The sequence below is a fragment of the Hyperolius riggenbachi genome, chromosome 5, assembly GCF_040937935.1.
Source record: "Hyperolius riggenbachi isolate aHypRig1 chromosome 5, aHypRig1.pri, whole genome shotgun sequence".
NCBI classification, from domain to species: domain Eukaryota; kingdom Metazoa; phylum Chordata; class Amphibia; order Anura; family Hyperoliidae; genus Hyperolius; species Hyperolius riggenbachi.
In genome coordinates, this window is record NC_090650.1 from 222,093,521 (window position 1) to 222,208,682 (window position 115,162).

Here is a 115,162-nt window from a genome sequence, read left to right on the forward strand (position 1 = left end):
AACAGCTCCTCTTTAAAGCCTTGCTAAACCTAAAACACACACAAGACAAAAAAAAAAACTCATTCAGCATTACCATGCTATGCTTTTGATAAAGTGACTAAAGTTCAGCTATACAGGAAGGAAGAAGGCAAGCTGTTTCAAATTGCATACAGTAAAGTATATTTGCATTGACAGAAATATCACTGCACAGATGGGGACATCAAACTTGGCGAAGGACTTAGGAGTACTCATGGACAACAAGTTAAAGAGAACCTGTACTGAGTAAAAATATTTAAAATAGACACGAGGTAACTTCAAATGAACATTGCATAGTTACCTTGCCATCAGTTCCTCTCAGAAGCTCACAATTTTCTTCTGACAATAATCCCTTCCAGTTCTGACAATATTTTGTCAGATCTGAAATATATCAGTTGCTGTCAGTTATAGCTGAGAGGAAAACTGATGTACCAGGTAATGTCCATTTTTCCCTATGGCTCAAGTGGGCGATGTTACAGTTTAATTGTGTGCTGACCAGAAAGCGGTTATGGGTAATGGCCATTTTCAAAATGGAGGACAGAAAATTCCCTTGATCACAGTGAACAAATAGGACGCAGGAGAGGAGAAAGACACTGAGGAGTAGACTACATAGAAGGTAAGTATGACTTGTGTATGCTTATTTTGACTTTTAATTTTCAGTTCAGGTTTTCTTTAAATAATCGTATTCAATGCCAAGCCGCTGCAGCTAAAGCTAATACAATTTTGGGATGCATTAAAAAGGGAAATAAAAACTCGAGATGCTAACAAAATATTGCTATACTCTTTAACTCTCTAGTAAGGCCACATCTGGAATATGGGATTCAGTTCTGGGCACCACATTACAGGAAGGATATTGCAGTTTTAGAGCAGGTACAGAGACTAGCAACAAAATTGATACGAGGGATGGAAGGTCTTACTTACCAAGAGAGGTTAGATAAACTGGGTTTATTAGTTTAGAGAAAAGACGCCTTAGGGGAATCTAATTAACATGTATAAATACATCAGAGGGCAATATAAAAGCTTGGCAGATAAGATTTTTGTCTCTAGGCCTTCACAAAGGACTAAAGGACATGATCTGCGCATGGAGGAAAAACGTTTCAGCCATTTATTTAGGAAAGGGTTATTTATAGTAAGAGCGATTAAGATGTGGAATGCATTGCCACGGGAAGTAGTTATGGCAAATTCTATATCTGCATTTAGGGCCCTTTTCCACTAGCAATCACTAGCATTCACGCTGAACGCTAGCGATTGCTGAATCGCAATTAGCGGCGATTCCCCGACGTTCGCGGCCGCGATTTTGCTATGCTATGCACTGCATAGCAAAATCGCGGCAAATATCGTTTCGCCGCGCGTTCGCGTTCCCGACAAAAACGAATCGCGGTAGTGGAAATGACCTACCGCGATTCCTGTTAAAAAGCAAACCGTAGCGATTGTAAAATCGCTAGCGGTTTGCGTTTTTGCGATTCAGCCAGCGCAAACGCGCTGGTGGAAAAGGGCCCTTAAACTTAGATGCTTAGATGCTTTCCTTGCATTGAAAGACATCCATGGCTATAATTACTAGGTAATGCCCAGTGATGTTGATCTAGGGATTGTATCCGAATGCCATCTGGAGACAGGAAGGATTTTTTTTCCCTTTTGGGGGTAATTGGACCATGCCTTGTAACATTTTTTTGCCTTCCTCTGGATCAGGGATATGTGAGGGAGCGGGCTGGTGTTGTACTTTGTTTTCTGGTTGAACTCGATGGACGTATGTCTTTCTTCAACCCAAATAACTATGTAGTTGCAGCTTTCTGTCTAGCCAAGCTGAAATCCAATAGTCTAGTATTGTATGTAATTAATTTAAAGAGACACTGAAGCGAAAAAAAAAATGATATAATGAATTGACTGTGTACTATGAATAATTACTAGAAGATTAGCAGCAAAGAAAATATTCTCATATTTTTATTTTCAGGTATATAGTGTTTTTTTTCTAACATTGCATCATTTTATAATATGTGCAGATTACACAACACTCAGCATTCAAAATGATTCTTTCAGAGCAGTCTGTGAACTAATGACCTCTCCTCTGGCAGAGAAAAAGTAAATAGTTCAGGAACAGTTGAGATAATAAAAGTCAGAAAACAGCCCTCTCCACCACTTTGAAAGTCTTAGAGCTTAATGGCTTTTTTGCATAGAGATAACAACTGGAGTTTCTTAACTCTTCCTGTACTGGAAACAATTAGACTGATGTATCTGATCTTAATGTTTTATTTCTTAGCTGTACTACACATACAAATCATATCATATTTTTTTTTTCGCTTCAGTGTCTCTTTAAGTAGATCCTGCAGTTGCTGTGTAAAATTACTGCTAATTGGTCCTATGATATGTTTTTTAGCTCCTGGAAAGTAGGTCACTCTCCAGAGCCATATTTACCATTAGGCACTTGACACACTATTACATTTTAGGAGATTAGACACCACAGGGCATGCACATGATGTTTTGGTAACATTCTTCATTGAAATCAGCTGGAACACACTACGCGCTAGAGTGACAGTTCAGAACAATGAAGACTGCAGCAGGTGAGTGATGGCAAGCCACATGTACTGCAAAACATCCAGTATTTTGGGATTTGAAAAATGGGATTGTAGAAGTTGTTATACGAACATTCACTGTGCGCAATATAAACCCTCATTGGTTGGTATTGGTGCTTTGTGAGAGTTAACTACAATCTACCTGACAAGTTCCTTCAAAAACTGTGTGCAAGTGTACTAATGTTGTTTTGAAGACAAAGTGTGGTCACACCAAACATTTATTTGATGTAGATTTCATCACTTCTGTTCATTTAGTTTGCATTGTTAATTAATAAAATAAACTATTAATGCTTATATTTGTGAACAAAATCAAGAATGTCAGATCAGAACCAAGGTAACAGATGATTGGATACAGCACGGAATCAGCAGGTAAGATCTAATTAAAGGAGGACAAGCAAAGGATTACGACGAGGAATCAGCATAAAACATCACAAATAGGTGCAAGGTTGCAAGGGCCTAAGTTCAGCATCACTCAGGGAGCTACACGTTAGGCAGGTGTGTCTGCTGAGGACAGTGATGAAAACCATGGTAGGACTTATGTTAGTATGGTGGTAGAAGTCCCAAATAGTTCATAACTCTCGTTTCACCCGCAGGTGAATCAAGGAACTGAAAGAAAGTTGAAAGATGGGAGGACAGCTGCCTGATGGAATACAAGGGTAACTTCAACAATAGTGCCATCACTTGAGAAGGCTTTGTTCACATCTAAAATCAAAATCGCTGACACCAGTGATTTTTGATTTTTTTGCGCATTTTTGTTCCCTGCTCTCGGGGCTTACTTACGTGCTTTGATTTTGTGTAAAGCGCTTTTCAAAGCACTTTTTCAGAGCGATTTGTTTTTTCACTTCCTGACTTGCTTCAGAAAATGAACTCTTTAGCCTGGAAATTCATAAATACAATGTACTTATTATCAAAGCGCAAACACAATCGCTACACAAAGCAATTTTGTGCATGTTTTGCGCTTTTCCTATACCTTCCATTGTAGCAAAATCGCCCTAAAAATGGTACAGGCAACGCTTTGCTGAGAAGATCAGAAACAAACCGCTCAGATGTGAACTTTCTCATAGGGAATCATTGCACAAGCGCTATCATTGCAATTTTGCAAATCGCCAGCGCTTAAAAAATAGTGAAAACGCCCTAGGTGTGAACAAGCCTTAAGGGTTCCTAGAAACAGCAGAAAAGTCATGGTGTATATATATATATATATATATATATATATATATATATATATATATATAATCATCCATTCTCCTAATAAAGAGAGCTGGTGTGCAATAAGCCCTTCCTGGTTTTATATATTCCTTCCTACCATCGACCTCATCCAAAACAGAAATAAAACTTTGGAAATGTTCATATTATATGGAAAAAAAAAAAACAAGCCACACTCCAGTCCACAACATAGTTTTTTTCCCATTCCTCAGCACCTAAAGTACAGCATCAAGAGGGTACAACGTTTCACATTAGCTTTTCAGTGTGGAGAGGAATTGGTACTTCTATGGGATGTATTGGCAGTTTGTGATTCCAAAAGGGAAACATCCTTTCACTTCTTGTTCAAAGATGATGTAGGCGAGTCCAACAGGGACCAATAGCAATAGATAATTTTTTATTGTACAGCATGGTGAGGAGTCAGGTCCTTCAAGTTTTTATTACTGTTGCACAATTTCTGTCCCTGGACCCACAACGATTTATATTAGAGCAAGCCTAAAGTGGGTAGGTGGGAGATTTTGGCTACTTTCCTCAGTAGCTGGAAGCTTCTGGATGGCTTGCCAAATCCTCATAGAGCCCACCATTCTAGTGCATGGTCCCTCTTATCTTCTAGCAGCATTCACATTCATTTGTGGGTGCATCTGGATGGGAATGGGCAAGTTAAGTCTGTGCATGTCCATAGAATGACACCACTCCTGCAGTTTTCTTTACAGTATAGCATTTCATTTTACTGGGCATGTGCAGACATTAATCAAGCATACCTAGTCCAGATGTGCCCATCAATGGTCTTGCTCACAGCTAGAAAAAAAAAATGACTGGATAAAAATAGAAGGACACTGCACTGGAGCAGTGGGCTTGTAAGGCTCTGGACAATCCAAAGCCTTCCCACTACTAGAGTAACTTTTTTTTTAACTTACTATAGGTGTCCTTTAACCACTTAAAGCGGACCCAAACCAAACATTTTTTTAATTAAAAATATTTAGTTGCACCACTCTGACACATACAAAGATAAATAAACACTCCTTCAAACCTATGATCATTTCAGTGCATGCTTTTCACCCTTCCCTTTTCATAGCTAGGATTATACTGGGGCAGCCATTAGCAATTGCTCAATTGCCAGAAACCATCTACTCCACCAGTTTGCCGGAAAAACATCATACGGCGCTGCTGAGCAGCAGCGGCGTAGGGCAGATCGGCGATCCCCGGCCTCTGATTGGCCGGGGATCGCCGGCATCTGATAGGCGGAAGCCTATCCTTCAATGCGCAGGACGAAAATCCGTCCTGCGCATTACGGAGAGAGGGAGGGAGGAGGCAGAGGGCGGAAATGGCTGCGGAGGGGGGCTTTGAGGAGCCCCCCCGCAAAACGCAGATGGCCGGCGGCGATCAGACCCCCCCCGGCAGGACATCCCCCTAGTGGGGAAAAAAGGGGGGGGAAGTCTGATCGCCCTGGCATAATACTGATATGTGCTGCGGGCTGGAGAGCCCACGCAGCACAGATCAGGCAAATCACCCCTGGTCGGCAAGTGGTTAAGGGCTCGCTACAGGGCCGTACAACTCAGCACACAAGTAATACCCCCCCCCCTACCCACCAACAGCTTTCTGTTGGTGGGCTGTGATCACTCCCACAATGTTTTTTTTTCCAATTTTTTTTGTTTATTTTTATAATAACTTTTGCTTATTTTTTTGTATTATTTTGTTAGCCTACCCTCCTTCCCCCTGCCAGCCAATCAGCACGATCGGCTGTCATAGGCTTCAGCCTATGACAGTGGATTGCGTCTCTGTCGCCCAGTGGGACAGCCATGTCACACTACTGCCATAAAAAGCCATAATTGTCATCATTCTGAAAACTAGAGACCCAGGCGTACTCAAATATACATACTTTATAACATTAGTACGTATGTGGTTTTGCTAAAATTGTACCAAAACTTTGAAAACTGTATTTTTTTATTGTTTTCACTTTGGCACAAAAAAATTCAAATGACTTAGGCCTCAGCTCTCAAACACCCCAAATGTTATTCTCTTGCTTGTCATGGTTAAAAAGATACCCTATGTACACTATCAGATAGCTTTTTAGTTGCACCACTATTAAACATACAAAGCTAAATAAACACTCCTTCAAGCCTATGAGCATTTCAGTGCATGCTTTTCACCCTTCTCTTTTCATAACTAGGGTATTATAGGTGGCAGCCATTAGCAATTCCGCCTTTGCCGGACACCTCCTACTCCAGCAGTCTGCCGGATTCTGTCCTGGCAATATGAAAGGAAGGGAGGGGTTCCTCCAATAAATATAAAATATTTTATATTTGTCATCATGCAGCTGAAAAAAGGCTGCTATTATTATAATTTAGAAAATAGATTTTATTTCTGAAATCTTGTATTTTAAATTTGGGTCCACTTTAACTACCAGTAACACTAAAGGCCCTGAAGTGACAGAACATTTGACACATCATAAATGTTACCATTCAGAAAACTACAATGGGATCATCCCCGGGAGCGTTCTGCACATGTAAAGTACGATACTTTCTCCTACTGCACATGCGCAAGACATTCCCAGAGGCAGGAGCATGGTTGAGGATGCGCGCAGCCAGGGCCGTGCAGGCGCAGTCGTCGAAATCAAAACTAAGCCACTGCGGGGGACCAGAGGATCGCTCCAGGACATTGCAGATACAGGGCGGCTGCAGGGGGCTGGTAGAAAGCCCAGGTAAGTGAAACTCTTTACTAGTTTAGTTAAGGTTCCCTTTAGGCAGGGAACACACTAGATGAGTTTGTGGCACGGACGGAAAAATGCGCACGATTATACAGTGCAAGTGCACCTGCACTTTAACAGGTGCAAGGGGAAAAAAAGATCTATTTATCTGGGGCTTCCTCCAGCCCCTGGCAGCCTATCAGTCCCTCACTGCAGTTCTGCCTCCATCGCAGATGCCGACCTCGTCAAATCGGCATCTTTTGTGTCTGCGCAGAATGCTCCAGGCCACATGAAGATGCAGGCACAGAAGATGCCAACCATTGGCGGTCCAGTAGTGGTTAACTACTTGCATGTTAAATCCTCTCCTCCTCCCTCTCATACCATACCATTCTGCCGAGGCAAGGGATCCGGCAGGGTCATGTTGTATGCTGGGTCAGTTGCCACACAGGCTCCCAAAACCACAAACGGAAACAAAATCCCACGAGCTTGTGTTTTTCAAGATTGTGGTAGCCGGACTTTGATGCATACCCCACTAATCAAACATTTTCCACAGTGGGTGAGGTTTAGCTAGATATTGTTGTTGTATTTCCTATTGATAATATTGTGGGTGCAATATATTCAAAACTTTTTTATTTCAGTTCCTCGTTAATGTTGCGAAACATTACCATAGTGGCACCAGATTCACCTCATAGCGAAGCACACTCAGCAGTCATGTGACTAAAGGTTCTCCGTTTTTATCTCTAGCCGACAGCAGTAATGCAGACGACCAGTACTAATTTTCATTTTATGAAAGTGCCATGATAAAATAGGAAGCAAAGGAGAGATGTACATATATCCAAGTGCATAATTACCCAAAAATAATGAATGTTACCACGAAGAGATTAGACAGCCTGACTTTTTCCAACCTTTTGGTTTTCAGTATATGATTCTAGGAAAGAGAAGGCGCCAAAGGCACTCAAACAGAATTTTTTTCAGAACACACTGAAGTTAAAGTCCTGTTATATACAGCTGGTTTAATGTACAACATTTTTTACCTTATGAAGTGATGTAAATACTCTATATTACTACCGTAGGTTTCAGTTAAGGAAGGATTTTATCATAAATATTTTCACGAACTTCCAAAAACACAGAAGTAGAAAAGGTCACCTAGAACAACAGGTAATTCCTTGTTTACCAAAACCAACGACTGTACAAAAATATTACAAAATAAGCATCAACCACAAAATGAAAATAATTACAGTGATATCTTAGAGGTGTGAAGCAGAGTTTGGTAAAATTGTCATGTTACAACGGTAGTCGGCTCTTTTTCACTGAACTAATGGTAGTCCTTTCTTATCTACCTGGAAAAAGACAGCATATCGTCATACATTATGTGGCTTGGAAACTTTGCATAGGAATATCTGATCTCACTACAGCACTGAAGCAGTAAACCAGAATGTGTGAGGGATTTTGGTTAAAGGGAAATCTTCTTCCGCTACACACTGAAGCTATAAAAAGGCTCCTTTCTCACGCCAATTTTGACCCATTATGATCGGTAACATTTCTTCATCATCACTTCCAGCATCTTCGCCCATGCGACTTTTAGCTTTTGATTCCAAAACTGCTTTCAATGTATCATGCAAGACATCCTTGCGGTCCCTCAAATGTTCAATTCTTCTGTAGCATTCACTGTAAGACAAAGGAAAATCATAAATACCTAATATAGCTACAATAGAACACAGTCTAAAGATCAAAATAAAGAGCTGATCTGAATCTTCAGAATGCACTTGAAATTCTACAGGTTCACATATTCCTCAGGTAACCTCACACGTTTTTTCTTAATTAAGTACATTTTACATTGTGGAACCAGACATAACTATGTATCTGAGGGTATTGAATGCTGATCAAAGTTATGGTGCCCATACATGGTACAATAAAAATGTTAGATTTTCCCATTTATTCAACAAAAACAATCAAATCGAATAAAAGTCGAAAATAATCTTTATTTTCCATCAAGAAAAACAAATGATTATCAGTTTTATTCATAAAAATCCAATCGAACATATTGGAAAAATCTTTACATCTGATCTAATTGAATAATCAAAGTTTAAGTTATCTAATTGAAAAAAAAGAAAAAAAAAATAGTTGTTTCATTTATGGGCACCATAACAGTTATTTTGTTGTAGTTGTATAATTCCTAGATGCACATTTGCCATTCCACATGTGCATGAAGTCTGTGTACATGTACAGCAGTGGGACTACAAGAAAACACTTTCTTTCTGAGCCCTCCCATAAAGCAAATCATTGTTGCTCGATTGTTTGGTTGACACTGCAGGATAAGAGCATTATACAGACACCCTTCCCATCTATAGACAAGCGGCGTGTACTGTTCAACAGGGAGGGGAGGAGGGACGGCAGAGGAACACACACAAGTGAGCCGCTTCTTGCGGGGTAAGCAGAAATATAATTCTCATTATTTAACTGACTTTTTTTCCTAGGATATCATTTTTATAGACTATTTATTCATTTTATTATTTAACATATTCAAATGAATACAACATTTTTATTGCATCTAAGTTCCTATGTCCACAGTCCTTTATTCTCTCCTCTCACTAAAACAGGGAGAGAGCAAAAACTATATCAGTCCATCTTGAGGGCTATCCCTCCCTATATGAATCTATATGAACACTTATCCTCCATACTGGAACCCAGACTAAGGCCTAATTATTACCCACTCCAACCAAGTAGTGATGGTCAAGTAGATGCAAATAACTTCGAGTTGATGCAAATGTAAGCACATTGTATGCAAATATATGCAGCTTGAAAGTGAACAAATCAAATCCTGCTGAGGTACAATTCGATTGGTTCAATTTCAAGCTGCATAAATTTGCATCAACTTGAAGTTATTTGCATCTACTTGACCATCACTATAACCAAGTACTACCAATACACCCCTTTCATAGGAAAAAAAAGACTAGAAAAGAAAAAAGGGGAAAAAAGAGAAAGAGAAAAAAAAATTAGAAGAGAGATGTAAGAAACAGAAAACGAGAACCCCCACAACTATACATAAGTCTCTCTCCATTCCTATGAAAACGACCTGAAAAAACCTCTCCGGTGTGACAGGGCCTTGCACAGTATTCCACTTACAAACAATTTCAACTTACAATCTTCCAGATCGGAGGCTGTTTGTAAGTAGGGAACAGTCTGTATGTGACAGTAACTATTCACTGCATTCACATGCATGTAATATAAAGCAGGATAGAAAAGAAAGACTCTTCACACTTAAAAAGCGGAAAACGCTAGTGCTCAGTGCTAGCGTTTTGTGCGGGTGATTTTACCGTGAGTAGCGTGGTAAAATCACTGTACACTTCTGCGATTCAGAGCGATGGTGATCAGCACTTTATTAAGCACTATCGTGACTGCTCCAGAATCGTGGCAAAAATGCTGCAGGTAACGTGTTTTGCGATTGGTGCCGATTGCAAAATGCCTGTGTTCGGCATCAATTGCGGCAGTGAGATCACTGCCATAGTTTAGAATAGCACTAGCGCTTTAGCGAATCACCCTAGTGTGAATGGGCTTTTATGGTCTTAAGCTGGCCAAACACTCTGATACTTGTAAGAAAAGATTTTATGAAACTCCCCGATTCCCTTGTCTACCACACTGCACCATTCGCTATTAGAACAGATTCTGATAGTAATCAAATCAATTACTTAACTGCATCATACCCCTCACTAGCTTTGTAAAACTCAATGCAGTACAAAGCTATGCAGCTGTCAAACACGCCACACTCCTGTTATGCTCAATTGCAAAGTGTCTTTTTCCCATTGTTTGATCAGTTAAATCAAAAGAAATGATTAACAGATTCTTGTTACATATTATGTTTTTATTAAATCTAACACCTAATCTGTTAAAACTATCAAATTGTGTACAAGTAGCTGTCAAACTACATGCCAATTTTGATAAAAGCTGGAGAACTTAGGTTATAGCAGGATCACGGGTCATAACAACTTTTAGGGCCCATTCACACTTGAGAGGGAATCTCGCGATTCCCACTGAGGCAGGGAACACACTTGACTGTTTTCGTGCGCGTTTTCTGCACAGAAAAACTGAGAACTCATGTAAATCAATGGGCTAGTCCACACTTAATGCGTTTTTTGCACGCAGAAAAAAAACTGAAATTCTGCATCATGATTCTGCACATTTTGTCAGTTTTCTCTATAAGTTACATTAGCTGCTAGGAAAAAACGCGCACGTTTTCCTGCATGGAAACACACTTGGTGTGCAGAAAAAGCATGCAGAAAAACGCGTGCGGAAAACTGAAAGACAAGTGTGTTCCCTGCCTCAAGGTAAACCGCTAGCGTTTTTTTTTTTTTTTTTTTAAATCGCTGTAGCCCCCCAGCTCATTATAAACCAGAATGCCCTAAATGTAAACATCAAAATGCAACAATGTTTCATTGCCTATGGGAATGTCCTATCATTGTGCAGTTTTGGAAGGGTGTCCAAGAATATGTGAAAAAGGTTTGTAAATACAATTTACGCTATGATGTCCAATTACTACTCTTTAACTATTACAAGCTGGTCGAACATGAGGAACACCGGGAGGAAGAAACATCTTCACCTCCCTCGACATTAGTTCACCTGATGCTAATAGCAGCAAGAAAAGCTATATATAACAGGTGGATATTTTCAACTTCTCCATCAGTACTGGACGTTCAGGAAGAATTGCTTCACATGTTCTATATGGATAAACTAGAGACTCTTTTGCACAAGGACAGGATGACCAAGAAACTTTTTAAAATATGGGAAAAATTTATCATCTATTTGTTTTCTCCTCAGGAAATTCGCAACATTATGGAACCTTTTAAATACACTGAGTGGTATGCTATCAGGGACTTGGAGGGTAGCCTGGGGAAGCTTAAGGCCTAAAAGGATTAGGTAACTTGGAAAAATACGACAGTGTGCAACAAATTTGAAGGGCATTTCCTCTATGACGAGAGCTGACGACGGGGGAAAAAAACAAAAAGGGGGGAGGGGGGGGGGAGGAGGGGAAGGGGTACAGGGGCAGACAAATAGTTAATATTGCGGACCCTATCTAATACAAGATGAGTGATTGTTATAAGCTTAGTAACAGTAAGATTATGTTAATATGGTCTGTACATTTATGTGACTTTCTATGACGTGGTCTCCTCTGAGGAGGGTTGTAATTTTTCTTGTAAAAATCAATAAAACATTTTTAAAAAAAAATCGCTGTAGCATGTAACACATGGCAGTGTTCTCACTATCGCGTTTGCGGTTAGCGATAACCGCAAACGTGTTACATGCAGCGGTTTGCCGGCGATTAGCGATCAGCATGCATAGCACCACTAATCGCGATCGCGCCAAAACCGCAGCGTGTATAGTGATTTTTCTGCATTAATCACGGGAAAATCAATCCTGCAAAACACCGGCGGTAATCGCCGCCATTTGAGATTTTAGATGTGAACGGGGCCTTATAATTCTGAAATAATATACTCCAAATGCAGTAAAAATAAAATTGGTTTGTAACTGCCTGCTTTCAAGCAACAGTGACTGTAGCCATTGTTTTAAATAGGCAAAGGTTATGCTAGGACTAGGAACAATAGTTTTTGGGACAAGGGACATATCAATTGGGCAGCTAAATCACTATAAAATAGCAAATAGAAGCATTCAATACACTTTACAGGTATTGACAGCGATAACAACTAGTCACAGCAGCCAGTTGCTTGCCCTAGAATGACTGCCAGCGTGCCCACAACAAGCATGGCAACAGACGCGGCTTTGTGCCTGCGCACTCAGTGGCTGATATGGACACAAATCCCAGGGCTTTTATTAGGTAGGACGAGGAGCGATAGAATGTAAAACGTACACTGAACTTGCGCTTTAAGGACTAGCGCTAAGCAAAAACAGCATGAACTGTAGACTAGTATAAAAGTAATTTTTTGCAACACTAAAGCAAATGGGAATTGTATGTATAAAAAAATAAACCAGATACTTAGCCAAGGAGAGGGAAGGCTCTGGGTCCTTCCCTCTGCTCTCCTCTCCCAGTACCCTTGTAACAGTGACAGCTCCTCCTTTTGAATCCCCCACCACAGAGGACTTCGGAAGACAGGCTTCCCACACTGCGTATGCGCGAGAGGTCTCTTAGGGTGTGCGCAGTATGGAGTGGCCCTCTCGTGCACTCATGCGTGTGCAGTATGGGCCCGCCTGTCTTCGGGACAACTCTGCTCCCGAAGACTTCTGAAGTCCCCCGGGCTCCGGAAGACTTGTGAAGTCTCCCTTCGGTGGCGGAGCAGTATAATGACCAAATAAGTTGAATACTGCTACGGGGGAGCCAGCGCTGGAACAGGGACCGGGAGAGGGGCGGGAAGGCTCTATAGGCCCCAGAGCCTTCATACTCCTTAGGTAAGTATCTGGCTTTTTTTTTTCATCCTTGATTCCTATTTACTTTCAATAGTTCTGGGCCTAAACTATTACTTTCAAGATCTCTAAAAAGGTGGCCATACACAGTTCATTTTTTTTTAATTACTGTATTGTTATTTTGAAAAAGTGAGAAAAGTTTAATTAGATTTTTCTATACATTCAATCATTTTCTTGAAAAATCGATTTGGTTGTATCTCGGCAGAGTAGTGCTCGATCAGCTCACGATTTTCATCTGGGACAGGCCAGATGGATTATCCGATCTTGATCACAAACACAAGGTAGCTCCAGCCTGACAAGGGACTGGAAAATGTATTCTTTGCAACCTGGCTAGCACAAGTCAGCAAGCTGGTGCAGTTCCTAAGCCTTATTTTCTGCAAATGTGGAAAAATGCAACTGGTACCTAAATATGTATAGATAGACACACCTGAAACAAGCATTTGGCTAATCCAGTCAGACTTCAGGTCAGAAACCCTAAGCTAGCTAACGGGTAGATTTATTTTAGGTAACCCTCCAGGACAGGTATACTACGAGATTTGGCCCCTCCCAGGAAACAGGAAACATCCACTTGGTCTCTCTATAAGTTTAGACCCACCGCAGGTGTCCGGCAGTATGTATTCAAGAAACCCTGAACATGGTCTACACACCAGACTACCCTAATTATACATTGCAGTTTATCATATATACACATAACGTATACAGTATTACATATACATATATATATATATATACTTAATTTTAAAATGGGTGGGTTCGCAACCTGTCCTGGAGGGTTACCTAAAATAAATCTACCCGTTAGCTAGCTTAGGGTTTTTCCAGTAACCCTCCAGGACAGGTATACTACGAGATGATGAGCAAGAAATAAACCTCACCAACCTTAGGGCGGGCTGACCGCTTGCAGGATTTCTCTTCCAAACTCCCTTGCAGTCATCCGATTCAACTTGTAGTGGCACATGAATGTGTTGATATTCTTTCATGTCGCCGCTTTATATATCTCCATTGGAGACACTCTAGCTCTGCAAGCCCAGGTCGTAGCCGTTGCCCTGGTATAATGAGCCTTTACTTCACCAGGAATTTCTAAATTCATGGTTTTATACGCTTCCACAATGCACAGATTGGATCACTCTGTGCATTGTGTACTGGATACTGGATCATCTATAGTTTTTTTTTTTTTTTTTTTTATACCTTTTGGCTTACTAACTTGCCAGAAAAATTAAATAAACTTTCTGATTTTCTGGTATCTTTACTTTCCTTAGCTATTCTATCAGATTTTTCCTTACATCTAACATACTTCATTTCTTTTCTTTTTCATTCAATGGATTAGTGTAAAAGAAAGGAGATATAATTTCTTGACCTCTGTAAACCTATCTCTGACCTTGGCAAAAAATCTTCACTAGTTCTGAGAACAACTCTATCATCATATATTGTGCAGGACAGTTCTTTACCTGACAGTGCCTCGAATTCACTTATGCATCTTGCAGAAGTTATGGCCACTAAAAAGACCGCTTTTAGCGTTATAAGTCCTAAGCCTAAGTCTTCCGCTGGTACAAAAGGCGAAAATGTCAAAGCTTTTAGCACAGTCGATAAATCCTATTTTGGAAACGGTTTCACCACAACCGGCCTTTTCTGCTCCACAGACTTCAAAATCTAATAATTAAAGGATCATTAGCCAACTGCTTGTGTAAAAAAAATCCTGATAATGCAGAGATCTGAACCCTAATAGTGTTTAGGGTCAGACCATTAACACAGTTTTGCAAAAAACTCCAAAATTGTCCCTATTTCAGCAGACTTAAGAAGCCCATACCCAGTCGATTTTCGGCCGATCGATATCGATATATCGATCGCAAATCGATTGCCTGATTGCGATCGAAGGATCAACTGCAATCTTTCTGACAAGCTGGAAAATTAAAATCGATCTGAAGAGATTGCTTATCACTCTGCATTGACCCCAATGCACCTAAACACATCCGATAGATCAGAAATGTATCTGATAATCTGTCTGCTGCTAATCTAAACAGTGTATGGCTACCTTTAAAAAACAGACTCCTGTAAGCACAGGTCATACATTTTATATAAGTTCGCTTTCTAACTATTCAGTAAAGATTCTATCACTCTGTTAGATAGTCTTTTTCCCGAGGATAGACTTTTCACTAGCAAGTCCGCTAGATTCAAATGTATTACTTGGCAAATGCAAAAGTTCCAGGTCGGCACACCAATTCAAAATTAAGTAGTTTTCAATTTATTGCTTCATGAGCACACAAAATGACAATTGTTTCGGGGCCACGGCGGGTCCCCTTCTTCAGATAGTTTTTTGTCTGCACTATCTGAAGAAGGGGACCCGCCGTGGCCCCGAAACAATTGTCATTTTGTGTGCTCATGAAGCAATAAATTGAAAACTACTTAATTTTGAATTGGTGTGCCGACCTGGAACTTTTGCATTTGCTATTTAACACTGGATGTTGAGGCTCAGCACCCACAGGTTGCAGCACCCACACCTATGGGCAAGGTGTGCCATCTCCACAACTGGATTTCTCAAATGTATTACTTGAGGAATGTTCACCTCTTGAACTGTGATTAGATTGTCCATTATTGGTAACAATATCGGTCCTGCAAACTTCATATTCAACAATAGCGGAAACCACAATCTCTTGTCCCAACTGGGTGCAGCTAAAATTACAGTCATCTCTGAATTCATTATCTTCCTGAGAACAACTCTACCTCTGGTATTCCCCACATCTGGGTTATCCACCTGCTATATTCAAAGTCCACTTCACAATCGACGTTTGAGTCCGACTGAGGAAGTCTGCTAGATAGTGCCCTTTAGGTGTACAACTGTGAACGACTTCAAATTGTCCTCTGCTAACACTAGACTCTCTAATGCTGGGGATACACGGTACGTTTATGTACTGTGTATCGAGCAGCTGATCCGGCCAGCTGATAATATTCAGCTGGCCCGATCAAGCCGCTCGACCCCCGCCTGCTCGATTCCCACCTGCGGACAATGGCAGGGAATCGTGCGCTTATAAGGAAGGGGACGAGCGGCAATCAATCTGCGCGCACGAGCGAGGATGCGCTGGCATCGAGCCGCTGGCTCGATCCGGCGCAATAACCGAGCCGTGTATGCCCGGCAAAATGCTAAGTTCATCAACTTGAACAATTTTGTTCCCCTAAGACGATTTTCCATCGAATTAATCACAAATCCTAGGCACAGAATTATCCGAGATGGTTGTATTTGAAATCTTTCTATGCTTATTACTCATCCATCTTTTTTCAGTTCTGTAATCACTACCTCTATGATGATGCATTAACTGGTAAGGAATTAACACAATTTCTTTCTTGTGAAGTTCGGCAACTATTTACGAAATAATTTTTGTAAATATTCTGGGTGCCGATTTTATTCCAAAGGAGAGGCAACGGAATTGAAAGTGATACATTCCGTTTCCGTTTCTCACTGCAACCTCAGAAATGCCTGGGATTTCGATTCAATCAGTACATGTCAATAAGCATCTTTCAGACCGATGCTTATCCTGTATCCTCCTGGAATCAGAAGATTCCAGACTGTGTAAATTGACTCCATTCAGAAACTTTACATGTTTTATGAATGTATTTATTGGCTTCCGATTCCATATCAATCAAATTTTTCCTGTCGGTTTTTTGATCAGGGATATCTTTGCATACAACCCTTTCCGTTTACGGGTACTAGTCATTTCGCAAATTTAAAGAGTGGAAGGAATTGCTGAGTCTTCCTCCCACCTGGTTTTCGTCCCTTTTGTTTAGACGGTGCATCAGAGCTTCTGAACAAGGCGTTCGGTTTGCTCTGCTCTATTGAAGCTGTGATATTGGCCTCGTTCGAGAATCTGTACCAAATCTGGCCCAAATAATCGATCTCTTGAATGTGGAATTGTACACACTTTATTTTTGGGTAAAGTACTTCCCATGTCTTTATCCAAAGATTCCTTCTAGCTACATTGGCTAACACTGCAGCTCTGTCATCAATGTGATTCAGAAGTCGCATCAATCATAAAGCGAATAGCTTTAAACATCACAGTAAAAGAATTTAAGATCACCTCTATACTTGCACCAATTTTTATGTGCCTTTCCACCTGCCGCATTCCCAAATTTAAAGTGCGAGCGACTACTGTAGTTGCTGCAGCAGGCCGAAAATTTTTACCAATAGCTGTCCAAGTTTTCTTTAAAGCAAACTTTTTTTTTTTTTTTTTTTTTGAAGGCTCTTTTATATTATCAACACCTTCAACAGCTAATTAATTTTAATTGAAGAAAAGACAGCATCCAACTTAGGACACTTGGGATCCTGGGGCCCTTTGGTGAGTTAGTTGGCAAAACCCTACATATCCTGGCATGCCAAAGCGAATGCAGATTTGCTTGAGCAGTGTCTCATAAGCTAATTAGGCCTTATCTGCAGAGCCAGGTATATAAGGGTTCACCTGGTGTTTGATGCGCACACCCTTTTTGCAATACAAATTAGGACACTTGTCCCAGTATTTGCTATGCTCTTCTGAAAAAGGAAACCTTCCCTTAAACCTAGACAAAAACACTTTTCCTTTGAAGTATGTACAGAAAATACTAGTGGTTGGTCCCCTTCTACTCCTGCATACAATTCCTCATGTACAGAAGTCCTTTGTGGCTTGTCAGTTTTTTAAACTGATGCATTATATAAAGCTTTTCAGTTTCACTTGATGCAAATGTAACTCTTGCAGGTTTGCTTTGCATACTCCTCTTCACCATCAGAATCAAAAACATCCTCCATTTCTAATTACTCTGGTTCAGAATCAGACAAAACCTGTCTATTAGCTGTAGCTTTTTTATGTACAAAGGTCCAACAGATACATTACTAAAAATTTCCTCTGATACGGAAGCAGGTATATTGTCAATAACTGGCGGAGTTATAATCACCCCAGCCTGTGCAAAAAAAAGTAGTTTCAACATTAATTGGCACAGGCATTTTTATCTGTAACAACATTAACAGGTGCTTGTGTAGCTGAAGCCACCATTGCTTCTCTGAAAGCCTTAATTAACTCAGTCATTTCACTTCTCATTGCATTCATTAAGTATTTATATGAAGTAGTAGACTCCTGATTAAGCAGTGTAATTGTGCATGCTTAAAGTTTTAGCACATACATGTGGCAATTTAGTATTGCATATAGGGCAACGTTTGGACCTGGGCCTGTCAGTTTAAACAGCAGTATTTACTCTGAAAGAAAAACAGACAAAACAACCCTAGTCAAACAAACCATTTTAGCTAAAACAAACAATTATTAGCCAAACTTTGCCCCAACAGCTAAGGCTAGCTGTAAAAACGAATCCAAATCAGTTTTATCTCACCACTCCTGCGTCTTGTTTGTTTGGATCAGTCTCAGGCTTGTCGGCTTTGGTATCCTTCTTGGCCTCCTGCCTTGAATCCCAGCCTCCTGAGCAGCGTTTATCTCTCACACAGTTTAATGGATAGTGAGAGTGAACGCCGAACCGCTGTAGCTCTTCAATTCTGGCGTGCGGAAGTGACGTCACGGCGACACCGGAAACGTCCGTGCCGCCATCTTGGTTGAGGGAAACCATGCGCACGGCCTCCGCCTACCGCTTTGTCTCCCCCAGCGTCCAACAACCGTGCCAGCGGCCTCTGCCAAAAGAGCGTCTTCGCTACAGCCTTCCCCCTGCCGCCATCACCTGAACACCATGCGTTTGAGGGAGGTAAGCCACTGGTTCCACACTACTGATCTCCGCATTTATCGGCCAGCATAAATCCCCAGCAGCATGCCCAAAGCCCTTAGCCACCCAGGCTCTCCAGGACTCGGACACCTTACAGAGAGACCTGTTCCAGGGAACAGGAAACATCCATACTGCCGGACACCTGCGGTGGGTCTAAACTTATAGAGAGACCAAGTGGATGTTTCCTGTTTCCTGGGAGGGGCCAAATCTCGTAGTATACCTGTCCTGGAGGGTTACTGGAAAAAATTTGATCTGCATGCTTGTTTAGTGTCTATGGCTAAAAGTATTAGAGGCAGGGGGTCAGCATGACAGTCAAGCACTTTGCATTTGTTAAAGGGAAATAAATATGTTAGTCTGCATTTCCCTCTCAGTTCAGGTGTCCTTTAAAGGGAAGGTCCAAGCAAAAAAAAAAAAATGAGTTTCACTTACCTGGGGCTTCTACCAGCCCCATGTAGCCATCCTGTGCCCTCGTAGTCACTCACTGCTGCTCCAGTCCCCCGCTGGGAGCTTTCTGACCTCGGAGGTCAGAGCCGAATTGCGTACATTTTTACACATTTCCGCTAGTGCAGGAACATTAACGCATACATTTTTACGCGTTAGTGGTGCAACGCGTAAATTTTTGTTCCTGCACTAGCTGGAATGCGTAAAAATGTATGCAATGTGGCCCTGACCTCCGAGGTCAGAAAGCTGCCAGCGGGGGACTGGAGCAGCAGTGAGTGACTACGAGGGCACAGGATGGCTACATGGGGCTGGTAGAAGCCCCAGGTAAGTAAAGCTCATTTTTTTTTTTTGCTTGAACCTTCCCTTTAACATGTGTTCTGGTAAAATAATGTCTATTTTATCAATTTAATTTATAATTAAGATTATGTGTAAAAAGCCTTGACAAGAAACCTGTCAAGGGAAGCTAGTGTTAATTGTAGGTTTCTTCTACCAGGGGAGATGCAAAGCCACTAAGCCATTAGCAAGCCACACTTCAAACTAATAGAAATTCTCAGTCTGATATAAATAAAAACAAATATAAATGTTCTCCAACAGGCAAATACATACATCTGTTCATCAATTTCCTCAATCTGACGATCTAGACGGCCTTCCTCGTCTTCTTCCGCTACAATAGCTTCAGAAACCTTTAACATACAACGTTGTATTAGGGATGTATCCCAACAGAGGTAAGGCTGCACAATGTCAGACACAAAAATATTCAAAGGCAATTAAAATTCAGCTTAGTCTCATGAGCCTATGACACATCTGATTTTTAAAGCTCAAGCCCAGGTGACACAGCAACCCTTCAGCCACCGGCAGGGCAAGCTGAGCTGTATTCACTCCAAAGAGCGTCAGAGAGCGGGGTATTCCCTCCCAGCGAAGCCCCGAGGCGCGCAGCTCACGTCTCCCACAGGCTCCGCTTGCTGGAAAATCCTAGCAGCAGGGGTAGGAGAAGGGGCTGAACTCTTCCATTGATCCGCCTGCTATGCCTGATGTTAGTGCGTTATGCCGTGCTGTCAGCTGCGTCATGCACACCACGTGGGAAGCGGTGAGGGCTCTGCTTGTATTGAAGTGGGAAATGCCAGAACGTGGCCGGTTTCCATAAATATAGACGTGATCATGGACCAGAACGTGCCTGCCATCCAGATCAGATCCGTGTCAAACGGATCAGTTTTACAGAAAAACGGATCTGTTTGACACAGATCCGATCTGGAATGGCAGTAGTGTGGATCGTGCCTAATAGGATGCAGGATAGCGGTAGGAGAATAATCGGTAAATTAACAGATATTCCACTACATTCACATAGAAAAGTATTGGTAATTTTTACTGATATTTTACTATGATCTAACATCTCTCTACTCTCACACAGAGCCCTCCAGCTGATGGTGCCTAACCCTTCTCACTCCCTTCTCTCAGTGGTTGCCTAAAGGTGCGTACACACATGCGACTATAGTCGTTTGTAACGATCGTTCCCCGATCTTTACCAACGACGATCGTTACAAAAAACGAACCACCGACTATTAAGGCAAACGACGAACGAGCCAAATCGCTACAAAAGAAAGTTCTGTCTCGGCGGATTTTAACCAACGACGATCGTTTGCAAAAGTAGTACATCGTTGGAAACGATCGTTCGTACTAGGCTTGACATGCGCATTTCACTATTTCTCCATGGAACTTCTCATTTTTATGCGCAGGCGCAATAGTTGCTTTCTGTGATGTAACGTTCGTTCTAACGATCAGATCGTTACACACATTTTAAAACTACCTTTACTTAGGTCGTTCTTTCATCAATTAAAAGTTCGTTCGTCGTTCTTAACGAACGATTGTTGTCGCATGTGTGTACGTAGCATAACTCTTAACCCCCCCCCCCACCTCCCCAGTGGTGCCTACCCTCATCACCTCCTTCCCCTGGTGGGTGCCTAGCCCTTACCCACCCCCCCCCCCCCCCCAGTGGTGCCTAATTCTTTATACCCCCTTCGCCCGGTGGGTTCCGAACCCTTAAACCCCCCTAGGTGGGCACCTAAATTATTTTTAGCCGCAATTTGCTATCATAGAGTGCTCCTTTTTAAACAAGACAAACGACGCGTCTTGCCCCATTTTTTTTACTGCTCCTCTAGAAAGCCCACACCATATTCCATTTCACACTGCAAAAGGAGGACATGTTAATTTCATAGCTAAGGAAAACAATATCAAAGCCAAAATCAGATATGAGATGATGAATATGCAGTGAGAAAATAAGACGACTTATACTTACAGTATTAACTTGCCGAATTTCTTTCTGAAACTCTTCCCACTCTTTATCCATTTGATCTTTCGGAGCATCCACTTTCCTCACCTTTGTAAGAAACAAGTCAATTTGAAAATGGTCAAGTATTTAGAAAGAACTGAGCATAGCTCACGCTTGTCACACCATATTTAGTTAAGTTCCGATGAATTTATATGTAAACCTGCTTGTTTACAGCAGAACACCTGGTGAACCACATGATCTAGTTCAGCTGTTTTAAACATATTTACAGCAAAAGTTGCTATATAGTGTGCATCACCGTCTCAAGTAACCTTTAAGGCAGGGAACACACTTGACTGTTTTCGTACGCGTTTTCTGCACAGAAAAACTGAGAACTCGTGTTAATCAATGGGCTAGTACACACTTAATATTTTGTTCGCGCGCAGAAAAAACTAACTGACATTCTGCATCATGACTCTGCACATTTTGTAAGTTTTTTGTATCAATTACATCAGCAGCTATGAAAAAACGCACGCGTTTTCCTGCATAGAGACACACTTGGTGTGCAGAAAAAGTATGCAGGAAAACGCGCGCGGAAAACTGAAAGACAAGTGTGTTCCCTGCCTCAAACATTTATTTTTGACTGGTGTAGTAAATATTTCCTAAGGTACAGTAGAGAGAACAATGACTGGCACCCAAATGCAGGCTGGTCAGAGATGCACACTGGATTCAGAGCTGTCACTGTACTCACCGCCAGGTAGATACCCAATCTCAGGTCACAAGAAATGAAGGCTGGGCACTAGTGATAAATGCTCTAATTCAACTTTAATCCAGTCAAGTACACAGAAATACAGCAGAGGAGAGGCTGTATTTCTATGTACCTGACTGGATTAAGGTTGACTTGTAGCATTCATCACTAGTACCCGGCCCTTAATTTCTTGTGACGAGGTGTCAAAATTTGTGTTTAAATACTTTTCAAACATTATTTTGTGTTTTTAATTAAAAATAGAACTCAGGCTTTTTCATATACAAGGTCTCTTTTTATCATCCCAAATTTCAGTGTAATAGTGTGATAGATTGCCTGAAACAAGTATCCCCTGACCCCATCCCAATTAATCCCCAGGTGTTTTGAATATCATGTTTTGAGAAACTAGGATCTAGCTTGATCAGATAATAGATTTATAAGACTCTAATGTTCAGTGATCTAGTGGCTGGGTAATGTAGTGGTTAAGGGCTCTGCCCCTGACACAGGAAACATGGGTTCAGTTCTTCCTGTTCAGTAGCGAGCATCTAAGGAGACCTTGGATAAGACTCCCTAACACTGCTACTGCCCACTGAGTGCACCCTAGTGGTTGCAGCTCTGGCACTTTGAGTCTGCCAGGAGAAAAGTGTGATATAAAAGGTCTCGTCTTGTTCACTTCCTGCTGTAAGCTACATATGAATTTTAGATTCTCCTTGCCTAAAGCAATAATAGGTTAAAATCTAAAGTGTGTACACTTGTCAGCTGATGTAGGCTGCCATCTTTTCAGAATATAACTTTTATTAAATTACATTTAAATTGAGATCAAAATAGATCTAGACTAACTGTCATTTACTGATATATCTCAAATATAATGAACTGGAGCTCTGTAGTAGGCAATACTATACTGGAGAATATCTCCACCCCAAAGTCCATTAATTAGTATCAATCAATTACACAAACACCCCCCCCCCCCCCCCCAAACAATAACCCGACATGTTTCGCTTCCTGATAGAAGCTTTTTCAAAGGGAACAGAGTGCTGTCATGAGCGGACACGCTCTATAATCCTCTGTTTTGTTTTAATACAATTGCACCCTAACACTATGCACTATTGCACGTCACACTGTTCCGTTGAAAAAGCTTCCGTCAGGAAGTGAAACATGCCGGGTTATTGTGTTGGTGGGGGGGGTGTTTGTGTAATTGATTGATACTAATTAATGGACTTCGGGGTCGAAATATTCTCCAGTATTGCCTACTATAGACCTCCAGTTCATTATATTTGAGATATATCAGTAAATGACAGTTAGTCTAGATCTATTTTGATCTCAATTTAAAGCCCTACTCCATAGAGCCAAATTAATCCATGCCATGCACTGATGAGGATCAAACAATCCGAAACAGTCTGTATGCATGTTGGATTATTATGGCTCTGTACATATTAACAAGCTGACACATCATTGACAAGCCCTACTCCATAGAGCCAAATTAATCCATGCCATGCACTGATGAGGATCAAACAATCCGAAACAGTCTGTATGCATGTTGGATTATTATGGCTCTGTACATATTAACAAGCTGACACATCATTGCATTCCAGCGGTTCTGGAGGTGTGTTTAGCTTCTAAGGGTACAATGGTTAATTTGCATATATTCAGCAGTGGTGCCTGGGAGACATCTCGAGCTCACTCCAACCTGAATTATCGCAAATTCTTTCTGTTTCAGGAAAGCAAACTTTTGTTTTTCTTAACATCTTAGTAAGGGGGCTTTTAGGACCATTGTAGTCCCTTACACACCCCAATGAGTTCTGAGTCACCATGAGCTTGCTGGTTAGTCTGTGCCTCCTAAATGTAAATTAATAAAAGTGATATTTTAATAGGACCAATGTAAGACTAAGGAAGCAGGAGGAGATAAATTATATATAAAAATACAAATTTTATTAATGACCAAAATACAAACACATATAATGTAAATCTATTTAAAATTGACCAGAACACACGGGTGGACCACCATGTTGAAGCCAGATGAAAAAATGTGGGGGATCCCCTCAAAAAATATGTTGATAGTGCGCAATCTATCAAATATCTTAATATACAAAAAAAGAGGGGGGAGGCATCTCCTAACAGGTAACATAGAGACAAAAAGGACCTTGGAAAGAAATACACTTCATTGGTTTTAAAGGCCAAGTATTCAGGACCTAAATTGAAAAGGACATCCTAGTAAGGAAGCACAGATGTATCAGATTCCGGCTGTATTGCTGCAATATTTCCAGTGGTTTATAGAATCAAAAGTTAATTGAATAATGGCTGGTAGAGATTTCAATCCATCGAGGTAAGTGGTCTTACTGTATGTGCTGTCATATAGTAAAAAATGGTGTGCAAGTCCACAGGTCGGGCAGGCTGTCTCATTTAAGGGCTATGACAATAACCAAGTGCACAAAGGTAGATTTAGTTAGCACACACTGTATGTGGCAAGCACTTCGGGCTAGTAAACAGTATTTTCACAGCAGGCCTGACACGTCCAGAGACCCCAAAAGTGACAGGCAATTCACCAGAGTTGGTGCCTCAGTCAGAAGCACATTCCGAGGCAAACTCACAGGCACATGTTTAACCACTTCCCGACCGCCGTATATACAATTGGCGGCCGGGAAGTGGACGCCGCAAGGACCGCCGTATTGACAATTGGCGGCGGTCCTTGTATGGGCATGGGCGGAGCGATCGCGTCATCCGTGACGCGATCCTCCGCCTCCGCCTGGTGCCGCTCACCCGCCGCAACATCCCGCCGGCCATACGGAAGCGCCGGCGGGATGTTAACCCGACGATCGCCGCATACAAAGTGTATAATACACTTTGTAATGTTTACAAAGTGTATTATACAGGCTGCCTCCTGCCCTGGTGGTCCCAATGTCCGAGGGACCACCAGGGCAGGCTGCAGCCACCCTAGTCTGCACCAAGCACACTGATTCCCCCCCCCTGCCCCAGATCGCCCACAGCACCCATCAGACCCCCCCCCTGCCCACCCCCCAGACCCCTGTTTGCACCCAATCACCCCCCTAATCACCCATCAATCACTCCCTGTCACTATCTGTCAACGCTATTTTTTTTTAATCCCCCCCCTGCCCCCCGCTCCCTCCTGATCACCCCCCCACCCCTCAGATTCTCCCCAGACCCCCCCGCCCCCCCATGTACTGTATGCATCTATCCCCCCTGATCACCTGTCCATCACCTGTCAATCACCCGTCAATCACCCCCTGTCACTGCCACCCATCAATCAGCCCCTAACCTGCCCCTTGCGGGCAATCTGATCACCCCCCCACACCAATAGATCGCCCGCAGATCAGACATCAGATCACCTCCCAAATCCATTGTTTACATCTATTCTCTCCTCTAAACACCCACTAATTACCCATCAATCACCCATCAATCACCCCCTATCACCACCTGTCACTTTTACCTATCAGATCAGACCCTAATCTGCCCCTTGCGGGCACCCAATCACCCGCCCACACGCTCAGATTGCCCTCTGACCCCCCCCCCTTATCAATTCACCAGTGCATTAATTACATCTGTTCTTCCCTGTAATAACCCACTGATCACCTGTCAATCACCTGCCAATCACCTATCACCCATCAATCACCCCCTGTCACCCCCTGTCACTGCCACCCATCAATCAGCCCCTAACCTGCCCCTTGCGGGCAATCTGATCACCCACCCACACCATTAGATCGCCCGCAAACCCGCCGTCAGATTACCTCCCAAATGTATTGTTTACATCTGTTATCTTCTCTAAACACCCACTAATTACACATCAATCACCCCCTATCACCAACCGTCACTGTTACCTATCAGATCAGACCCTAATCTGCCCCTTGCGGGCACCCAATCACCCGCCCACACGCTCAGATTGCCCTCAGACCCCCCCCCCCCCCTTATAAATTCGCCAGTGCATTAATTACATCTGGCCTTCCCTGTAATAACCCACTGATCACCTGTCAATCACCTGCCAATCACCTATCACCCATCAATCACCCCCTGTCACTGCCACCCAACAATCAGCCCCTAACCTGCCCCTTGCGGGCAAACTGATCACCCACCCACACCAATAGATCGCCCGCAGATCCGACATCAGATCACCACCCAAGCGCAGTGTTTACATCTATTCTCTCCTCTAAACACCCACTAATTACCCATCAATCACCCATCAATCACCCCCTATCACCACCTGTCACTGTTACCCATCAGATCAGACCCTAATCTGCCCCTTGCGGGCACCCAATCGCCCGCCTACACGCTCAGATTGCCCTCAGACCCCCCCCCCCCCTTATCAATTCGCCAGTGAAATATTTACATCTGTTCTCCCCTGTAATAACCCACTGATTACCTGTCAATCACCTATCAATCACCCATCAATCACCCCCTGTCACTGCCGCCCATCAATCACCCGCTGTCACTGCTACCGATCAATCAGCCCCTAACCTGCCCCTTGCGGGCAATCTGATCACCCACCCACACCAATAGATCGCCCGCAGATCCGACGTCCGATCACCTCCCAAGTGCAGTGTTTACATCTGTTCTCTACCCTAAACACCCACTAATTACCCATCAATCACCCCCTGTCACTGCTACCTATCAGATTAGACCTCTATCTGCCCCTAGGGCACTCAATCACCCGCCCACACCCTCAGAATGCCCTCAGACCCCAGCCCTGATCACCTCGCCAGTGCATTGCTTGCATCTATTTTCCCCTCTAACCACCCCCTGAGACACCCATCAAGCACCTCCTGTCACCCCCCTAGCACTCCTATCCATCAGATCAGGCCCAATACAACCTGTCATCTAAAAGGCCACCCTGCTTATGACCGGTTCCACAAAATTCGCCCCCTCATAGACCACCTGTCATCAAAATTTGCAGATGCTTATACCCCTGAACAGTCATTTTGAGACATTTGGTTTCCAGACTACTCACGGTTTTGGGCCTGTAAAATGCCAGGGCGGTATAGGAACCCCACAAGTGACCCCATTTTAGAAAAAAAGACACCCCAAGGTATTCTGTTAGGTGTATGACGAGTTCATAGAAGATTTTATTTTTTTGTCAAAAGTTAGCGGAAATTGATTTTTATTGTTTTTTTTTCACAAAGTGTCATTTTTCACTAACTTGTGACAAAAAATAAAATCTTCTATGAACTCGCCATACACCTAACGGAATACCTTGGGGTGTCTTCTTTCTAAAATGGGGTCACTTGTGGGGTTCCTATACTGCCCTTGCATTTTAGGGGCCCTAAACTGCGAGGAGTAGTCTAGAAAACAAATGCCTTAAAATGACCTGTGAATAGGACGTTGGGCCCCTTAGCGCACCTAGGCTGCAAAAAAGTGTCACACATGTGGTACCGCCGTACTCAGGAAAAGTAGTATAATGTGTTTTGGGGTGTATTTTTACACATACCCATGCTGGGTGGGAGAAATTTCTATGTAAATGGACAATTGTGTGTAATAAAATCAAACAATTGTCATTTACAGAGATATTTCTCCCACTTAGCATGGGTATGTGTAAAAATACACCCCAAAACGCATTATACTACTTCTCCTGAGTACGGCGGTACCACATGTGTGGCACTTTTTTTTACACCCTAAGTACGCTAAGGGGCCCAAAGTCCAATGAGTACCTTTAGGATTTCGCAGGTCATTTTGCGACATTTGGTTTCAAGACTACTCCTCACGGTTTAGGGCCCCTAAAATGCCAGGGCAGTATAGGAACCCCACAAATGACCCCATTCTAGAAAGAAGACACCCAAAGGTATTCCGTACGGAGTATGGTGAGTTCATAGAAGATTTTATTTTTTATTTATTTTCTTAGGGTACAATGGTTAATTTGCATATATTCAGCAGTGGTGCCTGGGAGACATCTCGAGCTCACTCTAACCTGAATTATCGCAAATTCTTTCTGTTTTAGGAAAGCAAACTTTTGTTTTACTTTTATTTTATTTTTTGTCACAAGTTAGCGGAAAATGACACTTTGTGAAAAAAAACAATTAAAATCAATTTCCGCTAACTTGTGACAAAAAAATAAAAACTTCTATGAACTCACCATACTCCTAACGGAATACCTTGGGGTGTCTTCTTTCTAAAATGGGGTCATTAGTGGGGTTCCTATACTGCCCTGGCATTTTAGGGGCCCTAAACCGTGAGGAGTAGTCTTGAAACAAAAATGACCTGTGAAATCCTAAAGGTACTCATTGGACTTTGGGCCCCTTAGTGCAGTTAGGGTGCAAAAAAGTGCCACACATGTGGTATCGCCGTACTCGGGAGAAGTAGTATAATGTGTTTTGGGGTGTATTTTTACACATACCCATGCTGGGTGGGAGAAATACTTCTGTAAATGACAATCTTTTGATTTTTTTTACACACAATTGTCCATTTACAGAGGTATTTCTCCCCCCCCCAGCATGGGTATGTGTAAAAATACACCCCAAAACACATTGTACTACTTCTCCCGAGTATGGCGATACATGTGTGGCACTTTTTTGCACCCTAACTGCGCTAAAGGGCCCAAAGTCCAATGAGTACCTTTAGGATTTCACAGGTCATTTTGAGAAATTTCGTTTCAAGACTACTCCTCACGGTTTAGGGCCCCTAAAATGCCAGGGCAGTATAGGAACCCCACAAATGACCCCATTTTAGAAAGAAGACACCCCAAGGTATTCCGTTAGTAGTATGGCGAGTTCATAGAAGATTTTATTTTTTGTCACAAGTTAGCGGAAATTGATTTTAATTGTGTTTTTTCACAAAGTGTCATTTTCCGCTAACTTTTGACAAAAAAATAAAATCTTCTATGAACTCACCATACTCCTAACGGAATACCTTGGGGTGTCTTCTTTCTAAAATGGGGTCATTTGTGGGGTTCCTATACTGCCCTGGCATTTTAGGGGCCCTAAACCGTGAGGAGTAGTCTTGAAACGAAATTTCTCAAAATGACCTGTGAAATCCTAAAGGTACTCATTGGACTTTGGGCCCTTTAGCGCAGTTAGGGTGCAAAAAAGTGCCACACATGTATCGCCATACTCGGGAGAAGTAGTACAATGTGTTTTGGGGTGTATTTTTACACATACCCATGCTGGGGGGGGGGGGAGAAATACCTCTGTAAATGGACAATTGTGTGTAAAAAAAATCAAAAGATTGTCATTTACAGAAGTATTTCTCCCACCCAGCATGGGTATGTGTAAAAATACACCCCAAAACACATTATACTACTTCTCCCGAGTACGGCGATACCACATGTGTGGCACTTTTTTGCACCCTAACTGCATTAAGGGGCCCAAAGTCCAATGAGTACCTTTAGGATTTCACAGGTCATTTTTGTTTCAAGACTACTCCTCACGGTTTAGGGCCCCTAAAATGCCAGGGCAGTATAGGAACCCCACTAATGACCCCATTTTAGAAAGAAGACACCCCAAGGTATTCCGTTAGGAGTATGGTGAGTTCATAGAAGTTTTTATTTTTTTGTCACAAGTTAGCGGAAATTGATTTTAATTGTTTTTTTTCACAAAGTGTCATTTTCCGCTAACTTGTGACAAAAAATAAAATAAAAGTAAAACAAAAGTTTGCTTTCCTAAAACAGAAAGAATTTGCGATAATTCAGGTTAGAGTGAGCTCGAGATGTCTCCCAGGCACCACTGCTGAATATATGCAAATTAACCATTGTACCCTAAGAAAATAAATAAATAAAAAATAAAATCTTCTATGAACTCACCATACTCCGTACGGAATACCTTTGGGTGTCTTCTTTCTAGAATGGGGTCATTTGTGGGGTTCCTATACTGCCCTGGCATTTTAGGGGCCCTAAACCGTGAGGAGTAGTCTTGAAACCAAATGTTTTTTACACACAATTGTCCATTTACAGAGGTATTTCTCCCCCCCCAGCATGGGTATGTGTAAAAATACACCCCAAAACACATTGTACTACTTCTCCCGAGTATGGCGATACATGTGTGGCACTTTTTTGCACCCTAACTGCGCTAAAGGGCCCAAAGTCCAATGAGTACCTTTAGGATTTCACAGGTCATTTTGAGAAATTTCGTTTCAAGACTACTCCTCACGGTTTAGGGCCCCTAAAATGCCAGGGCAGTATAGGAACCCCACAAATGACCCCATTTTAGAAAGAAGACACCCCAAGGTATTCCGTTAGTAGTATGGCGAGTTCATAGAAGATTTTATTTTTTGTCACAAGTTAGCGGAAATTGATTTTAATTGTGTTTTTTTCACAAAGTGTCATTTTCCGCTAACTTTTGACAAAAAATAAAATCTTCTATGAACTCACCATACTCCTAACGGAATACCTTGGGGTGTCTTCTTTCTAAAATGGGGTCATTTGTGGGGTTCCTATACTGCCCTGGCATTTTAGGGGCCCTAAACCGTGAGGAGTAGTCTTGAAACGAAATTTCTCAAAATGACCTGTGAAATCCTAAAGGTACTCATTGGACTTTGGGCCCTTTAGCGCAGTTAGGGTGCAAAAAAGTGCCACACATGTGGTATCGCCGTACTCAGGAGAAGTAGTATAATGTGTTTTGGGGTGTATTTTTACACATACCCATGCTGAGTGGGAGAAAGATCTCTGTAAATGGACAATTGTGTGTAAAAAAAAATTAACAAATTGTCATTTACAGAGATATTTCTCCCACCCAGCATGGGTATGTGTAAAAATACACCCCAAAACACATTATACTACTTCTCCTGAGTACGGCAATACCACATGTGTGGCACTTTTTTGCAGCCTAACTGCGCTAAGGGGTCCAAAGTCCAATGAGCACCTTTAGGCTTTACAGGGGTGCTTACAATTTAGCACCCCCCAAAATGTCAGGACAGTAAACACACCCCACAAATGACCCCATTTTGGAAAGTAGACCCTTCAAGGTATTCAGAGAGGGGCATGGTGAGTCCGTGGCAGATTTCTTTTTTTTTTGTCGCAAGTTAGAAGAAATGGAAACTTTTTTTTTTTTTCTCACAAAGTGTCATTTTCCGCTTACTTGTGACAAAAAATAATATCTTCTATGAACTCACTATGCCTCTCAGTGAATACTTTGGGATGTCTTCTTTCCAAAATGGGGTAATTTGGGGGGTATTTATACTATCCTGGAATTCTAGCCCCTCATGAAACATGACAGGGGGTCAGAAAAGTCATAGATGCTTGAAAATGAGAAAATTCACTTTTTGCACCATAGTTTGTAAACGCTATAACTTTTACCCAAACCAATAAATATACACTGAATGGGTTTTTTTTAATCAAAAACATGTTTGTCCACATTTTTCGCGCTGCATGTATACAGAAATTTTACTTTATTTGAAAAATGTCAGCACAGAAAGTTAAAAAAATCATTTTTTTGCCAAAATTCATGTCTTTTTTGATGAATATAATAAAAAGTAAAAATCGCAGGAGCAATCAAATAGCACCAAAAGAAAGCTTTATTAGTGACAAGAAAAGGAGCCAAAATTTATTTAGGTGGTAGGTTGTATGAGCGAGCAATAAACCGTGAAAGCTGCAGTGGTCTGAATGGAAAAAAAGTGGCCGGTCCTTAAGGGGTAGAAAGCCCTAGGTCCTCAAGTGGTTAAACCACAGACAAATGCAGGTATAGATGATGTGATATTGAAAGTTGATACAGTTCACTCATAGAACAGTCCGCCAGGGTCACCCCTTCAGCAGCATCAACTAGACAAAGGCAAAGTCAAAGTTCCAGCAAGCAACAGCATGTAGGTGCATCCTAAGAGGGTGTCTCAGTGGTCATAAAGTACACAGTAGTTGTTCCTTAGGAGGCCGCTTTCTAGTCACCAGCAGTAATGCATATCATTGAAGTATACTCATCTGAATGGCTGATCACTGTGAAGTCCATCCACAGGGGCCCATGTGCTGCCACCACAAGTGTGTCTGGTCAAAAGAAGAGCTCTGAAAGGCCAACCTGTTTCACTGGTAAGGATACCAGCATCATCAGGGCAGGCTCAGAAGTTTTGCTGCCTGTGGGAAAGAGGAGCCGGCCTAAAATGGCGCTGAGCGGCCAGAGGACTCCACCACGCCCCCCCCATAGCCACACCCAAACCTCCACCACATAATGCAGGTATTGGATGAGGGGCGGCGGCAAGGGCGGGATGCGTCCAATTCTACGCATGTACGCATAGCGTTTCCCCCGCGTCCACATGCGGTGATGCGGATCAAATAGGAGGGAACGCGTGCATGCGAACATATGTACGCATAGCATTTCCCCGGCGTCCGCAACCGCACAGCGGATCAGAGCGGATGGAACGCGTACATGCGTACAAATGCAGGCGAACTACAGAGGCCCCCCAGCAGGGCTGTTAGGGCACTGCAAAGGGGGGGGGGAAACCTCCGCGATCGCTAGGGAGCACGGACCGTGAGGGCCATACTCCCAGATGGATTTCTCCGTCACATCCATCTGGGAGTATGGCCCTCACGGTCCGTGCTCCCTAGGGATCGCCTGCATTTGTACGCATGTACGCGGTCCCTCCACTCTGATCCGCTGTGCGGTTGCGGACGCCGGTGCGGTTGCGGACTGCATTATGCGGTGGAGGTTTAGGTGTGGCTATGTCCTCTGGCCGCTCAGCGCCATTTTAGGCCGGCTCCTCTTTCCCACAGGCAGCAAAACTTCTGAGCCTGCCCTGATGATGCTGGTATCCTTACCAGTGAAACCGGTTGGCCTTTCAGAGCTCTTCTTTTGACCAGACACACTTGTGGTGGCAGCACATGGGCCCCTGTGGATGGACTTCACAGTGATCAGCCATTCAGATGAGTATACTTCAATGATATGCATTACTGCTGGTGACTAGAAAGCGGCCTCCTAAGGAACAACTACTGTGTACTTTATGACCACTGAGACACCCTCTTAGGATGCACCTACATGCTGTTGCTTGCTGGAACTTTGACTTTGCCTTTGTCTAGTTGATGCTGCTGAAGGGGTGACCCTGGCGGACTGTTCTATGAGTGAACTGTATCAACTTTCAATATCACATCATCTATACCTGCATTTGTCTGTGGTTTAAACATGTGCCTGTGAGTTTGCCTCGGAATGTGCTTCTGACTGAGGCACCAACTCTGGTGAATTGCCTGTCACTTTTGGGGTCTCTGGACGTGTCAGGCCTGCTGTGAAAATACTGTTTACTAGCCCGAAGTGCTTGCCACATACAGTGTGTGCTAACTAAATCTACCTTTGTGCACTTGGTTATTGTCATAGCCCTTAAATGAGACAGCCTGCCCGACCTGTGGACTTGCACACCATTTTTTACTATATGACAGCACATACAGTAAGACCACTTACCTCGATGGATTGAAATCTCTACCAGCCATTATTCAATTAACTTTTGATTCTATAAACCACTGGAAATATTGCAGCAATACAGCCGGAATCTGATACATCTGTGCTTCCTTACTAGGATGTCCTTTTCAATTTAGGTCCTGAATACTTGGCCTTTAAAACCAATGAAGTGTATTTCTTTCCAAGGTCCTTTTTGTCTCTATGTTACCTGTTAGGAGATGCCTCCCCCTCTTTTTTTGTATATTAAGATATTTGATAGATTGCGCACTATCAACATATTTTTTTGAGGGGATCCCCCACATTTTTTCATCTGGCTTCAACATGGTGGTCCACCCGTGTGTTCTGGTCAATTTTAAATAGATTTACATTATATGTGTTTGTATTTTGGTCATTAATAAAATTTGTATTTTTATATATAATTTATCTCCTCCTGCTTCCTTAGTCTTACATTGGTCATATTGAAAAGTCTCAGACTTGTGGAGGATTATTTTTAATAGGAATCTTTAGGACCCATTTGTCTAAATTGTGATATTTTAATAGACCTATTTATGAGGATAGTTGTGTAATGGTTATAGAATTCAGTTCTTGCGATTATTGCCATCTTTTCAGCCAAGAGAGAAAGAGCTTGGCTTACACTACTATAGTTCCCATAGCCGTGCATGGCGTGAAATAGACGCAAATATCTGTAAGCTCAGACCATTTTTCAAGCTTCTACAGCCACAGTGCATCACTAAAGTACCCCTGACCTGGATTCCACCCTACACCCTCCCTCCGGTACTGTTAATGTTTTGTTACTGGTGCGGTCCGAATAGCACACCGCACCATCCTTTCCTCTCCAGTGCCCCCTGTAGCCCTTGTTCTGCTCAGTCGTAATCTGCGACTGAGCAGAACGTTGAATATGGGCGGGGTGGAAGTGGCAGTTCTTTCTCCCCTCTGCGCGTCCATAGTTCAGCCCCCTCCACTCGCAGCTATAGTTTCCCCATATTATTCTCTGCACATAGCGTGCAGGGTAGTTGCGCTGTGTGTGGTCTTGTGGCATTTGAGGCCATATATCCTTCTGACCTCAATCACCACAAACCCGCAGCTCCCCTATGTACTGTGTGTAGTGATTCATATGGGGAACTATAGCGGTGTGTGGAGGGGGCGGGACTAAGGATGGGCAGAGGGGAGGAAGAGCTACCAGTTCCTACCTGACCATATTTGATGTCAGAACACGGCCGCAGAGGGCGCTGGAGGTGGGAGGATGGTGCACAGCACCAGTAACAAAACATATTAAAAGTATCGGGGACCAGGTCAGGGATACTTTAACAGATAACTGCAGTTTGGATCTAAAACTGGAAAATGAAAATTATTTCTGCTCACCTGCTTGCCCCTAAAACAAGAAAAGTGCTTATTCTTGTATATTGACATCATAAGATAAAAGGCCATGGACAGCTATACACTATGAATAAAGCTAAGCACTCATTTTAGGGGAAGCTAACAGCTAGAACAAAATACCTCACCCAACAGCTTTAAAAAAAAAAACCCTCAAGTAACATATTCCTAAGCCTGTGGTACATTGTGATCATTCTAATCAATCTTTAGCTGGACGACAATCCAATATCTATTAGCATTATAAAACAAAGACCATACATGCTGTTAAAATAAACTTTACTTTCTGGGAAATGCTGATGTACGGTTTGCCTCTGTATTGCATAGTGAAAATGGCATTAGAAACAGGATGTTTTACAATGAAATGAGCACGTTAATGCTCTCCTAGCAGCAAATGAGTGGTATTACAGGCTGACAAAACTGAACAAAGCATTTAGCATTTAAGCTTCGGGAAATGCACAGATCGATGTAGCAAACTTTAACACGTTATAGTGATCTGGTTACAAGAATATGGCGATTATACTTTGCTCTGAGTGTACGGCTATAAATGTATGCATTTTTCTCAGAAACATGGTCGGCTTAAATAGCAATCTGCTGAGGCCTCTTCCATCAGAAGAGATATGACTCGTGATGAGCTCCATATGTTGTGTATGTGAGGAGTGCTGCCAGGGGAGCCAGTACTGATAAAAATGAAATGGACCATATTTGTTGTAAATGTGTTAATGATCCCATCTTGGCACATGAAGTAGCACTGCATGATGCAGAAAGAACACTTGCCTTTGCATCAACTTCTGGGTCATCAAAGAATCCCTCAGGTAAGGCTTCTGCTGTATTCTCCTTCCTGTGTTGGAAAGGCAAAAAAGACAAAGTAAAACACTCATAGCAATGTATTTGGAAGTAGAATTATTACCACACAATACAGATAGTAGGGCACGCTACGCAATTGTAAGTGACCAAATAAGCAGTAACACCAAGTCCTTTTTATGCAGGTACCCCAAATCCTTGTGAACATTATCAAATTAAAAACAGTTTCCAGTTTAAATGCAGACATTCAAAATAACCACCTATTCCATAAATACCCTAAAGGACAACATCCATTTATTAAATTACTGTTTTATATTAGATACTTAATAAACAGATTACATCTCATAACTACATTACATTAACCTCACATTAACAAGTTAACCTCCTTCTGTCATCTCTAATGAAAAAGCATCTCACTAATCTGTTCTCTCCTAATGCAGTACTAAAACACTGGTGTGTGCATTTATACAGACTAGGCCAGTGATCTGCAAACTTGGCTCTCCAGCTGTTAAGGAACTACAGGTCCCACAATGCATTGCAGGAGTCTGACAGCCACAGTCATGATTCATAAAGGTAAATGCATTGTGGGACTTGAACAGAATTATGTTTATTCTGCTAACACTTAAGCCTCATCCACACATACAAGGACTATTGCCTGTTCGGATAGGGACTTGTTCCCTTAGGCGACAATTCAGGACAAGAGTTCTGTACAGGCCTGTAACTGGCCTACAGGCTGTTTCTATGGAACGGGACGGAGGGACAACGCAAGGAGTACAAAAGTGGCTCCTGGAGGGCGAGGTGAAGATGACAGCAATGCACTCAGCATTTGCTCGCATGCCGGATCATTAGGTGATGTCGTGGGGCTCCTATACACACACACACACACACTTCTCAACTGAAGTGGTTCTGATCGGCCATCCAAGCTGAGTTAATCCAGTTCCTGCATGTAGCTTTATCGACAAAGCTCTCTCCAATCTGGCTCCACTATAAAAAAACTACACATTTCCAGATAGTTTAAAGGCAACTTGCATTCAGATAAAGATTTTTTTTGCTTTTATTCACCACAATTATTCTTGCCACTGTTGCATGCAGAATATTTAACAGGGCTGTGGAGTCGGTACAAAAATCCACCGACTCCGACTCCTCAGGTTAGAATTCCACCAACTCAGACTCCTCTAATTTGCATATAACAATTTTGTTGATTGAAAGTATGTAACATGAAATGCATCTCTTAAAGGAATACAATCGATTCACATATTTTTTTCAATTGACACAGGAATTGTTTGGGAAGTGCTGCTAAGTACTGGTGTATACATTTTAGTAGCAACCTCTGTTTACTGTTATCAAAATACTTTCAAACTTTACTGATGCCAAAACTGACTGCAGACTGAGCCATGAGGAGAGGGGACATTCCCCTCACACTTGATCAGTTAACTCTATGTGTAACTCTGTGTGTGACAGAGAGAAAGCTCCCAACAGCTGCAGCTTTTGTGTCCTGTATTTCTGACTGAAGTGTCTGAAGAGAGCAGAGGAAATGTAACTAATTGTCACAGCTTTTCATACTGTTTTTGCTTTCAGAGTTTGATATTTGCTTTCTGTAGTCTGATATGCAACTCTGGCTGTGCATTGAAGCAGACACCCCTTCTGCAATTGATTTGTCCCAATATAGCTAAATCCTACCCTCAATAAATTACAGCTTTTGCCTCTGATAATTTACATGAAAAGTAGGAAACTGTTTACACAGCTACTTAGACATTATTTGTACATTGTCATTTTAGAACACTTTGGTATTGATAGTATTCCTTTAACTGCCAACGTTTATGAATTTTAAAATACAACTGAAGTGAGAGGGATATGGAGGCTGCCATATTTATTCCCTTTTAAACAATACCAGTTACCTGGCTAGCAGGCTGATCTTCTGCCTCTAATACTTTTAGTCATAGACTAAAACTAGTCCTTGGTAAGAGTACTTGTAGAAGGTACAGACAGGAGCAAAGAACATCTATCAGGCCCTAGGAAATGTAACTGTGGGTACATGTAAGAGTGATGTGTAGTTACTCTGCAGGGGAATGAGGGGATTCTTCCTCTATTACACATTTTTCATGTACAATCTGAACCAGGTTTATGGGTGATAAACACTTCTGTGTTCACTGTGCACAACATTTTCAGTGGTTTCCCTGCAGCTCTGTGGGGAGAGCATATGTAGAGTACAGAACTACTGTGTAACAAAGTAAACCTGAGACAGATGAAATTAAAGTTTTATACATACCCGGGGCTTTCTCCAGCCCCCTTCAGGCTAATCAGTCCCTCGCTGTCCTTTTCCGCCACCTGAATCTTCTGCTATGGGTCCAGGTACTTGAGCCAGTCGGGCGTAGTGCGCATGCACACACTCCGCCGCCGGGAGCGTACTACACCTGCGCAGCACTATTGTGCAGGTGCAGAATGCTCCTGGCTGTGGGAGCGGCACGGGGCCGGACTGCGCTGACTGGCTGAATTACCGGGACTCATAGCAGAAGATCCAGGTGATCAGCGAGGGACTGATTAGCCTGAAGGGGCTGGAGAAAGCCCCAGGTATGTAAAAACCTTTTCTTTTCATCGGTCTCAGGTACCCTTTAATTCGTAGTCACCAAACCAAATTTTAACAACATATCAAATTATTTGATTTCATAAGCAAAGGGAGTGCTTAAATTTGCATAAACCAGCATCAGAGCACAATTATTTCCATCTCATTGACCATCTCTATTAGTGACACAGCTACACATCAGGCTTTATTCTTACAGCGTTGGTGCTATTTAGTATATATGTTATGGCCAAAACCAGAAATCGACCAATTCTAGAATTGGCCGGCCGTTTCTAGAACTGGCCGATTTGACATCAGCCAAAGTCCAAAATGCTGGGGATTTCTGACATTGGTTGGCAAAATGGCCAAAGTCAGTCGGCCAAAGTCCAAAACGCACAAATCCCAGAACATCTTTGTTACAGCGCATACACAATCCTGCAACAAATCGGCAGCGTGTCTACTTCCTGATTTCATGTAAGCAGACATATTTGTTAACATCTTGCACTTTCAAATTAGCATCCTTCACTTTCAAATTAGCTGCTCTGCCGTGGCAGTCAGGTGACACAGGGGAGAGATCAAATTACAGTGGGGGGTGTATGGCGGGGGGGGGGGTGCTTTGCTGGGCGCTTTGCATGGCTGGGGGGGGCTTTGCATGGCTGAGGGTACATTGCATGGCTGGGAGTGCGTTGCTGGGTGCTTTGCATGGCTGGGGGTGCCCTGCATGGCTGGGGGTGCTTTGCTGGGCGTTTTGCATGTCTAGTGGGTACTTTACTGGGCGCCTTGCTTGCTTGGCTGGGGGGGGGGTAGCTTTGCATGACTGAGGGGCTTTTCTGGGTGCTTTGCATGGCTGGGGGTACTTTGCTGGGCACTTTGCATGGCTGGGGGGGAGGGGCAGGGGGCCTTTTTAAAATGTTCTTTGAATGGCTGCAGAGGGGCGCTTTGCATGGCTGGGGGGGGCGTGGGCTTTTCTAGCCGCTGTGCATGGCTGGGGGGTTGCCTGCGCTACTCACAGACCTTAGATCAGGGCGACTGGAGAGGCGGAGAGAAGCTGGACAGCAAGCAAGCTACCCGTGCAGACCCGTACACTTTACATGCGGAAGTGCGTGCGCGCTGTTCTGCCTCCTCTCCGGTCCGGTCTCCCTGATCTGAGGTTTGAGTAGTGCAGGCAGCAGGGGAGAGGCAAGCGAGCAGGCAGCGGAGGAGAGGCAAGCGAGCATGACTTCGGTACTTGGCCGGCCGCATATAGCCACAACGCGCTCTGGCTAGCCAAAGTCCGCAATTACAAAATATTTCTCACATTGGCCGCATCAGCCGACCACTTCTCGATTTGACTGGCCAGAACCCGAAGTTGCAAGACTTCGGGTTCTGGCCGTAACATATATAAAAGATTCCTGTGTACACATCATATATACAGTCACAATCAGATACTGTATGTGTATCGGGACTTTCAAAAACCGGCGACTGCTTTATTGAAGCAGTACAAGTAACTGTTTTTTGATTGGCTTATTTCATTTTTGTGGACTAAGCACAGCTATTACTGTATATATAAATTATTTATGATGACTATTATCTGAGAAATAAAATATTTTATCATATTTTATATTTTAATTACAGTTTTAAGTGAACCAGAGACAAAGCACCCTCATGTATATTTTACCATATATATCAGTGAGAATATTAGAGAAAACACCTACCCTGCTCTGTTTCATTCTTCACTGTTCAGCCTGCTTTGTATCAGCCCTGATAAAATCCCAGACTGAGCATTCAGTCTGGCTTTGCTCAGGAATCATTATAGCTGAGCCATTATAGCAGAGCCACAAGGGGGCAGGCTTGGGCTTGAAAAGGCATCAGAGAAAACAGCTATAATGATTCCTGAGCAAAGCCAGACTGAATGCTCAGTCTGGGATTTTATCAGGGCTGATAAGAAGCAAGCTGAACAGTGAAGAATGAAACAGAGAGCAGGGTAGGTGTTTTCTCTAATGTTCCCACTGATATATAAGGTAAAATACATGAGGGTGCTTCGTCTCTGGTTCACTTTAACCACTTCCCGACCGCCTACTGCACAGGGGCGGCCGGAAAGTGGATCCCGCTAGGACCACCGCATCTACAATTGGCGGCGGTCCTTGTACGGGCATGGGCGGAGCGATCGCGTCATTAGTGACGTGATCAGCCACCGGCGACTGGCTCCGCCCCCTCGCGCTGTAACCCGCCGACCGTTCGGAAGCGCCGGTAGATTACTAGCACCCGGATCGCCGCATACAAAGTGTATAATACACTTTGTAATGTATACAAAGTGTATTATACAGGCTGCCTTCTGCCCTGGTGGTCCCAGTGTCCGAGGGACCACCAGGGCAGGCTGCAGCCACCCTAGCCTGCACCCAAGCACACTGATTCCCCCCCCCCGCCCCCTGATCGCCCACAGCACCCCTCAGACCCCCCCTACCCACCCCCCAGAACACTGTTTGCACCCAATCACCCCCCCTAATCACCCATCAATCACTCCCTGTCACTATCTGTAAACGCTATTTTTTTTTATGCCCTAAACTGCCCCCTCCTGATCACCCCCCACCCCTCAGATTCTCCCCCCCCCCTGTGTACTGTATGCATCTATCCCCCCTGATCACCTGTCAATCACCCCCTGTCACTGCCACCCATCAATCAGCCCCTAACCTGCCCCTTGCGGGCAATCTGATCACCCACCCACACCAATAGATCGCCCGCAGATCCGACGTCAGAACACCTCCCAAGTGCATTGTTTACATCTGTTCTCTACCCTAAACACCCACTAATTACCCATCAATCACCCCTTATCACCACCTGTCACTGTTACTCATCAGATCAGACCCTAATCTGCCCCTTGCGGGCACCCAATCACCCGCCTACACACTCAGATTGCCCTCAGACCCCCCCTTATCAATTCGCCAGTGCATTATTTACATCTGTTCTTCCCTGTAATGACCCACTGATCACCTGTCAATCACCCATCAATCACCCCCTGTCACTGCCACCCATCAATCACCCCCTGTCACTGCCACCCATCAATCAGCCCCTAACCTGCCCCTTGCGGGCAATCTGATCACCCACCCACACCAATAGATCGCCCGCAGGTCCAACGTCAGATCACCTCCCAAGTGCATTGTTTACATCTGTTCTCTACCCTAAACACCCACTAATTACCCATCAATCACCCCCTGTCACTGCTACCCATCAGATGAGACCCCTATCTGCCCCTAGGGCACTCAATCACCCGCCCACACCCTCAGACCGCAGCCCTGATCACCTCGCCAGTGCATTGCTTGAATCTATTCCCCCCTCTAATCACACCTTGAGACACCCATCAATCACCTCCTGTCACCCCCTAGCACATCTACCCATCAGATCAGGCCCTAATTTGCCCCGTGTGGGCTCCTTATCACTCGGCCAAACCCTCAGATCCCTCTCAGACCCCCTTCCGATCACCTCCCCAGTGCATTGATTGCCTCTATTTTCCCCTCTAACCACCCCCTGAGACACCCATCAATCACCTCCTGTCACCCCCCTAGCACTCCTATCCACCAGACCAGGCCCAATACAACCTGTCATCTAAAAGGCCACCCTGCTTATGACCGGTTCCACAAAATTCGCCCCCTCATAGACCACCTGTCATCAAAATTTGCAGATGCTTATACCCCTGAACAGTCATTTTGAGACATTTGGTTTCCAGACAACTCACGGTTTTGGGCCCGTAAAATGCAAGGGCGGTATAGGAACCCCACAAGTGAGCCCATTTTAGAAAAAAGACACCCCAAGGTATTCTGTTAGGTGTATGAGGAGTTCATAGAAGATTTTATTATTTGTCAAAAGTTAGCGGAAATTGATTTTTATTGTTTTTTTTTCACAAAGTGTCATTTTTCACTAACTTGTGACAAAAAATAAAATCTTCTATGAACTCGCCATACAATTAACGGAATACATTGGGGTGTCTTCTTTCTAAAATGGGGTCACTTGTGGGGTTCCTATACTGCCCTGGCATTTTAGGGGCCCTAAACCGTGAGGAGTAGTCTAGAAAACAAATGCCTCAAAATGACCTGTGAATAGGACGTTGGGCCCCTTAGCGCACCTAGGCTGCAAGAAAGTGTCACACATGTGGTATCGCCGTACTCAGGAGAAGTAGTATAATGTGTTTTGGGGTGTATTTTTACACATACCCATGCTGAGTAGGAGAAATATCTCTGTAAATGGACAATTGTGTGTAAATGACAATTGTATTTTTTTTTACAGAGTTATTTCTCCCACCCAGCATGGGTAGGTGTAAAAATACACCCCAAAACACATTATACTACTTCTCCTGAGTACGGCGATACCACATGTGTGGCACTTTTTTACACCCTAAGTGCACTAAGGGGCCCAAAGTTCAATGAGTACCTTTAGGATTTCACAGGTCATTTTGCGACATTTGGTTTCAAGACTACTCCTCACGGTTTAGGGCCCCTAAAATGCCAGGGCAGTATAGGAACCCCACAAATGACCCCATTCTAGAAAGAAGACACCCAAAGGTATTCCGTTAGGAGTATGGTGAGTTCATAGAAGATTTTATTTTTTGTCACAAATTAGTAGAAAATGACACTTTGTAAAAAAAAAACAATTTAAATCAATTTCCGCTAACTTGCGACAAAAAATAAAATCTTCTATGAACTCGCCATACTCCTAACAGAATACCTTGGGGTGTCTACTTTCTAAAATGGGGTCATTAGTGGGGTTCCTATACTGCCCTGGCATTTTAGGGGCCCTAAACCATGAGGAGTAGTCTTGAAACAAAAATGACCTGTGAAATCCTAAAGGTACTCATTGGACTTTGGGCCCCTTAGCGCAGTTAGGGTGCAAAAAAGTGCCACACATGTGGCATCGCCGTACTCAGGAGAAGTAATATAATGTGTTTTGGGGTGTATTTTTACACATACCCATGCTGAGTGGGAGAAAGATCTCTGTAAATGGACAATTGTGTGTAAAAAAAAAAAATCAAAAATTGTCATTTACAGAGATATTTCTCCCACCTAGCATGGGTATGTGTAAAAATACACCCCAAAACACATTATACTACTTCTCCTGAGTACGGCAATACCACATGTGTGGCACTTTTTTGCAGCCTAACTGCGCTAAGGGGTCCAAAGTCCAATGAGCACCTTTAGGCTTTACAGGGGTGCTTACAATTAGGCACCCCCCAAAATGCCAGGACAGTAAACACACCCCACAAATGACCCCATTTTGGAAAGTAGACACTTCAAGGTATTCAGAGAGGGGCATGGTGAGTCCGTGGCAGATTTCTTTTTTTTTTTTTGTCGCAAGTTAGCAGAAATGGAAACTTTTTTTTTTCTGGTCACAAACTGTCATTTTCTGCTAACTTGTGACAAAAAATAATATCTTCTATGAACTCACTATGCCTCTCAGTGATTCCTTTGGGATGTCTTTTTTCCAAAATGGGGTCATTTGGGGGGTATTTATACTATCCTGGAATTCTAGCCCCTCATGAAACATGACAGGTGGTCAGAAAAGTCATAGATGCTTCAAAATGGGAAAATTCACTTTTTGCACCATAGTTTGTAAACGCTATAACTTTTACCCAAACCAATAAATATAGGCTGAATGGGTTTTTTTTTTAATCAAAAACATGTTTGTCCACATTTTTCGTGCTGCATGTATACAGAAATTTTACTATATTTGAAAAATGTCAGCACAGAAAGTTAAAAAAATAATTTTTTTTGACAAAATTCATGTCTCTTTTGATGAATATAATAAAAAGTAAAAATCGCAGCAGCAATCAAATAGCACCAAAAGAAAGCTTTATTAGTGACAAGAAAAGGAGCCAAAATTCATTTAGGTGGTAGGTTGTATGAGCGAGCAATAAACCGTGAAAGCTGCAGTGGTCTGAATGGAAAAAAAGGGTCTGGTCCTTGAGGGGGGTAAAGCCCGAGGTCCTCAAGTGGTTAAATTCATTAGGAGTCGGAGTTGGTGCATTTTTTCCTGACTTGGACTCCAGGTACCCAAAAATTGCTCCGACTCCACAGCCCTGATATTTAATATCAGTTTTCAGCTCAGAAGTTAACTCACAAAATTTCATTGCATAGGTTTCCAGCTTACAAATTTGTATTAAAATATTTATTGTACCAAATAAGTGAATTTTCTTAGAATTTCTAATGATCTAATTACAAGCTACATATAAACCGCAAAAATTTGCATAATGTTAGAAAACTTAAGGTGGCCATACACTTATAGATTTGCAGCAGATTCAACCATCAGATAGATTTCTGTCAGATGCCTGTCAAGTTGAATCTGACAGGAATCTATCTGTTGTGTGCCTCCCCCTTTGAGCAGATTTCAGAATGAAATCTGTTGGAAATCGATCTAAATGCATTATTGGACCATTAGATCCAATACAACTCTATGGGCCATCGATCTGCTGCCAACAGCAGATCGACCTAGATTTTCTATCCTGTCAGATAGATCAAATCGATCAAAATCGGCCGCAAATCGATCGATCTGGAAATTTGATAGAATCGATTTCTGATCGATCACTGAAATCGACCAATGTATGGGCCCCTTTAGCATGTCATTGATCATGTCTACTCAAACACTAGCCTCTCTGATATCTACAAACGCAATCTAAAAACCTGGCAACTTTGCCTATGACCAAGGTCATTTTAACAATCCACTATGATTTTCTTCTGAGCTATTCAGTCAAGACATAACGATTTCTCCTTTACAGATTCCCGATTTTCCTTGACCTTTTGTATCTACCCTTTATCCCATTAGACTATAATATCAATCCAGGAGAAAGAAAAAAAGCAGTTTGACACTTGCATTCCACGTATAAAAAAAGCTTTAATACTTCCGGCTTATGAGATACATCTCAAAACAAGCATAGCAGTAACATTAAAAGTCCTACGATCCTCCAAGTGCTGTGGGGTGAAGTGGGAGCAGTGTTGGGGCCTGACGACCATTTCGCTCTATTGAGCGTCCTCAGACGCTGGCAAGCCTATCTCCTCACGTGCACACAAACCTGGCAGCTAAACTGTGCCACGGACATTCAGGGGCCACTTTTAAAAAGAAAGGAATTCTTGAAAATCCCTCCTGAAGAGTTGGACTATCTACTGTGACAGCAGTAGTGCTCGTATAATATCAACTGACTGGGCGCGCTTTTTGTATGCACATAAGCTTCTTTGCCCAGATTGCACTTTGGTTTATCTATTGCACTTGACATTGGTTCACTGATTGCATTTAATGACCTGTATCGGGCTACTGTGGATTAAGGCCTGGATTGGTGTTTTTTGCATACATTATGGAATTTTTTGCACTCCACTTTATATACGCGTATTTATTTGATCTAAGCATACTGCTGTTGAATTTTACTGATCTCCAATTGCCTGCACTGCCTTTATATTCATTGTATATCTTTATTCAATTCCCCTACTTATTTTATTGCCCCATCAATATACTTGTTTTTCACGGCCACCCATCCCTAATCTTGGTTTTATAGTTCTTGTCTGCCCCCTTTTTTTGGTTTCCCCATCGTGGGTCCTTTGTCTTGTGTATTTTAATAATTATGATCAGTAACAAAAATGATGCATTTACAGGATCTTCTCAAAAAATTAGCATATTGTGATAAAGTTCATTATTTTCTGTAATGTACTGATAAACATTAGACTTTCATATATTTTAGATTCAAATACACACAACTGAAGTCGTTCAAGCCTTTTATTGTTTTAATATTGATGATTTTGGCTTACAGCTCATGAAAACCCAAATTTCCTATCTCAAAAAATTAGCATATTTCATCCGACCAATAAAAGAAAAGTGTTTTTAAAACAAAAAAAAGTCAACGTTCAAATAATTCCGTTCAGTTATGCACTCAATACTTGGTCGGGAATCCTTTTGCAGAAATGACTGCATCAATGCGGCGTGGCATGGAGGCAATCAGCCTGTGGCACTGCTCAGGTGTTATGGAGGCCCAGGATGCTTCGATAGCAGCCTTAAGCTCATCCAGAGTGTTGGGTCTTGCGTCTCTCAACTTTCTCTTCACAATATCCCACAGATTCTCTATGGGGTTCAGGTCAGGAGAGTTGGCAGGCCAATTGAGCACAGTAATACCATGGTCAGTAAACCATTTACCAGTGGTTTTGGCACTGTGAGCAGGTGCCAGGTCATGCTGAAAAATGAAATCTTCATCTCCATAAAGCTTTTCAGCAGATGGAAGCATGAAGTGCTCCAAAATCTCCTGATAGCTAGCTGCATTGACCCTGCCCTTGATAAAACACAGTGGACCAACACCAGCAGCTGACATGGCACCCCAGACCATCACTGACTGTGGGTACTTGACACTGGACTTCAGGCATTTTGGCATTTCCCTCTCCCCAGTCTTCCTCCAGACTCTGGCGCCTTGATTTCCAAATGACATGCAAAAGTTGCTTTCATCCGAAAAAAGTACTTTGGACCACTGAGCAACAGTCCAGTGCTGCTTCTCTGTAGCCCAGGTCAGGCGCTTCTGCCACTGTTTCTGGTTCAAAAGTGGGTTCATGCTTCCATCTGCTGAAAAGCTTTATGGAGATGAAGATTTCATTTTTCAGCACGACCTGGCACCTGCTCACAGTGCCAAAACCACTGGTAAATGGTTTACTGACCATGGTATTACTGTGCTCAATTGGCCTGCCAACTCTCCTGACCTGAACCCCATAGAGAATCTGTGGGATATTGTGAAGAGAAAGTTGACAGACGCAAGACCCAACACTCTGGATGAGCTTAAGGCCGCTATCCAAGCATCCTGGGCCTTCATAACACCTGAGCAGTGCCACAGGCTGATTGCCTCAATGCCACGCCGCATTGAAGCAGTCATTTCTGCAAAAAGATTCCCGACCAAGTATTGAGTGCATAACTGAACATAATTATTTGAAGGTTGACTTTTTTTGTTTTAAAAACACTTTTCTTTTATTGGTCGGATGAAATATGCTAATTTTTTGAGATAGGAAATTTGGGTTTTCATGAGCTGTAAGCCAAAATCATCAATATTAAAACAATAAAAGGCTTGAACGACTTCAGTTGTGTGTATTTGAATCTAAAATATATGAAAGTCTAATGTTTATCAGTACATTACAGAAGATAATGAACGTTATCACAATATGCTAATTTGTTGAGAAGATCCTGTATATTTCCATACATTTGGGGAGTTGTGAGATTTTTTTCTTTTTTGAATGGTTACATCTTGTTTCTCTCTAGATACGCACATTTGTATATAAATTATATTAAATATAGCTAAGGCTGTGCTGTCTGCACCTTTTTTTTTATACATTTAGCAAATTGAAATAGGATCTTAAAGTAAATGTGAAAAAAGTAGCAAACAAAAAAAACAACAACATACCCTTACCTATGGACAGGGAAGGCTCTCGATCCTATAGAGCCTTCACTGTCCTCTCTTGCACCCCTCGTTCCAGCGTTGTCACCTCCATTGTTTGTATTCAACCAACTGGTTGTAAAGTGAAAATTGCAAGGTGTGCACCAGGTCTTAGGCCTGTCACTCTTCCTGACTTCTGTGGGATCTCCCATCTGGACTTGGGAGGTTTGAGACAATATTCTGTGCAGTTGTTTCTGTACAAATTGCCATCTACTTGGATGTACACCCTGCTACTATGAGTCCTCTACACACATTTATTTTATACAACTTTTGCTATCTCCTGATACATTGTTCTCCCCACAGCATATTAGCAGGGCTCGCCGGCCAGGTAAAATTTGTGCCGTCCGGGTAAAATTCAACCACCCGGATGGCATAATTAGTCCCCGCCTGCAGCAGAACTGCTTTTACAGGGCCCTAGGAAACAGGGCTGCTTTAGGACCCAGTGGCTCCCTGCAGCAGCTGTCTCTCCTCGTGTCTATCCTGGGAGACATTAATAGTTGCACGCAGAGCCAGCCTCCTCTCCCTGTACACTGGGCTTCCCTCTCAGCAGTGAGTGCTTTAAGAGGTCTGGGAAAGGCCTCGAGTCACTTCCTACAACAGCTGCCTCCCAGTGTCTATCCTGTGGAGAGATTAATAGCTGAACATTTAGCCAGCCTCCTCTCCACACAAACATCGGCTCCCATCTAAGCAGCCATTGGATACTCGGAAGGCATCAGCATGATGCGGATCCTGCAACACTTCAGCCTGAGGGAGCTGCTATTCACCTGGCCGGTGCTGTGCTGGCTGTGAGGGAGCGGAGCAGCCACTGCAACCATTGCTTTACCAGGTACCCCTGCATCCATGTGCCCACATTACTATATTTGTTTCTGGAGCCTCGTTCTGTTTTTTTTTTCCTGGCACCGCTTCAGTGTAACCCTCCCTTTTCACCTAGCATGACCTTAGGGCCTTTTACCACTAATGGGGATCTGCTTCAGAAAGTGGATCGCAGCCATTTTGGCTGATTGCAATGAGCACCACGATAACATGTAAATCGTGGCGCTTATTTCCCACTAGCATGCGCCTCAATCGTCGGGCATCTGTGCTCCGTTCCTGGCAGCTATGCGGCGCAATCACGGGCAGTGAAAATTGTAGGTTGCGTGATCGCAGCGATTGCGATTACACTTCCTAGTGGAAAAGGGCCCTTACTTCCCCACCCAGCTACTATTTCAAGCCATAGCTCAAAGGTTCACACGTCACCCAACCTTTCAGGTCTGTAGAAAGACCCCCTTGCCGGTGTTCACCTCCTGCAGGTACACCACTCCTGCAATTCGTAGTCTGATGCACAAAACTGGAGACGGCACACAGATGGCTTCAGTAATAGAACTGTATTAGAGCATGCAGAGGCACACACACAACATGTTTCGGGCGGAGCCCTTCCTCAGGTGTGCCACACCCATCACCTGTAACACCTTTATACCACCCCACAGGAAGTCATGAGACCAAAGCAAGTCACATGACCATCACACCATACATATAAATGAATATATCCAAATGGGGAACTACACCACAAGGTGTCTACCCCAGAAAATACTTGAGGAATAGGTCACCTAAGCCTATCCCAATATATACTTGTTTAACACTTAATACACATGTATAAACATAATTTTTTGTGGTCTTTACAATATCATTCTTGATAAGGTCCTGTTTTAGACACTCTGTACAGTCCATTTCACCCTAGAAGAGAAAACAGATTACAAGAAACATTTCAAGCTCAAGTTTTCATTTAAACCATTAGGGCTTACACAATTAAATTTTCTAATCCATTTGGCCTCACACTGAAGCAGCAACTTCTTTCTGTCCCCTCCTCTTTGAAGTTTAGGCACATCCTCCATCACAAACCACCGCAATTGGCTGGCTCTATGTCGGGATTGCAGGAAGTGCCTAGATACAGACGTCTCATATTCTTTTTTGCCCAATGCAAAATTCGTAACTGCCCTTTTATGCTCCTCTATTCGTTCCTTCACAGGTCTTTCTGTCTTTCCAATATATACAAACCCACAGGGGCACTTGAGTCCGTACACAACGTATTGACTCAAGCAGGAAAACCTGCCCCCAATAGGTATGCTCGCTCTAGTAGAAGGGTGAGAGACACTGCTGCCCTTTATAATGGCCCCACAGCAATTACAACATAAACATGGGTATGTGCCTTTATTTGCGTTTATAATCTCATCTTTCTTTTTAATGGCAATATCTGATTTGCATACCCAGTCCTTTATGGTTTTACCCCTGCGATATGCAAAGACAGGAGGCTCACCAAACAGTTTTCCAAACTCCTTATCCTGTTCAAGTAGAGGCCAAAATCTACGCACCACCAATCGTATTTTCTCTGACAGATAACCATAGTTGCACACAAAGGGCAATCTGTCAGAGGTACGTTTTGCCCTGGGCAGCAATAATTCCTCTCTAGTCATAGACCTAACCTCCTCACTTGTCCTTTGAAGAGCATGTCTGTCATACCCTTTCTCGATCATCCTTCTCATGAGTGTCTCCGCCGCGGAATCGTAATCCTCGATTTTCGTCGAGATCCGCCGGGCCCTCAAAAATTGGTCCTTAGGAATGCCCTTCTTTACCGTCGACGCATGAAAACTATCAGGAACGAATACAGGAGCATAAAAGGGCAGTTACGAATTTTGCATTGGGCAAAAAAGAATATGAGACGTCTGTATCTAGGCACTTCCTGCAATCCCGACATAGAGCCAGCCAATTGCGGTGGTTTGTGATGGAGGATGTGCCTAAACTTCAAAGAGGAGGGGACAGAAAGAAGTTGCTGCTTAAGTGTGAGGCCAAATGGATTAGAAAATTTAATTGTGTAAGCCCTAATGGTTTAAATGAAAACTTGAGCTTGAAATGTTTCTTGTAATCTGTTTTCTCTTCTAGGGTGAAATGGACTGTACAGAGAGTCTAAAACAGGACCTTATCAAGAATGATATTGTAAAGACCACAAAAAAATACGTTTATACATGTGTATTAAGTGTTAAACAAGTATATATTGGGATATGCTTAGGTGACCTATTCCTCAAGTATTTTCTGGGGTAGACACCTTGTGGTGTAGTTCCCCATTTGGATATATTCATTTATATGTATGGTGTGATGGTCATGTGACTTGCTTTGGTCTCATGACTTCCTGTGGGATGGTATAAAGGTGTTACAGGTGATGGGTGTGGCACACCTGAGGAAGGGCTCCGCCCAAAACATGTTGTGTGTGTGCCTCTGCATGCTCTGATACAGTTCTATTACTGAAGCCATCTGTGTGCCGTCTCCAGTTTTGTGCATCAGACTATTTCAAGCCACCTGGCATGTATGCTGCCGCTTTAGGCATTCTCTCAGCAGCAAATCTATGAGTGCCTTCTTACTGATGTACTCTTCAATGCTCTGGATTTTATGTAGGGCAGTGACTGACATCCACCATACTCTCCAGTTGGTGTTAAGTTGCTGAATTGAAAACCCCATGGGATTGAAACCCCCATGGATTGTGAAAAGATTTCTAGTCTTTACACTGGAAGCCACCATGTCATCCTTAGGTCACTTACCACATCAGCAAGTTCACAACATGCCTGAAGTTAAGAGTTTTTAATGAATGGAAAGAAAAGCAAGTATTGCCCATTAGATTTTTTTAGCTTCAGCCTGCACCAAATTCCCCAGTACCTGGATCAAATAAAATAGAAGAAACCCTTACACACCAATACCCATCCAGGCCTTTGTTTGGGACATATACTGAGCTGACCCTGCCCACAACCATCTTGTTAGGCACTATCCTGCAGGAATAATCACATGATCAGGAGCCCAGCCAGATGTTTTAAGCTTGTTTCCACCATAAAAGATAAAGATAAGGAATCTAGCAGAATAAAAGCTGGGTAACAAAATGTGTTTCTGCTTCATAATGATATATGCAAACTTTAGTTTACAGGTACAGAGTGTCTTTATGGAATACTCTCCAGCCCACTTTGATAAGGCACAAGGGAAAACAAGTATGCTAAATGCAATATTCATTATTAGGGAAAGGTGAGACTCAAGAGATAGTTTATATTTTATATTATAACAGAAATGGCTCCACTACTGTTTATTTCCCAAATGAACTAACATATGGAGACATCATAGGGGATCCTGGAAGTACAACAGTGGCTTGCTGGCAGCTCATTTCCTTCCCTCATTATGTTTAATTGCTTTCTCACTCTACTGTTCATAAACAAAACTTCACTGCAGACACGGAGTACTGGCCATTGCAAAGTAAATCATCACAGCTTTACCAGAGATTATTGCAAATAGGGATAATCATTTTAGTTTTGAAACTGTATGTTTTAAATTATGGACAAACATATGGAACGGAGGGGCAACAACCTTGTAAATTTCCCTACGTTCCTTTTACACTAGTTTGATTAATTCTTTATCTAGTCTCCAAAGTCTTCAGAATTTATGGGTAACAGAAAATTGTGCTCTACAGTAGAGCTGAACAATTTTAGGTAAAGATTAAAGTGCACGATCAGAAATGTCAGAAATCACGATTCCAATTCACGATTCTTTTTTTAAATCAAGCTTTAGCATTAAAAATTCACAATGTGCACAAAAATGCCCTCAGACTCAGCATAGGTAGGTAGCCAACCAGGTATCGGTTGCCCACAGTATAGGAAGTCAGGTGTAGAGGCATCAGTATAGGTAGCAAAGCATAGGTGCTCCTAGTATAAGAAGTCATGAACTATGTACAGTCAAATGAAATTGAATCATGGACTAACAGTTACCAGATAAGTGTGGATCAACACTTATTATTTTTTATTTTACAATGATGTGTTCTGATTGATCTTTCTGTTTACTTCCTGATCCACCGTGAGGGTGTCATTTCCTATGTCACTTCCTGTGTGGGCGTGTATAACTTTGAATGTACTGCATTAGTTTGATTGGCATTGAGAAAGGTTGTGGACAACCGAAACGTCTGCCTGTATTATATTGTTTTGCTCAATAAAGAGCCGTGTGCTGCAACTCCTCGCTTCATTCTTATATGACCCAGAGGGATTGGGCTCCCTTAGTTGCGGGCACACAGAATCACAGTATTGTTGGTGTGAGCTGCTGATCCCCCCCGGAATATATATATATATATATATATATATATATATATATATATATTGGTGTGAAAAACTATTTGCCCCCTTCCTGATTTCTTATTCTTTTGCATGTTTGTCACACTTAAATGTTTCTGCTCATCAAAAACCGTTAACTATTAGTCAAAGATAACATAATTGAACACAAAATGCAGTTTTAAATGATGGTTTTTTATTATTTAGTGAGAAAAAAAACCTCAAAACCTACATGGAGCTGTGTGAAAAAGAAATTGCCCCCTGAACCCAATAACTGGTTGGGCCACCCTTAGCAGCAATAATTGCAATCAAGCGTTTGCGATACCTTGCAATGAGTCTTTTACAGCTCTCTGGAGGAATTTTGGCCCACTCATCTTTGCAGAATTGTTGTAATTCAGCTTTATTTGAGGGTTTTCTGGGATCTCTCTCTCTCATCTCTCTCTCTCTCTCTCTCTAGTAGGGATGGTCACCGCTTTCCATGGAATTGTATTTTTGAGCATAAATAGATTGAGCATAAATGGTACATGTTAGGCTGGCTTCAGCATGTAGTGTTGGTGAGAGAGAGAGATGAATCTACCTGGCTATCTGGGGTTCTCTTTGGACAACTGTTGAACACAAAAGACAAGGCCATGTCTGGCTACATATCCGTAAGCAGTGGCTGCATGGTGTAATGGTTAACGGCTCTGCCTCTGACACAGGAGACCAGAGTTTAAATCTCAGCTCTGTCTGTTCAGTAAGCCAGCACCTATTCAGTAGGAGACCTTAGGCAAGTCTTCATAACACTGCTACTGCCTATAGAGCATGCCCTAGTGGCTGCAGCTCTGGTGCTTTGAGTCCGTCAGGAGAAAAGTGTGATATAAATGTTATTTGTCTTGTCTACTTTTTCTCTTGTATTGAGCATAAATGGTAAATTTTAGGCCAGCTTCAGTTACTACTGTTGTGGTACAGTGGTTAGTGTGCTTGCCCACCACACAGTGAGACCCAGGTCCAAATCCCAGCCAATGTGAGTTGGCTTTTATGCTACAAATCCTTAAAGGGAACCTAAACGGAGAAGGATATGGAGTTTTCCTTTTAAAATAATACCAGTTGCCTGAATCGCCTGCTGATCCTGTGTCTCTAATACTTTTGGCCACAGCCTCTGAACAAGCATGCAGATCAGGTGCTCTGACTGAAGTCAGACTGGATTAGCTGCATGCTTGTTTCAGGGTGTGATTCAGCCACTATTGCAGTCACAAAGATCAGCTGGACTGCCAGGCAACTGGTATTGTTTACAGGAAACATCCATATCACTCTCAGTTAAGGTTCCCTTTAAGCAACCTAATGTTTTTATTGCATTGAGCATAAATGGTAAATTTTAGGCCAGCTTCAGTTACTACTGTAGTGGTACAGTGGTTAGTGTGCTTGCCCACCACACAGTGAGAGCTGGGTTCGATTCCCAGCCATGGTATGATGTAAACTGGTTTTTGAAATAGTATAATTCCCTGGCAGATGAGACTTTCCTCCCTCCGGTAGGAGGGAATAGGTAGAAGGGAGGTGGGAGGAGGGGACCCACAAGAGGCTAATTAAAATCTCCCTAGCAGAGTGTGTAGCAGCTGTCCCATAACTAATTAGTGTAGGCAGACAACTGAGTAAAATGGTATAAGGACCTTGCTTGGAGGAGGGAGGGAGGGCGGGTCCTCCAGCAGTGATGTGTATTTCACTCAATCAGGTGCGCCTCCAGGTATTAGAGCTCTTGAAACATGTTTTCTATCATTTTTCCAGCCGGTACAAGTTTTTAAAATTTTCAAAGTTCGCCTCCCCATTGAAGTCTATTGCGGTTCGCGAACTTTTTCGCGAACCGAACCTTTCGCGGAGGTTCGCGAACCTAAAATCGGAGGTTCGCGACATCTCTAGTGATCGTACTGCAAAATCGCTAGATGTATGGGCACCTTTAGTAGCAGACACTCCAGCTTATTTATAATTGCTGGCTCACACACTACAGAAAGCCTTGCTGTTTTCACATGTAACTAGTTAAATAAATAAATAAGCAGGCTAATAAGTAACTAATTAGCAGCCTGTTTAAATAACATTGAGCATTGCAGGCGCTCAAATGTCGCTAATCTGCGGCACCCGATAGTTAACTTTTTTCTTTGTGCAGTGCGATCATCACACTGCACCATGGCCACACGAAGCCATAAACACAACAGCTTCTCTTCAATCATCATACCGCGGTAAAGATCTACTCTTCTAACTTGATGAAAGGGCCCCCTTAACCACTTGAGGACCGTGGGCTTTACCCCCCTTAGGACCGGCCACTTTTTTTCCATTCAGACCACTGCAGCTTTCACGGTTTATTGTTCGCTCATACAACCTACCACCTAAATGAATTTTGGCTCCTTTTCTTGTGACTAATAAAGCTTTCTTTTGGTGCTATTTGATTGCTCCTGCGATTTTTACTTTTTATTATATTCAACAAAAAAGACATGAATTTGGGCAAAAAAATGAATTTTTTAACTTTCTGTGCTGACATTTTTCAAATAAAGTAAAATTTCTGTATACATGCAGCGCAAAAAATGTGGACAAACATGTTTTTGATAAAAAAAAAAACATTCAGTGTATATTTATTGGTTTGGGTAAAAGTTATAGCGTTTACAAACTATGGTGCAAAAAGTGAATTTTCCCATTTTCAAGCATCTATGACTTTTCTGACCACCTGACATGTTTCATGAGGGGCTAGAATTCCAGGATAGTATAAATACCCCCCAAATGACCCCATTTTGGAAAGAAGACATCCCAAAGTATTCACTGAGAGGCATAGTGAGTTCATAGAAGCTATTAATTTTTGTCACAAGTAAGCGGAAAATGACACTTTGTGCCCAAAAAAAAAATATAGTTTCCATTTCTTCTAACTTGCGACAAAAAAAAAAATGAAATCTGCCACGGACTCACCATGCCCCTCTCTGAATACCTTGAAGTGTCTACTTTCCAAAATGGGGTCATTTGTGGGGTGTGTTTACTGTCCTTGCATTTTGGGGGTGCTAATTTGTGAGCACCCCTGTAAAGCCTAAAGGTGCTCATTGGACTTTGGGCCCCTTAGCGCAGTTAGGCTGCAAAAAAGTGCCACACATGTGGTATTGCCGTACTCAGGAGAAGTAGTATAATGTGTTTTGGGGTGTATTTTTACACATACCGATGCTGGGTGGGAGAAATATCTCTGTAAATGACAATTTAATTTTTTTTTTTTTTACACACAATTGTCCATTTACAGAGATCTTTCTCCCACTCAGCATGGGTATGTGTAAAAATACACCCCAAAACACATTATACTACTTCTCCTGAGTTCTCCTGAGTACTGCGATACCACATGTGTGGCACTTTTTTGCACCCTAACTGCGCTAAGGGGCCCAAAGTCCAATGAGTACCTTTAGGATTTCACAGGTCATTTTGAGAAATTTCAAGACTACTCCTCACGGTTTAGGGCCCCTAAAATGCCAGGACAGTATAGGAACCCCACAAATGACCCCATTTTAGAAAGTAGACACCCCAAGGTATTCCGTTAGTAGTACGGTGAGTTCATAGAAGATTTTATTTTTTGTCACAAGTTAGCGGAAAATGACACTTTGTGAAAAAAAACAATAAAAATCAATTTCCGCTAACTTGTGACAAAAAATAAAATCTATGAACTCACCATACTCCTAACGGAATACCTTTGGGTGTCTTCTTTCTAGAATGGGGTCCTTTGTGGGGTTCCTATACTGCCCTGGCATTTTAGGGGCCCTAAACCGTGAGGAGTAGTCTTGAAACCAACAATGTTGCAAAATGACCTGTGAAATCCTAAAGGTACTCATTGGACTTTGGGCCCCTTAGCGTACTTAGGGTGTAAAAAAGTGCCACATATGTGGTACCGCCATACTCAGGAGAAGTAGTATAATGTGTTTTGGGGTGTATTTTTACACATACCCATGCTGGGTGGGAGAAATATCTCTGTAAATGACAATTGTTTGATTTTTTTTACACACAATTGTCCATTTACAGAGAGATTTCTCCCACCCAGCATGGGTATGTGTAAAAATACACCCCAAAACACATTATACTACTTCTCCTGAGTACGGCGATACCACGTGTGACACTTTTTTGCAGCCTAGGTGCGCTAAGGGGACCAACGTCCTAATCACAGGTCATTTTGAGGCATTTGTTTTCTAGACTACTCCTCACGGTTTAGGGCCCCTAAAATGCCAGGGCAGTATAGGAACCCCACAAGTGACCCCATTTTAGAAAGAAGACACCCCAAGGTATTCCGTTAGGTGTATGGCGAGTTCATAGAAGATTTTATTTTTTGTCACAAGTTAGTAAAAAATGACACTTTGTGAAAAAAAAATAAAAATCAATTTTTGACAAAAAATAAAATCTTCTATGAACTCGTCATACACCTAACAGAATACATTGGGGTGTCTTTTTTCTAAAATGGGGTCAGTTTGTGGGGTTCCTATACCGCACTGGCATTTTTACGGGCCCAAAACCGTGAGTAGTCTGGAAACCAAATGTCTCAAAATGACTGTTCAGGGGTATAAGCATCTGCAAATTTTGATGACAGGTGGTCTATGAGGGGGCGAATTTTGTGGAACCGGTCATAAGCAGGGTGGCCTTTTAGATGACAGGTTGTATTGGGCCTGATCTGATGGATAGGAGTGCTATGGGGTGACAGGAGGTGATTGATGGGTGTCTCAGGGGGTGGTTAGAGGGGAAAATAGATGCAATCAATGCACTGGGGAGGTGATCGGAAGGGGGTCTGAGGGGGATCTGAGGGTTTGGCCGAGTGATCAGGAGCCCACACGGGGCAAATTAGGGCCTGATCTGATGGGTAGGTGTGCTAGGGGGTGACAGGTGGTGATTGATGGGTGTCTCAAGGTGTGATTAGAGGGGGGGAATAGATGCAAGCAATGCACTGGCGAGGTAATCAGGGCTGGGGCCTGAGGGCATTCTGAGGGTGTGGGCGGGTGATTGAGTGCCCTAGGGGCAGATAGGGGTCTAATCTGATAGGTAGCAGTGACAGGGGGTGATTGATGGGTAATTAGTGGGTGTTTAGGGTAGAGAACAGATATAAACACTGCACTTGGGAGGTGATCTGACGTCGGATCTGCGGATGAACTATTGGTGTGGGTGGGTGATCAGATTGCCCGCAAGGGGCAGGATAGGGGCTGATTGATGAGTGGCAGTGACAGGGGGTGATTGATGGGTGGCAGTGACAGGGGGTGATTGATGGGTGATCAGTGGTTTATTACAGGGAAGGACAGATGTAAATAATGCCCTGGCGAATTGATAAGGGGGGTCTGAGGGCAATCTGAGCGTGTAGGCGGGTGATTGGGTGCCCGCAAGGGGCAGATTAGGGTCTGATCTGATGGGTAACAGTGACAGGTGGTGATAGGGGGTGATTGATGGGTAATTAGTGGGTGTTTAGAGGAGAGAATAGATGTAAACACTGCGCTTGGGTGGTGATCTGATGTCAGATCTGCGGGCGATCTATTGGTGTGGGTGGGTGATCAGATTGCCCGCAAGGGGCAGGTTAGGGGCTGATTGATGGGTGGCAGTGACAGGGGGTGATTGATGGGTGGCAGTGACAGGGGGTGATTGATGGGTGATTGACAGGTGATCAGTGGGTTATTACAGGGAAGGACAGATGTAAATAATGCCCTGGCGAATTGATAAGGGGGGGTCTGAGGGCAATCTGAGCGTGTAGGCGGGTGATTGGGTGCCCACAAGGGGCAGATTAGGGTCTGATCTGATGGGTAACAGTGACAGGTGGTGATAGGGGGTGATTGATGGGTAATTAGTGGGTGTTTAGAGGAGAGAATAGATGTAAACACTGCGCTTGGGTGGTGATCTGATGTCAGATCTGCGGGCGATCTATTGGTGTGGGTGGGTGATCAGATTGCCCGCAAGGGGCAGGTTAGGGGCTGATTGATGGGTGGCAGTGACAGGGGGTGATTGATGGGTGGCAGTGACAGGGGGTGATTGATAGGTGATTGACAGGTGATCAGTGGGTTATTACAGGGAAGGACAGATGTAAATAATGCCATGGCGAATTGATAAGGGGGGTCTGAGGGCAATCTGACCGTGTAGGCGGGTGATTGGGTGCCCGCAAGGGGCAGATTAGGGTCTGATCTGATGGGTAACAGTGACAGGTGGTGATAGGGGGTGATTGATGGGTAATTAGTGGGTGTTTAGAGGAGAGAATAGATGTAAACACTGCGCTTGGGTGGTGATCTGATGTCGGATCTGCGGGGGATCTATCGGTGTGGGTGGGTGATCAGATTGCCCGCAAGGGGCAGGTAAGAGGCTGATTGATGGGCGGCAGTGACAGGGGGTGAATGATGGGTGATTGATGGGTGATTGACGGGTGATCAGGGGGGATAGATGCATACAGTACACGGGGGGGGGGGGGTCTGGGGACAATCTGAGGGGTGGGGGGGTGATCAGGAGGGGGCAGGGGGGGGTAAAAAAAAAATAGCGTTGACAGATAGTGACAGGGAGTGATTGATGGGTGATTAGGGGGGTGATTGGGTGCAAACAGGGAGGTGGGCAGGGGGGGGTCTGAGGGGTGCTGTGGGCGATCTGGGGCAGGGGGGGGGGGAGAAATCAGTGTTCTTGGGTGCGACATAGGGTGGCTGCAGCCTGCCCTGGTGGTCCCTCGGACACTGGGACCACCAGGGCAGGAGGCAGCCTGTATAATACACTTTGTAAACATTACAAAGTGTATTATACACTTTGTATGCAGCGATCGTCGGGTTATCGGAAGCGCCGGCGGGATGTTGCGGCGGGTGAGCGGAGACAGGCGCCGCCGGAGGATCGCGTCACGGATGACGCGATCGCTCCGCCCATGCCCCTACAAGGACCGCCGCCATTTGTCTATACGGTGGTCCTTGCGGGGTCCACTTCCCGGCCGCCAATTGTCAATACGGCGGTCGGGAAGTGGTTAAAGTGCTAACAATTCAGGCTGCTCATGGTCCTTCAGAGCAGTGCTGCATACATCTGTATTAAATATTACTACACACCCGCATAGAGAGCACACACAGGACTGATGAGTCATCCTACAGTTGGGCACCCTCCTCACCTGTTGCACAGAGGTAGCTATGGGATATCCCCCTGGCTGGCCTAGAGAGTTGCTACTACCGTGGGACGAGCTGTCAAAACTCCCTGTATAATCCTGGAACATGATCTGCGGGGGCTAGCCGTTCCTCAGCTCCTCACCCTCTTCATTGCCTGCACTGTGGAGACACCTCCCGGCAGTGAACTTGCAAACTTCAGCGCAGCTATAGGCTACACTGCACTTCCATGCAACGGTGGAGCTCCTCTAATACAATGTAATAAGCACACCACAGGGCAACAAGTGTCACTAATCAGTACTACTTGGAACCCCCTGAACATTCTGTGGGTTACATTGTACTCACACTGGGGAACCCAGAGCTTATCTGAGTTGTCTCATTGTTAGGTCTTGTTTCTTAGTGCGCTTCTATCCGCTTTTTATCAGCACATCAATGTTACAGATTGATACATGTTGCTGAAAAGCGGACAGAAGCGCATAGATGGAAACGAGGCCTTAGCTCTGGGGTCCCCAGTGTGAGTACAATGTAACCCACAGAATGTTCAGGGGGTTCCGAGTAGTAGCAACTCAGATGAGCTTAGAGGTCCCGGATGGAAAGTCTGGAATACAATGTAACAAAGTTTAATGGGATATCTCACATCAGCAGGCTGGACATAATGTAGCAGCTTGGGTTCTGGGATACAATGTAACAAGTCTTAGGGCCTTTTTCCACTGCACAGCTGAATTGCAAAATCGCAAATCACTAGTGATTTTTAAATCGCTAAGGTTGCTACTTTATCATAGAAATCATGAGAAGTATTTTCCACTATAGTGATTCCACTTGCAAAAAGCAATCGCTTTCTAAGCGATTTTGAGAGGGATAATGCAATGCAAATGAAAAAATCGCAATCGCATAAGGGCCGTTTTCCACTGTGTTTGCAATGGTGAATCGCAAATCACTAGCGATTGTTAAAGAGTAACTGTTAGGCATTCTATGTGAAATCAATTTTCTATTTTAGCCTATTACATAGACAAAAAGGATGCTAATAAGGCAATGCAAATAGTTAAAATCATTCTTACTTTTTTTCCTAGGAGGTTTTTCTCTCCCCATGCCTGCAGGACGAAAGGCCGCAGAACAGAAATGACAGGCAGGCTGATTGGCTAAAGCCTCTGTCAATCACCTCTCTGCTCTGCGATTGGCCGCCTGCTCTCCCCTTGTCTGCAGTGATTGTAGCTGCTGTAAGAGCGCACGGAGGGGGGCCAGAGGCTATCTCCTGTCACTGTCCTCTGCCCCCCTCCTCCAGTGTGATGTCCGCGCCCCCTCTCCTGCCCTTCTACCGGTAGTGCAGAGAGTATAGGGGGGAACTGCAGCGCTTGGATCTATTATTGGCTCCCTGCACACTGCAAATCCGCTTTCCGATTCCGATTCCGTTTCCGATTCCGTTTCCGATTTTCCTTGAATACATTCAACAGAAAAACGGATCAAAAAACGCAGCATGCAGTTAAGATTAAAAATCTGAATCGGAATCGGATGTAAAAACAGATTAAAAAGCGGAATCGGAATCTGAAATGCATGCAGTGTGCAAGAGGCCTTTAGGTGAGTCTTTGCCAGCTGCAGCTTTTCCTCCCCGCTGTGCTGAGAATAAGTGCGGGGAGGAGGGGAGGTGTGGGGGAAGAATTACCGGAGGAAGCAAGATGGCCCCTGCCATGAAGAGAATGACCCTTTATTTAGAATATAAAATTATATGGAAGGAAACCGAGGACAGTGCAATACATCTGTTATGTAAGTAGAGGAAGTATTTATCTACTTACATATGTGTCTTCTTTGGGGGGCATGTTATTGCTAATAGTGCTAATAGTGCCTCTTTAAGTCACTAGGGTTTGCTAAATAACACAGGAATCGCTGTAGGTCTTTTCCACTACCGTGATTTGATTTTTACTAAAATGCAATCGCGCCTCGGAGCGATTTTTACTGCGATTTTGCATAGCAGTGCATTGCATAGCAAAATTGCGATCGCAATTGTAGGAAATAATTAGAACTCGCAATCGCTAGCGTTTAGCCCAAGCGATTGCTAGTGGTAATGGGCCCCACAATTAATGAAAAATCGCAATCGCTGGCGTTTGTGATTGCGATTGCTAGTGGAAAAGGGCCCTTATACAGTTCAATAACTCATCCCAGTATACACATCCTATAATAGTAGTGCTGAAAGCTAACGGGACATATCAGGTCAGCTTAGGAGTTCTGCTGGTGCTCAGATCCAATCTATGGAGTGAATGAGATCCAAAATACTGAATACAGACAATGGTGGAAACTTTTCGTACAACAGATCACCTCCACTGAGTTCAGCGCTCTTAACAGGTAACAAGTGGCTGTGGCAGAGCACAGCAGGGATGGGGTGAAATGAATCAGGGATCATGATCCAGCAATGTAACAATGTTAGTGTGCTTCAGTCTGGCTGGCAGTATGGGCATATAGTAAAATATTGTTATTTAATATACCGGTAGATATTTTACATTTTTATAGTAAAATCTCTGTATTTTATACGATATTTTACTAACAAAATTACTGTGCACTCTAATTTCCTACGGATCAGTACTATTTTCAACGTTTGCTTCCTATAGCTGCTTGCTATGTGTAGCCTTGTTTTAGCGGCTTTGATAACTACTTAAAAAGGGACTTTTTACTAATTTAAACTTAAAGAGACTCAGAGACGAAACTATTAATAGCTTTATACACACCTGGGGCTTCCTCCAGCCATATCCGCATGGATCGCTCCCACGCCGCCGTCCTCTGCTGCCTCTATTGTCGGTACCAAGTCCCGTCACTTCGGTCAGTCAGGGCCAGTCGACGCAAACTCAGTTCGCTCCCTCCGTACTGTGCAGGTGCTTGCGTAAAGCAGGCGCTGGCAAGACGGAGGGAGTCCCTGTGGATGCTTACAACTGCCCGCGTCCGGCGGAAGTGACAAGACCCGGTACCGGTGATAGAGGCAGAGGACGGCGGCGTGGGAGCGATCCATGCGGATGGGGCTCCCAAGTATGTATAAAATCTTTTTCATTTTCCTGTCTCTAGTTTCCTTTAAAGTTTAACATAAATTAAGGACTATGTGTGTACATTTTGCTTTTATATGTTAGAGAAAAAGTGGCTATAGGGAGCACATGTCAATAGCAGTGATTCATAGACCTATATCACTGTAATTTACAGTGTATGCGCCCTACAGCCGCTTTTTCTCTAAGGTATGAAAACTAAAGTTACACATATAGCCTTTAATAAATGTTAAACAGGAGGAAAAAATTAGGGGAATGTTGCATTTCAAGCATTTACTATAGCCGTTCTGCTATTTCCATTTTCTAGCTACAGCTGCACAGCTGAAAGGTTGTTTTAACATCGGCACAGGATCCCGTTAATTGACATAGTGTAGGCAAGTGCTGAAACGTTGGATAATAGGTGCATGCGAAGTGAGCCATATCCGTGAATTAATGACTAAAAGCTAAAGATCTCTACTACTAGACTCTTAACCTCCCTACAGCACACAAGGTTGTTTTAGCATGATTATATAGGATAGAACAGAGGCACCAAAAGGATAAAAGGGGTTTTAAAGGAGCTTAAAAGCCAAAAAATGTTTCGGTAATTAGAGGAGGCTGTGGTGGATTTACCTCCTCCAAGCAGACACAACACGACTGTACATTCAGTCTATTTATTAACGAACTCCAGATAAAACAAAGCAACTGGAGTTGCTCACCTAGTCAAACGGCTCACCTAATCCATCGGAAGCCTCAGCGATCAGAGACCTCTCCTTCAAAGCTACCCTAGACAGGCTTCTGCTGATGATGTAATCAACAGAAGTCGGCACTAGGATAACCGTGAGAGAGAGGAGAGGTCTCTGATCACTGCAGGCTTTGATGGTTAGCTGTGCTAGCGCGGCTTGCATTTATTCAGGGGGAGTGGAGTACACAAGGGGGAGCAGAGAAGACACGGGGACAGAACAGGGAATTGCCGACATTGCGATAGGCCGGCAGTTCGTATTGGTGTTCTCAAGTTGGGGACTCTTGTATTTGTCATAAGACCCAGTGACTTTTTCTCCCTAATTTTGGGGGAGAAAAAGGGTCTTAGATGCCACAAATATTTATGGTATGTCAGGTACTGATTCAGTGGATTCAGTGTAAAATACACTATACATTTAAGTATCTGAAGAGAGAAGTCGGAGCACTAGCTCATGCGCATAGGAATTTATTGGTGGTCACATAGGCAAACAGGCATTCCAGTAAGGTATACAGAGAGATATCCCGGCCTTACAGCCGTTTCATGGCAACTGCCGCTTCTTCAGGGACCAGAGGTACTTCTGGTCTCTGAAGAAGCGGCAGTTGCCGTGAAACGGCTGTTAGGCCTGAATCTCTCTCTGTATACTTTACTGGAATGTCTGTTTGCCTATGTGACCACCAATAAATACCTATGCGCATGAGCTGGTGCTCCGACTTCTCTCTTCAGATACTTATCGATTGGTTCCCACGTGAGCACAGCCTGAATAGGGGTGATCCATAGCCTCCATCATCAAGACAAGACAAATAATTATATCGCGCTTTTCTCCTGGCGGACTCAAAGCGACAGAGCCACTAGGACGCGCTCTATAGGCAGTAGCAGTGTTAGGGAGACTTGCCTAAGGTCTCCTACTGAATAGGTGAATTACTGAACAGGCAGAGCCAAGATTCGAACCCTGGTCTCCTGCGTCAGAGGCAGAGCCCTTAACCATTACACCATCAGCCAGCATCTAGTGCCTACCTATCTTCTACCTGTATTGCTACACTATACATTTACTGTTAATCAAAAATGTACCTTTTGGTCTTGGGACTATGAAAAGTGTGGAAAAAAAGCCCCCTCTTCTGCTCTTGTTATGATAAGGGTATTAAAACCAAAAGGGGAAAGGAGATACTGAATAGCTCCTTCCTGCGCGATTGTTTGAGATGGAGGTGAAAGGGGTTGCATAGGTATGAATCTTATGAAGGGAGAAGATTTGAATTCCACATGATCTTCACATTTTATTATGTTTTGTACACATTTGTGGTTATCCTGTTTAGTACACATTTGATGCTGTTTTACAGTTGTAAATAAACTGTTTTAGCTTCTCAATCAGAATAAGTTAATCGTTGCTATTTTTTTGTGAATTGGACATCTTGGACAGAAGAAATCCTTTATTTTTCAGCTTCTGGGCTTGCCATCTGTTAAAAATTGGCTTTAGCATTGCTTCGCTTAGAAAAAAATTTTAAAAAGTTTTTTCTTGTAACCAGAGGCCTTTATTTTGGCAGTAAACTTCTATTCATCTGCTTCCTCTTCCAAAATGTTATCAAACTAAAAGCTGAAAAAAATGCTCTACTGAAGGCTGCACAGCCTCTGCTTTGTGCTTGGTTTTCCCAACCATTTTTGGAATTCTGATGTTTTCAGTAGAAGGATCACATATACGGTAATCAGTAGCTTTTCGAAACACAAGAAGATACACCATTTCACCCTATGAAGTGCTCTCTGTAATACATTGAGTTTGTTTGGTTTTTTTTTAAACCAAACCGATATTGAACTAACCACTGCTGTAGTAGACACAGGAACCCAATATTGTCGAGGGGTCATTCTGACTTTTTAGTAGTTTTAAATATGGCAGCATCCACCACTGAAGCTTTACCTAGGATTTTCAATCTTAATTATTGATCTTGCTTCATAGATTTTTGAATTTGAACTCTTAATATTGTAGTGAAAAAAAAAAACCTCTCTTTCTGGCAACTCCTAAATGCCTTTATATATTTTGTCCTCTACAGACAATTTAGTATTTTGTATATCTAAATCCATAGTAATATAAATGGCTTCTATAAATTCCGCATGGTCTTCAGTAGAGAATAGAAATATTGGGCCCGATCCAGTTGCAGAACTCGCCAGTGTTAAGTGCTGGCTAGTACTAAAATCCAATTGCCCTTTTCAACTGTCACAGCAGAAAAGTTATTTTCCTACTATCCAACTGCCCCTCTTATGCTACCAGGAAGTGATGCTTCCCATCAATCATGAAGGCAAAAGAGTTATAAATTATCAATTGCTTGGTGCCAGATCCTTAACCACTTAACCACTTGAGGACCCACCCTTTACCCCCCCCCCCTTAAGGACCAGCGCTGTTTTAGCTGATCTGTGCTGGGTGGGCTGTGCAGCCCCCAGCACAGATCAGGGTGCAGGCAGAGCGACCAGATCGCCCCCCTTTTTTCCCCACTAGGGGGATGATGTGCTGGGGGGATCTGATCGCTCCTGCCTGCCTGGGTGTTGCGGGGGGCACCTCAAAGCCCCCTCCGCGGCGAAATTCCCCCCCTCCCTCCCTTCCCCGGAGATCCGAGGCTGCACAGGAACGGATCTATCCTGTGCAGCCTCTAACAGGCTCCTGCCTGTCATGTGACAGCGATCCCCGGCCGCTGATTGGCCGGGGATCGCTGATCTGGTACAACGCTGCTACTGTTAGCAGCGTTGTACGAATGTAAACAAAGCAGATTATTTCCGCTTGTGTTTACATTTAGCCTGCGAGCCGCGATCGGCGGCCCGCAGGCTATTCACGGAGCCCCCCGCCGTGAATTGACAGGAAGCAGCCGCTCGCGCGAGCGGCTGCTTCTGATTAATTAGCCTGCAGCCGGCGACGCGTCGCTGGTCCTGCAGCTGCCACTTTGCCGATGCGCGGTATGAGTGCGCGGTCGGCAAGTGGTTAAGGACCACAAAGGCTCAGCTCAACAAGCTTTCGGTTGGTGGGACCTGATCGCTGCTGCTGCAGAGTTGTTGTTTTTTATTAATTTATTTGTAATTAAATTTTAAATAAAATTTGTCTTTTTATTTATTTTTCCCCCTCCCTCCCCCATCAGCCAATCAGGGCGATCCTGTCTCACAAGCATCAGCCTATGAAAGGGGATCACGATCTGAGCCTCTCCAGGGACATCCGAGTGACACGGCTGTACAATGTAAATAGATGGCGGTTTCGCCGTCTAACAGTCTGCTATCGGCGTTTGCCACTGGTAGACTGAAGCGGGTATGCGTGTGCGATTCCCTGCAAACCACTCCCCAGGACAAACGCCTCTTTCGGTGTTAGGCGGTTGTAAGGTGGTTAAATATCTATTTAGTGTTTTAAAAAAAAAAAATACAAAAGAAGGTGGTTTAAAAAACAAAACAAAACAACAACATTTTATCTGTCACCTTCATTCTTCTCTGTCTTTAAAAATCTTTTTCTTGATTGCAGAATAGTCTCCCAGGTGCCGCTACCTGCTGCACGTTTGTCGGGCACCCCTGTCCCATAGCACCTCACTGCAGATTTGTCAAGCACCATAAGCACTGTTGCAACTTGCCCCAACACCATCACAACCTCCACCGCACTACCATACATAGAGCCTTGGCAAAAACATCTTTAAACTTCTCGTCAGGGTTTTCCATTGGTCTATGGTGTAAACAAATTAAAATCCTCCTAAGAAAGAAATCCATTGGTCAGTTTAGTGGACCACTGAGAATCCTCCCCACGAAGAAGTCCCATTAGTCAATTTAGTGGACCAATGGGGAGCCACAGCAGGAAGTTTAAAGTTGCTTTGCCTGGGCTCCCTGTATAGTAGTGTGGCGGAGTGCAAGTGGGGAGCAGAGGCGAGTTGTGACAGTGCCAAGGGAGCTTGATAGTGCTGCAGCAAGGGATTGTGAGGAGGATTCTCATGGGGTGCCCTAGCAGGAGCTCTTAAAGTGCTTCTTGCTAAGGCTCACGCTTTACAATATACTGGAGTGGCAAGGAGCAGTTCCAGCAGGTCAGTGCAGCTATGGCAGGGAGCAAGGGTACCAAGTGAGCATGACATATAGCGGTGGACATTGGAAGAATGCCGATGTGCCCAGGACCGTATCGGCGGATGTCGGGAGAGTGCTGGGTTGCCCAGCATTGTAGCAGTGGTCATTTGAAGTCTGTTGGGGTGTTTAGCACTGTAGCGGTAGTTAGTGATGGGTCTGGAATAAGTGCATCAGTGAGATAGCAGTGGCATGGTGCTGAACAACGGCTCTACAGCACAAATCCTGCTTTAGCAGGAGCAATGCTCAAGTGAATAATTTTTTGTTTTTGCTCAGCCATTGCACAGGTGAAACCGGCAATTGGATTCGCTGGTAATTGCAGCACAGTAACCAGGTGATAAGTATCTCGCACGCAACACAATACTTATCACCTGGAATAGGACATGGCCCAATTTCCTTTTGCATTTGGGATGAAACACATGAATAAAATTAACTGCCATCTTCTTAAAGAGTCTGTATAGCAAATTCTGAAGAGGAAAATTACCACCTTAGATAGTTTAGCTATGAAATAAACAGTGACAGATACCTTCAGAGAAGGCGTTCCTCCTGTTACAACTTTACCCAAACTGAACACAGGAGTTTCTTCTATTGGGTAATTTAGCATCTTCTATATACTGTATACTGCATCATGTAGACTTTGTCACTTCTCCCTTACATTTTTCAATAAGGCAACATGGTGGTGCAGTGGTTAGCACTCTCGCCCTTGCAGCACTGGGTCTCCAATTTGAATCCCAGCCAGGGCACTGTTCTCCCCGTGTCTAAGTAGGTTTCTTTTGGGCACTAAAGTTTCCTCCCACATCCCGAAGACATATAGATTAGTTAATTGGTTTCCCCCTAAATTGGCCCTAGACTCTGATACATACACTATATGATACATACATAGACATATGCCTATGGTAGGGATTAGATTGTGAGCCACTCTGAGGGACAGTTAAGTGACAAGACAATATACTCTGTACAGCGCTGCGTAATATGTCGCGATATATAAATACTAAATAATAATAATAATAATAATAGTCTTTGAGTCTCTAACTTTCTATAAAGCACAAGAGAGAATATGAGAACTGTAAAAGAACTCTGCCTATCAGGATACAAATTATTACAAATTATGACATACAAACAAACTGGCAGTGCAAGCAACTAAGGTGGTAGTGGAAATACTGAAGGGTACTGTAAGAAACGATCTTATTGATCGAATTCTTGCAATACAGGTTCCCCTATTAGCGTTAGAGAACCATGGTATAGTCAGGTACTTTATATACAGAGTTTCTCTTTAAAGGACATTTCTAGAGAAGAAAACCTTGTGGGTTTTTTAGTAGAATATTTTGCCTTGCAAACAAAGTCAGAGCGATTTCAGCTTAAATTTGCAGACTGTCCGACTGTAGCGAGGGAAAACATGAGCTTTATTATATTTCTAAAAGTAAACATAGGACAGCAAGATCATAAAACAATTCCATTCCTGGAATGTAGGGCACCAGCCACCAAAATCTCCAATTCTGGTATAGGTTACAGGGCACGCGCAGTAAGGACTGTGCCTTTCACACCATCACATGCACTGACCAGCCAATTGCAGGACTAGCATGTGATGGACAATGGACTCCATCCCCTAGGGGTGAAATCCAGAGTTGGTAGACTAAGTAGGGTGAGGGGCTACATCCATGCTTGCCCATTTCCTGGTGTCCCAGACCTAAAGATTAACCAAGGACTCATTTTTAAATTTGTTTTACTTGGCTTTATTTACACTAGAATGTCGTATCCATATCTGAATCAGAAGCGGCACCAGAGTTGATCCAAGTTTGGATACAATTATGGGGATTTGCATGTCTGACATGATTCTTTGCTGCGTGTTGTTTTTTACATACAAATTCAGATGCAATCTATTGATTTCAATAGGCTGTACGATAGAATTCACGCGCGGGGAATCTGCGAGTAATCACAGAAGTGTAAATGCCTAAAATCAAACCCAAAGTAACATGATGGGATAAACGTAGGTGCATACAGCAATAGCTCTACTAAGACACTGCTTAAGTCCCTTTGTGTTTTCCAGTACAGCAAGTGACAAAGAAACTGGAGGAGTTATCTATGAATTTGTCAAACAGCTGGTCCAATTTAGCCTGATGTCCTGAAAAGTAAAAGGAAGCCAAAAGCCTTTCTTCTGCAGGCAAATATAATGCTGATAAGGCTTTAGCATTGGGAAGTTCAAAAGGTCATTACTACAGTTTGTTTTACAAATCAACAAAGCAGATTTTACACGGTCACGGCTGCTGTTTAGAATGCAGTCTTAATAATTAGGCCCTTAAAAATTAAAATATGAAGCTCGTTTCTATGTTACAAATGTTCTTTTAACCATTAGTGAAATACCCTCTTTCCCTGAAATCAAGACATCGCCTGAAAGTAAGCCCTAGCAGGAATTAAGAGCAGGATCAAAATATAAGCCCTACCCTGAAAGTAAGCCATAGCTGCAGTAAGGGGAAAAAGTACAGCAAATTGCATTTCTACTAGAGTCGAAGGTCACCTGAGCAGGACCAAGGCTCCATCATTGGGCCAATTACTGCACTTACTGCTTCTTAGCGGTGATTGGCCCAATGATGGAGCCTTGATCCTGCTCATGTGACCTTCGGCTCTAGTAGAAACACAGTGACACAGAAACGCAGTGATTAGGCCTATAACAGAGCCATGGTCCCTACGAGATCATCGGCTCCAGCAAAAACACAAGTTGCCATACTTCTTCCCCATAGGCTGAAGATTGGGAACACAGCAGCATGGATCTAGAGGTAAGAGGAGGAATCAGGAGGACTTTGGAGGACACATGGGACACCAGGAGAACATAGGGTTACATAGGACACAAGAGTTTAGTGGACAGAAGAGGACACGGGTACAGACGGGGATGCCAGGAGGATGCTAAAGGTACAATGGGGACATGGGCACACAAGATGTGGATCCAGTAGAGGAATAGGTGGCACAGTGGGGAAGGCAGAACACACAGCACAGGAACGTGTGTGTTCATAAAAATATAAGACATCCCCTGAAAATAAGCCCTAGCACAACATTTGGAACACAAATTTATACCTGACACTGTCTTATTTTCAGGGAAACACGGTATATACAATTAACTAGCTCAGTTTATTTTCATTTCAGGCTAGCTTTAAGTCCAAGTTTAAAAACACTGCATAAACAGCTACTGAAAAAAAAACATTGGTCACCTCTTATCACACTGCATGGTCATGCCACTTTTTTTTTTTTTTTAAATATATAATGCACACAAGCCTGTCCGTTATGCATTGTGATGCCCAGGGTTAAGGGCACACATCCTTGCTAATTTTAGTGAAGCTGATTGTAGCTTTATATGTGCAATCTTAAAATGAGAAGCACTATGGCTGAACTATAAGGACCACTTGGGAGGAACTATAATGAGCACTATGGGGGCACAATAAGGAAGAGCACCATAATGAGAAGCACTGTAATAGGAGAACTTTAAAAATACAGTATTACAATGGGATCACTATAACTACTGTGGTCACTATATAGGAGGCAATATAAAGGGGAACACTTGTTGCAACAGCATAATGGTGGCTCTATAATGGCAGGTGAAGGTGACGTCACTCAGCTCTCAGCCTGGAGGACACAGAACTAGCCCTAAACATTTGTGGACTTTTTGTCTACTGCTATATAAAGATGCTCTGAGGGAAATAGAAAAATACGTATTTTATTTTTTTTGCCAAAGAAATTCTGATGGTATCTTGAACTATGCAATAACTTTATCAATTATTTATTAACTTTACACAGCTGCTGTGACAAAGATTATTTCTGGGAAAATCAATTTAACTTTTTGGCAACTCCTACAAAGTATAGCTGTTCTGACTAATGTTACACCTCATACACACACTTTACTTAAGTCGGCCGATAAACACCTCAGCTGACAATCAGACGTGTGTACGGCAACCCCTAACCCGTAAGCAAGGCAGATCGTCTCAACTCCATCACCACTCGATTCCATCGTCACAGCTGACATGCGTGTGTGCAACTCGGACCAATGATGTCGCCCAAGGGGATCAGGTCCTGAACCCTGATGGGCGACTGCCTTCAAAAGTGTGTATGCACCTTAGTAGTATACTGCAATAAACAGTCATTACTCTCAGAAAAATAGCTAGGTTTATCTTGCCTACTAATAATGTCAAAGTGTAAAACAATTGTGATGGAACAATTCCCCCAGCTCAACTACATACATTGTAAATATATTAATAAATGGTATGAAAACAGCATAGCCTGTATGATTTCCTCTGCCTATGTCTGTATTTTGAGATCAGCTAGGTTTATTTCCAATTAAAAGGAACTGATAATTAAATAGTATGCCTGTGGCTGGGTAGTGTAATGGTTAAGAGCTCTGTCTCTGACGTAGGAGACATGGGTTCAAATCTCAGTATTCCTATTCAGTAAGCCAGCACTTGATGAGTAAGGAGTTCTCGGTCAAGCTCCCTTAAAACTGCTACTGCCTACTGAGTGCGTTCTAGTGGCTTCAGCTCTAGTGCTTTGAGTCTCCTAAAAGAAAAGCGCTAAACAAATATTGGTATTATTTGTATTAATCCTCTAGATATGCGGAATCACTTTCAGACATATACACATGAAAACAATCACTATAGAAAAGCAAACAATGTTAGCTGGGTGTATGAATTTGGGCAAGTTATATGCACCAGCTCTAGACTATTGCCAAAGGTGGAATGAAGCAGAACCTGAACTTTTTGGAACATTTTGAAAACTATTGCTGGGTGCAGTCTGAAACTGCAAGGTAGTTTATATAACATTCATATACAAAATGGCGTGTGTATCAGTACATACATCATTTTGTTTTCACAAGACTGACATTGCACTTCAAGAGAATTTGGAGGGAGAGCCTACGGGGAAATGAAGAGCCCGTGAGGAGAACGAGAAGGCTCTATAAAACCCAGAGCCTTCCCTCTCCTTAGGTGAGTATATGTTTTTTTTTATTTTTACTACACATTCTAATTTCAGTGTATTTAGTGGAAGCAATCATACTGCTTTGTCATCATGAACGGACACAGAATCCAGCATAAAAAAAAACACCCCCCTCCCCCCAATACACACACACAAAGTCCTTTTTTAAGTGTATATAACATATACAGTAACAACTTTATACTGACAACATACAACTTTTACCTCTCCATAGGTTTTTCTTGAATGTCAGCTTTCATAATGGACCCCGAATGAGAAACCATTGGCGTTTTACTGTCAAAGAAGTCTACAGGGAGAATAGAATCAGAATCAGCTTTATTTAGCCAAGTACAAGAGGGGGTTGTACACAATTTATTTAGTCTCATACAGGTTTTGCAACGGTACAGTGCAAATGGAGGTGCAGTTGTGAACACACATTGAGTAATACAACCTTGAATAGACAATAGTGCAATAATAACACAGTGAACTAGTAGTACATTAAATAGCATGGGGGAGGGTGGAACAGGAGAGTAGCGGGGAAGACTAGAGGGGAGAGGGGTGGAAGGGGGGAAAGGGCTAGTAGTTGACAGGGCTAGTAGGGGAAAGGGCTAGTAGTTGCCTATCCTAGACAGAATAGTTACTTGAAGATATTAGGAAAACTGAAGATGGGTACAAATAAATACATTGCAAACATGTACTGGTATCCTCTCCACAGGAAATGGCACACAAGCTAGCCTGAGCTAGGCCTGCATTTATTTATACAAGGATTTGTGCTTACGCAATTGTGGCAGCTAGACTGTATCTGTATCTAGCTTTAGAACTGTGCAGCGGAGTAGACAGGATTGGCAAACAGTGTCTGCCCTGGCAACATGATTGTTGCTGTGTGCAGGATTACGTAAAGATGACATAGGAAGAGTCGGGTATTTTCTACTAACTTTATTAAACTGCATTTATGTTTGCTTGACTGACAACATAAATAAAATAAATGAGATTATAGATTTTCCTGGAGTTCAGAAAAAGGCCCTGGAGTCACTATTGAAATGCATGATAGGCAATGAGGACCATTGTGCTGCTTTTGCATCTGAACATACTGCAACACATGACAAACAACCACTTTAAAAGCATATGTAGAGCTAAATATGTTTGAATTATATATTACTGCTTTTGCCTTTGAAAGGTTAACTGTAAAATAAAAAGTACTATCATTTGCAATTGATGCAGAGAATGAAAAATGACCAGGTTAAGCACCTTAAATTGATAAGAGAGGTACTTAAGTGGCAAATCTAGACCCAAGGTTATCTTTCAGTAATGTAATACGCAGTTGGCACTTTATAAATACGATAAATACTAATTTGTGTATCTTCTCTCTTTACATGTCTGCACACAATTCCTCTACTATCCCTATAAGGTATACTGTACTTCGTAAACACAGGAAACAATACTAAAATCTGCCACAATCCGAAAAGTCTCAGTTTCTGCAAATAATATCCAAACATTTTCAAAGTGCTTCTCAATCCTTAGAAGACAGTTCCACTCAGTTTAAATAGCATATTAAATGCTAGCAGGTAAGGTAAAATGTCCACAGAAACTTCAATGTTTAAGGCATACTTCAAGTACCAGTGTATACACTGTTAGAGGGTGAAGTTTAATACTAACAACGCTCCATGTGCCGCTGCTGAACTGGCGCCCTCTCATGACCTGTGGTGCATGTGACCACAGGTCATGTGAGGGCGCCAGTAAACAATGAAGTACGGAAGCCTCTATGGACTCTGCCGGTATAGCGGCTGAAGATTTACCACACTTCTCTGCCGCTTATGCGCAGCCAGGAACCAGGCACCGCATTCTCTGTCATAACAGCGGGTGCTGTTGTGCCACTTTGAAAACACAGGATCGCGCTGAATCAGCTGCCTCCCCGCCGCACACAACAGGATCCCCGACAGGACGAGTATCCATTCATTGAGCGGCTGCTGCTTTGAACCTTTGAAGCACTTTGCATCATGTTGCTGCCGCTGCCTCCCCACCGCGGATGTCATTTGCATTAACTACAGCACTTAGGATACAGGCGCCGGATCGGTAAGGGAAGGCATATTCTGACTATAAGACGCACCCATTTTTCTCCCCACTTTCTTATAGTACGAAAAATACGGTACCCAGTTAATTTTTTTAACCCTAACCTAGCCTATTAACCCCTGTAATACCTATACCTGTTTATAAGCTTATAATGACTGCCACCTGTAGCGACTGGATGCGATCGCTGGGGCGTAAGTTCAGGGCCCCAATGCTCTACAGGTGTATTGCTCTGCTGTTGCCTAGTGATGCATCTAAACAGCACTATGGCCCGAACTGTCGCCCTAGCAAACGCATCCAATAGCCACAGACGCACAGACTAGGGATAATGGTCCACCACATGCTCAGCTAGTAATAAAATATGGCATATGGGGTACAATTTTAGCCGTGAAGGGCCAATGAATTCATTTTTTTGTGTTTTACAACTGTGGGATGTGTCGCATGAAAATTAGGAGGGGTGAAAAATGGGTATTTTCTGCATTCACGCCTCACTTTTCTACCATAAAATGACCACAAAAGGAAATAGTTTTGGGGAAAAAAATACTACCCAAAGAAAGCCTAAATTGTACTGAAAAAACAAGACATATATCACGAAGATGGCAAAAGTAATTAAAAAGTAACTGCTGTATCAAAACTACACAGCTAAAGTGTCAAAAAAGTCAGGAACCTTAAAGAGAATCTGTACTCTAAAATTCTTACAATAAAAAGCATACCATTCTCTTCATTATGTTCTCCTGGGCCCCTCTGGGCTGTTTCTGCCACTCCCTGCTGCAATCCTGGTTTGTAATTAACAGTTTTAGGCAGTGTTTACAAACAAAAGACTGGCTTCTAACCAGAGTATCATAGGCTGAGAACAGCTTACTGTGTGACTCATGCAGAGCTTGGAGGGGGTGTGTAAAGCTTCTGCCAATGACAAGCAGTGCTGCACATTCCACACATTCCAGCCTCAGCCCAACAGACACGACAGAGGACAGGAGATAAGATTTATTACAGAGACAGTGCAAGTAGGAAAGGCTGCTGTAAGACAGACCACATTACAACAGTAATAGGAACTTATAGGACAGAAGAAATAAGGCTCAAAATTTTGTTACAGAGAACTCTTTAAAGGACTACTGTAGGGGAGTGGGGAAAAAAGGGTTGAACTTACCTGGGGCTTCCAATGGCCCCCCACAGATGTCCTGTGCCTGCACAGCCACTCACCGATGCTCCAGTCCCCACCTCCAGTTCATTTCTGGAATTTCCGACTTTAATGTCAGAAAACCACTGTGCCTGTCTTTGCTTGTCCTAGGTGTCTTCTTTACTTCCGTGTCCCCAGGTGCAGGGGCAAATGCAGGATTTTTAAAGGGGGGGGGGGGGGGAATTCCTGAAAGGTCCAGAAGCACTTATGTCCCCGAGTGCTTCCAAATACAGGTGGCTCCATACTGCCCATGCACAAAAGTGCGCTGGCGTATTACGGAGCTGCCTATCTATGGAAGTACTCAAGGACTCGAGTGTTTCTGAGGGCTTCTGGTAGCAGCAAATTTGAACAGGGGACAGCGCTGTAACAACTCCCTGAGAGAGGAACAGGAGATAGACTTAGTTTGGACAATTCAGTGGAATATGCCACATAGTGTCACATAGCGCAAGCGATACCCATATGATGCAGGGATATACATCTGCGGAAGATGGCGGCACTATATAAATACTAAATAATAATAGTTTGCCTCACCAGGATTGCACTTTTATTTAGCTTTCCTGTATAAGAAGACACAGCCAGCCAGCTCTAGGGGAAGAGAGAAACAAAGGTGAATGAAGGAGGGCTGGTGCACACCAAGAGTGCTTCTGAGCGTTTTTCAAATCGACAGTGATTTGAAAAGTGCTTAGCTAATGTTACCCTATGAAGGTGTTCCTACAGCAGCATTGTATGTACTGTATGTAGCATTTTTTTGAGCGATTCATTCAGAAATCGCTCTGAAAAATCGCTTCACAAAATCGCACTCACTAATTGCTAGCAATTGCTATTGTGATTTTGGCGTGCACTAGCCCAGAAAGAGAAGGAGTGGAGAGAAATTGAGAATAGCCTGAGATGGAGCAGAGAGCTTATCTGTATTGCAGTCCCACATCACACAGAGGCTACTTGCCTATACTAGGACTCCTGTCCCTGACAGTCTCACACAAGTCAGAAAGCAGCCTTCTTGAAGTCTAGGGACTGTCACCTTGTTTAACACCTTATCCACACATGCAGTCATTATAACAATGGGGAGAGACCAGACAGATTTTGGCCCACAGACCCTCCAGGCAAGCTCTGCATCATGCTGTGTATATTTACCAGATTGCCTGTCCTCTAATTCCACTTTTAATCAGCTAGATTTTTTTTTACATTGCCTTACAACAACAAACCTGAATACACCGGACACCAGACCAGCCCTAAATCACTGAATGAAAGGCGGCCTGGGGGGAGATTGCCCCCCTTCCAGCCAGCACTAGGAGAAGGGGAAAACCGATGGTGACTGCGGGAGAGAGGACTGGAGAGACTGAGATAGAGCAGATAGTGTATCTGTATTGCAGTCTCACATCACACAGGTTACTTGCATGTAATGTGTCTCCTGTCCCTGCCAGCCAAATCCAAAAAAGCTTTATTGGCAGGACCAAATACATTTAGCATTGCCAAAGCAAAAACAAAACATTAAGAATATGGTGGGTGGGGATTGTGGGAATAGGGGAAGGATATAGGTATACCGTCCATAGGGGTGTGGAGGATGTAAGGGATGGTCAGCCTTTCACACAAGCTGCAGGCAGCCCTCCTGGAGTTAAGGGACTGTCAAAAACTTTTCAACCTGTGAAATACCTTATGCAGCTGTCTACATGCAGTCTTTACAATAGTGAAAGAGCTGAGTTTTTCCCACAAACCCTGCAGAAGGCAATCCTCTGTATATTTAACAGCTTGCCCGCTTCAGCGATTTCAGGGAATTTTTTTTAAAGGTACAGGAGTCTTGGGGGGAGGGGGGATTCTATACATCTGGAACCCCCGTCTGAATACGCCAGTGGGGTGCCTGTGCGATGTAATGCAGGGGAATAGACACTAGGGGCCTCTAGTGATCACAGCACCCCTAGTGTCTGTCCCATGTATGACATCACACAGGCGCACATGGGCACAGAAGTGAAGAGGAGGAGCTGAGAGGGAGAAGCAGAGACCGGGATGAACTGGGACTTGTCAGGAGCGCACAGATTTTCAAATATTTCCTACTGAAATTGATTAAAAAAAAAGTTATTCAGTGTGTGCAGGGAAATAGGGTAGAAAGATTCCTCTATATTCAGATAATGATCAGAGAAGAGTCTATCTGCTGGCCATATTGACCAGTGTATGGACACCTTTAGGCTTACAGATTTTTGAACAACATTTAATTATCAAAGAAAGCCACAACAGTGCGCATGAATAATGCAGTACCAGTTATCTGTATCTGAAAGCCGTCATTTTGTGTTTTCTGGAAGTGTCCTCGGAGGCATAGAGTCAGCAAAGGGAGAGGCTGCATTCCTCCCTTATTTGTACTGCTGCACACTAGCCGTTCCTTCAGCCTGCTCAGAGAACAGTTTAGACTTGAAGATCAGGTAGACTGGAACCAAGGTCAGGTTACTGTAACTCTGCTGCTGCAGGATTACTTCGACCAGCATATGTAACATCACATACACTAACAGTCAGGTGAATGATTTTAGCTTTTTTTTTCCCCCTCTAAAATATACTTTAATTTGGGCGCTTTTGACTCTTAAAGTGTACCAGAGCTTAAAAATTAAAAAGATTTTATACATACCTGGGGCTTCCTCTAGCACCATCTGCCCCAATCGCTCCCACGCTGCCGCCCTCTGCAGCTTCGGGAACCGGGTCCCGTCACTTACGTCAGTCGGAGCCAGTCTAACGCAAGAGAAGTGCGCAGTTTGCGTATCTCTCAAACAGCCGCTGGAGAGATACGTAGAGGGCGCACTTCTCCTGCGTAGCTTGCCGCGGCTGATGTCAGTGACGGGACCCGGTTCCCGAAGCTGTTTGCAGCGGAGTAATGGGAGCGATCAGAGCGGATGGGGCTGGAGGAAGCCCCACGTATGTATAAAATCTTTTTAAATATGTTTAAGCTCTGAGGGCCCATTCACACCAGAAGCACTTTTTTGAGCGTTTTGCAATTTATTAGAGTTTTTTAAAATCGCTCCCATACGCTTTCATTAAAATCGCTGTAAAAATCACGCAATTTTTACCGCGATTTTAATCAAAATTTAATGGGAGCAATTTAAAAAAAACGCTAATCAAATCGCAAAAGGCTCAGAAAAGCACTTCTAGTGTGAATGGGCCCAGTCCCTTTAAATTATTTCCTGGTGCTGCCACCACAGCATAGAGTATTTGAGAATGTTCAATCTAAACGTTTGTAGCATGTCAAAATCTAGTCATTTGATCTTATTGAGTCCTAAAATATTAATACTACATCTTATGGGCACAACTGGATTAAAAGACATTCTCCTAGCAATAATCTGTACAGTACAAGTGGTAACTACAAAATTATATTCAATGCTTTTTTTATATGCAACAAAATATCAGGCTTCACTGTAAAAGAATAAGGCAGTACTGGGACAAATTTACAAGCATTAAAAATGATTCTGAGTAAAAGAGAACCTGAAGTGAGAGGCATATGGAGGCTGATATCTAATTTTAAATACTAGTTGCCTGGCTGTCCTGCTGATCCTCTTCTTATTTAAGTTTAGCTATAAACCCTGAACAAGCAGGTAGATAAGATATTTATGACACAAATCTGACTAGATTATCTGCATGCTTTTTTCAGGTGTGTGATTCAAACACTACTGCAGCAAAAGAGATTAGCAGGGCTGCCAGGCAACTGGTATTGTTTAAAAGGAAATAAATATGGCAGCCTCCATAACCCTCTGGCTTCAGGTTTCCTTTAAGCAAGGCATACCTGGTGGGAGGTCAGTTTGTGCTGTTGGTTGGGGCAGTGGGATTTCTGAAGATTTCTGTGTAGAGGACGACGCTTCTGAACTTTTTTCATCCTCCTCTTTCTCTTCTTCGTCGTCATCATCATCATCATCATAATCCCCTGCCAACAACCGGAGACCTGAAGCTTTAGCTGTCGTCTGTTTTTGAGATGACTGATCAGGCTTTTCAAAAAAGCCAGCTGGAAGCCTGGGTTAGGAAAAATAAAAAAAAGTTTTAGAAAACTATGTATATGTATATATTCTTTGAGGGAAAATACGGATCTAGGTAGGTGGAGACTAACCAGCAAGCTCATGGTGAACCAGAACTCATTGGAGTGTGTAAAGAGGCTACAATGGTCCAAAAAGCACCCTTATGCTGGGAATACACGGTTCGTTTTTGCCTTCGTTTAAACCTTCGATTCGTTCGGTAAACGAATCGAGTGTTGAAAACGTATGTGAAAATAGTCATAATCTCATTATAGTTTCGATTAATAGACCCCAAAAACGAACGACTGGTGATCGAACATGTTTGATATTATCTCTCTTTATCCATCTAATCGAGCCATTGGTAGGCTTAATGGCTGTTCAGATCGATTATATATTCGTTTATGTTAGTCCGTCCCTGTAAAAAGGGATTTTTGTTTCGTTTCTTTGCAGCCTTCGATCATTGGAAAAACGAAACCATCAGAATCGAAAAAAAAAACGAAACCGTGGGTGGTGATATTAACCGTATGACCGATTATTTCGGGATCGAAAAGGACAAAAGGCACAATCGAAACGAAGGTTTAAACGAAGGCAAAAACGAACCGTGTATTCCCAGCATTACTAAAAGGCTATGGAAAGCATGGTTTGCTTTCTTAAAAACGGAAAGTATTTGCGATAATTCAGGTTGGAGTGAGCTCTGCGATGTCTCCCAGTGCATCACTGCTGAAAATTGCATATTTCAGCAGTGATGCAAGTGATGCACTCGGAGATTTCTCGGCGCTCACTCCAACCCGAATTATTGCAAATACTTTCTGTTTTAGGTATGTGGACAAACCTCTATCACACTTTTATTAGTGATCTACAATAGTAAGATTTGAGTGTGCAATTCCACACTTCACCATCTGTGAAGAACTAAGCACACCCACATTTTAGCTTTTAGAACTACCTATAGCAGCAATTTCTTGAAGCAATAATTTTCTGTCTGATTTTATCAATCTGTCACATTGTTGTAGAGTATTTCTGGCCTGTCCCTTCACACATTGCTTCAGTTCATTGAGGTTTGCATGTTTTATGCATAACTCTTTAAAAGGGATACTATCGATTAACATGTGTTTTTTAACCTGAGTTTGAGAGAGTTGCTGAAGTGCTGGTAAATAATGATGTATACATTTAATTTGCTTATCTCTTGTTTACTGTAACAAATTCCTTTCACTCTGCACTGAGGGCACTGTCTGCTCATTTCTGACAGGAGAGTTAATGAGGGGAGGGGGAATTCCCTCACAGTGTAGTTAACTCTATGTAACTGTGTGTGAGAGAGCTCTCAGAAGAAGCTGCATGTTTCTGAGCTGTCTGCAAGAGAGCAGAGGAAATGCAACTTGTTTTAAACATGTAATTGTCTGTGACAGCACAGCTTTTCATATTTTTTTGGGCTTTCAGGGAAAAATACTCTGTAGTCTGATATGCAAAAAACAACACTGGCTGTGCATTGAAACAGACACCCCTTTGTGAATTATTTGTCCCAATAGAGCTAAACCTTACACACAGTTAATTAAAGCTTTTGCCTCTGATATTTAACATGAAAAATAGAAAAATGTTTACACAGCTGCTTAGATATTATTTGTACATTGTCATTTTAGAACACTTGGGTATTGATAATATTCCTTTAAAAGTAAACCTGAAATAAAAATTAACTTATGAAATAACTATACATGCAGAACTAATCCTAATTAGAACTTTCCTTGAGTTAGGGCTGGTTCACAATGCAAAAGCGTTTTCAGCATCAGCGATTTGAAAAGCTCTTGCTAATGTAATGCTATGGGTGATTTTTATAAAATCACATTTCTTAAGTGAGATCACAAACCTAGCATTACATTAGCATTTTCAGAAAAAGCTCTTGCAGCGTGAACCAGCCCTTACATATTTTTGGGATTAACCTCCCTGGCGTTCAATTTCCCCAGGATTTCCGTGCAAAAAGCGTTTCAATTAATTTTCAACCATTTTTTTTGCAATCCATTTTTTTATATTGAATTCAATACAGGTTATTGTATTGAATTCAATAAAACAAAAAAAAAAAGTGTTTACTGCAAGATGTTGATGACGCTGTGTGACCCTGGCGTCATCAACGCCGAGCAACGGGGGACATGTGATCGCCGAGGGAGAAGCAAAATCCGCCAAGGGACATGGAAGAAGACACTGGGGAAGCTATCAGTGGTACGTGACGAGGGATTAGCACGCTAATGGTTAGTATAAGACCCAGATGTATAGCCAGATTTATAGGTAGCCAGATGTGCAGCCAGGTATAGTTAGCCACATGTGCAGCCAGATTTATAGTGAGCCAGGTGTTTAGCCAGATTTATAGGTAGCCAGATGGCCCCCCCTTCCAATCCTCCCCCCCCCTCCTAGCACGCTGTGGGTAGCAATCTGCGCTACCCCAGCGTGCAGAACAAGCATCCAGCCACCCTAGGGAATCCCTGGGCAGCCAGCAGGGCAGAGAATGTGCGGGGGTTCCCTCTTGTATGCGGAGGCTGTGCTGGCGGGGGATCCCCCTCTGTACGGGCGGGGGGAACCCCCTTCTATGGTGGCTGTGTGGGCAGGGGATCCCCCTCTGTGCGGGCAGGGGGATCCCCCTTCTATGGCGGCTGTGTGGGTGGCCCGCACAGCCACCATAGAAGGGGGTTCCCGCCGCCCGCACAAAGGGGGATCCCCCGCCAGCACAGCCTCCGCATACAAGGGGGAACCCCCGCACAGTCTCTGCCCCGCTGGCTGCCCAGGGATTCCCGAGGGTGGCTGGATGTTTGTTCTGCACGCTGGGGTAGCACAGATCGCTACCCACAGCGTGCAGTCAGGCATCCAGCCATCCTGGGGAATCCCTCTGATGAGAAAAAAATGCAGCCGGCGGGGCAGAGCAACAAGAAATCTCCCTGTCGGCATGGACGAGCTCAGCTCGTCATTAACGTTTTTTGAAAGTTTTTGCTGGATGAACTCAGCTCGTCCATACCGCCAGGGTGGCTACAGCAAGCCTGTTCTGGCCAAGGAACAAAGAGTTAGATACTTACCCTGGCAGAGGCTTCCTTGCTCTCCATTACACCACCGCTGGCAGGGACCCTCTTGACAGTTTGCGCCCACGCTTCACTTTGTGAACGAGTGTGGCTGTAATGCACTTTTGTGAGTACTGCCATTCCTGGGCAGTAGCACAAAGCTGCTTGTGGACGTGCGGCTTCAGCCAAGAACACAGCGTGGAGCTGGGCCATGAGAACAAATGGGACAAGCTCTAGCCCGATATGTTCAGAGGGTCCTAACGCAGCAATGGCGTTAGGATGGTTAGCAAGGGTGGGGGTGGTTTGGGGATAAAGACATGAGAAGCCTCAGAGGCTTTGCGCTATGTAGGCAAGTATCTAACTGTTTGCATCCTAGCCATATCAGGTTAACTTTAAGGGCTGAAAAACTCTGAGCTATAGTTAACATTGTGATTCCTGCTGTTCATTCCCACCCAGAAAGGAAAAAACAAAACAAAAAAAACGATCTATTAGACTTTATCATGAGTTTATAATTTGGACTGCTATCATGAGTGTTTGCAGCCAAGTAAATGTTGAATGCCCTTTAATTAGATTTCAGAAGAGATGCCAAAGCAGTCAAGCATGCCTGACTACACAAGTAAAGCATTTATTAACCCTGCAATGAAAAGAAATTAAAAGTGAACATAGACAAGTTAAGTAGGATTGTTACTTCTGGTACCCCTTAAGGTCCTGCAACAGCATTTCATTCGGTCTGGACTTTTGACTTAGCTATTTCAACACCTAGTTTCTTTTTTTCAACCATTCTGCGGAATATTTGCTGGCGTGCAAAAAAATTGGTATTGCTTAAATGGAAATAAATATGTCTGCCTCCACATACCTCTCGCTACAGTTGTCCTTTAATGATGTGGAACTATGTACTTTTATTTAAACAATTATATGGTGTAACGTTGTTGTTCATCTGAGAGTGCATTTACCAAACTTTAAGATCTGTGATGATATTTACGTCCTGGTACACAAAACCTTAGGATTGAAAGAGTCTGTTTTTTCTTTACCCCATTACTGTATGCCCCCCAAAAAATCCACTCACTTCATGTCCTGACAGGAATAATCAGCCACAAACAGGGTGTCGATTTTAATCACCGCTGTCTGAAACCAGTTAAAGCAATACGGAGTATACATATTATTGCTGGTGTTCCATTTTTTTTTTTAAACATTTTTTTTTGCTTTGGAGTAAGAAACCATAAAAAGCTACTATCCATCACTGTAATGAAGAATTTCAACGTATTTACTCTAACTGCAGCTACAGCAATGTAGTTAACACTTACGTGGATGACTTTGGAGATGAAGACTGTTCTACTGAATCTATGGAAAGGTAAAAAAAAATAAAAATAAATAAATACTGATGTTCAGGATTTGATTTCCTGTAAACCATGGGCAATAACATAAATAACACAAGACACTATAGCAGTTTTAATGACAGCATCAAATAAAAGGGGAGGGGTGATGTTTAGGTACTTACTGTAAAGTGCTTTTCTCTGGGATGAAGTAAAGCCCAGCCTATAGGAGGATGGACACCAGAAGAAAGCTACCTCCCATCCCCGAACATTTTCCAGGTGTTGCAAGCCGTGTAGAACAGCACTATAGGCTGCTGCATGGAGGGTAGCTCAGCTTGACTAGCCAGCGAATGCTTGCCAGGTATGGATTAAGAAAAATAAAGGGTACCACGTGTCTCCCAATAAAATGGAGAGCAAAGGAATTCATGGAGAGTAATCAAAAATGCCCTTGTCTCCATCATTTGTTTGGAGAGCATCAGTTCAAAGCAGTTTCTAAGAAAGAAAGAAGCTTCAAGCTGGGCAGAATCAGTTATACTGTCACAGATGACACCTTTTGGCTAAGGGTAGAGCCAGAATACACTGCCACATCAGGTGTGACCCAGTGACCTTTCTACATGCTTGGCTTGCAGATGTATTTTTTTTCAACTGACCATGATGCGTGCACTGACCTAGTGGAGTAGGTTTTGATTGGAAAAGGTGAAGAACTGCCCTTCAGGGTTTAAAATCTGGTGATGACCTGGTTAATACACAGGCCAGAGCTTAAGAGGCCACCTTGCCCCTCCTGTGGCCATTTGGGAAAAATAATATACAGTTAAAAAGCAAAACAGGCAGTAGCTTGGGTATGTCCCTAGTGTCCTGATTACATCAAGGGCATGAAAGACCTGTTAGCTGGGATGAGAGGGGTTTGAACAGACATGGAAAAATAAATGTTCACATTTAGGTGAAAGTCTGTTGAAAACCACCTGGTCGAAGGAGCTGGCATGACGTCCTGGCTAACAGAGGGTTGAGACCTATTTCAGAAGTACAGTCATCTGTAGAGATCATGTGGGGAACTCAATGAATGCCATTATTCTCATTGCTGCAGCAATGAACTTTAGATCCTTCATGAAGGCCCTAATGAGGGCCTCCTACTGTTGCAAAGATGGGTTGCAACAGTAGGAGGATGAAGTCCTTCATCAGAAGGAAGGAATAATCGCTGGTGCTGGATGCCCTAGGTCAGCGGTGTCCAAACTTCTTAGGCCAAGGGCCATATCACTGTTCTTGAGAGTGCTTCAGGGCCAAACTACCAAAATTAAACAATTTTTGCACACAGCATTTTTAACTCACGCTGCTCAATTGAAGTTGTGCTGCTTTAGGAGTGCAGCTTAGTGAATTACGGCCTATGATTGGCCAGATACATTTTGTAATGGAATGAGCAAAGAGTACACTCCAATCTATCACCACATAAAGTAACAGTTTTGTGAAGACAAAAAATGTCATTTTGTTTCAGGACCTCTGGCACTTACTCATGGCATTAATAAAGGCTGGAGGGGGTGAAATGAGTTGGATTCTCTTGTACAGTGGAGATACACTGGAGTTTGGACTTCCCCTTTTCTCATTCCATTCACGTTGAGCCTTGGCAGGTTGGAACTCCACCTGTTAACAGAGGTTTCATCCTGGTAGGAGTATTGTTTTCTTATTTAAATTGTGCACGTATCCAAATTGGCATAGAATTGAATACATCTCCTTACTAGTGATGGTAATGTCTAGGAGAACTCATGGAGAAGCATGTGATCAATTTGATCAGGTGATAGACATGTAAAGCCTCGGATTTTCTAGTAATGATCATGTGCTAAAGCAGGATGTAATCACAGCAAATCAGAGCTTTGCAAATCTATCAGCTGATCAAACAAATCACATGCTACTCCATGTGTTCTCCTAGACATGACCATCATTACTCCTCACCAATGGTTCGTTGTGCACAATCTGTAAATAATACATAGATCTGTGCAAGTGTGTGCAACACATTGCAATGGAAAACTGCTAATTCACTGGGCTCTTGATACGCTTCACAATGGTCTAATGTGACGGAGGAGAATAGCAGACTTTAATTACTTAAAGGGAAACTAGAGTGGGAGGCTTACGGTGGCTGCCATATTTATCTTCTTTTAAACAATACAAGTTGCCGGGCAATCCTGTTGACATCTTTGGTTGCAATAGTGACTAAAAAAAACAAAGCAAGCATGCAGCTAATCTAGTAATCCTTTAGTCAGAGCACCTGATCTGCATGCTTGTTCAGGGTCTATGGTTGAAAATATCAGAAGCAGATGATCAGCAGGACAGCCAGGCAATTTGCATTGTTTAAAAGGAAATAAATGTCAGTTTCTATATCCCTCTCTTTAGGTGTGCTTGAACACAATTTCCTGAAAAATAAAGGTCGGAACTGTTAAATCGTTACACTATCCATAGTAAATCAGGTCCCTTCTTTTTAATGGTATGTACTGCTGAGATGAGTGTTTTATTGGTTTTAAACATTACCTTTAACTCTCTTAATACTCTCATTCTCCACACATGGCCCTTTCCTTTTAGTAACTTGTGAGGGCTGTGCTGAGACAGAGGGACCACTGCCGTTGTCCTTCACTCCTTTCAATTGAGCAACTTTCTGAAAAAGAGAAGATGTACACTGTATGTACTCTGTAATGCAGGGCCGAGATGTCTGACTCCAGTCCTCAAGGTGACTCTGAATTAGAGGTAAGAAAAGTAAGGCTGTGTTCCCACTTGAGGAGAGAAAGGACATTTTTTGTCCATTCTCCTCTCAATGCTAAACTGACAGTAAACAGATCCTATGTTATAAATAGGAGAGGTTCACACTTGTCACTCTGCAATGGATCCTTGACATCTGTTGCAGTAAGCAATATTCCTGGGCAGGCAGATGTGTTCTCCCACATAGCCTATGGGAGTAATGCATCTGGTCCGGCTATAGCTAGACCACAGCAGACCATCAGAGTGGACACTACACTATCCGCTCCTACTGGCCACAAGCGGTCCGGCTCAAGTGTGCACCGAGCCTAAAGGTGCCCATTAAAGTGGATGTGAGATGAACTTTTACTCATTGCATAATTGTGTTCCTTTCCTATTGTTTAGAGGGCATTCCTCAAGCCAAATACTTTTTTTTTGTTGTTTTAATACTCCAATTCCCTATAAACTAAACAAGCCTCGCCCACAGCTTTTCAGAGAGCCTTAGCATTTTCAGACAGTAGCAAGGGCTCATGGGAACTCAGTCTGGGCAGGAGGAGGGGGGATTAGGTGCTGAAGATGCAGATAAGCTTGCCTGTGTGTAATATTTACAAACAACATGGCTGCTGTCATTGTATCACAGGAAGAAATAATCATATTCTATTGAAGCTGTTTGCAGCTAGATTTGCTGTGTAAACTATCTAAACTTTAGGTAAGATATATAGTTAGTTGTTATAGTTAGTTTTTCATCTCGGATCCGCTTTAATGGAACAGAGAAGCTGCTTTTGAACTTGCTGTCCTGTAAATTTTTTGAATGCTCTGATCTCTCTACCTAGCAAAAAAATATAGAAACCGAAAGCAGAAATCCTCAGATATTGTCTCACATTGCCCCCTAGTGACAGGTGGCCATAAATACACATTACAGCAGTACTAATTAGAAGCAAGAAAATTTATAAAGAAATTAAAAAAAAAAACGTGTTAAATACTCCTATTAGACCTACCGGTAATGGAGTTTCTGGTTGTCATCCGGGACAACCCGAGATCCGGTCCCGCCCAGGATCTGGGGAAACACCAAACCAAGAGGTTTAAAAGCCCCTGCCCTCCCTCAATCCTCAGTGCGTCTGAAAGTAAGTAGACTAGAAACACCAAGATGAAGGAATAACTAGCCACTTACAAGTGACTAAAAATTCCCTGTGCTCCTGATTAGCTGAAAGGTGCTGGATAGGAAAGGGAAGGGTTATAGACGTTGTCCCGGATAACAACCAGAGACTCCATTACCGGTAGGTCTAATAGGCGTATTTCTCTAATTGTCATCCGGGACAACCCGAGAGATAGACAAGAAGTCTTATCTAAAGACTCACCTAGGGAGGGACCACCGGCTGAAGCACCTTTCTGCCAAACGACTGGTCTTGTTGTGATAAAACATCCACTCTGTAATGCTTGATAAAGGTAGATGCGTTTGACCAAGTTGCCGCTTGACAAATCTGGTGTATGGTGCCCTCTCTGCCCATGATGTGGATAAAGAGCGAGATGAGTGAGCCTTAATGTTATCTGGTAAGGGACTATTACTACTCTCATAGGCTAAGGTAATGGTCTGTCTAATCCATCTTGCAATCGTCTGGATGCCTGCTGACCCCTATTTTTCCCCGAAAATAGGACCAATAAACTACTAGATTTTCTGAATTCTCTAGTCCTGGAGAGATAAACTAGTAAAGATCTCCTGACATCTAAACAATGAAAGGACTCCTATTTAACCGCCGCTGGCCTGGAACAAAATGAAGGCAGAATAATCTCCTGTGACCTATGGAATTCAGATGCTACCTTAGGTAAATATGATGGATCTAGTCTGAGTCTCACACTGTCAGGGCAGATGATGAGAAAAGGATCCTTAATAGATAATGCCTGAAGATCGCCCAAACGTCTGGCTGATGTTATAGCAATCTCAAAGGCCAATTTGAGTGTCAAAAATTTCATATCAATACTTTCTATGGGCTCAAAAGGACCACCTGTAAGGCTGTTAAGAACTAACGAAGGATCCCACTGGGGAAAAATCTTCACCTTAACAGGAGTAGACCTCTGTAATGCTTTGAAAAACTTCCTTACTAACTTCTCCTGTGCTAAGTGTCTATCCAACAATATAGATAGAGCTGAACACTGGACCTTGAGAGTGCTGGGAGCCAATTGATTGCCATAAGAATCACACCATGCTAAATAAACTTTCCGATAAATCTTTTGAGTTACCGGTTTCCTACATCTCATTAAAGTCTCTATAACTTTCTCTGAAAGACCCTTTTGTCTCAAAATTACCCTCTCAGTATCCAGGCTGCCAGTTTGAATAACTGAGGTCTGGGATAGTTTAGAGGCCCCTGCATCAACAGGTCTGGACGGAGTGGAAGAGGCCATGGGGGTTGTACTGCCATTCTCAGTAGTGTTGCATACCCTGGCCTTTTTGGCCATTGAGGAGCTATCAAGTTAAGGTTCACTCCTTCTCTTTGTAGTTTTAGAAGGACCTGGGGAATAAGTACTGTTGGAGGTAAAGCGTACCATAGAACAAATTCCCAAGGAAGACTCAGAGCATCCAATCCCAGAGATCTGCTGCATCTGTGAAGGGAGAAGAACCGCTCCACTTTTGCGTTCTTCTGGGATGCGAAGAGATCTATCTCCGGTCGCCCGAATTTCTCCACCAACATCTGAAAAACCTCCGGGTGGAGTTCCCACTCGGATTGGTTAATCTGCTGGTGGCTTAAAAAAATCTGCCTCTACATTGAGAGAGCCCTTTATGTGGATCGCCGATAACGAAAGAATTAGAGGCTCTGCCCATGCCAGAATCTCCGAACAGAGAGACATGAGATCGAATGACCTCATCCCTCCTTGTTTTGAAAGGAAAGCCACCATCGCCCAATGGTGTTTCTGTGATGGAAACACAGATGAACTGAGGATTGAGGGAGGGCGGGGGCTTTTAAACTTCTTGGTTTGGTGTTTCCCCAGATCCTGGGCAGGACCGGATCTCGGGTTGTCCCGGATGACAATTAGAGAAAATAAATTAGCCTGGAGCACTTGCAAGACTCTAAATAAATTGGCTGCTAAAAGGTTAAAGGATTTGTAGTTCTACTTGATGGATTTTTTCATAGATATGATCATAACCGCTGAAAATATGATTATGATATGAAATATTCTATTTTATTTCAATCTATTTAGTAGAAGGGTAAACTGAATGAACATACTTTGAATGTACACTTATGGTGATAAAATTACATAATAGTGGTAAGATTGTACAATCAAGATTGTATAATATCAGAGACACATAGTAGAATGTAGTAAATTATTCTGAAAACCCACTTTTACGGTAATTGTCCCGGTTTTAGATTTAAAACCACTTCCTACATCTATATATTGCTGTATATTGGTATGTTAGTGATATTTAAACTAGGCTGTTTAGCTATGCAGAATTATACTTACCTGGAGCTTTTCCAGTCTATCATACTCCATCAACTCCCTCAGTCGCTGACTACTGCATCCCAATGCCAGGCACAAGGCTTGTAACTGTGCAAGCACAAAATGCTCTCAGCCACAGAAGCACTATTGAGGAGGCTCGTGGCAAGGGCCTGCATGCGCAGAATTCTGACTGAGCTAGGTCACAATCTTAACCGTGGCTGACAGCGGCAGCATTGGGGGGGGGGTCACTGGATGGAAACTGACACACTACAACATGCTGGAATAAGTCCCAGGTAATTATAATTCCTTGAGACAAGTACAGTTTTAGGGCTGGTGCACGCCTAAAACCGCTAGCGTAATTGCAAATGCTAAGCGTTATTTGAAACTATTTTTAAAAGCAATTTTCTATGTATACCTAGCTATTTTTGGAGCGTTTTTGTGTAGAGCTTTTTAATTTTTTTGTGCAGTTTGAGCTGGAAGTAAAATGCTTTTGCAAAAAAAAGAAAACCTCTGTTCTAACATTTTTTAGAGCGATTTTCCACTTTCCTATACCTAACATTGAGGCTGAATCAGCCCTGAGAAATGCTGCAGGACCCACGAAAAAAATCTCATCGCTCTGGTGTGATCCATCCCATACAAATACATTAGCCAAGAATTTTTAAAAGCGCTAGCATTTTAAAAAGCGCTCAGAAGCGATCTAGGTGTGCACCAGCCCTTAGACACACATATGAAGTACATAGAGCAGATTTTTTAAAAAGTTGAATAGATCAAGATTCATCTGTGTGGGTGAAGAACTTGTATGCCTAGTACACACAATGCAATTTTCCATCTGATTAACGGTCAAATAGATTATTTCACCATCAAGACCAACAGGTCTGATCATTTTTCTGACAGCCCCTTGGGAGACATCTCACCTCTTTATGTTGTTTGCCAAGGATATGTGCTTGCCACAGCAATTCAGTTTTTATCTGTATATTACATATAGCACATGACAAATGACCTAAACTGTTATATGTAAGCCCATAGTTAAGGACTATAACAAAGCAAGCATATGAAGCAAGCTTCACTACAGAAATTTCAAAGCAGACCCAACCCACAGTTCAAACACTGTAATACTGTCAGCATTATGAAACACAAAACAGATGTGCCTACCCCAGAATAATATAACTATTACTACTTACCCACAGGGAATTTTTTATTGAATAATATTGGACTATAAAGTAACTGACAAATTGCTAGTGATGGTAGCACTATGCAATACAAACTATCTGTGCATCACACTACATATAATATGAGAGTGCCTTAGATACTTACCTAAGTAGAGGCAAAGCCTGGCAAACACATCCAATTTCAACTGGCCAATAATCGGCCCATTGTATCACTTCCATGTAGTATGAGAATTTAGCTACACAATCTGTTCATAGTATTTAAAGAGACTCTGAAGTATTATAAAAATCATGTTTTGATATTAAAAATCTCTTTAACATGATAGCCCTAACTAAAACGCCTCATGTCCGCAGCTGAACTCTAACTAAATCCCCCCCTAACTCCAACCCCCCCCCACGTGGATTTTTCTGCCCCGGGAGGCAGAGCTTTCAGCTGCAGCTCTGCCTCTATGCGCGTCAATCCACGCGTATCTCCGCCTCTCCCAGTGAAAGAAGACTGAGAGGGGCGGGGAGAGGTGGCGATTCGCGCTGATAGGCGCGTGTAGAGGCAGAGTTGCAGCCGAACGCTCTGCCTCTCATGGATGTGCTCCCCGCAATGTGCCCAGGGGAGTTTGGGGGATTTAGTTAGAGTTCAGCCACGGGGATGCAGCGTTTTAGTTAGGGAGTCACGTTAAAGAGTTAGTCACGTTAAAGAGATTTTTATGAGACTTCAGAGTCTCTTTAACGGGAACCTAAACTGAGAAGCATTTGGATTTTTCCTTTTAAAATAATACCAGTTACCTGGCTCTACTGCTGATCCTGTTTCTCTAATACTTTTAGCCACAGCCCCTCAACAAGCATGCAGATCAGGTGCTCTGGCTGAAGCCAGACTGGATTAGCTGCATGCTTGTTTCAGGGTTGTGATTCAGCCACTACTGTAGCGAAAGAGATCAGCAGGACTGACAAGCAACTGGTATCGTTTAAAAGGAAACATCCATATCCCTCTCAGTTAAGGTTCCCTTCAAAGTCTGTTGATCCTCATACTACATGCAGATTGTTAAATTGGTCAGTGATTGGTCAATTATAGTTGAAAGTGTGTACCAGGATTAAGTCTCTAGATAGTGCAGAGGCTTCCAGCATCCTCCTCAACTCTGGACCCTCTGAACATATCTGACAAAAGCTTGTCGGATATACTTTTGTGGCCATGATCCCTGCCATGTACGAACGCAGCCATACTGAGTCCACAAGCGGCTCCGTGTTACTGGGAGGGCGCAGTGGTACTCGCTCAGCTGCAGTATGGCCGCGTTCATTCAGGAAGGGAGATCAGCCAAAAACTGCCGGCAGCGTTTGTGTCAAGAAGAAAACCGGAAGCATCAGGACTACCCAGAGGCAGCTACTTTTTATATGCAGCTGGCTATGGTCTCAAGCATGTACATCTGAGAGGGTGCCAGCCTCCTGCTAGATGTGACATGAGGCAGTTTCTCACCAGACAATAAACTAGTGTGGTAACAAACGCTATCATTTGATTACTTACTATTGGCAGTTGGGTGGCTAAACATTTTGCCCATCACCCATCTGTGAGGGCTCATTCACACTAGGGACGTTTTCTGCCTTTTTTCAAGTGCAGGCGATTTTAAAATTGCCCACAAAGCGCTTGTGCAATGAATCTCTAACAGAAGGTTCATATTAGCCTGGTTCGTGCGCTGTGCGTGCAGCAAAGCGGTGCCTTTACCATTTTTGGGGCGATTTTGCCTCAATGGAAGGTATAGGAAAAACGCACACGCTCACAAAATCGCTTTGTGCAGATATAGCGTTCGCGTTTTTGAGAATAAAATACATTGTATTTATTCTTTTCCGGGTCAAAGGGTTCACTTCCTGACTTGCGTTAGGGAGTAAATTACAAAACCGCTCTGGAAAAACGCTTAGAAAAGCGCTTTTACCAGAAATGCAGCACACAGTGGAGCGCCGGGAAGGGGGAAAAAAGTGCACAAAAATGCAAAACGCTTGCATTTTTTATTTTAGGTGTGAATGAGGCCTCAAAGCCCTACAGCTTTGCTTTGGAGCAGAGGCAGGCTTGCAGGCAAGTGGTGTGGCAGAATGAGTGGACAAGCACGAAATTCAGTTTTACCTGAGGAAGTATCGGAAGGATGTAGAGGAGCATGGAGCGCTGCGGCCAGAGTAAGTTAATCCTCTTCGCATAAATCCTTAGTTTTGAGTTATCCAGAGTGGCCATCCCCCTGCCCCAAAAGCCACACACCAGCCTCTTCAATGGTGCATGGGTAGGCTTTCCTGCAATCAGGTTGGAAGGGCTCCACAAGATGCGACAACCTGCCTACCTGTCTTCAGTTCATCCTGCACTCCAATACAGAGGCTGTTGTATGATTAGATGGGTGCGTGGCATTTGGCTATGTTTGTTAATACAGTTGTATACTTGTACAACTAAGTAACGACAGTTTTCTGCAAACACATTTTTAAAGGGACTCCGAGCTCAGAAAAAAAAGGAAAGTTGTACTCACCAGGGGCTTTTTCCAGCCCAGTGCTGGTCGGGAGGTCCCACGCCGGCGTCCTGGCTCCTCTCCTTCTCCCCGCTCCGGAATGGCTGGCAGGCCGCAGTCCGGGCGACACTCTCCCGAGTGTCGGGCTGCTTCTTCCGCATATGACGCGGATTACGTCACACGCCGGCCGCCTCGCGTCATCACGGCGGCCGGCGTGAAAGTACTGCGCATGCGCGAACAAAGCGGGGTGAAGAAGAGGAGCCAGGACGCCGGCGTGGGACCTCACGACCAGCACTGGGCTGGAAAAAGCCCCTGGTGAGTACAACTTTCCTTTTTTTTCTGAGCTCGGAGTCCCTTTAAAAATGAGCAAGGATTAGTACTGAAAATAGGGTGGTACACTGCCATGACAGAATTTACCTCTATGCCAAAAAGGAAAAATGGGCACCAAATAGAAGGAAGTAGAATATTAGGCACTTTATTGATATTCTACCTTTAGGCTTCTTTCACACTAAGACGTTGTGTTAGGTGCTACGTTAAGGTCGCATAACGTGCACCTAACGCAACTCATGGTGGTGGTGGCAGAGGACGTTAGCAAACAGCTGCGTTAAGCGGCTCTTTGATGTGTCCGTGATGCGTACTATAGTACGCATGCGCTGGTGGAGACCACGTGAGCAAAACACTCCGCATCACGTGGTCCCGCCAGTGACGTCAGCACAGTGCAGTGAATATTAATTAGCCATGTGGCTAATCACTGCGCCTGTGCAAGCAGGCTAACGCGGCAAAGCCGCTCTAACGCCGTAGCATGCTGCACTTTAGATTGACGTGCAGCGTTACAACGTAACGCAAGGTGGGCACTGTGAACAGCCCATTGCAGTTACATTGCTGTGCGTTGGGGAGCGTTACAGGCTACACTAACGTGCGCCTGTAACATCTCACTGTGAAAGCAGTCTAAGAGTAGAAAGTAAGGGAATTTTGCCCCAGGGATTTGGGGGTGATAAAACCTCGTTCTGCCGCACCGTTGCTGCGAATCAGCTATGGTCTTATTGCTTAACCAATTAACCTAAGTTTTACGTCCAGGAGGCCATGCGCGCTCCAGCGGCCGATCGCGCTCGTGCACGCGCTCGCGGCCCGCGGTTCGTTAGCCAGGCAATCAGTGAATCGGGCTATGGTGCCCGATCACTGATTGCTCTCCCCCGCAGAAAAAGCGACAGCTTCTCTCGGAAGCTTCGTTTTTTTCTGGCTGTAGCTTCCCCATGCGTCTCTCTAAGCGTACATGTTACGCTTAGAGTGACGTCACGTAAACAAACTCGCCATGAGTTTGTTTACGTGACGTCACTCTAAGCGTAACATGTACGCTTAGAGAGACGTAACATGTACGCTTGGAGAGACGCATGGGGAAGCTACAGCCATCTTGTGGCCAAAAAGTAAAACTACACCTAAATGTAAAACAATAATAAAATACACATATATTTACATTTAAAAATTACAATTTACATCCCACCCTCCCAAAAATACCCACATATACCCACATAAAATGTTTAATAAAAAAAAAAAAAAAAAAACACATTACAATAATAAAAAAAAAAAACGTAAATATTTACCCAAGGGTCTAAACTTTTTAAATATCAGTGTAAAGTATATTATAAGCTTGTAAATAGTGATGGATGCAAAACGGAAAAAATGCACTTTTATTTCCAAATAAAATATTGTCACCATACATTGTGATAGGGACATAATTTAAACGGTGAAATAACCGTGACAAATGGGTAAATACAATACATCGGTTTTAATTATGGAGGCATGTATTATTTTAAAACTATAAATGGCCGAAAAACTGAGAAATAATGAATTTTTTCCGTTTTTTTTTATTCTTCCTGTTAAAATGCATTTACAGTTAAAATGCATTTACATTTACCTGAACACAGGTGGCGAGAGCCCATTGGCTGCTCGCACACTCGCCCTAACCCCGTCCACCTTACACCTCCCACACATCCAATTGGCCCTTTTAGCAAGAACCTGTATATATATATATAAGGAGTTGAGTGTCCTCACCACTTCACTGAGGCGCTACACCTGCTAATGCCGAAATTCTGGTGAGTTCTTTATATTATTTTATTTGCACACTTTACCCTGTATTTCTGGCCCCCTGTTCTCTTCTCAATGCTCTATTACCCATTACTCTTGCTGACATATACCCTTTTCCATTACCAATACCACTCATTGCAAATCTGTGTAAAAAACACCCCATAACCCATTACTATCGCGAGCACCATAGCCTCTACCCCCTATTGTTTACTTGCACACCTAACTCTTTTATGCTATCTCCACGAAGCAATTTTTCATATGGTATGCTTTATGTTATGCAATATATTGATATGCAAATTTGTAACTGCAGAATTTACTATAGCATAATGTACTGTCTTGTCTACAGTTTTGTCCCCACGTTTATTGCCTGATGAAGCGGGCTGGGCCTGCGAAACGCGTTGCACTTTTTGGGGGTACTATTTAATAAATGTGATTGCTACTATTCAGACAGTCTTTCGTGTCTGCTTTATGGAGGTAAGTCCACCACTTCCTCCCAGCAAATTTTAAAGTTTTTATCCGCTTTTATCCTGCTGGCGCCTCTGTTCTCCTACTGATTTACAGTAAAGTGGCTCTTAGCAAAATGTACCCCCCAAAAAAAGCCTAATTGGTGGCAGAAAAAACAAGATATAGATCAGTTTATTGTGATAAGTAGTGATAAAGTTATAGGCTAATCAATGGGAGGTGAACATTGCTCGGATGCATAAAGTGAAAACGACTGAATGCGAAGTGGTTAAAGAGGAATTAATGTAATAAAAAAAGGGTATCATTTTTACAATAATTATGTATAAATGATTTAGACAGTGTTTTCCCATTGTAATATCTTTCCTCTCCCTGATTTACAGTCTGACATTGATCACACGGTGACATTTTTAATGCTGGCAAGTGATGTCACTAGAAGGAGATGCTGCTTGCTTTTTAGGCAGTTGGACCCAGCTGTAAACAGCTGTTATTTCAAACAACTGTTATTTCCCACAATGCAATGAAGTTCAGACAGGAAACTGTCACGACCATGGTCCTGCCATCACATGGTGATGACAGGCTGGGAACGTGGCTGATATTCCGCGTTCCCAGCCGCTATATAACCCTCTATGCTGCTATAGCGTATATGTTATACGCTATAGCAGCATAGAGGGTGATATAGCGGCTGGGAACGCGGAAAATCAGCCGTGTTCCCGGCCTGTCGGCGGCTGTCGCCGAACCCAGAAGTAGCCACCGGCGGGGACAGGATGATCGGAGCGGGGCTGCGAGGGCACCATCCAGCTTCGGGGGGCTGAGGGATGCCCCGGGTGAGTAAATATCTTTTATTTTTGACTTAAGTTTTCCTTTAAGTGTAAAAGAGCCCTAACTGTTTAAAAATAAAGAATGCTACTGTACAATAAAAAACTGATTGCAGCTATTTATCCAGCTTTTCACAACTGATATTAGTACAAAGTATTGTGATATTAAATTACTATAATAACAGTAAAAATGTGGAAGAGAAAGAGGGTTAACTGTACAGTATATATTGTATTTTGATAGCAGTGTGATCAGAGTGGCAGAGGTAAGACCTTTTCCTTTAACACCTCCCACATTTACATGACATTGCAATATAATGCCCTAATTGCATGCTCCCACTGAAGGTGCTGGAGTCACATACCTCACATAATATACATAACTAGGACAGTCCTCGGCAGAATTAGAAATTACAGCATCAGATATGCACATATACATAACATAACGTGACTGCTGGAAAGGATATTTAGCCAACGGAGACTCTATCCTCTTCTTGCTCGCTGTCTCTCGCTGCTTCGCTTTCATCAGCCGCCGAAGCTCCTCTTGTTGTACCAACTTCTTCTTACCGGGGGCCGCCATCTTTCCCCTCCCTCCATGTGTCGCCTGTAATCTACGCCACACTTCCTGCAGAGCAAGTTTCCGCCGAGTGCTGGGCTGGCAGCTGCCTGTCCCAGGGAAGCCCGTCCGTCCGTGTGTATCGCCGCAACAAGCGTATAGATTGCAGCCTGATAGCTGAATGCAGATTCCACCTGTGTTTTTTTTTTTTTTTTTTGCCTTTACGACTGAGTGATCGATTCTGGGTGGAAAGAGCGCTGATGTTAGAAGCGAAGACGGGGGACAGTGTAGTGTTGAAATAATCCAATAGATGGCGCTAGCACATTACAAATACCCATGTTTTCATGTACAAATTATACTGCATTGATTTTGTTAAAAACATATTTTGCTGTTTGTTACATGATAAAATATTGTAAAAACGGTTGAAAGTAGTTGAAAGCAAATTCATAACCATATTGAAACAACAACAAAACAATTATTATATGTCTAAATCCAGAGTTGCCAGAAAGTAAATCAATAAAGTAAAGACTATAGGATGGAAAGGATTTTCAATTACCTGGGACATCTGCAGCCTCCCATAGTCTGTCTGTTCTCTTGGTGTCCATCCGGTCCCCTCCTGTGTCTCTGTGAAGTCCAGAATAAGGCTATGTTCACATTATAAATCGCCAGCGCTATCACAAGCGCTGAGCAATTTATAAAGAGCTCTTTAAAGAGCTTTTCCCTACACTTTTCGTACTTAGAAAAGCGCTTTTGCTCAGCAACGTTTTTCTCTTCGCTTCCTGACGGCAGTCAGGAAGTTAACTCTTTCACCCGGAAATGAATAAATACAATGTATTCATAGAAGCACCCGGCAAATTGAAAAACAAAAAGCTTTTTCAAGCACTTTGCGATTTCCTGATATCTTCCATTGAGCCAACGCGCTCAGAAAATGCTACATGTAGCGCGTTTGCGATTTTACGGAAATCGAAACGCGCACATGTGAACAAATCATTGCATAAGTGCTTTTGGGGTGATTTCTAAAATTGCCAGTGCTTAAAAAAACCCAGCATAGTGTGAACGTGCCCTTAAAGGAAAACTTAAAGAGACTCCGTAACAAAAATTGCATCCTGTTTTTTATCATCCTACAAGTTCCAAAAGCTATTCTAATGTGTTCTGGCTTACTGCAGCACTTTCTGCTATCACAGTCTCTGTAATAAATCAATGTATCTTTCCCCTGTCAGACTTGTCGGCCTGTGTCTGAAAGGCTGCCAAGTTCTTCAGTGTTGTGGTTCTGCTATGAACTCCCCCTTCCAGGCCCCTCTATGCACACTGCCTGTGTATTATTTAGATTAGGGCAGCTTCTCTCTTATCTTTTACAAGCTGGATAAATCGTCCTCTGAGCTGGCTGGGCTTTCACATACTGAGGAAATTCAGACAAGGGCAAAGCTGTTTGCAGGAAGAAAAGAGCAGCCTGAAACTTCAGTGCATGAGAGATGCAGGGGGAAAGAAACACACAAATGATCTCTTGAGATTCAAAAGGAAGGGTGTATACAGCCTGCTTGTGTATGGATGTATTTTCTATGTGTGGACATACTGTACATCAACCTACTTCCTGTTTTAGTGGCCATTTTGTTTGTTTATAAACAAACTTTTTAAAACTGTTTTTAACCACTTTTAATGCGGCGGGGAGCGGCGAAATTGTGACAGAGGGTAATAGGAGATGTCCCCTAACGCACTGGTATGTTTACTTTTGTGCGATTTTAACAATACAGATTCTCTTTAAGCCAAACAAAAAAAATGACATTTACTCACCCGGGGCATCCCTCAGCCCCCTGAAGCTGGATGGTGCCCTCGCAGCCCCGCTCCGATCATCCTGTCCCCACCGGCGGCTACTTCCGGGTTCGGCGACAGCCACCGACAGGCTGGGAACGCAGCTGTTTTTCCGCGTTCCTAGCCGCTATATCACCCCTCTATGCTGCTATAGCGTGTATATATATACGCTATAGCAGCATAGAGGGGTGATATAGCGGCTTTTTTGTTTGGCTTAAGTTTTTCTTTAAAGGGGAACTGAAGAGAGAGGTATATGGAGGCTGTCATGTTTATTTCCTTTTAAGCAATACCAGTTGCCTGGCAGCCCTGCTAGTCTATTTCTCTGCAGTAGTATTTGAATAAAACCAGAAACAAGCATGCAGCTAGTCTTGTCACATCTGACTTTAAAGTCTGAGCCACTGAAACACCTTATCTGCTGAATGCTTGTTCAGGGGCTATGGCTAATAGTATTACAGGCAGAGGATCAGCAGGGCGGACAGGCAACTGGTATTACTTAAAAGGAAATAAACATGACAGCCTCCATATACCTCTCTCTTCAGTTCCCCTTTAAGCTGGGATGTGGGGCACTGCGCAGGCGCTGTTTCGGGAAGTGCGCCTCCTCCATTCGCAGTTAGTCTTAACATCAGCGATCCACTTGAAACAGTTTACCATTATAATTCCAAGTGCGGAGGATGAAACACCACCTGGTAATATCCTACCAATTCAATTATGTTTGAATTACTGGTTGAATCTGAAATTGAACTGCCATGATTGATACAGAGCTCTAAGTCCATATGCACTGCGATTGGGCACGTTATCACTACAATGATGGAATGAACTGTGGTGGCCCCACATCCACACATGTTGCAATGGGACACTATGTATCACCACCTACAGACTGTTTTCTTAGCTGCAAATGGGCCTTAAAGGACTACTGTAGGGGGGAAAAAGAGTTGAACTTACCCGGGGCTTCTAATGGTCCCCCGACTCTGGTTCACTTCTGGAATTTCCGACTCTAAAGTCGGAAAACCACTGCGTCTGCACGGCCGTGTCCTCGCTCCTGCTGATGTCACCAGGAGTGTACTGCGCAGGCGCAGACCTGGGCCTGCGCAATACACTCCTGGTGACGTCAACGGGAGCAAGGGCGCGGCCGCGCAAGCGCAGTGGTTTTCTGACTTTAAAGGCGGAAATGCCAGAAATTAACCGGAGGCGTGGACTGGAGCATCGGTGAGTGGCTGCGCGGGCACAGGATGTCTGCAGGGGACCAATAGAAGCCCCGGGTAAGTTCAACTCTTTTTTTCCCCCTACAGTACTCCTTTAAAACCCTGTCATAGTAAGGCCTATTTTCCACAAGCAGCTGAAGGCAGTGAATCTACCACCTGTCAGCTGCTCCTATCCACTTGCCAGGCGTTTGCTAGGACATGGCATGGGCGGTGGACAGGCACCCCTCCCCACCACGGATTTGCAACTGAGCACAACAGTTGCTATCCTCAGACATGTTATGAAACCTTTTTTTTTTTACTGCAGGATAACACCACTGCATGTCCACTGAGACAAATGCAGTGTTAAATGCTGTCATTTGGCTGCATGTAATTGCAACCAAATGGAGCTTGTGGCCAGTAGCCAGGGTGCTCAACTGCCCAACAAATGGTGCAAGAAAGGCCTAATGGATGAACCCCCTTCTTTCTTTTATATTAATCCGTCTACTGTGGCTGAGTTTGAGCCTCTTGACCAGACTGACATAGGTTCATTCGCTGGTTGCTTTCACTGTATCTACAGAACAGTATGAAGGTTTTAGGCCTGGGACCACTGTGTGCAGCGATTCCTGGAGCGATTGGGCTTACCAGCATTTTGAAGTGTTGTATAGTAAACTGTACAGTGCTTCCGATTAGCGGGTTTGATTGTGTATGTAATTTTTTATATACTCATCAGTGTCCCAATGTCCAGCTTCTTCCCAACCCCCTAGCAGAGGTCATAGGTGCTTCTCTAACTCCAATCTGATAAACTCCTGTGACCTCTTCTGCTAAGGGGCCGAGCTACAGACAGAAGGCAGACATTGGGGCACCCGGAAGGGAATATTAATTGCAATTAGCCATAACACAGGGCTGTAGAGGCAAGAGAGGCTCCAGCCTCAGGGTGCAGGGTAGGAGGGGCGCACAACTCACGCAGCTATTATTCCCCTATTGTGTTTGAAGCAGAGAGAAATAAGAAAAGGGGATACATGGCAGTGACGGCAAGCCAGATAACTAGAGATTAAGGTGTTGGGGGCACTGGGGTTCCTATTAGTCTAATAGCAATCAGTGTGTGACGTCTGGGGTGGGCGGTATGTAGGTGCCCACTTTGGTGTCTCAGCCTTGGGTGTTGGAAGACCTTGTCCCGGCTCTGCCTAAACACAATCGCTTTATTCCATAAACGCAGCCAAAAGTGCTCTAGTGGGTCCCAGCCCTTATCCGTATATATTTACCGTTCTTTGATACCCTATATACTGCACTTTCAGTATATTTTGCAAGAGAATGAATTCTACATTAATCCAGCTTGAGGACTGCAATGAATCTTTCTCAGGTCTGGTGCAAACATAGAGTGCTTCTGAGCGCTTTTTAAAATGCTAGCGTTTTGAAGAGCACTTGGCTAATGTATTTGAATGGGATGGATCACACCAGAGCGATGTGATTTTTACGCAAATGCGGGTCATGCAGCATTTCTGAGGCGATTCAGCCTCAATGTTAAGTATACGAAAGTGGAAAATCGCTCTAAAAAACGCTAGAACAGTGATTTGCCAAACTTTTTTTTTACAAAAGCTGTACACTTCCAGCTATACTGTACAAAAAAGATAAAAAATTGCTACACCAAACGCTCCCAAAATAGCTGGGCACATGCCTAAAATTGCTTAGAAAATTCACTTCTAAAAACGCTTAGCATTTGCGATTACGCTAACGCTTTTAGATGTACACCAGCTCTTAGCGGAAGTCTTATGCACATAGACAACCATTGTTTTATGTCACTCCCAAAAATGTAAACAGTACAGCTGCATGTGCATGAAAAAAAGGACACATTTTATTGCGTAACAACTTCCATAATACAAACGATCTTGGACCTATTAAAAACACATAAAAACAAAACAAAGATGACCAGAACAGTGAGTCGCTAATAAAGTTTGGGCCGCAGACCATTGATTGCATCGGAACACACCATATTGCTCAGCACAAGGCCTATGCTAAAATGCTCGATCCCACAATCAAATTCGGTCTTACGTGGTTCCACCACCTACGCACACCGATGCCTCATACACACATGCACTATATGGGATATCAGGGCCTTGTATTAGTATTGTCTCAATCCACTTCAACATATCAGGCTGTTCAATTCCAATAACTGACGGTCCTTATGTAGAATTCCCTTTATGACTGAATGTCAATGACATATGAATTCAGATAGATATGGTGCTAATGTCAGTCCATTTAGATTTCTATACTCAACCCGCACATCCAATAGGTAATTGCATTCCAATACTGGCAATTTGCTGTAAAGGTTACCAGTACAGCTCCTCAGCTCCTCAGTTCTGAATGGTGCAATTAAATTAGGGAAGGACACTCATGTTTTTTTGATTTTCATTGTTTTATATCGTTTACTGTAGTACCACTGTGATCTAACAATTATTAGCCTTTTGGCAATGTTTTAAATATATATGTGATATTCGATAATTCATAAAGTTATTATATTTAAAAAATGTTTGCGGAACCTTGAGTTTGTTTATATCAGTGCCAGATCATCAAACACTTTTCCCCTCCTGATTATTTATCCTTTAGGGCTCGTTTCCACTAGCATTCAGGATGCGAGGCGATCGCCTCGCACCCCTTCACAAGTACTTCCGGTCATTGGTGTGCCACGAGTCCCCAAGGACTCTAATTTGTGATTTAAATGAGGCTTAATTGCCTTAGCTGTGCGGCTGGGAGAGAGGGGGTTAGTTACCCATAAGTCCGTCGGACTTACTGCGTTCCAAACGTCTTGCACACGTCCTATTGGACACGTTGCAAGACTCACTACCACGTACTTCAAGCCGGAAGAAGGAAGTGCGCGTTTGGAACGCAGGAATTCCGACGGACTTATGGGTAACTAACCCCCTCTCTACCAGCTGCACAGCTGAGACAATTAACCTCCCCAGTGGTATGGACAGAAATGTCCGTCCATAAAAACATGCTGTGAACAGTATAAACGTGCATACACATCAATACTCTCCTGCACTGTATACTAGACCCTTGCTTGACACATTTTGGCAAGTTACAGGAAAAAAAAAGTTTTAAAAATAAATTTTATCACTTTTTGCACAGAAATCCTGGGAAAATTGAATGCCAGGGAGGTCAAGCCTCATTTAAATCATGAATTTGAGTCCTTATGGACTCGTGAGCTCATGCCTGCTTCCGGTTGTCTTACGTACAACCGGATGTGGCGTCATGTGGCTTCCCGTCGGCGGCTATGGGGACTCAGATGCGTGCTGCGGAAAACAGCAGCATGCTATCCATAATTTCGCCGCGTTGCATCGTGCCGGATCGCGTAGGTAAATTTGCGTCAATGGAAACTACTCCATTGATGTGAGTTGGTTGCAGTTTCCTTGCGTTGCGATGCGGAGCTGTTTCTGCATAGCAATGTGTCTAGCGGAAATGGGCCGTTACTGTGTTCAACGGCCGCCACTGATTATACGTACTGTATATTACACACTGGGTTATCTTTACAGTAACTGGCCTAATGCCATACCAGTTTTGATATTGAGAGCTATATATTGCTGCTGGCAGATATTGCAGGCCAGCAATGACTACTGGTAGGTATTGTGAGCCACCTATGCCTGCTAGCCGATATTGAGGGGCATGTATGATTGATAGCAGATATTAGGGCCACCTATGTCTGAGACTAGTGACTTTGATTATGACTCCTGAAAGGTTAGTGGGTAACCCTTGTAAGTGTTATAAGAATGAGAGTTTGTGAAAAAGACTGCCAGGCCACATTGTGATGCACTAGGAAATTGCAACCTTTCCAGCTCTACCATTCCCAAAATGTCCTCCATTCACTGAGGGTTGGAACACACTAGGCAGAAACGCTAGAGTTGTGAAAAATGCAGCAGAAAATGCAAGTTTGCGTCCTGCAATGTGCGTTTTTAAAATGCAGGACTTGGTGCATATTTTTCAAAAATCATCTAAAACAGATATGAATATTAATGGTGACGCAGAGATCACTTGGGTATTACTTAGCACTGCCCGTTGGCTAATACATGTGGTTGTGAGCTCCACAGAAGCATTTAGTTCTGGGAACTTTACATTAACATTACAAAGGGGGCCCCCTGACGCTGCAGTTTAACTTTTGGTGGTAGTGTATGTGAGGATGTGTGTTCCTTTTTTGTTATGGGCAGACAACATGCAAATATTTGTAGGGTATTTCTGGACCATATATATTGTATTTAAAAAGCTGGATGCAGGTGTAAATCACCAGTTTTTATTAGAGAAACTGAGGTAGGCACAGCCTTTGGTTATTATCTTTCTTTATAATTGTTGGATTTATGTCTGTGTCTTTTTGCAATACAATTTTTCTATTATCAGCTAGCACCCTAGTGCAATCACTAATTAGCTAATACTAATTTATGAATTTAGTACTCGTCCTTATATTGGACATTGATTGCAATCTTTATTGTGTGTATATATGACCAGATGTAACGATTGGTGTCAGCACGCAGAGAGAATCTGATTATTGGTGATCTGCAGTATCACCAAGAATGCAGATATATACCTGATTATTGATGATCTGCAGAATCACCGATAATACAGATATATTACTAACCTCTAGACACCTAAGGGTATGTAAGTGTTTGGTGTAACAGTAGTACTTTGAGTAATGCACCTGCTGGGCAGGTGATATAGGCAGTAAGGAACACTGCTCAGAAAACACAGGAAACTTCCAGCAGCCTGAGACTCTCCAAGGGGTGGAGTCCGCTGGAGACAGGAAGGGCCAGAGAATGAGTGACACCTGAAGGTGGATGTCACTCTCTGATCTGGAGACTCTCTTAAGTGGAGAGATAGCTCTCGAGGTCGGACACTCCTGGTCGGTAACACACGGACTGATAAAGTACAAAGACAGAAGGCTGATTCGGTATCCAAGGCAAGCAGGGTCTGGCAACGGAGTATCAGATATGCGAGGTACCGAATCAGAGGACAGAGGAGTAGTCAAGAAAGCAATAAGTCATAACAAATATCAAACAATGCCTAGTCTGGGTGTGAGGTCCGTGGTCTCTCCACCCTGGAACTAGTCTGATGTATAATAAAATGATTGCACAAGTTCCCTAGTCTTGGGTGCGAGCTCCGTGGTCTCAGCATCCTGGAACTAGTCTGATGTATAACAAAATGATCGCACAAGTTCCCTAGTCTTGGGTGCGAGGTCCAGGTCTCAGCACCCTGGAACTAGTCTGGAGTATAACACAAATGATAATACAGTTCCCTAGTCTGGGTGTGAGGTCCTTGGTCTCTACACCCTGGAACTAGCTTAAGCATAAACAGAATAACAGTTCAAGTAATCTGGCTCAGTGTGAATTCCCAGGTCCTCCTGGTTCAAACACACCGTTGGATCTGACTAAGGTCTGAGTGCATCCATGTAGTGTTTGCAACGGCAGACAACTTGCAACTGGCCAGGCCAGCAGTAACTATATATGGAGTAGTGCTCTCCAGCACCACCCCTAATTGATCAACCAATAGTATCCTGCTCTGGAGTCAGCTGATCGGCGAGATCAGCTGACTCTCTCTGCCCAGTATAAGAATTCTGCCTCTCAGCGCGCGCGTATTCCTAAGCCTGTGTGCACTAACAGACTCAGCCACACCAGACACACGCTGCCGCGTACAAACCGCTGCGCTGGACGCGGAACCAGCCGCCTTACTGTTGTTGCATGCGGCGGCTTTTTCACGTTCTGCCCTGCTACCAGACACACGCTTCCGCGTGCAAACCACCGCTTTGGACGCGGAATCAGCCGCCTCCTCAGTAGCACACGCGGCGGCTTTTCCGCGTTCTCTCACACCAGACAGGGCACATGTTGCACTCCTATTTTGTAATTAGCACTGGTCCAAGCCCTTTCCCACAGAGCTGTATAAATTCATGCTATGCACTGATGAGGACCAGAAAGTCTGAATCAGCCATATGCACATTAGATTGATATAGCATTGTCAAATTTATTAGCTATTGACTCACTATACACCAGCGGTTCTGGATGTACAGCCTTTTTTTAGGGGCATAAAGAGACAATTTGCATATTCAGGAGTGATGCATCATGAGAAACCATAACTTCGCACTTAAAGCTTATTTATTAGCTGTTTTAAGAAGGCAAAATTACATTTATTAAAGTAAACAAGATCAGTACTATAAACTGAGCACAAACAAAAATTACATAGAGTTATTTTTGTTCCAGAACTATACCATGGAATATAAAATTCAAATTCATAATGTTGCTAGGAGTGTTGGAAAGAAGTGTCTTCCCTTTGTCCTTTCAGGTATCTCAGCTTGTCTTTTAATAAGCAGAAAACAGCTTACTGTATGCTCAAGTTTCACACTGCCCTAATACATCTGCTTTATTCTCTAAAAAATGCAGTCAAAATTGATTGTCTTAATTTTCATTAATGTCTCTGTAACCTGCAGTGTATTTACCGTTAGGGTTCACATAAAGGGAAATGTCCTTATATAACCCATCCATTAGCTGACTTTGCAAAGTGGCACATGCAATGTACTGAACTTATTTACATCCAGAAACATATGTTTTCTTTTATCATTTGAATGTAATATATCTATCACATTCTATGGTCCGTTCTGAAAGAAGATAATTAATCTAGCAGTATGTTATTGGGTTGTGGAAGGAAACCCATGCAAACATAGGGAGTTCAAAAACAAAACAAAAAAAACTACATCTACATATTGTCCTTACTGAGAATCACATATATTTAAATTAATCTAATTTTATACTGAATGTATAGTAGATGAATTTAAATATATGTGATTCTCAGTAAGGACAATATGTAGATGTCGTTTTTTTTTTGTTTTGTTTTTGAACTCCCTATGTTTGCATGGGTTTCTTTCCACAACCCAATAACATGCTGCTATTTTATTTAATATTTTCTATATTAAGGCCCCCCCACTCCCCTTTGTGGTGCTGCCAGCTCCAAAATATCTGTGACTGGAACTCTAGTCACATCTACTGCACATGCGCGGTCCTGTCCGCACACCTCCTCTATCACATTCCTGTTGCTGAAAGCATCCTGTGCATGCACGCAGAGCCCTCCCACATGAGGTGTTGTGTGGACACATGCGCAGCAGGCATGACTGGAGTTCCAGTAACAGATATTTCAAATATGGCAGCAGCACATTGGAGGGCACCCAGAGGATGTCAATGGACATGACAGTCTAACAATATGGGAGGGCTATAAGAAGCCACAGGTAAATACAAAATCCCCATTTTTTCAGGTGTGTTTTAACCACTTAAGGACTGCAGTCATAAAACCCCTTAAAGGGGAACTACAGCCTAAACAAACATACTTTCATTAAGTTACATTAGTTATGTTAATTAGAATAGATGGGTAATATAATTTTTTACCCACCCTGTTTTAAAAGAACAGGCAAATGTTTGTGATTCATGGGGGCTGCCATCTTTGTCATGGGGGCAGCCATCTTTTTGGTTGAAAGGAGGTGACAAGGAGCAGGAGACACAGTTCCAACTGTCCTGTGTCCTGATAACCTCTCCCAGCTGTACACGCTAGGCTTCAAATGTAAGATTCAAAATGTAAAAAAAAAAAAATTGCACCAAAACAGCAGAATGAGAGCAACAACATCAGAAATCCCATCATGCTTTGCACAGCATCAGTGGAAAAAAGCCCGGGCAGTTTTCTTCTGTGCAGCTAAAAATGAGGCTTGGATAAGAGAAACAAAGTTCTGATGCTATGAAACTGTTAAAGAAACACCAGGCCTTTTCAGTGCTGCTGAGTAGATTTTTAGTCCGGAGGTTCACTTTAAGGACCAGAGCCTTTTTTTACATTCAGACCACTGCAGCTTTAACGGTTTATTGCTCGGTCATACAACCTACCACCTAAATGAATTTTACCTCCTTTTCTTGTCACTAATACAGCTTTCTTTTGGTGCTATTTGATTGCTGCTGCGAGTTTTACTTTTTATTATATTCATCAAAAAAGACATGAATTTTGTCAAAAATATGACTTTTTTTACTTTCTGTGCTGACATTTTTCAAATAAAGTAAAATGTCCTATACATTTGAGCACGAAAGTTATTCTGCTACATGTCTTTGATGAAAAAAAAAAAAAAAACATTCAGTGTATATGTATTGGTTTGGGTAAAAGTTATAGCGTTTACAAACTATGGTGCAAAAAGTGAATTTTCCCATTTTGAAGCATCTCCTACTTTTCTGAGCACCTGTCATGTTTCATGGGGTGCTAAAATTCCAGGATAGTTTAAATACCCCCCAAATTACCCCATTTTGGAAAGAAGACATCCCAAAGTATTCACTGAGAGGCATGGTGAATTCATAGAAGATTTTATTTTTTGTCACAAGTTAGCGGAAAATGACACTTTGTGACAAACAAAAGGGAAAAAAAAAAGTTTCCATTTCTTCTAACTTGCGACAAAAAAAAATGAAATCTGCCACGGACTCACTATGCTCCTCTCTGAATACCTTGACGTGTCTACTTTCTAAAATGGGGTCATTTGTGGGGTGTGTTTACTGTCCTGGCATTTTGGGGGGTGCTAAATTGTAAGCACCCCTGTAAAGCCTAAAGGTGCTCATTGGACTTAAGGCCCCTTAGCGCAGTTAGGCTGCAAAAAAGTGCCACACATGTGGTATTGCCGTACTCAGGAGAAGTAGTATAATGTGTTTTGGGGTGAATTTTTACACATACCCATGCTGAGTGGGAGAAATATCTCTGTAAATGGACAATTGTGTGTAAAAAAAAAATCAAAAAATTGTCATTTACAGAGATATTTCACCTACCCAGCATGGGTATGTGTAAAAATACACCCCAAAACACATTATACTACTTCTCCTGAGTACGGCAATACCACATGTGTGGCACTTTTTTGCAACCTAGGTGCGCTAAGGGGCCTAATGTCCTATTCACAGGTCATTTTGAGGCATTTGGATTCTAGACTACTCCTCACGGTTTAGGGCCCCTAAAATGCCAGGGCAGTATAGGAACCCCACAAGTGACCCCATTTTAGAAAGAAGACACCCCAAGGTATTCTGTTAGGAGTATGGTGAGTTCATAGAAGATTTTTTTTTTTGTCACAAGTTAGCGGAAATTGACACTTTGTGAAAAAAAACCCAATACAAATCAATTTCCGCTAACTTGTGACAAAAAATAAAATCTTCTATGAACTCGTCATACACCTAACAGAATACCTTGTGGTGTCTTCTTTCTAAAATGGGGTCACTTGTGGGGTTCCTATACTGCCCTGGCATTTTAGGGGCCCTAAACCGTGAGGAGTAGTCTTGAACCCAAATGTCGCAAAATGACCTGTGAAATCCTAAAGGTACTCATTGGACTTTGGGCCCTTTAGCGCAGTTAGGCTGCAAAAAAGTTCCACACATGTGGTACTGCCGTGCTCAGAAGTAGTATAATGTGTTTTGTGGTGTATTTTTACATATACCCATGCTGGGTGGGAGAAATATCTCTGTAAATGACATATATTAGATTTTTTTTTTACACACAATTGTCCATTTACAGAGAGATTTCTCCCACCCAGCATGGGTATGTGTAAAAATACACCCCAAAACACATTATACTACTTCTCCTGAGTATGGCGATACGACATGTGACACTTTTTTGCAGCCTAGGTGCGCTAAGGGGCCCAACGTCCTATTCACAGGTCATTTTGAGGCATTTGTTTTCTAGACTACTCCTCACGGTTTAGGGACCCTAAAATGCCAGGGCAGTATAGGAACGCCACAAGTGACCCCATTTTAGAAAGAAGACACCCCAAGGTATTCCGTTAGGTGTATGGTGAGTTCATAGACGATCTTATTTTTTTGTCACAAGTTAGTGAAAAATGAAACTTTGTGAAAAAACAATAAAAATCAATTTCCGCTAACTTTTGTCAAAAAATAAAATCTTCTATGAACGCTTCATACACCTAACAGAATACCTTGGGGTGTCTTTTTTCTAAAAAGGGGTCACTTGTGGAGTTCCTATACTGCCCTGGCATTTTACGGGCCCAAAACCGTGAGTAGTCTGGAAACCAAATGTCTCAAAATGACTGTTCAGGGGTATAAGCATCTGCAAATTTTGATTGCAGGTGGTCTATGAGGGGGCGAATTTTGTGGAACCGGTCATAAGCAGGGTGGCCTCTTACATGACAGGCTGTATTGGGCCTGATGTGATGGATAGGAGTGCTAGGGGGGTGACAGGAGGTGATTGATGGGTGTCTCAGGGGGTGGTTAGAGGGGAAAATAGATGCAATCAATGCACTGGCGAGGTGATCGGAAGGGGGTCTGAGGGGGATCTGAGGCAGGGCCGGGCCGAGGCATAGGCTGGAGAGGCTCCAGCCTCAGGGCGCAGTGTAGGAGGGGGCGCAGAATTCATTCAGCTGTCATTCCTAATTGTGTTTGAAGCAGAAAGAAATAAGAAAAGAGGATACATGGCAGTGACTGCAAGCAGGATAACTAGATATTAAGGTGTTGGGGAGGTTGTGGGCCCTGTGGCACCTCTTAATCTAATAGCAATCAGTGTGTGATGGCTGGGGTGGCAGGGATGGAGGGGCGCACTTTGGTGTCTCAGCCTTGGGTGCTGGAGGACCTTGTCCCGGCTCTGATCTGAGGGTTTGGCCGAGTGATCAGAAGCCCACACGGGGCAAATTAGGGCCTGATTTGATGGGTAGGTGTGTTAGGGTGTGACATGTGGTGATTGATGGGTGTCTCAAGGTGTGATTAGTGGGGGGAATAGATGCAAGCAATGCACTGGCGAGGTGATCAGGGCTGGGGTCTGAGGGCGTTCTGAGGGTGTGGGCGGGTGATTGGGTGTCCTAGGGGCAGATAGGGGTCTAATCTGATGGGTAGCAGTGACAGGGGCTGATTGATGGGTGATCAGTGGGTGATTAGATGGCAGAACAGATGTAAACAATGCACTTTGGAGGTGATCTGAGGGTAGGTCTGGGGCAATCTGATGGTGTGGGTGGGTGATCAGATTGCCCGCAAGGGGCAGGTTAGGGGCTGAATGATGGGTGGCAGTGACAGGGGGTGATTGATGGGTGGCAGTGACAGGGGGTGATTGATGGGTGATTGATAGGTGATTGACAGGTGGTTGACAGGTGATCAGTGGGTTATTACAGGGAAGAACAGATGTAAATATTGCACTGGCGAATTGATAAGGGGGGGTCTGAGGGCAATCTGAGCGTGTGGGGCGGGTGATTGGGTGCCCGCAAGGGGCAGATTAGGGTCTATTCTGATGGGTAACAGTGACAGGTGGTGATTGATGGGTAATTAGTGGGTGTTTACAGGAGAGAACAGATGTAAACACTGCACTTGGGAGGTGATCTGATGTCGGATCTGCGGGCAATCTATTGGTGTGGGTGGGTGATCAGATTGCCCGCAAGGGGCAGGTTAGGGGCTGATTGATGGGTGGCAGTGACAGGGGGTGATTGATAGGTGATTGACAGGTGATCAGTGGGTTATTACAGGGAAGAACGGATGTAAATAATGCACTGGCGAATTGATAAGGGGGGGTCTGAGGGCAATCTGAGCGTGTGGGTGGGTGATTGGGTGCCCGCAAGGGGCAGATTGGGGTCTAATCTGATGGGTAGCAGTGACAGGTGGTGATAGGGGGTGATTGATGGGTAACTAGTGGGTGTTTAGAGTAGAGAACAGATGTAAACACTGCACTTGGGAGGTGATCTGATGTAGGATCTGCGGGCGATCTATTGGTGTGGGTGGGTGATCAGATTGCCCGCAAGGGGCAGGTTAGGGGCTGATTGATGGGTGGCAGTGACAGGGGGTGATTGATGGGTGATTGACAGGTTATCAGGGGGGATAGATGCATACAGTACACAGGGAGGAGGGGGGAGTCAGGGGGGGTGGTCTGTGGAGAATCTGAGGGGTGATCAGGAGTACCCAGGGGGCAGTTTAGGGACTAAAAAAAAAATAGCGTTGACAGATAGTGACAGGGAGTGATTGATGGGTGATTAGGGGGGTGATTGTGTGCAAACAGTGGTCTGGGGGGTGGGCAGGGGGGGGGGTCTGAGGGGTGCTGTGGGCGATCAGGGGGCAGGGGAGACAGGATCAGTGTGTTTGGGTGCAGAATAGGGTGGCTGCAGCCTGCCCTGCTGGTCCCTCGGACACTGGGACCACCAGGGCAGGAGGCAGCCTGTATAATACACTTTGTAAACATTACAAAGCGTATTATACGCTTCCTATCCGGCGATCGTCGGGTTAACAACCCGCCGGCGCTTCCGATTGGCCGGCGGGTTGACGTCGCAGGTGGGCGGAGCCTATTGCCGGCGGATGCGCGCGCATTCCAGCGCGCGATCCCCGGCAAAACAGTTCCCCATGACCTGACGCCATTCTGCGTTACGTGGTCCTGGGGCTGCCACTTTGCCGCCGCCAATATGAAGTAGGCGGTCGGCAAGTGGTTAAAGAAAACCTGAACTGAAAATTAAAAGTCAAAATAAACATACAGAAGTCATACTTACCTCCCGTGTAGTCTACCCATCAATCTCTTTCTCTTTTCCTGCATCCTGTTTGTCCACTGTGAACAAGTAAATTCTCCGTCCTCCATTTTGAAAATGGCCATTACCCCATAACAGCTTTCTGGTCAGCACACTGTTAAACTGTAGCATTGCCCACTTAAGCCATAGGGAAACAGACATTACTTGGCACAGCAGTTGTCCTCTCAGCTATAACTGACAGCAACTGATATATAATTGACAGCAACTGATATACTTCAGTTCTGACAAAATGTTGTCAGAACTGGAAGGGATCATTGTCAGAAGAAAATGGTGAGCTTCTGAGAGGAACTGATGGCAAGGTAACTATGTAATGTTCATTTGAAGTTACATCATGTGTTTATTTTAAATATTTTTACTCAGTACAGGTTCCCTTTAAGTTTTTTTAAAGATTCTTTATTTTGTATCAATTTTTTTTTTAAAAGAATAACAGAAAATAACAGCTGTTCACAGAATCTTCAAAATACAATACAGACATCTTATGTAAAGGTCAAAACATGGCAAAATTTACACGGCTGACCAGTGCCGTGAGAAGACGTCTGTACCTGCAAAAAAAGCAAAATATTAAGGGAAATCCAACGGTGTCCCCGGGCCACCAAAGCTATGCGTTTTTCCATGTCAGCGTCATGGAGGGGTTTTTAGCGTAAAGTTTAAATAAGCGTGGCAGGCTATTGTATTGAACATATAAAAGCTTGAGCCATTTTGCTAATGGCCAGACTGTAGGTCTTAACAATGGTGATGAGAGGGGGGACCCAGGGCCCAGTGGGATCATTTCCCTGGGTCACTACCCTGTGGGGTTGTTATGGTACAGTCTAGTGGCATATATGCCATCCTTCGTCCATGGTAGGCCTGAGACACCGTCGGTACCCTAGATTCATCATAAAATAGCCCATACCCAGAGGGGGTATAGAGAGTAGGAGAGAGAAACATAGTTCGAAAGGAAGGAAGAGTAGAGGAAAGAGATAAAAATAGAATAGTAATCCAGAGAACGGTGTTTAAGGGGGGAGGGTGGTCGTGGGGACTATCAATGCATGGAGGGGACACAAGTCTCCTCCATGGTGCTGTTTATTATTATGCCTAATCAACACTCATCAGGGGGAGGGAAGATCCTTACATAGCCTAGGTGAGGGGGCCTATGCCATTAAGTGTTTGAATTCGTCAGATTCCTCATACACATGCCAGGGTGCCCAAGTACGACTAAATTGCTTGTCGCGTTTGTGCATTGTTTGCGTAAGGTTTTCCATAAACTTGATATGTTGGATCTCTCTAATCCACTCTGTTCACTGGAGGAGTCTGCGTTGACTTCCAATGGCGAGCGATGATCAATCTAGCCGCATTTATCATATGTTTAGAGAGAGATTTTTTATATATTTACCAAGTCGTCTTGGAGTATTATGCAATAGGTAGTATGAGGGCTCATCAGAGGAGTCCACCCCCGTGACCTTTGAGATTATTGATTTCACCGAATCCCAAAACGGGACCACTTTCGAGCATTCCCAAAAGGTATGGACCAAAGTGCCCCTATATGTCAGACAGCGCCAGCATTGAGGGCTTGAGGAGGGAAACATTCTTTGCAACCTGTCAGGCGTATAGTACCAGTGTGTTAGTAGCTTGTAACCAGATTCCTGTAGTTTAGCTGAGATAGATGATTTCTGCGAAAGAATGAGTATTTTACGCCACTGGTCATCAGAGAAAGTTTTACTCAGTGCCTGTTCCCATCTCAACCTCAGAGCATTTGCTAGGCTTGGCCTGGTAACAAGCAAGGAGTACAGCTGTGATACCCCCCCAGTCACAAAGCCCTTTCCATTGCAAAGTTTTTCAAACTGAGTGAGGTTCCGAGCTAAAGATCTTCTGGGGGCTAGGCCAAGGAGATAATGCTTAAATTAGAGAA

The 115,162-nt window shown here is 43.3% G+C and overlaps 1 protein-coding gene across 1 annotated transcript; it reads right to left on the reverse strand.

Annotated features, from left to right (window-relative positions):
• Nucleotides 1-7,461: 7,461 nt before the first annotated feature.
• ZNF830 (zinc finger protein 830) lies at nt 7,462-97,970 on the reverse strand. The gene is made up of 10 exons (XM_068236689.1): nt 97,655-97,970; nt 91,106-91,205; nt 86,559-86,682; nt 84,033-84,069; nt 79,471-79,694; nt 72,695-72,776; nt 35,516-35,579; nt 21,347-21,427; nt 19,660-19,736; nt 7,462-8,142 (listed from the first exon to the last, which is right to left on the reverse strand). The coding sequence occupies exons 1-10, from the start codon at nt 97,765-97,767 to the stop codon at nt 7,962-7,964; spliced, it is 1,083 nt and encodes a 360-aa protein (XP_068092790.1). The 5' UTR covers nt 97,768-97,970; the 3' UTR covers nt 7,462-7,961.
• Nucleotides 97,971-115,162: the final 17,192 nt, after the last annotated feature.

Excerpts from the sequence above, each read along its gene's own strand:
- ZNF830 (XM_068236689.1), bottom strand. The coding sequence starts at position 97,767 with ATGGCGGCCCCCGGTAAGAAGAAGTTGGTACAACAAGAGGAGCTTCGG. Across the intron at positions 79,695-84,032 it reads TCATCTCCAAAGTCATCCAC|GCTTCCAGCTGGCTTTTTTG; the intron begins GTAAGTGTTAAC and ends TTCCTAACCCAG. Across the intron at positions 72,777-79,470 it reads ACAAACTGACCTCCCACCAG|ACTTCTTTGACAGTAAAACG; the intron begins GTATGCCTTGCT and ends TTCTCCCTGTAG.